This window comes from Xenopus laevis, chromosome 4L, assembly GCF_017654675.1.
Source record: "Xenopus laevis strain J_2021 chromosome 4L, Xenopus_laevis_v10.1, whole genome shotgun sequence".
In the NCBI taxonomy this organism is placed as follows: Eukaryota; Metazoa; Chordata; class Amphibia; order Anura; family Pipidae; genus Xenopus; species Xenopus laevis.
Window position 1 is genome coordinate 55,184,665 of NC_054377.1, and position 108,903 is coordinate 55,293,567.

At 39.3% G+C, this 108,903-nt stretch overlaps 4 protein-coding genes across 5 annotated transcripts; 1 reads left to right on the forward strand and 3 right to left on the reverse strand.

The window, feature by feature from the left end:
* Window positions 1–15,642: 15,642 nt before the first annotated feature.
* On the reverse strand, window positions 15,643–27,433 carry utp4.L (UTP4 small subunit processome component L homeolog). 2 transcript variants are annotated; one of them, XM_018256412.2, is made up of 17 exons: window positions 27,334–27,433; window positions 25,386–25,546; window positions 24,002–24,193; window positions 23,689–23,773; window positions 23,510–23,599; window positions 22,474–22,685; window positions 22,228–22,399; window positions 22,063–22,154; window positions 20,689–20,785; window positions 20,516–20,580; window positions 19,967–20,089; window positions 19,579–19,747; window positions 17,630–17,736; window positions 17,391–17,486; window positions 17,125–17,310; window positions 16,664–16,774; window positions 15,643–16,505 (listed from the first exon to the last, which is right to left on the reverse strand). In XM_018256412.2, exons 2-17 carry the CDS (start codon window positions 25,542–25,544, stop codon window positions 16,389–16,391), a joined length of 2,073 nt encoding a protein of 690 aa, XP_018111901.1. In that variant the 5' UTR covers window positions 25,545–25,546; window positions 27,334–27,433; the 3' UTR covers window positions 15,643–16,388.
* A 27-nt stretch (window positions 27,434–27,460) lies between these two features.
* On the forward strand, window positions 27,461–35,667 carry chtf8.L (chromosome transmission fidelity factor 8 L homeolog). Its single transcript, NM_001097141.1, is given in 3 exon segments — window positions 27,461–27,541; window positions 33,543–33,660; window positions 34,503–35,667. Coding segments are annotated over 3 exon segments (366 nt in total). The 5' UTR covers window positions 27,461–27,518; the 3' UTR covers window positions 34,728–35,667.
* Window positions 35,668–36,944: 1,277 nt separating this feature from the next.
* Window positions 36,945–56,428, reverse strand: has3.L (hyaluronan synthase 3 L homeolog). Its single transcript, XM_018257948.2, has 4 exons — window positions 56,237–56,428; window positions 48,735–49,340; window positions 42,432–42,533; window positions 36,945–39,888 (listed from the first exon to the last, which is right to left on the reverse strand). The coding sequence occupies exons 1-4, from the start codon at window positions 56,321–56,323 to the stop codon at window positions 38,959–38,961; spliced, it is 1,725 nt and encodes a 574-aa protein (XP_018113437.2). The 5' UTR covers window positions 56,324–56,428; the 3' UTR covers window positions 36,945–38,958.
* A 15,691-nt stretch (window positions 56,429–72,119) lies between these two features.
* Window positions 72,120–104,714, reverse strand: LOC108714069 (transport and Golgi organization protein 6 homolog). The gene is made up of 18 exons (XM_018257949.2): window positions 104,575–104,714; window positions 102,000–102,661; window positions 101,261–101,377; window positions 100,982–101,129; window positions 100,310–100,446; window positions 96,764–96,929; window positions 96,479–96,552; window positions 93,602–93,714; window positions 93,133–93,309; window positions 91,945–92,083; window positions 88,635–88,823; window positions 88,423–88,557; window positions 85,630–86,001; window positions 85,490–85,547; window positions 81,649–81,801; window positions 77,821–77,972; window positions 77,619–77,732; window positions 72,120–72,545 (listed from the first exon to the last, which is right to left on the reverse strand). The coding sequence occupies exons 1-18, from the start codon at window positions 104,636–104,638 to the stop codon at window positions 72,369–72,371; spliced, it is 3,147 nt and encodes a 1,048-aa protein (XP_018113438.1). The 5' UTR covers window positions 104,639–104,714; the 3' UTR covers window positions 72,120–72,368.
* Between the last annotated feature and the right edge of the window lie 4,189 nt (window positions 104,715–108,903).

Consider the following 108,903-nt stretch of genomic DNA (forward strand, 5'->3'; position numbering starts at 1 on the left):
TCATTGGGCATCAGTCCATCCTGTGATTGGTCTACTGATAACAGGTGGAATATTAATTGCCCTGGGCCAAAGTAAGACATACATAATTTACTCTACATTTTGATTCATAGGGAATATTTTACCATAGTACCCTGCTCCCCAGAGGTTCACTGCACATATCACTCCCTTTGGGAAAATGGGAAGAGGAGGGTCCGTCCAGAGTCACCAGGAAGGTTTGTTCTGCTGAAGTGGGGGGATGTAACTTTATCAATGACACAGCTGAGAGGCAGTACAGCAGCCCCCCTAATGGACGTAAGTCCTTCCCAACTTAAATTAGTATGAATTAATCTAAAATGCATAAATATAACATCCAATTTATAAATAAATAAATGTTCTATTAGAGGCTGTTCATTGTGTCTGGTGCAAATGGATATAAGAGGGATGACTCTAAAGGGGATCAGTGATTGGAACAACTGGGGGCCTCCAACAACTTGGCACTACCCAATGATTTTATATTTTCTCCTCTTTAAAGAAAAGTTGAATATAAAAATGCTAGAACTGTTTGAAGAAGTCATTAAAAAGGTGGTTCGCATTTAAGATCACTTTTAGCATGTTATAGAATGGCCGTGTCTAAACAACTTTTCAATTGGTCATCTACATTTATTTCTCATAGTTTTTAAGTTATTTTCCTTCTACTTCTGACTCTTTCTAGTTTTCAAACAGGGGTCACTGACCCTATCCAAAAACAAATGCTCTGTAAGGCTACAAATGTATTGTTATTGCTACTTTTTATTATTAAGGTCCTCTCCTATTCATATTCCAGCCTCTTATTCAATTCAATGCATGGTTGCTAGGGTTATTTGCACCAGACTGCTGAAACTGCAAACTGGAGAGCTGCTGAATAAAAAGCTAAATAACTCAAAAAACACAAATAATAAAAAATGAAATTGCAAATTGTCTCAGAATATCACTCTCTACCTTTAAATTAACTTTTAGTATGATGTAAACAACCCCTTTAACTTGATAAAGGGAGGAAAGCAGAAACCTCACAGCCTGATTGTGCCGGTTACTTTCATCTCGCCCAGAGTCTGCTGGAGATGGTCAATAGCTGAATAAGGGAACCAGGCCAACTGAGAGTTTGCAGAGAGAGGAGCCTGGGGGGGGGAAAGAAACATCATTATTATCCTTTATACAGCGCATGGCTTCTCCAGTAGAGCTGATTTTCCTATCACAATGACACAAGCACAGTTGGTTCCGTTCAGTAGGCAATAAAGTCATCAGTAGGTTTGCAGAGGGAAACAGACTCCATATGGATAGTGCCTTAAAGGAGAAGGAAATGCTACAACTAAGTAAGCTTTATCAGAAAGGTCTATATAAATATACCAGTAAACCCTCAAAATAATGCTGCGGAGTCCTCTGTCAAAAGAAACACTGTATTTCTTTCTTTCTATTGTGCACACATGGGCTTCTGTATCAGACTTCCTGTTTTCAGCATAAATCTCCAGGGCTTGGGCTTGAGCATGCTCACTTTGCTTCTCTCTCTTTCCCCCCTCCCTGCTGTAATCTGAGCTCAGAGCTATGAGTGAGCACAGAGAGACGCAGGCAGGAAGTGGTGTCACACCAAGCTAATATGGCAGCTGCTATCCTAAACAAACAGAGAGAGCTTCAAGAGCTGTATGGTAAAGCATTCTACAGAATAAATATAGTTTTATAGCTTGCACTATTGTGGCTAATCTATTGGCAATTTGATTGAACTAGCCGCTACCATGAAACCAGGGCCGCCACCTGAAATCATATAGTCGCATTCTTCTTAATAGCTGGGGGGAGGGGCTTCCCCCGTGTGATGGAGCCTAACTCAGAATACCTGCCCCCAAATATAAATATACCATTTTGTGAGAAAAAAGTACCTCTATATTCGTACTTGGGAATGTAAGCATCAAAAGTTTTTTTAGTCATGTTGTTGCATATATATCAGCTCACTGTGGTACACTCAAAACCAAAATGGCATCTGCCTGGGTGCTGGTACAAAATCAATACATAATATTTAAAAAAAGACCGCACTTCAAGGACTTAATAAGTGAAAAATTAAAGTAGGTATATTATCTATGTTTCAGCACCAATACTAGGGCCGTCATCAGGAAAGTCTTTAATTTTTCACTTATTAAGTCCTTGAAGTGCAGCCTTTTTTGGAATATTATATATATCAGTGTCTACACTCTTACTTGCTTCTCCAATGGGTGCACGATAGGGTTGCCACCTGTCTGAAGTTGACCCGGACAGCCTGGTTTTCTGGAGGGCTGTCTGGGTCAAAACCGCCTGCCCGGTTTTCCTAATTTGGAAAACCAGGCAGGATTCCCTATGATTGACGAGAAGATTGGCCAATCGCCAACCGCCATGTTAAAGCTCTGCCCACCAACCTGTCCATGCAATGTCACTGTCCTGCCCACAATGTTAAAGCCTGCCCGAAAATTCAAATAATTCAAGTGAAAAACATTTGACCTTTGATAAATAACCCCCCTTGAAGTGCTGGTTCTTCTTCTGATCTCAGAACAAGGTTGTGGCTACCCAGACTGGGCCTTTGTCAAAACAGTAGCAACCAAGCCCAACAGGAACACCAATAGAAATAACCGCCCGGAGACACATAGTAGGCGAAACATAGTCATCCCATATGTAGATGGAGTGTCAGAGAAACTCAGGAGGATTTTCAACAAACACCACGTCCCTGTGTTTTTCAAACCTAGCAACACACTGAGACAAAAACTGGTACACCCAAAGGATCCAACACCAAAAGAAAAACAAAGTATAATGTGGTATACAGAGTCCAGTGTAGTGAGGAGTGCACAGATCTGTACATTGGGGAGACAAAACAACTGCTCACCAAGCGAATGGCTCAGCATAGGAGGGCGAACTCTACAGGGCAAAACTCAACTGTTTCTCTACACCTAAAAGACGAACACTCCTTTGAAGATAGCAAGGTCCAGATCTTGGTTAAAGAAGACCGCTAGTTTGAAAGAGGCGTGAAAGAGGCGATTCATATCAAGATGGAGAAACCATCCCTGAACAGAGGCCTTCGACACCACCTGTCTGCTACATACAATGCTGTTCTAACATCTGTACCCCAGCGGTTTCAGAACACTTCACACATCCATTTCCTGCAACTCTCACAAGTAACACCTCTTTCTAGGAGTTGCATGACACATTGGATAATCCTATCACAGTAACTACACAGAATCAACACCTCTGTCAATTTCTTCAGATGTCACCTCTCTGAGTTACAATGTGCCATTGTGATTGGATTAGTGGAAGAGTTTATATGATGAGAATTTCCCATGTCAGTCAGTTGAACTGAAGAAGCTGCTCGGATGAGTAGTGAAATGTCTTCAATGATTACTCAGCAAGTCCAGTTGTTTTTTAGATTTACCTATACTAGAAATCTCATTTCTCTTTTTTGAGTATATTGTCTGGTAAATAGTACAGCTATATGATATATCATACATGTATGTGGACCAGTTGGTGAGCAGTCCTGCAGGTTAGATGTATATATTAGTTTAATTCTTCTCATTTGTATATTAAGGGTAAGGGCACACGCAAAGATTCGGGGAGATTCAGTCGCCCGGCGACAAATCGCATCTTCTTAGGTGCACTAATCTCCCTGAAAAGCCTTCCCGCCGGCTAGAGTGGGGTGGCACTCAGAGAGCTTTGTTTTCCGAAGTCGTCCAAAGTTTCCTTCGGAAAACAAAGTGCAATCCCGCCGGCGAGTTAGATTCTAGCCAGCAGGAAAGCTTTTCTGGTAGATTAGTCGTCCAAAGAAGTGGCAATTTATGGCCGGGCGACTAAATCTCTCCGAATCTTAGCGTGTGCCCTTACCCTAAAGTGTAAGAAATCCTTGTTGTTATTATTAGTAATACAAATTTATAAAGTGCCAACATATTTTTCAATGCTTTACAATAATTGAGTGTATGCACTGAACATGCAGATTACTTACAAAATTACAATTAATTCTATGGCCCTTATATAATGTGGCACCCAGGTCAGTGTGTGGCCACGTGCAGCATTGCCCAGAAATAGTAATTCCACAATCCCACTGAACAAATAACACACTCTGTATCATAATGGGAAGATGGCACTGCTCATTAGTCAGGTCACCTTATTTTCTTGGGTTGCTTTAAGTGTTCACTTCTCTGGACATTGAAATGTACCTGCTGCCTGTCTACTAGACCCCTGCAAAATATTATTGACAATAGCTGCCTCACTGACCTCTGGCTCATGTATTGTCTACTTCCTTCCTCCTGGCCTTAACTCTATGAAATATTTATGTAAGCTGAAGACTCTCAAGGCTCAGAGCAGAATCAGGCTTATATTATATGAAAGGTGGCTGCACTGCTTGTTGGGAAGGCCTGTGAAATACTTACCTAGACAGAAGAGCATATAGAAAGTAGAAGTCTAAAGCAGCGAACATCTAAAAATAAACTTGTACAAGAAAATAAGAACTTTTGGGCATGTTTACTAACATTGGATATAAATATCTGGAGAGATTTCTGGAAATGTTGTCCATAGCAACCAATCAGATCTTTGCTTTTGTTTTCTAATTTATAAGTGGCTATTTAAATCTAATAGCTGATTGGTTGCCATGGGAAACATCTCCAGAAATCTCTCCAGATATTTATCTCCAATGTTAGTAAACATGCCCCTTTGTGTGATAAAATAACTAGAAGTGGATTATTTTTTATATTTTTTTGATGGCAGTAAGGTAATATAAAGAATATGTCTATTTTTTTTTAATTCAGTTATGTGTATTTGCTGTTGCCAGAATGTTTTGCTGTCAAGCATGGGCTAGTTCCGCCCCCAAATCTACAAAGCCGATGGTAGGGTCTCCATCCTCTGCAAATGGTAATAAAAAGAACATGTCTCTCTCCAGTGTTCCCTTGGGCTCGCTAATATATTCCAAAACAGCAATGGAATTTTTTTTTATAAAGGAAGAAAACAGTTTGTACTTAAGAGCTGACTTGAGTGGCAGTAGATTTTACAACCAAAATATGTAGGAAAATATATTAAAGCCTGTTCTGTTTTCCCACCAGCAATTTACATTATTGCCAATGGCAAACCATTTGCAGGAGATTAGTTGCCCACGATAGTGCAGATTTATCATTGGCTATTAATCTCCTAGTGTGCCATCAGCCTAAGGGTCAGACCACAATCGGCATTTTGGGGAGATTTGGTCGCCTGGCGACTAATCGCCTCATTTTTGCGGTGACCAATCTCCCCAAACGCCTTCCCTCACTCTGCGCCGGCTGAAATAAAAAAACGCCGACGCTAATCACACGTGGCGATTTGTTTTCCGAAGTCGCCCGAAGTCGCCTCACGAGGAAACTTCGGGCGACTTCAGAAAACGAATCGTCGGTGTGATTAGCACCGGCGGTTTTTCGGTGAAGTCGTTTGTCGGTGATTAGAGCTCCAACTTAAAATAAAAAAACATCTCTCCTTGCATCAATTAATCTCGATTTATCTCCATTTATTTAATTCCATCTAGAATTCTTAAAAGGGGAGTGTCCTATTTTCTTCCTTCAGGCAAATTGAACAAACCATATCTAATGCACGTCTGTTACAGTACAAACAATGCCTTCACTGCTTTTCGTTCAAGGGAAATAGGCAAGATATTTAGTCCTCAGCTTAGATCCACCTGGCCTTTGGGCATTGTTCCTAAGGTCAGCCACTACATCAACAGAGACAGTGAATTGCCACTAGAATGTCAGCTATTTAAGCATCTGTTTTGAACAGGTGTTTTTGAAAGCTTTTGTGCTTCAAAAACCTCATCCCGTAATGTGATGTAATCTGGCTGTCTCTTCCTGGAGAGCTGACTACACTGTTATAAGAGTCGGAATATCAGTACAGAAAGGAACAAACAAATGCACCTTTTTGACTGCAATTACATTTACGAATACCTTTAAAAGAAGTGTTTTTAGAATTAATTTAACACTGTAAAATTTCTTTAAATTACTGCAACTAGTAAACAAGATAACTGAGAAATCTTGTCTCTGACACCTGATTGGTACACTCATAATTTCAAACTATCTGCCAGGGTATCGAGAGCTGAATGTGGCTTAATGACAATGTTATTTGTTTTCGATGAGTTTAGCACGTAGTCACAGCTGACAAAGGCATTGGCTGAGGCTGCTGTGAATAAAGAATGCATGCTTGATGTGAAAACAAAAAAACATTCAGCCAGAGGCAACTTCAGTAAGCATATAATTAGTGCGACAGAGAGTAAACAAGGCTGGCGGCATTCCTCATTCTTATTTTTATCATTACTCTTTTTTTTGTATATAATTTGCATTATAATAATTATTGGTGCTGAGTTCTTGGAAGTTCAGATATGTCACAGTTCGAAGCTGGAACAAAACAACAAGAAACACTAATTAGTTAAGGGTAAATATTTATTAGGCCAAAACCTCAACACAGTTCATTGTTTCAGGAGGTTAGCCTGATGAAAGAATTGTATATGCCCCTGACATGGTATATTGCATACAGACTTAAAATAAAATAATCTTTGTCTTTGCATCCTAATTTTGCACCAGTTAATGGGCCCACCATGTACCAACAATGCACTAAATTAGTGGTAAAACTACTGCAGAATGGAGCCATATCTCTCCGGCAACATGTCTTCCGTCTACAACCATGCTGTCAGATCAGTTCCTATATTTGCAGGAGGGGCTGGAAAGTTAAGATACGTCCTGCTCTGAACATAAATACTTTTATTTTATGCATTGTCAAGACAGACAAGCAAAGTCAAGCAGTTTGTGTTGCGTCATTCAGCACATACCTCTTGTACTTTTTTGCCTCTGTCATCTGCACACAAATTCATTGGTCACTCCTTAGTTGCTCTGGTGGGAACACATCTCCTAGTCTTTTCCAGGGTCTTGCTCAGAGCTTCCTGCTCCTCTCAAATGAACTAGACAAAAATTAGATTGCTGTACCTAGCTGAATGTATGATGGAAATGTGCATACATTAGGGGATGAACACGTTTCTCCCACCACCGCCCAACACATATATGTCTCATGTCAGTCTTATTCTGCCTTTTACTTACCATTGGGTCACTGTATATACATTATTACATAATCTGGTCTGTTGTATGTAGACAACTACCTGTCCAGTTATTTGATTTCCAAACCAAGGGAATTAATACAAAGTGTGTTAATATACAGCCTTTACCAGTTACAGTGACTAGATATTGGAACGTTGTTGGGAATTTGCTTCCATGTGCATACGTAAGAGGATGAGTACTGATAAGGACTTCCTCACATCAGATTTCCAATACATCCCACACAATTATAATTGGGTTGTGGTTAGGGTTCTGTGCAGGCCAGTCAGGTTATTTGACTCTCAACTTAGCCAACCTATTTTGCATTCTGTATGAACCCCACATTTTGCTGCTAAAGTAGGAAAGGGTCTTCCAAACTGTTGCCACAAAGTAGGAAGCATGGAATTGTCAAGGATGTCATTGTATGCTGAAGTGTAGCTCTGTTCAGCTGCAGACCATTTGGCCCTCTAATGTATTTTTATGGCCCCCAGTCTGCTTTAAAGGAATTGTACAGATAGGCTGTGCAAAATAAAAAATGTATCTTAGTTGGCCAAAAATGTAATGTATAAAGGCTGGAGTGACTGGATGTGTAACATAAAAGCCAGAACACTACTTCCTGCTTTTCAGCTCTCATGGTTTACACTGACTGGTTACCCTGGTTACCAGGCAGTAACTAATCAGAGACTTGAAGGGGGGCCACATGGGTCATATCTGTTGCTTTTGAATCTGAGCTGAATGCTGAGGATCAATTGCAAACTCGCCGAACAGATATGTACCATGTGGCCCCATTTCAAGTCGCTGACTAACTCAGAGTTAGAGAGCTGAAAAGCAGGAAGTAGTGTTCTGGCTATTATGTTACACATCCAGTCACTCCAGACTTTATTCATTACATTTTTGCCTAACTAACAATATTAGAAACATTTTTTATTTTGCACAGCCTATCTATTCACCCAGTTTTTATTTTCACACTGAACTGTTCCTTTAAGGCTCCATAAACATTACTAATTTATATCATCATTTTAATTCAATGTGGCCGTTGAACATGCTATATGAGAAATATTTGGCCCACTACAAGAAATAAGTGGGACAGTACTGCTGTAATGGAACTTGGGTCGACAATGGTGGGTGTGGCTTAAATAGGTAATTGCAATAATTAGCAGGATGTCCACATACTTTTGTCATGCAGTATAGTAGGGATGCACCGAATCCAGCATTCTGTTCGGTATTCAACCATGATTCTGCCTTTTCATCAGGGTTCCTTGTGCCTGGCTGAATAAAATCAGAATCCTTAAAATTAATTTGAGTTATTGCTACCAAACAAGGAATTTAAAAATAATTTTTGCATATGCAAATTAGGGGTTGGAATCAGATCCAAAATAGTGGATTCGGTGCATCCCTAGAATATAATAGTTTCACTCTTAATATACTGTATTTACTGCTAGTTTTGTTACTGGTTTGAGTATACAGTGTTGGACTGGCTTGCAGCAGTGGAACTTAAAGGAACAGTAATACCAAAGAATGTAAGTGTTTTAAAGTAATGAAAATATCATGTAGAGTTGCCCTGCACTGGTAAAACTGATCTGTTTGCTTCAGAAACACTACTATAGTTCATATAAACAAGCTGCTGTGTAGCAATGGTGGAAATTGAAAAAAGGCTATATGGCACAGGTTAAATAGTGGATAACAGATAACACCATTATGTTCTACAGAGCTTATCTACTATCTGCTGTGTAACCTGAGCCTATTTTCCTTTGAATGGCTGCACCCATTGCTTCACAACAGCTTATTTATATAAACAATAGTAGTGTTTCTGAAGCAAACACATCGGTTTTACAAGTACAGGGCAACACTGCATTTTATTTTTATTATTTTAAAACACTATCATTTTTTGATGTTACTGTTCCTTTATGGGGGCTAGATTGTAAACATCAAAAAATAAAAATGTTTTAAAGTAATAAAAATATAATGCATTGTTGCCCAGCACTGGTAAAACCGACTTTTTTACAGTTTTTTTTACAGAATGAAACAATTACATTAATGTATTTTAGTGTTGTTAATATTGGCAGAAGAAACAAATGCCTTTACGTTACATAAGCACAAGAATAAAATGTGCACCAACTTATAATGCCTGCTTACTTTATTTACAAAGCACAATATTCCTGCTATTCATTACTTATTATTATTATTATTCATTAGTCATTAACAGACTTGATTCTTCCAAAGACTATGGAGAGAAAAAATCATCACATGAGAGAAGTACTTTATTGGAACTGTACCGGAGTTTTTTTTCACCCCGAACAACTTTCCAGCCGGCAACTCCTGGCAAGCTGAGATTTTATTACTGGAAAATCCACATTACTTATTGAAACACAGCAAGAAATTACTAAGCAGCCTGGCACAGGAAAAAGTACCTCAGTGCAAACAATAACAATCTTTTATAAAAGATCAATATATGTCACAGCTAGGAAATAATAATATTAACAGGATGAAACGCTGGTGGGGGGGGGGCACAGATGGAAAGTTGGAAAGTTAAGGGGAGAAGGAGGGAAGGGTGAAACGTGAAGCAGAAAGTCTGAGTAGCAGGAAAGAAATAGCCTCACAGTTTGGTAAGAGCACAGCTTGGCTTTTGTTTGCAGTTTGTTCCACAAGTGTGTTTATGAGCAATGTAGATATTTGTTTCCATGTTTGCAGCAGAAAACCCAACTATAGCTTGCATTATTCCAATAAAGTGTTTCTGAAAGTACTCTATGGGGCAAATTTACTAAAGGGCGAAGTGACGTCAACGGGTGCTGGCGTAAATTCACTAGCGAAGTAGACATACTCTAGCGCTACTTCGCACCCTAACGCCAGGCGAAGTTGCGCTCTGGCCAAGAGAGGTAACTACGCTAATTCACTAACTTGCGGATTTTACTGAACGTTACCTTTTGCGCCAGACTTGACGTCGCCAGCTCAGACCAGGCGAAGTGCAATAGAGTAGATAGGAGTTTCTTCAAAAATAGTTGAAAATTTTTCTAACTCCCAAAAAACGCTGGCGTTTTTTACTTTTTACTGGGTGATAGGCTGAAAAAGATCGAAATTTTTTTGGGGGGTATCCTCCTTCCCCCTTACATTTGGCACCTAAACTATACAGTGGGCACATGTGTAGGGCAAATATAAGACCTCTATTTAATTTTATTAAGTTTCCCTGGCCTTGTGTAGTGTAATGTAGTTGCTGCAGCATATACGTCCATTGTACTTTAACTTCACACTGTATGCTAATTAGCACAACTTCGCAACCGTTCGGTAACCTGTGCCCAACTTGGGATCTTTGTGAATTTGTGCAGCATAATAGCCAGAACACTATTTCCTGCTTTTCAGCTCTATAACTCTGAGTTAGTCAGCGACTTGAAGGGGGACCACATGGTAAATATATGTTGAGTGAGTTTGCAATTGATCCTCAGCATGCAGCTCAGATATATCTCAAGTCTCTCATTGGTTACTGCCTGGTAACCAGTCAGTGTAAACCAAGAGAGCTGAAAAGCAGGAAGTAGTGTTCTGGCTATTATGTTACACCTCCAGTCACTCCAGCCTTTATACATTACATTTTTGCCTAACTAACTATATTAGAAACATTTTTATTTTGTACATCCTATCTATTTACCTAGTTTTTATTTTTACACTGAACAATTCCTTTAAATGATTCTTTCTTGCAATCATGCCCATGCCATCTAAATAGCTGGGCTCAATATCAATGCCTTTGCACAACCTCCATTCAGGCCTGGATTTGGGGGCAGGCCATAAAAGCCCGGGCCTAGAGCTGCAACTAGAAAACAGGATGGGATTCTCTTCCTTCTTAGGAAGGAAGGTCCCTCATACTTGTATATTTATCTGGAGCAGGAGAGATTTGGAAAACATCTAAAACATAATGAAGTTGGTTATAGAAGATTCTTGTACTGGTGGTTTATAACCAACGTCACTCAGAATTGATTAGATAGGTGTTTTAATAGCAAAAAAAACAACCAATCAGAAGTTAGTTTTTATAATTCTGGCTCAAAATTAAAATAACAATGATTGGACTGGTTGCCATGGGTAACTTTAGTACATGAAAACTTCTGATTGGTAGTTTTCACTATTAAAAAGCCCATCTAATAAATTCTGACTTTTGTTAGAAATCACCAGTACAAGAATCTTCTATATGTTATAGATGTTTTCCAAATCTCTCCTGCTCCAGAAAAATATACATGGATACGGAACCTTCCTTCCTGAGGATGATTACGCAGAGAATCCCATCCTGTTTACTAGTTCAGAGATAGCAGAACTGTGCAGCTGTCGGCCAGGACTGCATCACAAGGGAAACCTCTCCCATCTGCATTGTCTTCTCCCAGCTGTATCGCTTCCAATAGCACTGTCTGTTCTTTTCCCCTGATGTTTTCCATTAGTCCTCTAAAACTGGAATGTCACACTCAGAATTAATAACAACAAAACCAACTGCCAGTATCCTCAGTCTTCCAAGTGTATAATATAACAAATTTAATTTTGTTCCCATGATTGTCCATCCTAAATGTAGCTTTTAGGCATGCTGTCTTATACAGAGCACTACTCTCTCATTTCCACTATACACACTGTAAGTGTTCAGGTCACTGACAAAGTATAGATTTTGCAGATATCTCATCTCCTTTGTAAACACCATTCCTTATGTGAAGCTTTCTCCGTGAATCTCTCATCCCTCCTTAGTGCTGTATGTTCAGTTGTCTCTGTATGGAATACCTTGCTGGAATATACTCCTACCAATCTCCTTCTCTTACTGCCTCTGTGCCAGACGAACAGTATTGTGCCTTAGCTTCTCTCTGCCTGTGTTTTCTCTGCAGGTGGAAAGAATCCAATGTATTCTCATACCCTCCTTCGTGTCTTTGTCCTGACAAGTACATCGTCAGCTTGTGTGCATTTTTGCTACAATATTCACATAGGCCAATGTCATACCTTTCAGTGCAGAAACACATAGAAGAAGATGGGAGCACATCAACTTCTTTCCTGCTGCAGAGAACTTGCAGGCAGAGAGAAGCCAGTAGATGGCCCTGTGTACCCTTACCCTGAGGGCTCTTACCTTGGCCCTTTCATTTTTGGATAGGTTTATGAATGACCTTGAGGTTGACATAGTACACAGTATTTTTGCTGATAGTTTTGCAAAACTGTAAGCTCCATACAGGATGTTGCCATTTTGGAAAGCGATTTGACAAAATTGGAGAACTGGCCAGCAAATAGGCAAGCTCCCTACCAGTATATTCAGCTCCTGACTATAAATTACAATATCCTTTACTATATGCCAAGCCACCACAATGCCCCAGCATCCTCCTCACCCTACCTCTTAGATGCTTGTAGCTCCCCACTATATTTGCTGCGGGTATTGATCAGCAGCACATCCAGTGAGGAAAGAGAGATCTCCAATTAATCATTTCCAATGTACAAATGCTTATCCAGACAGCAGGATTTTTAAAAGTTTAATTTACAGAGCAGGGACATATGGAAAGTGATGTAAATTGAGAATGGTAGATTACCATATGGGGCATGGAAAAAGGTGCAGAGACTGGTACACTGGGATGGAAGGAAAAGAGATTATCTGGAAGTGAAAAGCTTAGAGAATGAAACAAGGGGGAAAACTGTTTAAAGGGGAACTCCGACTTCCAAACCAACATTTGATAAAGAGGCCCACATAACACAGAAACCCCTAATATATCCGTCACAGTTACCTGTTTCTTCAAAAAGTATGAATAAATGCCATTTCCTATGCTGAAATCCAGCTGTTTAACAGTTCTTCTCTTTCTGCATCATTTGAAATCCTGGCAGGGAAGGAGGGACTTATCACTGATGTTACAAATTGTAACAACTACTCCACAGCTTACAGACGGCATGCAAGAACTACATAACCCACAATGCATTGCACTGATATTCTGTTTTTTATTGAAATCACATGTGCAGGGAATTGTGGGGTTTGAAGGATACAGGCTGAAAACAGCTGACTTGATACAAAGTAACAGAAGTCAGCCAGTTTAGCAAAGTAGTCGGAGAGATCAGCAGGAGAGCAGGGGGTAGGCTTAGGGAACTGTCAGAAACCATTAAAAATCATGAAAAGTCTGCATATTTTTTAATGATGTATATTGCAAAGTTGCTCGAAATTATGTTTACTTTTAAAAAAAACTTGTGTTTTTATGGAGTTCCCTTTAAGTATGGAGAAGAACCAGAGCATGAAACAGACCTGGTGTTGATTGTTGTGAAATAGGAGAGAATGGTACATAGATGGTGAGAGGGGAATAGAAAAAAAGGGATATGAAGAAAGAGGGGACACATGGAGACCAGAGAAAGGAAGGATGATATTTGATAAAATGAGGATAGCAGAGAGCCTAACAAGAGGAAAAGATGGAGAACAACACAAAGAAAGAAGAAAATGGCACACTGGGAGTAAAACAGCTAGATGAAAGACAATGAAGAAGGAAAAAAAGAGACAGAGAAAAACAATGCCAACCTGACAGGAAAAATTGACATGGCCTAACTAAAAGTATAATCCAAGTCAGTGGCATAACTAGATATTACAGGCCCCACAGCAAATTATTTTTCAGGCCCCCAAAATGTCTACAGATTGACCTATTTTATTAGGGCCTCATGGGGCCCCTATACTTCTTGTGCCCCCTGCAGCCGCAGGTCCGCGTCCTCTATAGTTATGTACTTGATCCAAGTTAAAAAAAAAAATCAGGAAACGCAGAGGATAATTTTGAAGAATGAAAGACACAAGTTTGAAAGGTAATGAAATTTTAAAAGCTGCTTATACAGGCATACCATGCGGAGCACACTGTAAATGGATTACTAGGTGCCAAAACTCCTTGGCCAAGGCACGGGCTGGGTGGCAGCCTAATGTTCATCATGTTAGGGTGGGGTTTTATAAGAATGCTTGGTTGTTTGCCTATAAACTCCATGAAGCCTTTGTGAATGCCAACTATTGTGCCAATAGTAAGATTTAGGGTGTATACATTCATGTGCTTCTGTAGATATCCTTAGAACTGTGGGTGAATGACCAATAAACCAATGTTTCCATATATCTGCAGCAATTATATGTGCCAGGACAACATCAAAAAAGCCTTAAAACCTTTGACCTATAACATCATAAAAGTCCTTACACACTTCCAATATCTTTGTAATTGATATTCATTAGAGGATCCCTTTTATAGACTTCAATCCATCAGTGATTTATAATATTGGACATGGAGTGGATTAGAGGTTATAAATTCTGTGCTGAACCAGTGAGTCTGATTCAAGGTCTGGGCTTCTGCAAAAATCATTTAGACAAATGACAGGTTACCTTGGCCGTAGACATAAAATCTTTATACAGCTACGCATAAAAGGTCCACTGCTTAAGTGTCACATAGCTTCACTGCTTAATTGGGTGTAGAAATGGTCACGTCTCCAAGAGTCCAATTTAAGCGGCGGCAGTGACACCTAGCTGTAGATATTTGAATTACAATAGGATAATGTTCCCAACACTCTGCACACTGAAATACAACTGCAGATCACTTCAGAATATTTGCAGATTCTAGCTATCAAATAATGAGCAACTCTATACAAACCGCATTGAACAGAAGGGGGTGGGGCGATTATATAAAAAAAGAGCATGTCTGGCAGAAGTGTAGAACTAGGAGGTCATCAGGATGCTACAGTTAAGCCCACACTCGCCCATAAACCATGTGCAGCAGTCGACCCAAATGTGCCCGACCCGCAGGCTATGGATTGGCCCACACATCACTACCACATACCTTTGCACACAACTCAATGCAATGGCTGATTGGGACTTTTTTGTAAGCTGAATTGAGCTTAGTAAATAAAGCCTAATAGACTTCTGTCTAGTCTAGAAAACATCACAATACCAAAGAAGCTGAGACCAAAGGTAAAAAGAATTGTATATCTCCTCATAATCTTCAAGGAAAGTTGGAATCCTTAACATACATTTTGGCTTGAATCGTGTGACTAGTAGACCACACACAATGTTTTTACCATCCAGAGCCCTAAAAACAAACATCCACCAGCTCTTCACAATTTGTAGATTTGAGCATGGTGGATCTGGAGCAGTTGCACAACTTGCAGTTAAATATATGTGTTTTAATGGAATTCTTTGTATTTGGGCCTGAACTGAGGAGCTGGGACTTCATTTAATATAAAGAAGTATCCAAAGAGATCAGGGCCAAAATATTCTTTGCTTCAATTATCTAAAAAAAAGAAAGTGTGTCCTTTCTTTTTCTGTCAAGCACCTGACGTTTATAAAAATCCTCTTTTTCTGTGTAGCACCTGAAGTTTATAAAAATGATGAATGAAATGTGCATTCATACTGCACTATATTACTTTAATGACATGATACATTATGTAAAATAATAAGTATTTATAAAGTTTTATACTGAAAGTGCACTGCTTTTTATTTAATAGTATCTGCTCTGCCTGACCATCTCCCATTTAGGAATACAATTATGGTGCCAACTTCTTCAGAATTTCAACCTCATTGCAATCTAAGATAGTCTAAAATAATTGTGTATAGTTCTGGAGTAAATAAAAAAAAAAACACACCTTTTATAAATATCACCACTTTTAATTTTGTAATTGAGTCATTTTCCCTCCTTTTTGAGCTGTTTAGCAATGGAGCTAATCAAGTATAATTTGTCATGTTAATGCACTGCAATACACACTAGGGCTTTAACAATACAATGTTTGTTCTTGTACAAATAGTCATTTTGCATTTAATTTTGTCTCAAAGGCAAAATAGTATATTTTGCCTTTTGTCCTAATGTCTCAACTCACCATCTTAATAAAAACAAAAATTAGGTGGGTTAGGAAATGTTAGGATTCGGTCTCCCCTTTGAAACAAATTTCAGGCCACCATCTCTATTATAATCAATATGTGGTTATTCACATACCTGTATAAGTATCATATTTTAAAGAAGAGGAAGCAGTAAAATATGTACTGATGGCTGGAGTTAAATCAATATAAATGAGATAATTACGGACACTGCTGAAACAGTACAGAACACAAAAAAACAGTTTTTCCACAAGGTCCTATAAACCATGTTTAAGGCTCTGGATGCACTGTAGCTGTGTTGGCTTTGAGTCTTATTAGGTTATGTCTCCATCTCATTATTGTTTTTCTTGTCCTGTCAAAAGGACAAGAATATTTTCTTCTGACAGTGCAATTCCTTTGGTGGAATTGGGGAGGGGTAGATGTAAGAATACAACTCCAACATGGAGGTAAAATTGGCTGAGCAAAACTTTTGCATAGTCTTACTGAGGTGAAAGGGGTTTGGAAAACGGTGTACATGTTTAAGTTCCAAATTTCTTCTGTTTCATTGGAGGCGGCAGATTAGCTACAATGTCACTGAATGGCCTCTCTACCAGCACCAGATCTCCATTACTGAGCAAGTCCATAAACATAAGTGGCTGTAGGGAAAGAAAGAGTGTCAGAGTCAATATAGCATACGTTTGGTATTTGGTAAAGGATTAGCAAGGGAAGTTATGGATAAGGTTAGAAAGTGATTAGTACAGAAAGTCAAATTAAGGTTAAAAAAAGAAAAGTCAAGCAGGGCAAAAGTTCATACCTGAAACTTCTTTGTAATCTTAAAAGCATGTGCTTGGCTCTTTTGTTCACGCTCAGAAAGATGTTTTAGCGTGATCTGGTTGACAAGTGGTGTTTTGTCATCCGGAAGTGGCTGGGCAGGAACACAACAATATTAATCTTAAGAGAAACAATGCTGGGTACTTGGAGATTTCTATACAGTTAGTGTTCTAATGTCCAATATTTGCCAATATTATACAGTCCTATTATCTTCAGAGAATAAACAAATTACTCAGCATGCTCAGCCTATTCCTAAAACGACATGCTGTCTAGGGAAGTGTTGTCCGTTTGTGTTTTTATACTTATTTCTAAATTCTAAGGATCATTATATATAATAATAAATATATGCAGCTGTTCTAACCATGAGTACAATAAGAGGACAGCTCCTATTATAAATGATATTAATGATATGCTGCTCAACATTAATATTATATGGATAGTTACCAGTGACTTGTCCAAGACACAGAACATGTAGTTGTCATGCATCAGTATATCCTCAGGCCTTGATGGATTAAAACAAATGGCAAGAATAGGGGTGTCTCGTTCAAGCCAATCACGATGAAGCCCATTCTTGAGGACTCTGCGGCCCCACTCTGTGTACTGGCGTTGGGTAATATTGAACTCCATCAGCTATGTGTTGGAAGAACAAGGGCAGGTAAGGAAAAACACACATTTTACAAATACAACCACAGACATGATAAGGTACCAACCTGCTGGTCTGCATAAGCAATCACAAGATTCTCTGTCGTTGGGTGGATACTAATTGCACTAGGAGGATAGTTGTACCGAGGAACAGAACACTCGTACTGCAAAAGCAAGAGATAGGAGTCATGTAAATAAATCACAATTCAGAGAAAGGACTCCAATGAGTGGTACATAGGATTTTTGTTTCATATGACTAAACAAATAAGTATATATTCATATTGCCAACCAAGTCTCTAGTTCCCACCTTCATTAACTTTATGTTGTAGATATCAATCTGAGAGCTGGGGGTAGCCACTGCCAAGAAGCTTCCATTCATACTTGCAGCCATGAGATGTACAGAACTTGAAGAACCTGAGGACAAAAATACATGTCTATAAAAAGGGACAACAATGCTTTTTTTAAGTTTCTTCCTCCAAATGTTTATAACAGTGTAACTATATGTAGGATAGCCCTAGCTAGACAGCCCTGAAACCCATGCTTCTGCAACACATCTAACAGGCCTCAGTGGTAGCACAAAAAGTAGCACAGGTTTGCTTGCTGGTTACCCATTTCCACAGTCTAAAAGCCTGTAGCAAACCAATAAGATGCTATCTCACAGTCCCTAAAGAGGATCTACACACAATACTTTACTCAATTAATGCAAAACATCACATCCACAGCATATTAATGACATAATGTTGAGGGCCAATGTAGGCTAGGAACTGTAGTAGCTTTAGCAACAACAGGGTTGTAGTCAAAAAAATATTACTTGATTAAAATTTTCCCTGACTCTCAAGGGCCACCCAACCCAATAAAATGCAAAATAAGAATTTCAGCAGATAGCTACATTATCTATTACAAAGCAATACTATATCCTGACTTGTGATACCTCATCAACTAACAGTGTTAGTAATTCCATGGCAAGAAGCCTCTAAGTCTACCAATATTTGTACAGAAACCAAAACCAGCAACTCAATAGTCCTGCACTGATAAGCTTCAACCCCACCACTCTGATACAATATTCTTCAGCTAACCATTCTATTTTCACTTGGCTTCACCACAAACCTTTGGAATTCCTGCTGCTTCCATAGACTAATCCCCAGCCTTTCCATCTAACAGTTGTAACAGATTGTTTCATATAGCAACTTTGTACCCTGCCCCGCAATGTTATGTTCTTCGTCAGCAAGCATGCACTCTAAACCCTAAATATGAATATGGCTGAAAATGCAATATTTTATATACTGAATTTATTGCACCAGCCTAAAGTTTCAGCTTCTCAATAGCAGCAATGATCCAGGACTTCAAACTTGTCACAGGGGGTCACCATCTTGGAAAGTGTCTGTACACTCGCATGCTTGGGGTGATTTGAGCAGCTAAGCTTAGGGGTTGTCACAAATTATCAAACAGAAAATGAGGTTGGTCTCGAATATATACTGATGCTACAAGGCAGATTATTCAATTCTGATGCTAATTGTACATGTGCATTTATATTATATATATACTGTATATTGTGAGTGGGTCCCTAAGCTTAGTAAGTGACAGCAGAACAGAGCATGTGCAGTGAATCAGCAGAAAAGAAGATGAGGAGCTACTGGGGAATCTTTGTAGACAGAGATCTTCCCTGCCAAATGGCTGTAGTTACCTTGGGCTGGTAAAGAAACACAAAACATAATGACCAGCAGTTCTAGCCTTTTTTTTTTTTTTTTTTGTTAGTGTTTTAGTTCTCAATTAATGAGTATAGTTAATAACACATTTAATCTTACACTGGAACATAACTTACTTCCTTGATAAGATATTATAAAGATCAAAATATCTCCATAATCAATGTGGTTTGGAAAAAACTAAATACTATGCCTGTTAAAGTTGCTGTACTGCAAGTCTGAATGTGCCTGTGTGTAATGTTTCATTTTATTATTAAATGTCAGTTAATGGTCATGAAATTTTAGTACACCTAGGGGTACAAGAAACGTTAGTATAGGTGTCTCTATACCTAAAAACCATATTTTTATAATAATCTCTGGGACAGCTTCTATAGTAGTAGGTTAGTTTATAAAAGGTAGGTTATTATACACTGGCTCAGGCCAACAGGCCTGGAAAAGGGGAAGAAAAGTAGGCGTTTCATAGCTATTTTATTTTTATGTACACATTGCTCAGTTATTCTGGGCTCAGTATCCTTAGTTTCCACAATATTCTACAAGTCCTTAATTAGCTTACAGTTTGCCGATTCAGAAGGTGGCTTCAGAGTTGGGCCAAGTTTGCAAGTGCCGTCTAAAAGCTCCAGAACATGCACGCATCCTCCTTCTGATCCAACATACAGTCTCTTGGAGTCTGGGCTGAACAACAGTTTTAAGGCTGCAGAGGGGAGTTGAGGGAGTTTGTGTACCTGTGAGATGAAAAAGATGGGCATCAGTATACCAAAGTAAATCTTCTTAGTGCATGTCATAGTGCTAATGAGCTTGGTACCATTTAAACACTTGAGTTATATAATTATTATAAGGATCTTATTGGGGGTATGATATTTTGCAAGAATTGCTGCCAATATTCTTAAAATTCTGATCTAGTAACCCTACCTCTGCAAGGTTAAAATATTATAAGTTCTCACCCGGCTTAGGCTCAGACTTTCCTTTTCACATTTCAGCTGATGCAAGTAAAGCTGTGAGGAGGTGACGTAGCAAATCCAGGACCCACAGTGAGACACAGAACTACAACGGATACTTTCAGAACCCTGAAGAGAGGCACAGTCAGTCTGAGTTGTGAATTCAAAGCAATCCTATTTACCTAATGCAGATATATGCAGTTTCTAACCTTTTCATAGAAGTATAGTAATACATGTATGGGAACAGTTATCCAGAATGCTTTGGGACCTTGGGTTTTCCCAATAAGGGGTCTACTAAAAAATAATTTAACCATTAATTAAACCCAATAGGATTGTTTGGCTTCCAATTAAGATTAATTATACCTATATGTACTGTTTTATTATTATATGAAAAAATAAAATGAGAATTATTTGATTAACATCAGAGTCAATGGAAGATGGCCTTCCCGTAAATCTGAGCTTTTTAGATTTCTGTGTTTCCGGATAATGGATTCTATACCTGTAAGATGAATAGATCCCTTTTTCTATCATACCTAATTAGTTTATATTCCTCACCTTTCTTTTAAGCTTCAGAAGAAGTTCTTGTGTCTGTTTCAAAGGGAGGACATCCCCATCTTTTCCTTGAAGAAAGAGATGTAGGTATAAAGATATGTAGACCATACAGCGATTGCTCGAACACAGAATCTAAACCTACCTACCTACCTGTACTTAATCTCAGCCTGCCATACCTGAAATGTCTGTGTTTCCTAGCTGCCAGAGCTCCAGATGTTCTGGGAACTGGAACAGTAATCGTCCAGCTTTTTGTGCACAGGATACCAGGGGATACTGCAAAATATGGATATAACCCACTTACCATAATGATAGATAAAAACATATGAGAAAATAAAAACGTGAAAAATGGTAAAAAAAATGCATGTGGGCAACAAAGCACAAAACGAGCACAAAACGATTAAAGCATATATTTTGTGTTAAATTGAAACAAAGAATTTCATAATTCTCAGATGTTACTATTTTTGCTCCTTGTTATTTTTACTCATGGCACTTATTTTCTGTTTAGATACATAGTTACACAATTTAATACCTCAGTGTTTTTAGTTCCTTTACTACGGATTTACTTTTATATAATAATAATAATAATAAAACGTCACTGTCTACTACTAGGACTTTCCAGGTGGCTGTGGTCTAAGTAATAGGCCATAAAAGTGACTAAAGTATGCCTATAAAACATAAGATCAGCTTCTTTGGCGACTGCAACCTTTGCCACCTATACATTGAGCCAAACCAGGCTGATCCAACTGACATCTAGATAGCATGGATCAGTTTAAGCATAGAAGAATTACTATTTTTGATACAGTGTAAAATGAATAAAAATAAACAAGAGAATGCAATCTGCAAAAGACACACCATGTGCATAGCTTGAATTTAGGTATGCATGAATCCACTATTTTTCAGAACCCCCGAATCCTTTGCAAACAAAAGTAGTCAGCTTGTGTTTTGAATGTATTGTTTCTTTTCCATGGCACTGCCTAAACATATTTTCATGGTGATCCCTAACCAGCCAAAGAAGGTGCAACAACATGTCTTCCATTTTGAAAACTACACATGAAGTGATGATGAAGTTTGACCAGTTAAAAATAATTGACAAACAAGTTAAAAGAATATCAAGATGCCGAAACACGAGTTGGCATAGGCTGCTGACTTTTGAAGGAGTCAATCTATTTGCCCAGGTATGTGGCACAATTATGGCTTGCTTGACCAATGTATGATAAGAAATTATGCAGGCAGGAAGATGCTACTGGCTGAGGACTGCCCTGGTTGTAGACCAGTCTGCTGACAGGTTTGCAAAGCCCTATCCTTGTGATCCAATGTTGGCCCATGTAAAATGTTGTAAATTGATACACAAGTTGAAATATTTCTTATCTTTTTCTTTATACGTAGAATCAATTATAGGCAGCTGTTGAAAACAACAACTGAAAAAAGGTGAACAACCCTTTTAAATAGGTGCAAATAGTAGCAAGTTCAAATAGAAGATTGTATATAATATTGTTTTTTTTTAGTTTTATGCTGATGTCACACTGAACTGTTACAGCCAAAAGACTCACATGAGGGAATGTGATTTTTCTCAATGCAGCTTCATACGATTTTACTTCTATCTTCTCCATAAGGGAACGGATAACAAGATGACCATCTACACCTAAGAGGAAAAAGGGATTAACTACCGAAGAAGAACATAACTGTCAGAGATTTAAGGTGGGAAGTGTGCGTACCTCCGGATATGATGGCTGTGCTGCTGTGTGCCACTGCTCTCACATCATGTGTATGATAGCGGAATGGTTTGGTGCGCACCCACTGTCTCTCAGATTCACCTGCCTTCAACGCTATATGCTGATATTGGAACAGGACACCTTCGGCTGTGCCCACCACCAGGCTGTCTTCTGCCTGTTACACAATGGGTGTTATAAATATATCAGTGGGAACATCGTCTAATACATTTGAAAAATTGTTTGCATTACCTTTGACACCGCAAGTGATAGGATGTCACAGTTGGCCACTGAATGTGTGTGAATCAGTGTCCCTTTCTCTAAATCCCAGAACTGGAGTTTCCCTGAAGAATCCACACTGATAATATCTCCACTGGATAATACTGCCACACTCCACACCACACATTCACGTTTGCGTCCAGCTAATGGTCGGCTGTCAAGCTTAAGGACATGCTGTAGATGACCTAGGATGGAAAAGAGACCAAGAGATAACAGATGGACAGCAAATCATAATTAAAAGTGCATTATTCCAAGTTCTACAGTGCAGAGAAATCCTTCCTCCTTTGTCTCTTAGCACGTCACTTGTTTTTATTAATCTATTTATCGCACTACTTCTCGTCCCTATTTGTGTTTTTACTGTATTATAAAAATGTACAGTTCTGTGTATACCAGTAGTGCGAAATAAAGTTATACATACATACATACATTTGTTGACCCTGATCTTCACAAGAAATTATTGGATCTGGGCAGGGCAGCTATTGACAGGAAAAAGGTTAATCCCTGGCTTGGGGTTTACTGCAGACTGTCAACATTTTCTCCCCAACAGGCCTGGCAATGTGGTCATCTGCACTAAATTAACAAATGATCTGCTAAACATCAAAGCCAGTGGTTGCCAGACATTTTTGGGTGAGGCCCCTATGGATGACCAACCTTTGTTCAGCTCACCCATCAGCTCATAACAAGATTAGAAGGGTGATGGGAAACATTGCTCAATCAACCCTGCATGAATAGTTCCAAGAATATCTAAGGCAGCAAACAAGTGCAACTCCATATCTCATCCAAACTGACATTATAGTTGGGCTTTCAGGGTTATCGAGAATAACAAGTATAGATTACCACAAATCTCACCCTAAGTGGCTATCAGGCAAAGTCAATCTGCCACTGCCCCAGGCTAGTCACATAGTGTGGGGACAACTGATCTAAGGGGAGGGTTATTAAACTATAGAACTTAGAGGAACATAATTATTTCATGCAGTATGATTACCATGGACCGGCCACTCACACCTACCAGTTGAGGCATTAAAAACTTGAATCTTGTTGACAGAGCCTGTAACAATGTGAGTACCAAGGGGGTGCCAAGCAAGACAGAGTAAACGACCTATAAAGAGGAATAGAGAAAAATTACATTTGTAGATGTAAGTTGAAACGTCAAAATCTGTCAGTATGCAATTAGCACTGATTCCTCACCTTTCTGGCGGTCCAAGTTCCTTTCAAACTTAATATGGTCAGATGTAATGCTGAACAACTTAACAGAGCCATCCTCGCAGCTCACCTGCAGGATACAGAAAAATCATGACAACAGGAACTAAAAACTTTCTGCAAATTTGCACTAAATATAGGTATAATACTGTAAATGATACAATAAAACAATACAAGATCTTTTTATAGAAGATCATAAATATTCAGCATTAAGTGTTTTTGGATAATTTCGCATAGTACGGGAGCATTTTTATTACGTTTCTAAAGAATATGATGTTACAAGATGGGTGCTTGCACTTACCGCAAGGTGTGTACTGCTGGCATTAGCAGCAATATTCCATATGGGACCACCATATGCATCCAGTGTATGTTTAACACAAAGTTTCTCAAGGTCATACTCAGTAATCTCTCCATTGAGACCAGCAGTGAAAAGTCTATTGCCAGCTGCCCAACATATTGACTCTATGGATCTACTCGCATCACCAGGAATCGTCTACACAGCATAAAGGGAAAACAAATGTCACTTAAACACCATAGTTCACAAATGCTTATACTACACCAAGCATACATTACCCCTATCTGAATGCACAAGGCCAAATTGAAGCCGGATGATTGCGGCCCAAAATGTCGAGCACATGGCACCGATTTTTTTTCACTTAAAGGTATACTGTCATGGAAAAACATGTCCCAGCTGCCCCTGGTCACATGACCAGGGGCAGCTGGGAAATTGACAAAATGTCTAGCCCCATGTTAGATTTCAAAATTGAATATAAAAAAATCTCTTTTCTCTTTTGAGAAATGGATTTCAGCGCAAAATTCTGCTGGAGCAGCACTATTAACCGATTCAGTATCCCTTTAATGTGGACATGTCCCACAGTTGCAACATTCTGAGCAAAGATCTTACCAGAATCACTAAGCTGCAGGCTACTGCTTCCCCCAAGGTATGTTTGCTGGGTGTGGTCACACCAATCACTAAATCACACAATCTTCTTGTATTGATAAGAGAAGCAATGTTTTTGGCACGAAAATGTGTGGCTCTGAAATGGATTTCGGAGGACTACCCCAGTATTAATGAAAAGTTTACTAAGGGAACACACTATTATAGCCCGCCTGATGTATTTACAGAGGGGTAATATAGACAAATTTTAACTAATATGGCATTCCTGGCTAGATTCACCAGACTCTAAGGAATGTTCCTAAAAAACTCTGTTGATATATACAACTCTAATTATTATGTGTGCACCCGGACATGACAAGCAGGACATGGACTATACCAACATAGATTCCGCAATTAAGAAACAGGAGACTGTATGAATTTTATTTTATGGTATTTCAGGTTACTTTAATGCCTTATATTATTTTTTCTTTCTTTTTTTGTTTAGTGTTTCTTTGTCAAAAAAGCAATAAATACGATTTAAAAAAAAAAAAAAGAAACACCACAGTTGATCTAGTACCTGTCCCGCCCTCAGACTGTCCCCTCCCTTTGCTCCCCAATAGTGCTTTCTGCACTAGCATAGCATATATTCAGATTTAAAAAATAGTATTTCTGCACTTATAGTTTAAGTTTTTGCTGCCGCTAGTAACTTGCAGGGTGTTGCAGCCTGGGGCAAGATTCTCAACTCATGGTAGCAGCACCCTGTACAGGCAAACAAATAGCAACATCCTTGTCTGTAAAGGCAACATACCTTCTCCTGGTAGTAAAAAGAGGAAAAATTGAAAACTTCCACAGAACCATCATTTCGAGCCAGGGCGAGCTTGTTTTTCTCCTCTGCATAGGCCATACAGCGCACGCCAGATGGGACATAGTTGAAGAACCGGACACGGTGAACCTTAAACTCCCCCATGTCTGGAGGTAACAAATCAAGGGACATCTGATGAACATCATTTTTCTTAATCCATACAACAGCTATATATGCATGAAAATAAACATATGGACATAGGCTAAGTCTGAGAGGCTGCACAGAGGATGGAGAAAGCATTCCAAGCCACGCATTAAGTGTCGGACTGGCCCACTGGGAAACCAGGAAAACTCCTGGTTGGCCCAGGTGTCAGTGGGCCCTTGTGCTGCTAAACATTAGGCCTAGTTCATGGCCTTTCCCTATTTCTATGAGAACAAAGAGGCTAAATAAATGGAATAATAGATTATAGTATATAAAGAATAGAGACTAGAAGAATAGAGGTTGAATGAGTAGAGGATAAATAATAGTACTGCGTGGGCCCCTGGTCTATGGTTCTTTGGTGGGCCCCTGGTCTAAGGTTTTTGAGTGGGCCCCTGGTGTCCCAGTGTGACACTGAACGCATTGACCAAAAAATCCAATATACATTTTTCACTTGACTAATTATTTTGTGTATATGGTCCACAGATTTGTGGTGTAAGCACCACTGCGACAGGGACTTCTGTCTATGCTGTATAATCTCTGTAAAGCACTGCAGAACATCACCAGTAACTACACACACACACACACATATATATATATATATATATATATATATATATATATATATATATATATATATATATATATATATATATATATATATATATATAGTAAATAAAGTACCCCCTCTTGTATAATATAAGGATATTATAAGTTACCGAGGCGTTTCATGACCCTATAAAAACACGAGGCCCGAAGGCCGAGTGTTTTTATACAGGTCATGGAACTCCGAAGTGACTTCTAATATCCTCATATTTTGCAACTGGGGGTACTTTATTTATTATAATACACAAGTTTCAGTGAGTCATGTGACAGAAATTACATCGGAACTCACCGTTTATAAGGATATAATTTACAAGATATTCATGGATTTTGTGTATTATATAGTGGATAATGTACCCCCTACTGTAATTTATAAAGATATTATAAGTCACCGAGGAGTTATGTGACCATATAAAAGCACGATGCTGCAGGCCACATAACTCCGAGGTGACTTCTGATATCTTTATAAATTTCTAGTAGGGGGTACATTATGCATTATAATCTACATTTTGTGGGGGGGGTCGGAGTCGAAATTCTGGTCGCCCATTCCGGACGTGCGCCGTCAAAATCGGACGCACGGCGTCAAATTCAAACGAGCTGCGTCAAATTCGGCAGCCTGGGGCCCCTGTTATAAACGGTGCGTTCTGACGTCAGAACGCGCCGTTTATAAGGATATAATTTACAGTCTGGTCCCATAGGGAAATGACCAGACTGTAGATTATATATAAACACACACAGAATACTAACAAGCAGCCCTTTCTATATGAGGAAAGATGTTCTGAATGTGTCTAGGACTCTAAATCCACTTAAACTCCCCTTAGAACCGACACACTTCACTTTAATACAGGGAACCAATGTCCTATATACAACCCTGGGAGCTATAGCACTACATTGCAGGATGTACAGGTATTCTGTATTACACATCAGACCAGCAGCCTAACACCCTATAGCCACCGCCGAAGCCGAATAAAAAGTAAAGCTCCGGTGTGAGGATTGTAAGCCTAATGGCCAGTGCTCTGTAAACGTTCGCTGTAGGGCCGAAAAGAACTGTGCCAGATTATCACATAAATAGCTTTACATAAGAACATATCCCCGCTCCCTATCTCCTTCATAGACAAAGTAGCAATAAGTGTTTAAACTACCTGGTCCTCACAGGGCTAAACTCCTCTCACGCGTTTCTCCTTCTTCACGTGGACTCCATAGACACCCGGAACAGGAAATGCGTAGTACTGCTAACCCCGCCTCCGTGCGAGCTGCCGCCAGATTCAGAGTGTTGTATAGTGAGTTGTTGGTGGAGTCAGTGTAGTGTTGATCCGGTGTCTCCGTCAGTTTGTGAACATGGTGCAGATCCTGGTGTCCCGGTGAGTCCGTGTTGCTGCTGCTGGAATCACAGAGTGACATTTGCCCTGCTTGCCTGGCGCCCCCAAGTTTTGCTCCCTGGTCACGTGTCTCTTCTGCCGACCCCTAGTTCTGGCGCTCCTTCATGGACTGTCCGAAGGGTTCATTTGCTTTTCTACATTTTCTAATCCCATATTTATTTATTTATTTATTCAGCCTTACCTAGCAAGGTAAAGAATGAATGGCCGCTTAAATCTCTAGCTGCAGCTGTGACTTCTGAATCAGGAAAAATACATCATATTTATTGTTTTATAGGGGTGGTTCAACTTAGTTTACTTTTAATATGTTATAGACTGACTAATTCTAAGCAACTTTTCATTTTTTTGTCTTTTTTTAATTATTTGCCTTCTTCTGACTGTCTCTAACTTCTGACCCCATCTAAAAGCAAATGCTCTATAAGGGTCAGGCTGCACGAGCAGATTCAGGGAGATTAGTCGCCGCAGCGACAAATCTCTTCTTTGGAGCGACAATCTCCCCAAACTACCTCCTCCCTGCCCTCCACCGGCTACACTGGAAATCGCCTGCCGCAATGCACATGCGGCGATTTATTTTCCGAAGTTGCCTCACAAGGAAATTTCGGGCGACTTCAGAAAACAAAGCGCCACGTGTGAATTGTCGTATGCAATTTTCATTGTAGCCGGCGGAGGGCAGGTGGAGATGGAGATTGTCGCCCCGAGGATGAGGAGATTTGTCGCTGGGGCGACTAATCTCCCCGAATCTGCTCGTGTGGCATGACCCTAAGGCTGCAAATGTATTGTTACTTTTGATTACTCCTCTTTCTATTCAGGCCCTCTCTTTTTCATATACCAATCTCTTATTCAAATCATTGCATGGTTGCTAAGGTAATTTGGATGCTAATACAAAAAGAGGTAGCCGGAGAGCACTTATTTCTTTAGTTTAAAAGATCATTTCTTTATTTTGCAGGCATTTACTGCACAACATGTTTCGGCTTCTGGCCTTCATCAGGTGCATAAAATCAATTAACAAAGCAAGCCATTTAACCCCTCACCTCACCAACAACTGTATACCAGCTCCACAGAGTGGCCAGGTTACTATAAACATATTCAAAACAATAGTACTGCCATCTTGTGGCCTACTAGTAATTAGCACCAACAAAAGTTGCAAATGTTTTGTAGCGATGGTAATACATATTGACACAATATATGCAGAAGTTTGAAACAGTAACAAGGTATTGTCCTACCAGTGTCAGGCCATTTTCAGTATTACAATGTATATTATTCCAAAGTGTATCTGTAAGAAAAGTGGAAATTCAATTATATATAACCATTATAAAAAGCATTTATAGCTCATAGCTTCGTTCATTCCCCTTGGTTCAACTGTATTCATTCTGTCTATCCATCTTGCCTCAGTTTGTAACAATAGACGTTTTCTATCTCCCCCTCTTTGGGGTAACTGAACTTTCTCTAAAACCAGCCACCTTAATGTTGCTGAGTTGTGTTTATGCAAATAAAAGTGTTTTCCGACTGGTGTATAAGTTTTTTTGTTCTCTGGATCATAATTGGAAATAGAATACTTATGTTCCCTGATCCTAATTTTTATTTGTCTCGATGTTTGCCCAATATACATTTTCCCACAAGGGCACTTAAGGGCATAAATCACAAAATCCGTATTACAAGTATAGTAAGCTTTTATCGGGATCTTATAACCCTTCAAGGGGTGCGTTATACTGTCACCCTTGATTATGGAACTACAGCACCCACAGCCCAGGCAGGGGAATGTGCCAAACTTAGGAGTGCTTAAAAATCTTGTTTTATTCTCTGTCCCATGGATATCAGTCTTTATCAACTTGTCCGCCAAATTTCTCCCTCTCTTATAGGAAAATAAAGGGACTGTTTTACAGTGTTTGCCAACCACAGGATCCCTTTGTAAAATGGACCAATGTTGCAAAGTCAATTTTTCAAGTTTTTTACTGAGTGGTCCAAATTGGCTCACAAACGGAATTCTTTGGTCAACAACCAATGAGTCTTTTGTCTTCCTTAGAAGACTAGTTCTATCTTGTTTAAGGACCTCATCTCTTATTGTACATAATGAGTTATAGTCGTAGCCCTTTTCCACAAATTTATTAATCAGTTTATTCGCACTACTCAGGTAACGTTCATCACTAGAGGATATACGTCTCACCCTCAGGAACTGGCCCTTCGGAATGCCTTTAATAGTATTCGGCATATGATAGCTGTCAGGGCGTAAAATGTTGTTTCGTTCAGCAGGTTTAGAATACAAGTCTGTGGATATTTTTCCATCTATATTGAAAACCTCCACATCTAAGTAGTGGATACTAGATTTGTTGTACTCGGCTGTAAATTTTATGGAGCCATGGTGTGTATTGATAAATTCAATGAACTGTTGTAGTTCAACATCACCCTTTTTCCATATGATGAAAATGTCATCCACATATCGAAAATAGCAATGTATGCAATCTGTAAATAGTGGATTGTACAGTATCAATTTATGTTCCAGGGCCGCCATGAAGATGTTGGCATAGCTGGGCGCTAAATTACTACCCATGGCGGTCCCTTGTACTTGTATGTAGAAATCCCTGCCAAATCTGAAATAGTTACATTTTAGAACAATGGTCAAAAGTTCCAATAGAAAAAATATCATAGGATGTGTGGTCTTAGTCTGAAGTAATGCCTCCTCATACATTGACGTCCAGTCCTTATATACATCTATTCCCCATGAGGAGGGGATACATTATGTAGAGGAGGCATTACTTCAGACTAAGACCACACATCCTATGATATTTTTTCTATTGGAACTTTTGACCATTGTTCTAAAATGTAACTATTTCAGATTTGGCAGGGATTTCTACATACAAGTACAAGGGACCGCCATGGGTAGTAATTTAGCGCCCAGCTATGCCAACATCTTCATGGCGGCCCTGGAACATAAATTGATACTGTACAATCCACTATTTACAGATTGCATACATTGCTATTTTCGATATGTGGATGACATTTTCATCATATGGAAAAAGGGTGATGTTGAACTACAACAGTTCATTGAATTTATCAATACACACCATGGCTCCATAAAATTTACAGCCGAGTACAACAAATCTAGTATCCACTACTTAGATGTGGAGGTTTTCAATATAGATGGAAAAATATCCACAGACTTGTATTCTAAACCTGCTGAACGAAACAACATTTTACGCCCTGACAGCTATCATATGCCGAATACTATTAAAGGCATTCCGAAGGGCCAGTTCCTGAGGGTGAGACGTATATCCTCTAGTGATGAACGTTACCTGAGTAGTGCGAATAAACTGATTAATAAATTTGTGGAAAAGGGCTACGACTATAACTCATTATGTACAATAAGAGATGAGGTCCTTAAACAAGATAGAACTAGTCTTCTAAGGAAGACAAAAGACTCATTGGTTGTTGACCAAAGAATTCCGTTTGTGAGCCAATTTGGACCACTCAGTAAAAAACTTGAAAAATTGACTTTGCAACATTGGTCCATTTTACAAAGGGATCCTGTGGTTGGCAAACACTGTAAAACAGTCCCTTTATTTTCCTATAAGAGAGGGAGAAATTTGGCGGACAAGTTGATAAAGACTGATATCCATGGGACAGAGAATAAAACAAGATTTTTAAGCACTCCTAAGTTTGGCACATTCCCCTGCCTGGGCTGTGGGTGCTGTAGTTCCATAATCAAGGGTGACAGTATAACGCACCCCTTGAAGGGTTATAAGATCCCGATAAAAGCTTACTATACTTGTAATACGGATTTTGTGATTTATGCCCTTAAGTGCCCTTGTGGGAAAATGTATATTGGGCAAACATCGAGACAAATAAAAATTAGGATCAGGGAACATAAGTATTCTATTTCCAATTATGATCCAGAGAACAAAAAAACTTATACACCAGTCGGAAAACACTTTTATTTGCATAAACACAACTCAGCAACATTAAGGTGGCTGGTTTTAGAGAAAGTTCAGTTACCCCAAAGAGGGGGAGATAGAAAACGTCTATTGTTACAAACTGAGGCAAGATGGATAGACAGAATGAATACAGTTGAACCAAGGGGAATGAACGAAGCTATGAGCTATAAATGCTTTTTATAATGGTTATATATAATTGAATTTCCACTTTTCTTACAGATACACTTTGGAATAATATACATTGTAATACTGAAAATGGCCTGACACTGGTAGGACAATACCTTGTTACTGTTTCAAACTTCTGCATATATTGTGTCAATATGTATTACCATCGCTACAAAACATTTGCAACTTTTGTTGGTGCTAATTACTAGTAGGCCACAAGATGGCAGTACTATTGTTTTGAATATGTTTATAGTAACCTGGCCACTCTGTGGAGCTGGTATACAGTTGTTGGTGAGGTGAGGGGTTAAATGGCTTGCTTTGTTAATTGATTTTATGCACCTGATGAAGGCCAGAAGCCGAAACATGTTGTGCAGTAAATGCCTGCAAAATAAAGAAATGATCTTTTAAACTAAAGAAATAAGTGCTCTCCGGCTACCTCTTTTTGTATTAGTAACCTTGGCATTCCAACACGGGGATTGCAGCACGTAGAGAAGCACACCCATACGGATGGATACATAAAGGACTCTTGTTATAGTTGAATATCTAATTTGGATGCTAGCAACCGGATTGCTGAAATTGCAAGCTGAAGAGCTGCTGAAAATAAAGCTAAATAATTCAAAAACCACAAATAATAAATAATGAAAACCAGAATGCCACTCTCTCTACATCATCTTAAAAGTAAATTTAAAGAGGAAACAACCCCTTCAATGATGAAAAAAATCTACTAGCACTGGGCCGCTGTCAGAAGATACATCAGTCAGGGCTTCTGTAATAACCAGGGCTTATAAAATAAAATTTACTATGGGTTGATCTGTGGTAAGGAGTGTGTTTTACTTGTCGCTTTAAATGCTTTGTTCACTTTACAACACTTTTTTTTCCAGTTCATTTGTTTTCAGAGAGTTCACCAGAAATTCTTTTTTCAAATCAATATTCGAAAAAACAGTCAGAAATAGAAAATTATGTTTAATGTTTAATTTTTCACCTTCTTATGTCTTTGCAACCTGGGGGTGTCACTTACTGTAAACTGTTCTCAATTGATACATTTAATTGATACATTTCTTATCTTTGTCCCTGCTGAGTTTCATTAAAGGCAGCTGTTAGAATTGATGCAATAATTGCTAGTATTCCACAGATGCTCCAGAAAAATGTATCAACCAATGTAACAATTGTAACCAAATAAGCAATACAGGCGGCACTCCGGATGAATATGAGAAGGCATTGCCTATGATTAAGGGAAAGTTTTACCGAAACGTGTAAGGCGATGTTGTTACCTTGATCCATATTTCAGCCGGAACGCTGGTGGCTGAGCACACGGAGCTCATACTGTTGTGGGGTGAGTCTTGAGCGGTCATATTTCCATTAGCAATTGTAACCGTTCAGAATCTGGCCCAAATCACTGAGATAACAAGAACTTTAAACTTCAGTTTTGGAAAAACTGTAAAAATAAAATGGGACGCGATTGGAAAAAGTGTTTGGAAGGTGAACAACCCCTTTAAAGGAGAAGGAAAGGCTTGTAACACTTGGGGTGCCAAATGTTAGGCACCCCCAAGTGATTGTATTGACTTACCTGAAACCCCGGGCCGGTGCTCCTATCAGCAGAAAACTGCACCGGCCCCGGTTATACCAGTGAGCACCACAGAGCGATCCTTTTCCTTCTTTCTTCAAATTTACGGGGCAGACTAATGCACTGTCCCTTAGTTTCAGGTAAGTTGATACAATCTATTGGGGGTGCCTAACATTTGGTACCCCTAAATGCTGCAAACCTTTCCTTCTCCTTTAAGGTTAACATTGCTTTTCTGATGGCAGCCATGCCCTAGCAAAGTGAAGCTGCAACCAAAGATACAATTTAAGTCGCTGAAGCACCCTCATAGGGATACAATATCTAATTCTAGGGATCCGCAAGGACAACCAGAAGACTGGCTTCTGATGGAGCTACAGGGGCAGATAGAAGATCGGAAACAGGATGGTCTCACTGGCAAGGTGATGGGAGATCTGCATTATACCAAAGAGGTGAGACCAATAGTTGTTCTGTCTCTTTGTTATAAGACTGTGTGGAATGATGTAGTGGACTGAATATTCTGTTTGCTGTACTTCATATTTCAGCTTTCTCATTTTGTGAACAACTGGCAAGCGTTAAATGAAAGAACTGGTTTCTGGCAGTGCTAATGGAGGGTGTGTTGTCAAAGCAGTTTAATTTCTGCTTAATAAAATGATAAAAAAAATCTGCTAGACGTGGCAGTATCTATTATCGAAAAGCATACATTTGTTGGCATTTGGTGCACAATGTTCTGTTTATGCATGTATGCTTTTTATATACCTGACGGATTTTCAAAAGGTTATCAAAAAATTATCATTATTGAAATAGGATAAACAGCACAAACAACCCCCTTGCCCATGTGAATGGAGAATCATGATGGAGAGCATCATTATGCCAAAGAGCAGGAAGGTCCTGAGACAATCGCTGTCATATTAATTGTGACCACAGGATGTCGCCCCAGTCACCTTTAATATAGACGCTATGATATTATTGAATGTGGCGATTTAACATCAAAGCAATATAGTAAAAAGCTACATTCTTTGGCATGCTTTACATTTAGAAGCTGCTAATGGATTAGGTCATGCAGTTTCCTAGTTATAGTTCTTTAAATATGGATTTTATAATGAAATGTGTGTCTAATTTGACCCAGTGTTCCTTTTACATTGGCCCACTGGCATACTTTATATGTACAACTTTAACTGCATCATAGTTTTTTATTCTCTTATTACAACGTTTAAAATGAATAGAGTGTCTAATCTGGCCCCATCCCTTTATAGTGGTTCTCTAATCTGCAATATTATGCCTGTTCCTTCAGGGTGTCCCACTGCTGATTGTTGGACATCACATCCTTTATGGGAAGGTGGTGCGTCTAGACAAGCCGTTTGCAGTTTTGGTAAAGAGCAGCAGCTCCATGCAGGAGGCAGATCATACTATGACTGAGGCAAGCACTAGGTATCAGGTGACTGCACTGATCAAGAAGAAAATCATCTTCAAAACAAGGCCCAAGCCCATCATCACTAATGTCCCGAAGAAGGTGTGACCAGGAGGCTTACATTTGGAGTGCAAAGAACTGATGTTTGGGTAGCTGTCTAAAAATATGGGGATTTTATTCCAGCACCTTAAATTTTACCAAATGTTCAAAATTTTACCTTTTGTCAGTATGCTTCAAGTCTCGACTGTGCAGAAAAGAATCAATTATTATTTGCATATAGGGTTTTTTCCCCCCAGTAGCAGTAATGGCAGGAGGGTATGAGGTGCATCATTTCTGTTCTTTACAAGGATCACATATATAGGATGGAAAAAACTAACTTTTCCCAAGAAAAGCAGAGAAATATGTTTCTCACTTAATGCTATACACTGTACTGCGTAATATAATTGCGATACAATTTTGGAGTGCACCAGTTTAAGTTTGAGATAATAAATATATATAAATTAGGGATGCACCGAATACACTATTTTGGATACGGCCATACCCCCGAATCCTTCGCGAAAGATTCGTCAGAATACCGCACCGAATCCAAACTTGCATATGGGAAAAGGAAAACATTTTTTACTTCCTTGTTTTGTGACAAAGTCACGTGATTTCCCTCCCCACCCCTAATTTGCGTATGCAAATTCAGATTCGGTTCAGACAGGCAGAAGGATTCGGCCGAATTCGACTCCTGCTGAAAAAGGCAGAATCCTGTGTTTGCGTATTATGGGGGACCTTATTCAGCCTCCCATTACAGCAAAATGGGCAATAAGGAAATTAAGTATCTGTTTCTGTATAGATTCTTGATTTGTGTAATACAGCTTTCAAGAGCTGTGTCAAGAGCACGGTTCCTGAATTTTCCTCAGCCAGAAGTAACATAAACGATAACAAGTTTTAACTTTAGCTCATTGGAAGCTGAGGTGGGAGAGGTTCCCAAAGATTTAGTAAAGGTCAAATGTTAATTCATATACTTTACTTCTCCTTTAAATAAAGTGCAATCTTACTGTGAGCAAAACGCATTTACTTTCTGCATATTTACTGCCTTGGCAAGGAACTCTCAATAGACCTGTGCATTCCATATAGAAGGCTTAGAGGTTCCTTATTACTGAAGTATAAGGAGAATGCCGCTGTAATGCAAGAAAAGTCTGGTCTTATATGGATGTCAGATTTCTTAAGTAATGGGCTGTGCACTTGTAAGATCATCTAAATGGGATGGATCGCCTCCTTAATTTTTTACTGTATAGTATTTAAATGAAAGCAAGCTCTTGCCAACAGGAAAACTTTGATATGAATATGACACCCACGCTTTCCAATTAAAATGTATCCATGTCACGTAAGCTCTGTTTGTACTGGGACTTAAGGCAGGGGTCTGTATATTCCAAGTCTTGCATAATAACAAATGATACACAAGTGACTAGCACCGACCGCTCATTTCATTTCTTTATTTTTTTACAAACATCTCTTTAATGGACAAAAATGAAATATAAAGTTGTTAAATCCATATTACAAAATAAATAAATATTATTAAAACTGTACAGAAAAAAAAACCTGTACAGCAAGCACTGGAACAGTCAGTCCTCCTAACTTGGTTCCATGAAACATAAAGAGACCGTATCTGGTGAGGACATTACTACTACATTTATATAAGTAACGGCTTCAGGAATGAGCTAGACCACAGAACTTCACTGTGATGTAGAACTAGAGCACTAAGAATGGGATTTCCAGTAGTTATGCTGAAAGCTGAATCAGGGCATTATAAAGCTGTAGTGGTTGCTTAATAAAATTGTCCTTGTTTTTATTCCTGGATGCAACCAACACAATGCTTTGAGCTGCTCTCCGATTTCACCTGCTCTGATTGGCTGATTCCAGCATGAGTCTGCAACTTGTAATGCACTACTACAACATGGTTGGGTTGGTTGCAGTAGGACAAATGTTAAGCTTAGGAAGCACACTAACATACAATTTATAGGGCAGTTTACGAACATAGGTGCTAACTCGCATAAGTGCAGTTGCCAGCACCAATCAGTCAGGTCTTTGCTGTGTTGATTGGCTGATATTGGCTCCTGTATTTGTGCAGTTTAGCACATATGTCTATAAATCACCATTTATATCTCAAAAAACCAAAATAAAAAAAAATAAAACCTAGTTTGTAGTGTTTATAGCCACAACAGTTCTCATTTGTAGTGGATATGTCTGGCAAAAGGTCTCATTGTCTAGTTGCAGGCATGGAGGACTGAAATTCGGACTAGCCCCCCACAGCGACATATTCCTGAAATGAATTTTTGACCATTGCTAGTAATAAAATGTCTTCTGGCTAAAGTTATTTAATAGGGGTACCAGCAGTTGCTGTTTATGGCCTCTGTATAAGCAAGGGGTGCTCTGAATGACTTATTGCCCCATAATCCCTGTACTTAGTCATGTCAATGTTCCTGGGGATGCTGGTCAAGGTAAATGAAAGTCATAGAATTTTTCAGTGCCTTACAATGTACAGTATGTTGATATCATTTTGTATACATAGCCTATTCTGCAATTTATTTAAAAGTTTAGCCAAAGTGAGGTTGCTCTGTTGGAAAAGCACATCACAGAGTGGCGCAAACACTATTTAAAGTTCCTGAGCAAGCCAGAGAAGCGTAGAAAGCACTTCAATGCACTATTGATATAAGATTAGGAAAGAGATTAAGCAGGCAGGGGTGTATTATAATGCATCTCTAACATTAGATTTTCTCATGTCGTGCTTCTACTCAAGCAGCAAACGTTTTTACACATTTTACAAATTTAACAGCCATTCTCTAATAGTAAATGTTCCCATGTTACCATGCAAAACTGTTTTGAAATTAAAAAATATTTAGATGTTTAGGAATAATAATAATGTGTACTTCATTTTGTTGCTCGGGTACGATTTTTTTAATAAATCCTTTGGTTAAAATTATTAAAATTTTTAAATTTAATCTGTCTTTTACGTGCATGGAAGTGCAAAATGTCTGCCTCGCAGACACACCCGGCAACTGTATTGGCAAGCCAAAACAATAAGATCCAATGTTCTACCCACTGAGTGTCTCACGAAAATCCGAGTTCAGGCACATTTTACACAATTTTTTTCATGGAATTCATCTGTGCCGATGTTTTCATTTCATTTACATAGCAATGGGGGCAATATTGGACATTTTGACACATTTTGTGGCTGGAAAATGCCACAACTCAACCTTTAATAAATAACCCCCAAAAGGTTGTAAATCCTACCGTTACTGCTGGTGATCTACAGACAGGATTCATGGCCTCTCTGGCTGTTGTAAAGATAACTAGAACGTAAGTTATAAAGCAGGGCACAAATTATTTATATATCTATAGGTTCATCTGGCAGAGAAAGAACTGGCGTAACCATAGTGGGAGCAGACCCCGGGGGGACAGGGGGTGCTTTCTCTATGGCTGTGTAAGGCAGTGTGTCCCAGGTGCCGTCAAGTTATGAGTACAGGGTTATAGAAAATCAATCATAATAATCTAGCAGCCCGAAAAAAGTAAAAACCGCATCCAGAGGTAAGTAGGATTGATGGTTGCTTTTATATAAGGCCTGTCTGATGTTGCAAAAGTGTAGCATTCACCATAACTACTAAGATGCATCAGCTGACAAAGACTGTCTTCATGTGTATTTTCCAAAAAGTATAACCGGTTTCCTCAGTGTTGCTGCATTGCTGTTCCATGAATTGCCCATATTCATAGCCATGCAACATGGTGATATTGTATTCTTCCCATTTACACACACAGGCCTCATTCCGAAACATTCTTAGTATAAGAATTTGGCTTAATTTTCCCTGCCGAAGTCTGATAGTATGCACCCATCAGGTAAGTCTAAAGATTTTGGTGTAAAATGCTTTATAGCAGCTGCTCACAGTAAACGGTATGGCCTGTCTCAAATATTGTCTGTTGCTGCATTGTTTTTTTTTTCCTTTTAATGGTTTGGTGCTATGTAATCTGTTGTTGCTTTACTTTTACATTTTTTTTTTTATATTCACAAGACCAGGTTCTGAATTAAGGCTGCACCACTGAGGGCTTTATTGCTTGGGCAGCTGGTTCTGCCTGAGGTATATACATTTGCATAGAATGGTCTTAGCTGCTTAAGACATTGCTGGTGAGAAAAGCTCCATCTACAGTATTCAAAATGCAGGTCTGCCTTTGCTGCATGAAGAACGTTCAGTGTGTTGTGTTGCAACTGCATTTGTGATTATTTTAGTTTTTCAAAACAAGTAGTCATCCGATGGTTTTGTTGTAAACAAAATGAAAGCCTGCTTTTTTTTTCTGTCCTTCAGACCTCAGCCAATGCTAAGTTGTACAGCTCTTGTCTCTTGCCACACCGCCGGGCGATCAAAGCAAGGTATAAACTGAGAAGTGCCACCCAATAACATCCATATAAGATGGCGCCTGTCACCAGGAATAACAGTTCTGTTTCAGTGAATGGATCTTGACTCTGACAATATGCTGTGTATACTAATCCTCCCAGCAGAATGCAAAACCAAACAGACACGGGCACCATACCCATAAAATTCACCACCAGCTTCCTGCGCCCTGAAGTCCCCCAGCCAGATTTGTTGATGGTCATCACTGCAAATATTTTGGCAGGCAGGAGGCTAGTCATGTAGAGAAGCGAATAAAGTGACATGAAAATCATTTCAGCATTCCCTCGAAGGAAACAGGCATAAGTTGCCTTCACAATACCAACGAGCTGTACTGTCAGCAGAAATAGAAGAATGTTCCAAACACGGCCACGGTAAAATAGCTGAACCACTGTAGCCACCAAGAAGAAGGGGAAGAAGCCCGTAACCACAGATTCATAGGTCATCCAGAGGTGGTGTTTGTGGAACCACAGTGCATTGTATAGCCACTCACGAAAGTACGATTTGCTCCAGCGCGTTTGTTGGTTCAACCAGCGCAAATACCGCGTCGGTGTCTCTGTCAGGCAACGAGAGCGAGCTGTATACTTCGTTCGGAATCCCATGCTTAGTACACGGTTCGTGAGATGTCTGTCATCTCCAAAGCTACACTTCTGCCCCAAAAATGTTTGATGGTACCAATCTTCTAAAAAGTACTGCAAAAGACTGTTCCTATACATTCCCAGTGGGCCACTGATGCACTGGACACAGCCAAAGTAGGACTGGCAGGCGCGTTCCACGTTAAATGCCATCCAGTAGCGGACGCTGCTCAGAAATGAGATCCACGATTCATATTTATTCAGGATCTAAGAAAAAAAGATGCCATGGAAAAGTGTAAGAAGTTTGGAGGCAGGCAAATAAAAACTGTAGGGTTCAAATGCAGGGAAGAGGTGGAGAAGCCACAATTTGAAATAAAAGGAATTTTAAAGGGGTTCTTCACCTCTGAGTAAACTTGTAGTTTGATGTAGAGAGAGATATACAATTTGCAATTGGTTTTCATTTTTTATTTTTTGTGGTTTTTGAGTTATTTAGCTTTTTATTCAGCAGCTCTCCAGTTTGCAGTTTCAGCAATCTGGTGCAACCATGCATTGAATTGAATAAGACTGAAATATGAATAGGAGAGGACCTTAATAAAAAGTAGCAATAACAATACATTTGTAGCCTTACAGAGCATTTGTTTTTGGATGGGGGCAGTGAAAACAATCTGGTTACTAGGGTCCAAATTACCCTAGCAACCACGCATTGACTTGAATATGAATAGGAGAGGGTCTGAATAGAATGATGAGTAATAAAAAGTAGCAACAACCATAAATGTATAGCCTTACAGAGCATTTGTTTTTAGACCACCAATAATGAAAACCAATTGAAAAGTTACTTAGAATTGGCCATTATATAACATACTAAAACTTAGCTCAAAGGTGAGCCACCCCTTTAAAGAACAGTAACATAAAAATAAAAGCATTTTATAGCAATTAAAATGCACTGTTGTCCTGCGTTGGTAACAGTTTTGTTTGCTTTTGAAAGACAACTATAATTTATCCAAATAGACTGCTGTGTAGGCATGGGGGCAGCCATTTAAGATAAAAAAAAAAGAGAAAAGGCACAGGCTACTTAACAAATAACGGATAAGCTCTGTAATAACATACAATGGGATCCTGCAGAATGCATCTATTTTCTGCTATGTAACCTGTGCTTTAAATGGCTACACCAGCTTGTATATACTGGTATGGGACCTGTTATCCAGACTGCTCGGGACCTGGGGTTTTCCGGATAACAGATCTTTCCGTAATTTGGATCTTCATACCTTATGTATGTAAACATGAACTAAACCCAATAGGCTAATTTTGCTTCCAATAAGAATTAATTATATCTTAGTTTGGATCAAGTTCAAGGTGCTGTTTTATTATTACAGAGAAAAAGGAAATCATTTTTAAAAATTTGGATTATTAGGCTAAAATGGAGTCTAAGGGAGACGGCCTTTCCGTAATTCGGAGCTTTCTGCATAAAAGAGTTTCCGGATCCCATACCTGTATAAACTATAGTAGAGTTTCTGAATCAAACACACCAGTTGTACCAGTGCAGGACAAAAGCACATTGTATTATAAATACTTTAAAACACTTTAAGGATTTATCAAAAGTCGAGGTAAATTTTGGAATTGAAAAAATTTGAATTCCAAGCTATTTTTTGTGTACTTCGAGTAGGGAATAGTCCAAATTCGATTTGAATTTGAAAAAAATCTAAAATTAGAATATCGAAATTTATCATGTATGATTTGCCATCTAAAACTTGCTGAATTGCTTTTTTAGCCTATGGGGGACCTCCTAGAATCTATTTGGATTTTGAAAAATTTAAGGTTTTTTTTTGGGAAAAACTTTGATTCGAATTCAATCAAATGAGCTATTAATTTGATTCGTATCATTTAAATTTGGCTGAATACGGCCTATTTGATCAAAACCGGACATATTCAGGCAATTAAAAAAACTTTTTGAATTGGAATTTCAAAGTTTTTCTAATTCAAAATTCGAACCCTTGATAAATATGCTCCTAGGTGTTACTGTTCCTTTTAATTCTTAGTAAGAGCAGTATAGCTGTCATAGTTTTGTCTCCAAGAAAGAGGCACTGTTGCAGCAAACCTTGCAAAATGTGTCATTTTTAATACATTCTCAATAGACCACAGTTATTTCTTACAGAATAATTTGCTACAACAGTTTATCTAGTGTGGTCACAGTAAAGCCATCTATTTACTCTATACAAGTGACACTAATATAAAATATATGTCAATAGTAGCACTGTAAGAATTTAAGATGACATTTTGTGTTTTTTAATAGACTGGGCAACACACTTTGCATGCTCCTTGGCTCATGGGAAATGAATAACAAGACTAGGGATGCACTGAATCCATTATTTTGGATTCGGCCGAACCCCCATGAAAGATTCGCCCGAATACCGAATCTGCATATGCAAATTATGGGTGGGAAGGGGAAAACATTTTTTCTTCCGTCTTTTGTAAAAAAAAAAGTCACGTGATTTCCCTCCCTGTCTCCAATTTGTATATGCAAAATTGGATTTGGTTCGTTCGGGCAGAAGGATTCGGCCGAATCCAAATCCTGCTGAAAAAGGCAGAATCCTGAATTCGGTGCATCCCTAAACAATACACTAATGCTAAATCACAAACTGACATGGTAAATGTTCCCCCCATACTATGACAATCCACTAGTTTATCAAAGGAAAAAGTTAATAAGCATCCTTTTAATCCACATTCATCTGTATGATGTAGCTCTAGGTCTTCATGCATACAAAATTATTTAAATGAATATTGTTGCAGAGGTATGGAATGATGGTGATTACCTGCACATCTCCACCTACTCCCCCCACTTTAGGATCTTCCTCCAAAATGCGCAGCATCTCGGCAGTACAAGCTGGGTCTAACACAGTGTCAGAGTCACAGACCTGCAGCAAAAGAGGTAACAAGCAATCAGTTAAAGGAAATTATGTTAGAAGATTCAAACTATATGTATTTGTCTAATACCACACAGGGTGTTTTTTTTGTTTTTTTTGTATTGTGCTTTCCTGTCCCTAGAAGAGTCTAGGACAAGCTGTAATTGTCTACAATCCAAAGACAAAATATAAATCATTTTTTTGGGGTGATTATCATATATATATATGGAATTATGGATTACCCAGACTTTTCTCAGTCACTTCTTTGGCATTTTGTCTCTTGTTTCCTCTTGAAACTGCTGCCAGGACAAAATGCTTTGTGTGCCATTAGTTTTCTAGTGCTGTACTGGATTACTGAATACTGGGTAACAGACCTACTGTTGCATAGGTGGGAATCAAACATGGATATCATCTATAGTGGAGGGAGGAGTAATGCCAATGCATGTAAACAAAAGTGGCAAAATGCTTTTGCTCACATAAAAATGTTACTAAGAACAAAGTATTAAAAATCTGTAGTGCAAGTTTGCATTTATTTTATCACTCATTTACTTATGAACTAACTGTAAGTGAGGGGGGTAATTAGTAGGGATGCACCGAATTAACTATTTTGGATTTGGCCGAACACCCGAATAGTTTGTGAAAGATTTGGCCGAACCGAATCCGCATATACAAATTAGCATTTGGATATGCAAATTAGCGGTAGGACAGGGGGAAATTTACTTCATTGTTTTGTGACGAAAAGTCACACAATTTCCCTTCCCATCCCTAATTTGCGTATGCAAATTCAGATTTGGATCGTCCGGCCGAATCCGAATCCTGCTGAAAAAGGCCGAATCCCAAACCGAAACCTGGATTCGGTGCATCTCTAGTAATTAGGACACATCTATGTATGGTATAGGGTTGCGGTATCCAGGGATCAGCTCTGTGTATTAAACGGACTATTTGTGTTTAACGTGTAAGGATTTTATTCACTCATTCAATGTAAAAAATTGTTCAGACTGAGATTTACAGAATTCTCACATAAGTTGTTTATGTATCTACATAATTTGTGTAACTATAAATCTCTCTCTCTCTCTCTCTCTCTCTCTCTCTCTCTCTCTCTCTCTCTCTCTCTCTCTCTCTCTCTCTCTCTCTCTCTCTATATATAAGTTCATTGATTTATTTATTCATAAGATGTAAAATACCATTTTCCATAATCCCTTTACCCCCAGACTACTTTAGAAACTGTGTTGTGTGTGCATGTCTGTACTGGAATGTGACCAGGGGAAAGTTGCAAACTGTAGGCATTACCTTACTATAAAAATATCCTGGCATACGGATTCCCCTGTAATTAAAGGGGTTGTCCAACTTTAAGTTTTAGTTTGATGTAGAGAGTGATTTTTCGCAGTTGGTTTTCATTTTTTATTGTTTGTGGTTTTTGCGTTATTGAGGTTTTTTTTTTCAGTAGCTCTCCCAAATTTGCAATTTCAGCAATTTGTTTGCTAGGCTGCAATTTACCCTAGCAACCATGACTTGATTTGAAAAAGGGACTGGAATATGAATAGGAGAGATGAATAATAAAAAGAGCAAATAACAAGAAATGTGTAGCTTTACAGAGCATTTGTTTTTTAGATGAGGTCAGTGACTCCCATTTGAAAGCTGGAAAGAGTCAGAAGAAGAAGAAGGCAAATAATTCAAAAACTATATTTAACCAATCCTTTAACAAAAATGTATTTACAGTACAGACACCCAAGGGTCCATGCCCAGGGTGCCTATATTTTAAAATGAGAAAAAGTGCCAAACTTGGGGGCACTTTGTCACCTGCGAGTTGCCTCCCTAAAGCTACCATCCTAAGTACAAGTGCTTGGGTGCCTAAATATATATATATAAATATGGCCTTGGGGTTGGGACAAGTGCAGTAGCACTCACATCCATTTATCTACAGACTTTTCAGTTCATCAAAACGTGGTGCAGAGAACAGCACTACCACAGCATACACATCTACAGCATTACAAACCTGAAGTGAGGCTTTTGTGAAAGTTATGTTTTTTTTTTTACTTCATTTACATTTTTATTTACTCCTCCTTTGTAAACGCCCTAACTGAAATGAGATGCTAGTCCCAATGTGTGCAATCCAACAACTCCAGTCTACCATATGAATTTGACTTTGCTGAATCACATGGGCTCTCATCTGACTTCAGTACTCACATTCATACTACAGACTGGTGGAGAGAAGTGTAACAGCCTCATAGTTGCAGAGAGGGAACCCATACAATGAGAATTCAGTTGGTACTAAAGTGTGTGCATCTTTAGTTGTAAATTCTACAAAAGCACCATGCTTGTACATGCAAGAACCAATTTAATAAGCTTTATCTGGGTGCCCTGTTATGTCCTCGGTCACCACTACCCCAATTGATTCTCTCTGTACCTGCATGCACTAATAACAATGTTTACTTTCACCCTCCCAGACATAACTCTATTATTATAACATTACTTTCATCCCTGGAATTAGTCACACCTTACTTTAACCCTTTCCCTGCCAGCCGTTTTGTCCTAGATGTGAACATCTACTGCCAAGCAGTGTTTAGACATTTTGTACTCTTTCACTTTAAGAGCCTTTCCTGGAGGCGGTCTTTTAGTTTACCCAGGAAAACAATATATTTTTTTTTTCAGGACAACCTGAACTTTAAAAATATGCAAGAAGTTTGGAGTAATTCTACTTCTGTAAAAAAATATAGGCTTTTAAGTGTCTAATAAAATGAAAAAAATCATGTTTCAAAAAGAACAATGACATATCTCAGAAACATAATTTATTTTATGTACAAGAACACAGACGATTTGGAAAGGTCTATGTCTCCTGAATGCGGCAATACCAAATATATTTGATTTCTCACTTTTATAGCTCAAAATCTACAAGCAGTACACTACCAAATTTCCAAAGCACCGCTCCCCAAACAGCATACTTCTGATTTCAAGGCCAAACATTCCGCTAACAGTAGGTTTACCCTAGAAAACTACCCATTATTAGAAAGCACGTGGCATATAGGGGCCCCAAAAGGAAGACCTCCATATGGTCTTTTATTTCAGGTACTGCAAAATCAACACATTTACATCGTTTTGGGGGTGGGGCAAAGGTAGAAAAAGTATGTATACCCCAGAAAACCATATGAAAGCTTAGGGTCCTCTGAACAGTTTGATGCCCAATATGTATAGGTGTACCCAAGCACGTGGCATATAGGGGCCCCACAATGAAGACCCCATATGGTCTTTCATTTCATGTGCTGCACAATCAACACATTTACATTCTTTGGGGGGGGGGGCAAAGGTAGAAAAAAGTAAGTTCACCCCAGAAAACCATATATTTTTGGAAAGTACACATTCCCCTGAATCAAAATTGGGTATGCATGTCTTTGTACTCCAAAGTACCAAGCCACAAACCATTCCTAAATTTAGTAATTTTGGTGACATTTCCAAAAATCACCTAAAAATGTCCACCCTGCAGCATCTTATTACCCACATACTTTTACGTATCAAGAGAAATCACCCCAAATATGAAAGCCTGGGGTCCTCTGAACAGTTTGATGCCCAATATGTATAGGTGTACCCAAGCACGTGACATATAGGGGCCCCAAAAGGAAGACCCCCATATGGTCTGTCATTTCAGGTACTGCAAAATCAACACATTTACATCGTAAAAGTAAGTTCACCCCAGAAAACCATATATTTGCGGAAATTACACATTCCCGCAAATCCAAATTGGGTATGCATGTCTTTGTACTCCAAAGTACCAAGTCACAAGCCTTTCCTAAATTTGGCGATAAAAGCAACGGTTTTTACATTTCTAAAAATGACCTAAAAATATTGCAATTGGCCGCATTTATCTCACCCAATTTCTTACATACAATTGTAAAACACCATAAATATTGATGCCAAGGGTCTACTGAACAGTTTGATATTGATATACCAAGGCAGCTGGCATGTGTGGACCCCAAATGAAAATAGTGCATATGATTTTTCTCCGCTGCCGATTTGCCTTCTGTGAACATAGACCCTTGACTTCATATTATGTGCCTCAAGACCCTCCTAACAGCAAAGAGCCCCCAAAACCATATATTTTTGGAAAGTACACATTCTGACGAATCCAACAAAGACAAAGACGTCTTTCTACACCAAACTGCAAAGCTTTTCTAAACGTAGAGATTTTTACAACATTTCTGAAAATTGCCTAAAAATGTTGCAGTTTGCCGCATTTATCGCACACAATGTTTTACGTACAAAGAAAAACCACCCTAAATATGGACGTTGGAGGTCTACTGAATAGTTTGATGCCCAATATGCATAGATTTACCAAAGTATGTGGTGTGTACGGACCCCAAATGAAAAACATGCATATGAATTTTCAGGCTAGCCAACTAAGCTGCTAAAAGGAGAACCCCAATTGTGCGTTATGTGCCGTAAGACCCCCAAACTGTAAAAAGACCCCCCAAAAACCATATATTTTTGGAAAGCATATATTCTGGCGGATCAAACTAAGTAAAATATATCTTATATATACACCAAAGCACCACACAGCAAAACTATAGTAAAGATACATAAGGAACAATAATGCAGGGATAAAATTGCAAGGGATGCAAATCAACGAAATAACAAAATAACTACTCCGACAGTGTAATTAGTGGCCAAAATCGATTATCCAATAGTCACTCTGCCAAAATAAACAGTTTTTAGGGGTAAAAAAACCACAAATTGGTAAAATGAAAAAGTAATAAATAAAATGTGTATACATGTGTGTACACTTCCAAGAATTGTGTGACAGTTTATAAGTGTGTATATAAGTGCATACAAGTGTAAAATGAAAAATGCAAAAAAATTTTTTTTTTTTTAATAAAATGTGTGTATGAGCGTATAAATGTAGGTAAGTGTATGTAAGTGTGTAAAATAAAGACCGCTTACCGTTCCTGGGCGATCTGATGGCTGGAGGAGTCCTTTGAGAAGCTGTCTGCAGAGTCACGGCCAGCAGGAAGTACGTGGGCGTCGCTGGAACAAGAGGTAAGGAGGAGGAAGCAGTGCAGCGAGGCAGACACGCAATCTGATGCGTCTGCCTCTTTTAGGTCGGCCCTGCGACAATCCTGTCGCAGGACAGACATGACAGCCCCCCAGCCTCGTTGCCCAGGGGGCTGTCAATGCTGCTAAAGCTCTGCTGAGACGGCTAAAGCGGCTGATGCAGAGTACAGCGTGTAAAACTGCAAGCACGTACAATGTACGTGCTTGGCAGTTAAAGCCCTTGCCTGCCAGAATGTACAGTGTAGGTGCTTGGCAGGCAAAGGGTTAACCCACTCACTCGCCTTCTCATCTTTCTCCCTCTAAGTGTCGGTCCACACGAGTAGATTCAGGGAGATTAGTCGCCCCAGCGACAAATCACCTCTTCTTCGGGGCGACAATCTCCCCGAACTGCCTTCCCCCTGCCCTCCTGCCTTTGAAATCGCCTGTGGCAATGCACACGCGGTGCTTTGTTTTCCGAAGTTCCCTCACAAGGAAACTTTGGGCGCCTTTGGAAAATGAAGCGCTGCATGTGCATTGCCGCAGGCGATTTTCAATTTAGCCGACGGAGGGCAGGGAGAAGGCAGTTCGGGGAGATTGTCGTCCTGAATCTCATCAAATCTGCTCGTGTGGACTGACCGTAAGCCCGCATCCCTAGTCGCCATTAGGCTAGGGCCAGACAAGTCAGATCTCGGCGAGAATGTGCTCCTCCTCTGCTGCCATTCTGCCCACTCTGCCTGTGCCCCGATACTATATCTCCACTCAGGTGCAGGCAGACACCGTGGATTATGATGCCGAAACATGAGATTGTGTGCTGAAATCCACCTTACGCTATGGCCAGATGGAGCATTGGTTCCACTGCTCTTAGCCTCCATCTTTTTCAGGTTGAGAGAAGTGTTTCTGCTCCTTGCCCCAGCTACGTTCATGTACCTACACACAGCAGATCTAATTTAAATCAATGGGGCATGGAGCGGATCTGCTTCTTTCAGCATCCCATCTGCCTTCTCATTTTGTCTGCCATGTGTTGTCCTTTCCATCAGGCATCATCTTTTCCATCCCCCATGTCTCTATATTTGCCCACCAGGTAATACTTCATTAATGAATATACAGTTTCAGTACTGTAACAATTGTACATAACAAGGTCTATAGAATAATATAGGAGTTTAGGAAGACCCTCCTGTATAATGCACTGACCTGCACATAATCCACACTGTTGCCAAGTGCACGAAATGCAGTATACATGACCTCCCGTTTTCCACCCCACTTCTGCATGATGCAGACATATTGGAAGTTCTTCACCATCTCCTGTACTCCCCTTTCACCCTCTTGTCCTCCCTCCTCTGATTCATGGTAATTTTTGTCCCAAATGTAGCAGCAGGTTCCCTCTGACCCCATGACCTCTCGGAATATGTCCATCATATATCTGTCCTCTTCTGTATTCCCATCCACCACCATGATCACACGAAGGTGAGGATATGAGAGGCGGCATACTGACCGCAGACATTTTCGTAAATACTCCGGGTCCTCTTGATATGCTGCAATGCAGAGGGCCACTGTGGACCTTCCTGTAGGACGCCGTCCACCTCCCCGCATCTTCCTGTGCTCCAAAAAGGCAAAGAGGCTCTGAGAAAGTAAATGGAGACCTAGGATGGCTCCGTACAGCCCAAATGAGAGATGGTGGCGATCGGTATGGATAAACTGGTACCCTGTCACGTATGCAGCCAAGATGCCCCCCAACACCAGCAGAGCAAAGAGGCTAGTGCCTAGCACCCTCAGACCAGTCTGAAACTTCCCAGGCATCTGAAATAAAGAGAAACAAGTGTAAATTTGACATAACACTATGGTGCATTTGTGCTTGTGTATTAAGTAGTGCTATGAGCACAGTAAGGGCCATTTCACTGGAATGAAAGGCAGACAGTTGCAGCACAACCCGGAATGTCTATAAAGATGTACAATTTAGGTATAATGAGCAAACCAATTGTTATCTGCAATGAATTGGTTACTTTATATGGGACAAAGCATTATCATAATATTCTATTTATACTGAATACACTTCACTTTCATTCCATTACTCCCACAATAACCTCAGTGTCCTTTAAATTGGGCAATCTATACTTGCTCACCTTGTCATTTGAACACAGAGCTACTTGTAAAGATGGAGTTACGGAATTCAGTGATTCAGAACTAGAAGTCACAGACCCGAAACCTAAAAGCCATCAGCGAAAGACAAAGAAAGACAACTTTTCACAAAGCTCAGCACTGCAGACAAGGAGCCAGCCTCCTGCTCAAACCTAATATTAGCAGTCAGGCACAGGCCTGTCATTCTGCAGGCATCCCTTCAATTTACCGCTATTATCAAGCGATTAGGTCAAATTAACTTTAGAAATCCACATTATTCTTTTAACATGCTGATTTTAGAAACTGCTCAAAATCTAAAAGAAAGAAACTCCAAACACACAAAGATTTGGTAATCAGGCAAAATGCTAGCTTCTAGGAAAAATCCCATTACCTCTGCAATTGTCTTGCACATTATACTTATGTTTTATATCTGTAACACTCTGACATAGTTAGTATTGCTTAAAGGACCAGTGACACCAACAAAAAATTGCAGGCTTTTGTATGCATTTTAATATAATGTACTGTTACAATGCAATGGTATTTACTTCTACTTTACTTCTACTTTACTTTACTACTACTTTACTTATGTGTTTTATACATAAGCTACGAGCCATGGGGAGCTGCTACTTAAAGGTGAAAAAATGAAAGTGTTTTAAAGTAATTAAAATATAATGTACTGTTTCTCTGTATTGGTGTGTTTGCTTCAAAAACACTACTAAAGTTTATATAAACATGGTGCTGTGTAGCCATGGGGACAGCCTTTCAAGGCTCAGGTTACATTGCAGATAACAGATGCAGGGTCGGACTGGGCCAGCGGGACATCAGGAAAAAACCCGGGGGGCCCCGTTGGCCCAGACCCGATCCTCGCCAGATCTCCCTCACCTGACGCGCTGATAGTATTTTAAATTTAAGAGCATTCGGGGAGGGGGCGGCCTTATAGGGGGTGCGGGCGCAGCGGGCCACATGGGGGGTGTGGGTGGTGCAGTGGGGCCCTTTGGGGGGTAGTGGATGGCACAGCATGGGCCCATGGGGGGTGCGGGGGCACTGCACCCACCAGTCAGACCCTGAACAGATGCACCGTGTAGATACCATTGTATTCTATTACAGGGCTTATCTATTATCTTTTATCCATTTTCCGCTTAATTGGCTGCCCCCATGGCTACACTAGTATAAACTATACTAGTCTTTCTAAATCAAACACATAACTTTTTACCAATGCAGCACAACAGTACATTATATTTTAATTACTTTAAAACATTTATTTTTTTGGTGTTACTGTTCCTTGAAAGGGGTTGTCCACAATGAAATCGGAAAAATTAAGTCCAGTTAAAAAGATGCATAGAATTAGCCATTCTGTAACATACTAAAAGTGGATGAAGGGTGAATCGCAGCTTTAACTTTCAGCAGGGCTGCAGGGATCACATTAGCACAGCGAACACAATGGTTTAGTAATTCAGTGGTGATAAGCAGCAGTTAATTGTCATTTTTATTTATCTACAATGCTGTTTAAATAGTCTAGTGTTAGCTTTAAAGGAGACATATGATAAATTTTTAAAAAAAAACTAATTTTTTAGGCAATTATGAGTAATATATGGTGTTGCCTGTACATGGTGCTAAAAATTCATGTTATCTTTAAAAATAGCCCCTTTATTAGAGCTTCCTATAGATGTTCTCTGGTCACTGTTTCAAATGAGGGGTGGGCGTGTCCTAACGGTCCCTGCCAGAAGCACAGTAGGAGGGGGGACAGCCAATCACAGGCCTGCAGTCACACAAGCACAGACAGGCTTCAGTTCTCTATCAGGTCCTGCTAGCTGCTGATTGGTTCCTGTCCTACAGTACAGTGAGCCGGCTCCCCTGCACAGCCTGGGAATTCAGGAAGCAGGAAGTGGAAGAGAGGGATTATTAGGGTTTTTGCAGAAATATTCAATAAATCAGCCTGAAACACTACTTTTTTAAGCACAATTCTTCTATATCTAAGTGAGTATAATGCACTGGTACGTTCTTATTTTTAACACAAAATGTCTCCTTTAAATAAAACCAAGTCAGTAAAATAGAGAAACCATCAAACGACAATGAAACAAAGAGGTTTAATAACAGGTTAGATGCAAGGAACTCCAGCTCACTGTACCTGCGGCAGATACAATCAGGGCTAATGGCTGCACAGTGTACTTAAATGGCCTCAGAAGTACCATCTGTTTAACAGTGCAGTTACATGGAAAGATTCCCTAGTGAACAGTTTGCTGTTATGCAGCATTCTTAATCAAGTGGCACTTCAGCGGCTCAGTTGCCTTTTGTTTGCGCGTGTTGCCTTAAATTAAAGTGGTAGTAACACATTTTGAAGGGGCATTATACTGGCCAGGTATTGATTTAGAAACCAAAATGTTTTGCGGGGCCTTTCCATCTGAGTAAAACAATGGCACTCCTGTGTCTGAGAGAAGCTTAGCACTAAATGAGTTCCTATGTAAAACAAAACAAGCATTGTACTATTCTCACAAGTCTATGGCTTCATTAGCTTTTTGGATGTGGCCATATTGTCATCATGGCTGCTCCCACTCATATATTCACATATAAGCTGATAAATAACCCTATGTATAACCTGTCACTGTGCCTGTGCAATCCTTATGATCTACTGTATACACTGCAAGGTGGCCATACACGGGCAGACTTTTATTGTTCTGCGATGAATGATTGTACGGTTAAACGGTATTGTTGGACGATTATATATTAGGGTCCTTCCGTATATGTTCATTGTTCCGTATATACACGTATGTTCGTTGTTCCGTATATGTTGGTTGGCTTGTGCTACAATCCTGACAAGCGCAAAGAGGGATTTTATCCCTGAACTACTAAAATTTTTAAACTCATCCGACCAATTTTGCGAACGATAATGTCGAGACGATCGTTCGTACACCATCAACCATCCGATAGGTTATCAATATTATCGGAATGTTCTGGATTCGGTATTTTGTAAGTAAACAAATCTGCCTGTGTATGGCCACCTTAAGGTGCACTCCCTGGTTGGGACATTAGGTCCTGGAGATGGCAGTGAATAGTAATTGCTTACAAGGTCTTAGTAACGTACTCCAGCCTAGGAAAGATAATGTCACCTGCAGCCCAGTGTGACAATGGAAGTGGTGCTGCTCCTGCACCTCATTATTCTGAGGTCTACAGGTACTGCTGGGCAAGGGGCAACTTGAGGGACCCAAGATTGCACCCCAATTGCCTGGAATTACTCATGTTTCTATCTATTTTATTGGTATGTGGCAATATCATTTAAATGCCTTACCTCCTTGTTTCAAAACTACAAGTAGGCACACTGCTCCTTTCCTCTCACTTTTATATTTCCCTTTCCCTGTGTGCATGTCTGTATATGAGAGTGAATCACGCAATGGCTCATGCTAGCACCGGCGGACTGAATCAAGTTCAGCTCTTGAAACAGTATGGACTTGCTCCTCTGCCTCTTCTTGTTGCAGGGCTTTCCTTTCCTATTTAGTAAGTATGCAAAGTTACAACTATTGAAAAGCAACATATACTTTACATTATATTACTTGAATTTTTTGGTGTTACTGTTCCTTTAAGGAGACACAGGTTAAACCTGGCAATCAGTTTGTGCCTAATAATTCCTTTAAAGTGGTTGTTCACATTTGATTTGAATACGAGACTGGAATATGAATAGGAAAGGCCTGAATAGAAGGATGAGTAATAAAGAGTAGCAGTAACAAATGTGTAGCATTACAGAGTATTTGTTTTTAGATGGGGTCAGTGACCCCCCTATTTTAAAGCTGGAAAGAGTTAGACGAAGAAGGTAAATAATTCAAAAACTATACAAAATAAATAAGGAAGACCAACTGAAAAGTTGCTGAGAATTGGCCATTCTATAACCTACTAAAAGTTAATTTAAAGGTGAACCATCCCTCTAAAATAGTTATGCACTGTCATTTAAATGACTTTGTTGATTGTAGAAGAACCTTCACTGTATCAAAGGGGTTATGAGGAACTCTTCTGGGAACTGACCTAAGCTGCCTCTGAATGCTGGCAGAATGTTTGGCAGGCTACAAATGTTCTAATAAACATTTCAAATGTTATACTAATGCTACTGCTACTGCATTTATTACTATTGGGTCTCTTTCACATATTTTAAACCTTCCACTATCCAGGGCAAATCTTTGTCATTTTAAAACCAGGTACTAAGATAGGTACTAAAAGGAAAATATGTAATTAAGAGTATTTTTACTATTCTGAAATGTAGCATATTGTACAGGCAGCCCACTGTTCAGGTTATAAGATGAGCAAGATGCTCCATATACACTGGAGCCATACAACTCTATTGGGCAACATCTGCACATAGGAATGGCAGCGTATTTTAGCTAGTGGCATAAGTTAGTGAATGCAGAGGAACAAGGGTCATATCAGGCCTGGACTGGGAGTGAAAATAGGCCCTGCCATTCCAAGTACACAGAGGCCCAAACAGCCCCCTACCAGCCCACTATATGGTAACTTTCTATGGAACCATACAGCAGCCCCTCTGGCATTTGCCAGAACCCACAGTCCGGGCCTGGGTCATATCATGTGCCCAGGAAAGTAACACTAATTATAACAGGTAGGTCCCCATAGACACAAAGATATTTTGTTGGTGAACAATCAAATTCAGTGCAATCTGACCAATCTGTCAAATTATAGTGAAGTTAGTGGGAATGGAACATCTGTCAGAAAATTGATTGCCCAGGTTAAAAAAAAAAAAATTTTGTCGGTCCCAGTGCAAGCTATGTATGTTTGCAGGGCCAAGCAGGCAGCTCCCCTCAGTTTCCCTGGCAATATCACTTGAAATGGTCTTTTTAGTTGATGAACAAATTGCACACTTAATCAAGACTGAAATGTGGTACATAGACAATGTTCTTGCAGGTGAAGGTGTGTAGGGAAGGATCATCTCTACTTGTCAAATACCCCAGGGAAAACAGACTTTTTGGGTGCCATTATTTAGATAATGTAGTAGTTTCCAGCCAGTGGCAGTTTGTGGGTGCTAAGAGTTGTACTTCAGCAACATCTCAAGGGCAGTTGTGTGGGAAACACTGATCTAAAGAGTTAAGGTGGCCAAACTGGCCATACATGGGCAGATAAAGCTGCCGATACCGGTCGTTTAGACCAATTTGACAGCTTATCTGCCCGTGTATGGGGACTTCCGACGGGTCTTCCCGATCAATATCTGGCCACAATATCGATCGGGATTTGATTTTTAACCGACTGACCCGTCAAGAGCCCCTTGGTATATCGTAATTCGATCGTTCGGCCATACGGCCAAACGTTCGAATTACCCCCGATATAACTATGCTGTTAGTGGCATATCGGGGAAAGATCCGCTCGTCTGCCGATGTCGCCAAACGAGTGAATCTTTGAGTCTATGGCCAGCTTTACGCAAAGATTGCTCTTGCCAAACGACCGATTTTAGCGAAGTCCTTCAAAATTTTCGTGCGGTTAGTGGGATTCGAACAATCGTACATCTTATGATTTTTTGGCTGACATATGTCAGGAAATTGATCACCCAGGTTAAAAAATCTTTATCGGTCCCAGTGCAATCTATCTATGTTTGCAGGGACAAGCAGGCAGCTCCCCTTCAGTTTTGCTGGCAAATTGGTCTTTTTAGTTGATGGACAATTCGTACGATCGTTTCGAGATAATCGTGGTCTCACGATGACCATCCGATCTTTTAAAAATCTTTACATCTATGGCCAGCTTTACACATGTCTTCTTTACTCAGCTTTCGATGAAATACAATGGGGCTCATTTACTAACAAATCTGCACCTGGGCGGTAACCCATAGCAACCACGCTCCACATTCGCCCATGACTATGTGATCCCTATGAGAACCTGCAGCAGCAGCAGCAGCAAATACTCGGTTAGTCAATAAGATCGATACAATCAGTTGTACGCGAGTCAGCGGTTTCTCTCAAAGCTCATGTCCAACCCCACGAGGGGTGCAAGTGGCGGATCGTGACAGAACACGGCGACTTAACCTGCTGGCCAGAGCCCTATATATTGCTGATGCAGCAGATGCCGTGAGTTGGGAGTTACCGCTAATCGCAGCGGCTCATCTGCAGCAGCATCTGCCCTTGACACCGGCACTCACTGCAGAGACATCGCGCAGCGCAAGGAAAGGGAGCGGTACCGGCGCACGTTGTTGGTGGAATGTAACATAGAATTGTATATATAGTGCCGTGTGTGTATATAGAAGTTGTTCCCGGACGCAGGGCAGTGTGTATGGCTAAAGAACTCGCAGCGCAGTGCTGGGCACAAAAGCCTAATATTTCCACACGGGGCGCCCCATCCCGTGTCCCCAAGGTGCTCTCACCGTTTAGTTAGTGGCTTCTGTCCTCTCCTGATTTGCCTTCCAGCCCCAGTCGCCTTCTCACATCTTCTCTCTGTCTTTGTCCCCTCACCTTGTGCCTTGCTGCAGCCTCTCCTCCCCCTGCTCCCCCTCCGTCACCTTTATGTCCCCTCACCCTCACCTAACTCCCCCTTCCTCCTCTGTCTTCCCTCACCTTCCCCACACCCCATCTCCCCCATATTGTGCACTCACCCACCTTATTTGCAGCCTCCTGCTCCGCCATGCTGCTGCCCCCCTGGGCTCGGCTCTGCACAGCTTCAACTGTGAGGGAATCCTCCGGCATCTCCGGCTTATGCTCTACAGAGCGGGGTGCCACGCTGCTGATGCTCCAGCTACAAACTCATGGCACAACTATCCCTGTAGCCACACCCCAGCGATTGCATTTCAGCTCCAGCTACTGCTTTATATGCCAGCCAAGTTGCAGAACACATTGTTGAGGCTTGTGCTGCAGAATTATTACGTGCAACTTTTGCCACTAACAGGAACCTCCAAAAGTACTGTCATTAGTGAACCAATTCAAAGGGTTAGGAAGGACATGTCTCCAAAACAAGAGTTTTAATTTTCAGGGCATGATCATCTAAAGTGAAAACTAAACCCTAAAAATGAATATGGCAAACAATTTCATATTTTATATACTGAACTCATTGCACCAGCCTAAAGTTTCAGCTTGTCAATATCAGCAATGATCCAGGACTAACTTGTCACAGGGGGTCACCATCTTGGAAAGTGTCTGTGACACTCACATGCTCAGTGGGCTCAGAGTAGCTGTTGAGAAGCTAAGCTTAGGGGTTGTCGCAAATTATCCAGCAGAAAATGAGGTTGGCCTGTCATATACGCTGATTATTAAATTCTGATGCTAGTTGCACAGGTTTCTGTGCTGCCATGTAGTAATTATCTGTATTGATTACTAATCAGCTTTATATTGTGACATTTATATTCTATGTGTACTGTATATTGTGAGTGGGTCCCTAAGCTCATTAAGTGACATCAGTACAGAGCTGTGCAGTGAATCAGCAAAAAAGAAGATGGGGAGCTACTGGGGCATCTTTGGAGGCACAGATCTTCCTGCTAAAGGGATTTGGTTGTACAGAAGCCCAAAACATAATGTACAACATTTCTAGCCTACTTCTTTAGTTTAACTTTCCTTGTCCTGATAAGTAAACCTTAAAAATAAGTGAATGTAAAATTGATGAGGGGGCTATTCTAAGCATTATACAGTAGTAGTGAGAAAGGGGTTTAGGTTCAATTAAAGTAGTTGGTATTGCAACCGGTGTTCAGTGAATTCATATATCTTGGAAAAGTAGTCAGCACAACGATTATCTCTCCTGTAGAGACTTGGTGCACGTTCCTCAGTGGACACTTTCCACTGACATCACGACAGCCTTTGCATGTAGAACAGCACCAGACTGTGAAACTTTAGTGTTTAAAAAGCCTTTATTTCAGCTTTGGGCATCACCGCAACGTTTCAGGCCATGCGGCCAAAAGCTTGACAAAAGGCCGCATGGCCTGAAACGTTGCGGTGATGCCCAAAGCTGAAATAAAGGCTTTTTAAACACAAAAGTTTCACAGTCTGGTGCTGTTCTACATACAAAGGCTGCAGTGAATTTATATAGCCACATCTGCCATTGAAGTGAATTCAGTTTCACGGACATGCCGTTAGGGAGACTCCTAACACTCTTGTCCTCTCAGAGGCATCTAAATGTGAATCGGCCTAATTCCCTATTGCTAGTGGCAATCATGACCTTTCGAATATCAAATGAAATGAGGATAGGCAGATGAAGTTGTAGTGCACCAGGATTAACATCTTCCGAAACGATGCTACCCTGTCCAGTAACGTAACTAGAGGGGGGCGGGCCCTTGTGCCTGACGCGCAGCCGGGCCCCCGCCCCCCTCCGTACGCAATTTTTCAGACTGCAGTTTAGTGATGAGCGGACTGCCAGGGGGCCCGCTCGCACCCCCTGCTCCCCCGGTAGTTCCGCCACTGACCCTGTCACAACCGGTGCTTACTCAAATTTGGTATTCCCCCATTCTCCTATTTTTTGTCCACCACCCCCTTGCAAACAGCATAGCAAGAATTGTTTTCTAAGAGCTCTGCGCCTGACGCGCGTTTCACCCGTGAAGACTTTGGCTATTCTAAGTACTTTTGCAATGTACATTCATTAATTTACTTTTAGTTCCAATATATTAAAGGATACATGTACTGTTACTATGAATGAATTTGGTTACAACAGCGCCACCTGCTGGTCAGTTTCTGACCAATCTGACCATCAAGTAGTCAAGGAAGTTGTCAGGAGAAAGAAAGAGGCGGCTCTGATGTTCTTCTGCTTAGGAAAACAATTAGAAACCTTTCCCACATCTTTCCTAAGCAGAAGAACATCTGAGCTCTCCTATTCGTATTCCAGTCTCTTATTAAAATCAATGCATAGTTGCTAGGTTAATTAGGACCCTAGCAAGCAGCTTGCTGAAACTGCAGACTGTAGAGTTGTTGAATAAAAAGCTAAACAACTCAAAAACCACAAACAAAAAATGAAAACCAATTGCACATTGTCTCAGAATATCACACTCTTACAGCATATTAAAAGTTAACTAAAGGTGAACAACCCTTTTAACCCCTGCCCAGCTGATATCTGGATCGTTATTGAGCTCAGGAGCCCATCCCACCAATGGTTTTGGTTACAAAAAGGTACTGTAGCGTTTGCATTTTGACACGACTCTTACTTAATTATAAAAAGAGCAGTTATTAAATGTTAATGATATGACTAATTGAATATGTCAACATGTTGAAAAGGACTGATTGGAGTGCAATTTTAATTAGGCATCTTTTCCTTTATTAACATGCTTACAAAAGCACTAGCAGTTAGTCTGTTTAGCTTTACAAGTGATTAATGTCTTGTACAAATTGCATCTAAAAAAAAGAAACAGGATATTTCCTGGAAGCTCATTTACCACAATTATGAAAACTTGTACTTCAGATCCCTTTCCCCACCCACATTCATTTGTATTTCCCATATGCCGGTGCTTTTCCACATTGTGAAAAAAAGAACTTTTACACCAGTGCTTGCCACGCCTGTCCTGGCTTTAGGTGCCATACATAAACGCACAGTAACAGTGTAGCAGAAATGGCTCTCACCCAGCTTAGAGCTCTTACACACGGGTGGTTTTTCCTGCACTGCCCTGCGTTCCACTTTCTTCCGTTCAGCAGCAGGGAATCGCAGGAGTAGGTGCACTCAATTATTGTGAAGGGGCTGTACTCACACAGGCGCATGTAAGCGGCAAATGCAGGTGGGACGCAGTATGTTGCATTTCACCTGCTTTCGGTGCATACATGTGCCTGTGTGAGTACAGGACATGCACAATAAGGGCTCTTACAGTCGAGCGTTTGAAGCTGCGCTCCCCTGCATTCCGTTTTTATGCGTTCAGCCGCAGGGGAGCGCAGGAGTAGACGCATCCAGTTTTTTTCAATGGGGCTGTACTCACACAGGCGCATGTAGGTGCCGAACGCAGGTTGAGACGCAACATGCTGCATTTTTCCTGTGTTCGGCATCTACATGCGCCTGTGTGAGTACAGCCCCATTGAAAAAAACTAAATGCGTCTACTCCTGCGCTCCCCTGCGGCTGAACGCATAAAAACGGAACGCAGGGGAGCGCAGCTTCAAACTCTTGTCTGTAAGAGCCCTAATTGAGTGCCGACAACTGGAGGGAAGTAGTAACTCCCCTTTCGGCATGCCATAGCCTTTTCTGTGCCCTGTCAGGCTCATTTAGTAACACTGGGGAAAATTGCTTCAGTGCAGTAACCAATAGCAAACAGGAGTATCTCTGCTGGCAGCAGACGGATCAAAGGTAAATTCTGATTGGTTGCTTTCGGTTACCGCAGTCATTTTGCTAAGTGTTCGTAAATGTGCCCCAATACTAGCATTGAGCCCCTGTCTGCACTACAGTACTAGCGTAAAACTACTGTAGTAAGTTTGTCTGGGGGCAATATGATTGAATCAGCCCTGATAGGTGCCCTATTAGGTTACCCAATGAGCTGTTCTTGGCGAGTAAGCCTGATTAAGGGCTCTTACTGACGAGCAGTTGAAGCTGCGCTCCCCTGCGTTCCGTTTTTCTGCATTCAGCCGTAGGGGAGCGCAGGACTAGACGCATTTAGCTTTTTTCAATGGGGCTGTACTCACACAGGAGCGTGTAGGCGCAGAACGCAGGAAAAATGCAGCATGTTGCGTCTCAACCTGCGTTCGGCGCCTACACGCGCCTGTGTGAGTACAGCCCCATTGTATTCCTGCGCTGCCCTACGGCTTAATGCAGAAAAACGGAACGCAGGGGAGCGCGGTTTCAACCGCTCGTCAGTAAGAGCCTTAAGGAAGAAGATTAATTTCCTGACAGCATCTAAAAGAAGCTAATATAAACAGGGATGTTGCCCAATGAGTCGAGACAATGCTCGACGCTCATTTAGACAATGCCTCTTTAGGTGTAAGGAAAGGCTGTTTGGTAGCCACCCATCTCTTGCCTATGTGCCACCTCCCTACATCAGTACTGCACAAACTGTAAGACTGGAATGTCAGTGTTGCACTTTAAGTACAAGTCTGTGAGCACTTTTGTGAATGTAAAAGGGGTTGTTCACCTTTTGATTAACTTTTAGTATGATTTAGAGAGCGATACTCTAAAACAATTTGCAACTGGTTTTGTTTTTTTTTTTTTTTTTAATTATTTGTGGTTTTATGTGTTATTTAAAGGAAAACTATACCCCCAAAATGAATACTTGAGCAACGGATAATAGATATCAAATCAAGCGGCATATTAAAGAATCTTACCAAACTGGAATATATATTTAAGTAGGGATGCACCAAACCCCTGAATCCTTTGTGAAAGATTCGGCCGAATACCAAACCCTAATTTGCATATGCAAATTTAGGGGTAGGAAGGGGAAAAGATTTTTTACTTCCTTGTTTTGTAACAAAAAGTCACATGATTTCCCTCCTTGTCCCTAATTTGCATATGCAAATTAGGATTTGGATTCGCCGAATCCTGCTGAAAAAGGCCGAATCCTGAACCGAATCCTGGATTCGGTGCATCCCTATATTTAAGTAAATATTGCCCTTTTACATCTCTGAACCACCATTTAGTGATGGTCTGTGTGCTGCCTCAGAGATCACCTGACCAGAAATACTACAACTCTAACTGTAACAGGAAGAAGTGTTGAAGCAAAAGACAGAACTCTGTCTGTTAATTGGCTCATGTGACCTAACATGAAGTTTGTTTGGTATGTTTGTGTGCACTGTGAATCATACGATCCCAGGGGGCTGCCCTTTTTTTTTTTTTAAATGGCAGTTTTCTATTTATGATTACCTAATGGCACATACTACTAAAAAAAAGATATTATTTTGTAAATGATTTATTTAAATGAAGCATGGTTTTACATATGAGCTGTTTTATGCAATATATTTTTATAGAGACCTACATTGTTTGGGGGGTATAGTTTTCCTTTTTATTCAGCAGCTCTCCAGTTTGCAAGTTAAGCAGTCTGGTTGCTAGTGGCAAAATGACCCTAGTAACCATGCACTGATTTCAATAGGATACTGGATTATCAATAGGAGAGGGCCTGAATAGAAATAGGAGTTATAACAAGCAGACATAAGAATACATTTATAGCCTTACAAGAATAAATGTAAGCCAGTTGAAAAGTTAACACAGTTTCTCTTATCAGCCGCAATGTGAATATGAGAGCAGGTAGTTATCATTAGTGCCAGTCAATATGGGTGTATTAGGGTTCAGTCTACGGCTTTTATGATTATATCAGCAAAGTGTGGCTGATTAAAAGGAATTAGATCAATGACCTCTGGGCTTGTAGATAAGGCTGATGTTTCTACTTCTTAATAATAATAGTGACATTTTAACTGTTACTGTATTGCTCACGGACAACCCTGGATTTGGAGTGCTGTTAAAGGGGTAGTTCACTTTTATTTATAAAATGTTATTATTCTAATTGTACAGGGGGGGAGGGTAGTTGCCTTTTTCTTCAGCTTTTTTTTTTTTTTTACCAGTTTTCCAATTGCCAGATAGAAAAAAACTGTTCTGCGAGACTACAGTTCTATTGTTAATTTATCTTACTTTTTGTTTCTATTCAGGCCCTCTCCTATTGATTCCTGTCTCTCATTTGAACCACTTCATTGTTGCTAGGGTAAATTTAACCCTAGCAACTAGGGTACTGCTGAAATCCAAAGCAGAGAGCTGCTAAACAACAAGCTAAATACATCACACTACAAGTCAATTTAAATGTAAAGGTAAATTCACCCAGATTTTCATTGCTGACCAAATGTTGGACAAATAATTAGTTTGTTTTTACCTGCATATCTGACCATTCAGCTGTTAACGTTAGTAGAGTGGACTAATGAACTTTCAAACTACGACCAATGGTCATGGGAAAATCGTTATTGTAGTGTGTATGGCCACCTTTAGGGCTCTTACTGACGAGCGGTTGTAGCTGCGCTCCCCTGCGTTCCGTTTTTCTGCGTTCAGCCGCAGGGGGGCGCAGGAATAGACGCATTACATTTTTTCCAATGGGGCTGTACTCACACAGGCGCGTGTAGGCGCCACACGCCGGAAAAATGCAGCATGTTGCGTCTCAAACTGCGTTCGGCGCCTACACACGCCTGTGTGAGTACAGCCCCATTGGAAAAAATGTAATGCGTCTACAACCGCTCGTCAGTAAGAGCCCTTGCAGTGATTCATACTGACCATAATGTGATGCAAGCCCATAAAAACTGCTAAAATGGAACTTCATACATGAACAATGCAGTCCTGGGCCAGTATCTGAAACCCGAAACACTTGCTGCCATTTTACTAATCAGGAAATTTGGGGAAAATAGAATTTCAAGGCAACCCTCAACCCAGCACAGCTGTCTGTCAGTTTTCCTTTGCTGCCCGTGATCAAACATGGATATAAAACTTGCATGATGGTAGAGTGCTTTTTGTGATGCCCCCCTATAAAGTCTTTTTCTTAGCTCCAAAACATGACTTTATATAAACTTACTTTATAAGTAACTTTATCTGTAAGAGCTTTTCCAATTTTCGAATTTTTAGTGGTGTCTAAGGACTTTTACACTAAGGCATTTTTTTTATGTGTGTTTACAAACGCATGCTGAGCGTGAAACAAAAATTCATTCATTTATGTGTGTTTTTGTGAGATCCAAAAGCGACCCTCTCTAATTTATAGATTTCAGAACACGGCAAGCACAAGAAAATGTAGCATGTTGCTTCTATAAGGGCTCTTACACACGGCAGTTTTTGCCTGTGCTCCCCTGTGTTGTGTTTTCTTCCTTAGAAGCCTAGTATTGGTACTACAAATCTGTTTAGAGACTTTCAGAAACCCTGGAAGAACAGGGGCATTGGTGGGGACAATGTGCACTAAATATGCTTAGACTAGCACTCTGGGTAACTACATCAACTCATATATTAGGTTTTGCTCCCCTTTAAAATCAGTTGATTAAATTGATAAAAGCGTTCAGGGGAAAACATTCTGTGTATTAAATTTACTTGGAGGCTTCCCACCCTGTTTAATAACACCTAAGTGTCTCATAAACTTAATCTTAAAAGCATTTTGTTAACAGATGACATTTAATGCCTGGAAAGAAATGTGTATTGTCTGCTAGAGTGATACTGTAATAAATATTACAAAGTTTGTACAACCTCTACCTACCCATAGCAACCAGCATCAGCAGATAGGGTATACTGGAAACCAGTCTGAATGGAAATATCTGCTTGGTTGCTATGGACCTGCTGCAAACTGAGTCTTTAATTGCATTACTACTTAAAGGAGGGAGTCCAACCTGCGGCCCAGGATGGATATGAATGCAGCCCAACTTGAAGGAGAGAGAAAAGGAAGAGAAGGGGAAAAAAAAGAAAGAAATTAAGAAATAAATGTATGGAAATACAGAGAAAACATGAGTGAAATGAGACTTTGTGCTCTCTAAGTCCAGACACATTAACCGTCTCAGTCTGTCGTCTTTTTAGGAACAGGCTTACTATGCCATGGACTCTGCCCATTGCCCAGTTAGTAAAAATATAATAATAAGTCTGTTCAATATCAAGGTGTCCCATATTCCAATGTATAGCTCCATCTGGTTATCCAACTGGTATTGTAGTTCTTTACTGTGTATTTTCTTTAATTTTAAAAATCAAAAATGTTTGTGTATTTCATGTGTGGCCCCAGACAATTTTTCTTTTTCCAATGTGGCCCAGAGAAGACAAAAGGTTGGACACCTCTGACTTAAAAGTATATATAGATGCCAATTATATTTAATAAACACGAGCCATGAATGTCCTGTAAATGATATCCTTATAAACGGAGGTTAGCGACGTCATTTCTGTCACATGACTCACTGAAACTTGTACATTATAATAAATAAAGTACCCCTGTTGCAAAATATGAGTTTATTAGAAGTCTCCTCAGAGTTCCAGAAGCTGTTTTTGGTCATCGAACTTCTCGGTAACTTAATAATATAATAATATATATAATAATATCCTTATATTTTACAAGAGGGGGTACTTTATTCACTATATAAACTATATATATCAGTATCTAGTGCCATATCTTTTCTGGTAACTGTTACAGCCAGGTATTATTTTTATTGAGCATGGCAGATTAGTGAAGTCCTGTTGCAGTACAGTACTTACTCTAGAACAAAATATTATGGTACTATTAGAAATTATAAAGAAAATTCTCCAACTGACACTTCCATATCAAGGCATTTCTGGAGTAGTAAACATAATCAGTCCCAATTGAAATGGTTAGTCTTGGAAGTGGTGTGTAAACCCCAGCGAGGTGGTGATTTTAAGAAGTTGCTTTTGCAAAGGGAGGCAATGTGGATTAAAAAGCTGAGCAGCTTGGTCCCAATGGGGTTAAATGAATACTGGAGTTTTTGTACCCTTTTTATGATCTTTTTATGAACCTTTTTGTAAATTGTGACTGATATTGTTCCCCTTCTTTACAGATAGAATAAAGTAAAACAAATCCGCTGCCCTTTTCTACTAAGAGTGGTAAGATTTACGTTAAAATCTGCTATTGGCAGCTATATATATAAAAAGATTTAATATTATTGATGCAGATATTGTGCTTGTTGATGGATTACCTTGCAATTGCCCCCTTTTTTTGGTAGGCTTTTCTAGCAGTACCTGCGAGAAATGGACTAAGGACTTAAACTATGAACTGTAATCAAACTGCCCTATGCTCCCCATGTGTACCATACTCTGCCTGCCCTATGCTCCCTGTGTGTGCCATGCTCTGCTTGTGGGAGGTGAACCTGGTGGTGGTTTGTTAGCATTTAGAAATACTTGTTAGGGAGTCACCAAGGTATTTAATGCTGGGGGTTGCTGTGCTATGCACAAGGGAGGATGAGGCATATGGATTTAAGGGTATGTCTAAATATGACTTAATAATGTTGAGTCACAGTGAGTGATACGTGATAGCCCATCAGTGAACACCAACCATTTGGTTTTTTGGTGTGCTACCACCATTAATGTGGACATGGTCTTAAAAGTTATTGTGGTAACATGGGTGTGGTTTAAAGTGGATATGGTTTAAAACAGGGAGTAGTCAACACTAGCTTCCATTATCGGCCCGCCACCACGTACGCCAGAAAAATTCAGCTACACCATTAATGGATTTTGAGCCTTCCCTCAGTTTTTTATAGTGGGTGGTACACAGGTTTTCTTAAAAGCAGAGTAATTTAAATGGGTTGTTCTCCTTTGAATTTAACTTTTACTGTGATGTAGAGATGTTATCGGACACAATTTGCAATTGGTTCTCATTTTTTATTATTTGTATTTGTTGGGTTATTTAACTTATTATTTAGCAGCTCTCCAGTTTGCAATGGCAGTTTGGTTGTTAGGGTCTAAATTACCCTAGCAACCATGCACTGATATGAATAAGAGACTGTAATATGAATAGAAAAGGAGCTAAATAGAAAGATGAGTGATAAAAACCAATAATATTATTTTTGTAGCCTTACAGAGCATCTGTTTTTAGATGGCGTCAGTGACCCCAATATAAAAGCTAGAAATGGCCAGAAGGCAAATAATTAAAAAACTACAAAAAATAATGCAGACCAAATAAAAAGTTGCTTAAAATTAGCCATTCTATAACATACTAAAACGTTCACATAAAGGTGAAGCACCCCTTTAGGGCTCTTATACATGGGCATTTGTTTGTGCTCTCCCCTGTGTTGTGCTTTCCTTTGTTCAGCCACAGGGGAGTGCAGGAGTAGATGCACTGAATTATTGTCAATGGGGCTGTACTCACACAGATGCTTGTAAGCGCCAAACGCAGGTAGGGTTGCAGCATGTTGCATTTTACCTGCATTCGGTGCATACATGCGTCTGTGTGAATACAGCCCCACTGACAATAATTCAGTGTATCTAATCCTGCGCTTCCCTGCGGCTGGACGGAAGAAAGCGGAAAGCAAGGAAGCGCACAAACAAACGCCCCTGTGTAAGAGGCCTTTAAGGAACAGTTCAGTGTGAAAATAAAAACTGGGTAAATAGATAGCTTTGCAAAATAAAAAATGTTTCTTATATAGTTAGTTAGGCAAAAATGTAATGTATAAAGGCTGGAGTGACTGGAGGTGTAACATAATAGCCAGAACACTACTTCCTGCTTTTCAGCTCTATAACTCTGAGTTAGTCAGCGACTTGAAGGGGGGCCACATGGTCCATTTCTGTTCAGAGAGTTTGTAATTGATCCTCAGCATTTAGCTCAGATTCAAAAGCAACAGATATGACCCATGTGGCCCCCCCCTCAAGTCTCTGATTGGTTACTGCCAGTCAGTGTAAACCAAGAGAGCTGAAAAACAGGAAGTAGTGTTCTGGCTATTATGTTAGACATACAGTCACTCCAGCCTTTATACATTACATTTTTGCCTAACTAACTATATAAGAAACATTTTTTATTTTGCAAAGCTATCTATTTACCCAGTTTTTATTTTTAGACTGAACAATTCCTTTAAAGTCCCAGAATCCATTAGTGGGTTATAATGGCTCTTTAAGCTTAAGGGGGGGGGGGGTAGGAAATGGTGCGTCAGAAATATGTTTTCCTTTTGATCTGTGGAATCAGGTATGTATATATATCTATGTATATGTTTAGAAATGTCATTTTAAAAGTTGATTGTGTTTATGCACCTTTTACATAAGTCCAATGGAATGAGCTCATTTCAGAAAGGCTGGTATATTTTCTACTGATATAAAGCTTGTAAGCTAGAATGTAGGTCAAGTTGGTCATAGCAAAGTAGGATACAACTATTGTCTAATGATACCGATACTTATTGTGCTATTAAAGCTCCTGTGATTAAAGCAACCAAAGTTACATCGAACCCTGCACCACTTCCATTTAGATTTGCTGTCTCTTATCTGCAACTGTATATTTGACTGTCAAATGAAATATGCATGCAGGTTTTGGGGTCTCTACATGTCACATACTTTCGTAATCTGGGCCCTAAGGGTGGTTGCACACGCTGCTACTTGGGGAGATTAGTCACCAAGCGACAAATCACCTCTTCTTCGGACAACTAATCTCCCCTGAATGCTTTCCTGCCAGCTAGAATGTAAATCGCCGGCGGGATGGCACTCGGATCACTTTGACTTTCCGAAGTCGCCCGAAGTTTACTCGTGAGGCAACTTCAGAAAACAAAGTGTTCCGAGTGCCATCCCGCCGACGATTTACATTCTAGTCGGCGGGAAGGCATTTCAGGAGATTAGTCACCCAAAGAAGAGGCGATTTGGCGACTAATCTCCCCAAGTAGCAGCGTGTGCCACCACCCTAAAGTTGTATCAGCTTTCATTAGTAGTTTTTTGATTGCAAAAAATAATCAGAACTTGTTATCAACAAGGCCTATTTATGTGTCTCTTGCTAAATATTGGTGTATGTTACCATTTTAAATGCTAAGGGAGATTGAAAGGGGGGCCACAAAGAGATTCTCTGTCAGGCCAGTCCAACAAAACTTTTCAAATACAAGTATTGGATCCAATATTCAGAAACTCGTTATACAGAAAGCTCCGAATTAGAGGAAGGCCATCTCCTATAGACTCGATTTTAATCAATGAATTCACATTTTTATAAAGATTTCCTTTTTCTCTGTAATAATACAGAGTACTGCGTTATTAATCCCAAATAAGATATAATGAATCCTTATTGGAGGCAACAAAAATCCTAATGGGTTTAAGTCATGTTTAAAGTATTTTTAGCAGACTTATGGTATGACTTATGGTATCGAGATCCGAATTATGGAAATACCCCTTATCTGGAAAACCCCCGAATCCTGAGCATTCTGGATAACAGGTCCCATACCTGTACTTCTGAATACTCCTACATCCCCTCACAAGAGCGACATATATTTTATCTATAGTTTCCCTTTGATAAACTAGGAAACAGGAAAGAGTAGAAATGCCATATAACTATTTATATTGCTTATATTGCATGTCTCCCTGTTATAGGTCTAGGGCTAGTCATCATTTATATTAACATTTAACAACATACTTTGTCCAAGCAAAGATGCCGATAGCATTGCATTATCGCCAATAGATAGAATAAAAGGCCAACATATGTATTACAGGCCACTTAACAGCAATAGTCTTCTAAATGTCAAAGAGCATGCAGATGGGAATGCACAGCGAGACACAAAGGCAACTCTCCACACAGCTCCGTGGTAACAGCCCAACAATAGCCACAAAAGTGCTTAAAGTCTGGCCTGCTCTGCATGCTGATTGGGCAAAGGCTGGCTCGCTCCCAGAGACCAATAATGGCAAATTTCGAGAGTTTGATAAGAGAACTAGAGAGAGAGATTTGGTCATTTTCCTGCAGATACTAGTAAACTCTATATTGGGTAGAAAGGGAAAAAAACGTTTTGTTGGAAACTCATTAAAAACACAAAAGTAACAGTCTTATTTCCGGACCTTTTCTTTCGATTTCCTGAATTTCTCAGCCCTGTCATTCATAGAAAGGAAACAAAATCTGTAAAGCCTCAGTTAGTTTCCCACATATTGACTACCATGTGCAGCCTCTATTATTTGCTTACAGTACAAAGGAATGGGTAGAATTACATCTAACATAAAGGGACAGTAACGTACAAATGAATTTGTGTCAGTGCAAAGAGTAGCTGTACATAACCAGATCCACACAATATAAACCACCCCAATACAGATGTTCGGAGCAACAGACCTGTGCAGTTTAAGATCAGCAAGGGGGCTCTGCACTTATGCGACAACACAGATGTGAATTGCTGTAATGAGGGAGGGGGAAGTATGGAGTTCAGGTTTGGGACCTGATATTCAGAATGCTCAGGATCTGGGGGTTTCCGCATAACAGATCTTTCTGTAATTCATACCTCAAGTCTACTAGAAAATCATGTAAAGATTAAATAAACCCAATAGGCTGGTTTTGTTTTCAATAAGGATTAATTAAATCTTAGTTTGGACCAAGTACAAGGTAGTGTTTCATTATTACAGAGAATAATTAAATCATTTAAAAATTATTGGATAAAATGGTTGTCTATACGAGATGGGATTTCCTTAATTCAGAGCTTTCTGGATAACAGGTTTCCAGAATAACGGATCCGATACCTGTACCTTATAAAGTATGGAGTACACATATGGGACCCGCTATCCAGAATGCTCAGGACCTGGGAGTCACAGCTTAAGTCTACTAGAAAATCATGTAAACATTAAATAAACCCAATAGGCTGGTTTTGTTTCCAATAAGGATTAATTATATCTTAGTTTGGACCTTTTCCCAGAGAAAAGGGAAATCATTTTTACAATTCGGATAAAATGGTGTCTATACGAGATGGGATTTACACAATTCGGAGCTGGATAACAGGTTTTAATATAAAGGTGGACATTTAAGAACTGACAAGTGAGATAAAAGAATATTCATATATGTTGTATAGTTGTGTTGTCCAACATTTGGCAGCAGAATCAGACAGATAGATATCCAAAGATAAAGCAGATTATCATAATACCTCCATGAGTCTTGCTGGTTTATGGCAGCATGTAACATTGTACGTTGAATGTATCTGTATGTGGATGTAGATATCGCAGGTACCCTGTGCCTAAGGCTTTATAGGAATGTCTTTTTGGTGGGATTTCAAAACCTACATATTATACCCATTAGTTATGACTTGCTGTAGCCTTTAACTTGTGAAGGAATATTTCAAAAGTTCTCCGCAGATTAGTTTAATACATTCATCCCATCACTCTGCTATAATTACACTAAGTGCTCCGTAACCTAAATCCAAATATTTGGGCACCTGGCATGCACATTAGGAACTACTTAACAATAGGGTGAAATATCTTGTCCCGAATATCTTACCTTTGCATGAAGTGACCTGACTCCCGCTCCCTCCTTCTCATTTGCCACTGTGATATAAATAAAATTCTTACTTCACTTTTTTTTTTTTTTTAAATACAAAAATCTCCTTGTTCGTGGAGGCTGAAACAGGATCCAGGAGAGGAGAGGAACAGGCAGCTCATTCTCTCATCCTCAACCGAAAAAAAACTTCATCCATAAACATCCTCAAGCCTAGTACCTACAAGGACAAATGTAGTCACCAACTGTAAAAGTTAAAACTGTTCATTTGATTAAGGAATGACGTCTACAATATAACTGGGAACAACCTGTGCTTAGCAGTGCAGACCTTAAAGGGAAACCCACACCTACATGTGTTTTATTGAGCTGAACTCATTTAGATCAGGCTTTTGTAAATGTTTGCCCCGATTTAATTGCACTATATAAATTGCATGCAATGACCATGTTGAAATTGCATTCTGCAAACTGAAATTTGCAGAATGCAAAATTGGCAGCCATTTTTGACCATATCACTTGCATATCTCTGTTCACCTGTTACATGCAGGTCCAGATTTGCGGAATTTCAGAATTGGGCATGCAGGAGCTCTAAATCTCCTGCACACTGTCCCGAAACCAGAGCGAGAACAGAGCGAACTGAGTGGAAGCACAGGGGTGGACAGACCCTCCAAGGAGGCTTGGCCTTGGGGCACCTCACCTGGCTTGCAAATCTGAGCCTCGGTTTTTTCTAAACTTGATTATGAGAAAAAAAGTAAACCTGATTTTTTGTAGGAAAAAAATGACTACAAATAGCTTTGAAAGTTGAAAATACTTGTTCACTTACATAGAAACTGGTTATAGTTAAATATTTTTTTCTTAAAAAGCTAAAATTAGTAAACTTAGACGTCTCATTTTTTTGCCACAGTCTTCCAAAATCAAGGGGGAAAAAAAACCACCATTTGCAATTTTAATAAACAAACCCTTTCGACTTTATATTAGGCCTAATCTGCTATACAGACAGCTAGAATTCTATGCATGGTAAACAAGTAAAAGGCAACAGATTTCCTTATGCAGCTAGAATATTATATCTTTATAAAAATAGTATAAATAAGTTAGTAACTGCTTGCCTAACCAGGCACACTAAAGACGTGTAATGGGCAGGAAGATATAGCAGCTGATTCTATACATAATGTGAATACATGTTTAGCTGTAACTCCTAGGTAGGCCTGATTGGCAGTACCTATTTTTTTATTTTTTTTTTGCTCTCTAATATTATTTATTTATTTTTTTGCTCTCTAATACTGCTAGTTTTTCATTTTTATTTTTTAAAAAAAAGTTATTTTGCCTTTCCTATATATTATATTGAAGTTTCCTATATACTATATTGAAGTTGCACATACGTTTGGACGGGACATGGAAAGGTGGCCTAACTGTTGGGTATGTAATAGTTATTGTTGATGAGGAGTTATTTGCAAAGCACTGTGTGCAAAAAAAGCCTCTCTATTTGCTAGAAGATAAAGCCAGATTAGCTATAGGCCTTCTAACCAGATTTTCACTTGGCATTAACCACATACAAGAACCCATTTACAACAGGTTTTCTCAGGATGTTGGCATGAAAACGGTCACATATTTGTTGGCATGTAAAACGGTCACATATTTGTCTACTTAAAAATGCTAATGAAGCCATCCTCCACTGTGCGAGTGTTTGTAGAACATATACTCATATACTGACAAAAGAAAAGTAAATAATTTGAAGCTTTATGGTACACAGGCATGGTATGGTAGAAACAGTTTCTGTGTTGCTAGATAACTTTGTGTATAAATATAGGTACAATTAACTGGAGTCCAGTTGATAATGATGATAAATGGATTTTCCAAAAACAGCCAGGGTACTAGGTGACTGTATAGGCAGGTAATGTATGTGTTCAGTTTGTCATAATTTGGCAGAGCAGAGTAGAGTAGAGCATGTATAAAACGAGTCCATATTGTAAATCTTTCTAAGTTAAGGGAGAACGATAATTTTCTTCTCTAGCTTCTGTTTCGGGAATAGAACAGCCCTCATAATGTTGTCCAGTTCTTCCAGGCCCAGCTGAGCATGAAGCACCGACACTGAATCCGACTCACACTGAACAACAAACTTCAACAAACGGTACAGGTCCAGAAGTACTTCACGTAACACCTGTGGGCACAAGTGTAGGCATGGTGTCAGGAATGTTTACCTAAACATAATTCATTCTTCAACAATTCAAACAAGTATATATTCAAGTTCTTAGCACATTCAATTGAGGCCAAAATTCTTGGCACAGTTGCACGTTTCTTCAAATAATGCTCCAGTTCTGAAACAAAATGGTTAAAAATTATAATGCTATGCTATTCCCAAACATAACTATAGAACCCCCATGAAAATGTAAAATCAGGGAAAACCAATTATATATTGGTGGGACCACAAAAAAGGTGTAAAATGTGTGAAAACTTAAAATCAGGAGATGAAAAAACTAAATTGGTGGTGCCTTTTGGAAGCTAAAAGAAATATTTTTATTTCAATAAGTGATTTGCCTTTAATTTGTAACTAAAGTCACATTTGAAGAGCTGAAATGCATGACGCAAACTTTCAGCCAGTTTGAATTGAGAAAAAATTGTTTCTCATCCTGTAGTACTGTCCACGTGCAGCACACAGAACCTGGAGAACAGACATTAAAGTAAAAAACAATTGTGTAGGCAAAGCAGTTCTTGGCATACTCACACACCCAAATCAATTTCCACCCTTTTCCTAACTAACAATTGGGGAAACCAACAACTTTGGTTCCATCAATCCTGGCAAGATGGTGCATTTGCAGATCAAACAGATCAGATGATCTATGATCCAACAGGATCACATTATGGTCTATCATGCTGCCTCCTTACCTGCAAGATAGCGGGGGACAGTAGGGTCAAACATAGCCAAACTGCCCAATCAAATCTGGGCATGGAAACCCAGATTTGTAGACCCCAGAGTTGTCACTTTTTCTGGAAAAAAAAATACTGGTCTTCTTATACAGGTATGGGACCGGTTATCCAGAATGCTCAGGACCTGGAGCTTTCCGGATTCCGCAAATTGGATCTTTATTCCTTAAGTCTACTGGAAAAATCATTTAAACATTAAATAAACCCAATAGGCTGATTTTGCTCCCAACAAGGATTAATTATATCTTGGTTTGGATCAAGTACAAGGTACTGTTTTATTATTACAGAGAAAAGGGAAATCATTTTTAAAATTGTGATTATTTGATGAAAATGGACAGCGGGCATCCTGTAATTTGGAGCTTTCTGGATAATGGAACCCATACCTGTACTTTTATCTTTCCTAGCATCCTTTTTACTGGCTAGGTGGCAACCCTAATCAGAAGAGAAAGGCAAATAATTCAAAATGCATGAAAATAAAGTCTAATTACTACTTTTAATAAACTAAAAGGAGGAGAACTGTGCCTTAGAGTAGGACTCCACAATCGATTTTGTCGCGTCTGCATCCGACAGTTGGATTGCGTCGGATCAACGCTGCGACACCATGCGACAATTCTATCTCTTGCCATGTTTTTGTTGCATGTTGGATCGCGACAAAATCGCTCGTGGAGTCCTACCCTTAAGCTGTGCTTTCATCGTATTTCACAAAAAAGTGACTGGTTAGACAAATCAATAAAACTGCCTACGTATGCACTTTATCTTAAGTATACAATATATTTAAACACTATGAAACATTAGCTTTATGGCTGGTCAGGAATTGGAACAAATGTTATTGCTCACTAAAAAAGTCATTACGAATGGTATTGATTCTCAGGCTATAAAAATTGTAGCAAAAAGATAAACGTCATAAGTATATGCCAATCAGTTCACTCCCGTTATTCATTCATGCATCCAATGATCACAGTGCCTGATGCTGGGTAGGAACTGCAAACACAACAGAATATATGAAATATTAATATAAAATGAATGTGTAAGTAGTGGGGGGACTGAGTTGTATGGATCAAACAGAATTGCACTGGGAGGAAGTGATTTGTGGCAATTACCATATATAAATGACCATATTTTCTGTTTCTGGTTTATATGCAATGTTACCTGTCACCACTTCTGTCAAACAGCAACTACTCCACACTATTTTAGCTGTTGGGAATTTTTGGCAGCAGCTGAAAGGCCCTAATGGCATATGTCATTAGCATCTTTAGAATTCAGATTAACTAGTGACAGGGGCTTTCAGACAGACAAGTCTTCTTGCTTTTTCTAATAAGATGCTGCAGTGTAACTATATATAGTAACTAGGGGATTGTTGGCTCCTGCTCGCCCCACCTCCCTCTGCTAATGAAAAATGAACAGGGCAGCAGAAATTGGCAGTTTATCACAATGGGTAATTAAGACATTGAATTCACGTAGGCTCGGAGCTAAAAATAACCCCATGGAATGCTTACTGCAGAGCCAGAGAAATAACCCAGTGACAACTGCCCAGTATTGAAGAATCAATCTCAAAAAGCAAATATACCAGCAAACAGGGGTTCGTCCAAGGGAAAGAATAAAAGAACTGGGCTTGTATTTGGCTAAAACATTAAGACAAATGCAAGAGAGTAAATATAAAGCTTTGCTCACATGTGGCTGCGGCTCATGTACTCCCTGCATTGCTCAACCAATCAATGCTGTGTCAGCAGTCTGCCAACCAATCACTGCACTGTCAGCCAATACTGCCTTATAAATCTCACATAGAAGCAATGCAATCAGCACACACATTGTGGTATCCATGTAGCAATCAATATCTGATCTGTATTGTACATGGACAAGACATATATATATATATATATATATATATATATATATATATATATATATATATATATATATATATATATATATATATATATATAAATATATATATATATATATATCTTGTCCATGTACACTACAGATCAGACTTATTCATACCGTTCCTGATATGTCATCCAAGCTAAGCCTAAGACACCTATGTAGTTCCTAATCATTTTATTAGATTTCCTTCAGAGATATTTATTGTAAATATGGTATGACTGTTCAGCCTATTGCAAAAAGAATCAATACTTAGCCTATTAAATCATAGCAACCAAACAGCAGGTAGAATCATCTGTTTTAACACAAACATCAAGTTGTTTTTCATGGGTTATTAGACCAGGTGTAAACGTAGCTTTATTTAGTAAAAAGGCTTACGAATATAAGTAGCTTCTTGTAACACTATGAGCAGTTTGGGTGTTTGAGAGAAAGAAGAAGCTGCTTTGCCCCATACATCTCACATGTTCTTGGAAAAGTGGATTATAGATTCAACTCAATGCCTGTTTGGCATAAGGTTTTATGCACACCATTCTTAATTTCTGCACTTGCAGGATGCTTAGATGTTCTTTGAAATCCATTGTAAGTCTAAACTTATTTGCAATAAATATTGAGCTCTGTTATTAGGTGCTGTATCATACCCAGTATGTGTGCTATTTAAAATACATCAACCTGTTTGTTAAAGGGATACTGTCATGGGAAAACATTTTTTTTTTTCAAAATGAATCAGTTAATAGTGCTGCTCCAGCAGAATTCTGCACTGAAATCCATTTCTCAAAAGAGCAAACAGATTTTTTTATATTCAATTTTGAAATCTGACATGGGGCTAGACATTTTGTCAATTTCCCAGCTGCCCCTGTTCATGTGACTTGTGCCTGCACTTTAGGAGAGAAATGCTTTCTGGCAGGCTGCTGTTTTTCCTTCTCAATATAACTGAATGTGTCTCAGTGGGACATGGGTTTTTACTATTGAGTGCTCTTCTCAGATCTACCAGGCAGCTGTTATCTTATGTTAGGGAGCTGTTATCTGGTTACCTTCCCATTGTTCTTTTGTTTGGCTGCTGGGGGGGGGGAAAGGGAGGGGGTGATATCACTCCAACTTGCAGTACAGCAGTAAAGAGTGATTGAAGTTTATCAGAGCAGAATTCTGCTGGAGCAGCACTATTAACGGATTCATTTTGAAAAAAAATGTTTTTCCCCATGACAGTATCCCTTTAAGTATATTATACACATAAAACTGTTTGTAGACCAACAGCTTAGATCATTAAATGTTTCTTCTCTGTTTGCCAGTGATAATTGAAACACAGGCTGGTGTTATACTTTTGATGACATATTCTTCTTTCTACTGTTCTGCCTAGAATGATCTAGAATGGAATTGTCTTGAGCAAATTATATAAAACCAATATAAAACCAATACAGACAATTTTCTGGTTACAGTTGATTTGTTCAGACAGAAAATCTATTAATTATTAATTGCACCTGCTGGTACTTGATCAGAGAAATAATGACACATTGCCAAAAGGGCTAGATCAGGGCTATTTGGGCACTCAAATTTATTCAGACACTATGAGGCACATTTACTATGGCTCGAATATCGAGGGTTAATTAACCCTCGATATTCGTCCGTCGAAGTAAAGTCCTTCGATTTTGAATATCGAAAGTCAAAGGATTTACCGCATTTCCTTCGTTTGAATGATTAAATCGAACGATTCGAAGGATTTTAATCCATCGATCGAACGAAATTCCTACAATCAAAAAAACCTAGGTAGGTTTTAGGTGGCGAAGTAGTTGGTCGGAGTTTTTTTTTTTAAGATACAGTACTTCGACTATCGAATAGTCGAACGATTTCTAGTTTGAATTTCGAAGTGAAAACAACTTCGAAATTTGACCATCGAATAGGCTAGTCCGACATTCGAAGTCGAAGGATTTTTAAGATCGTACGATTTTACAAAAAAATCGTAGTCGAAGGTCGAAGTAGCCAATTCGATGGTCGAAGTAGCCAGAAAAAAATTCGAAATTCGATGTATTTTTTCTTCTATTCCTTCACTCGAGCTAAGTAAATGTGCCCCTATAAGTCAGAAGAGGATGATCTTATGACATTGTCTGAGGGCAACACTACCATCATGGTATAGTTATCAGTTCAAGATGTACTGACTGATGACAAAGAATCTTTTGGATACCACTGATGTAAAAACAAACGGACAAATGATATGACTAATAGTGCCATTTGCTACAGCCAGTTACTGTCTATGTATTACAGAGAACAAAGCAAATCTGAAAAAACAGAAGAACTGGCTGTTCAAATAGTACTCTATGGGAAGTGGCAGTACAGTAAATGGAACTTTTTTAAAAACAGATCCCACGACTGTATGAACACACACACATACAAGCTGCAAACTCTAAGCAAAACATAGAACCTGCAGGTCACTCACCTCAGTAGCCTTTTCACTTAATCCTCTCAAAAGCAACACCACAACGTGAATGGCGGCCCTTCTCACTTGTGCTTCTGGGTCAGTTCTTACCACAGCACATAAGCAGGAGCTAATCTACAGTATGGAGAGGGATAAAGATGCCATATTATTGCCAACCCATTCCGTGTTAGCTAATGATGGAAACGAAAGCCTAAATATTTACCTCATGGACAACTGTGCCAAGAGAGAACTGCAAATGCTGACAAAGTTCCCCAAGGTTGGAAAGGCTGCTGGCCCTCAGAGAGCTGTCTGGATCTTTTGAGCCTCTCAGGAAGGCATGGATGAGGGAGTCTTTGTACCGCAACACCAGATTACCTGCACAAAGTACAAAGCATGGGTCATTGCTAAAATCAAATAAAAACAAGTCATAGAACATTTATTTATTAATAAATATAAGCATTGTGTACAATTAGGGGCCCATTTACTAAGGGTCGAAGTGAATTTTCGAATTAAAAAACTTCGTTTTTGGGTACTTTGACCATCGAATAGGCCAAACTCGACTTCGATTCGAATTGAAAATACTTCACATATTCGACCATTAGAAAATCGAAGTACTGTCTCATAAAAAAACTTCGACTTCGCCACCTTAAACCTGCCGAATTTCTATGGGGACCTCCTAGAACCTATAGCCAGTATTTGGCTAAGTTTTGAGAAGTCAAAGGATTTTTTTTAAAAACCCTTCGACTTCGAATGTCGGACTACCCTAATTCGATTTTCGAAGTTTTTTTCACTTCGAAATTCGACCCTTGATAAATCTGCCCCTTAAAGTAGTAATCCATTATTTCAGATAAACAAGTGTCTTCCTTATAATTGTAAAGTACACTGTAACTCTAATGGATGTAGTAATAAATAAACCAGCAAATGATGCTGATAAAAATACCTCAATAATACTGTTAAAAAAGACACAGGCTTCATATTAAACCTTCCCTTAGAAATTGTGCTTATTATATGATACAGTATTATCACCAATATCAAGAATTATTTACAAAGAGGCAACGTATTCCATAGCACGAGGGTGTATACAAAAATCTGATGACATACAAATACAGAGTCATGTTTAAAGCTTTAAATATCATTTTTACTAAATGTTTATTGCATTATGTGCCTTGAGCCCATTATCATTTTTGAATTATTAGAAATAATGAATCCCCAGCTTTCAAATCATGAGATTTGACTGGGAATATATTTTTGGACTTTTGATTTGGGTGCCCTTTGGAGTTGGGGGCTATATCCCAGCATTTTTGGCCCTTTTTTTGACAGGCCCATATAGATTGCAGCAGTTGAATAAGAAGTGTATTTTTGGATTATTATGGATCAGCAGTAAACACAGCAAACACAAACCACAAAAAAATGCCATGAAGCATGAGTTATACTGATGTCTCCAGTTATAATCACTATTAGCAAATGATCTTTCTGCACAGGAAGGTCTGTTCCCAAACCAGCTCAGTGAGCTTGATGGATGATCCTCGTGTGGGTTACACACCCAGGAAGCAGCATCTATGCTCAGTGATGAAAGCAATAACTCTGGGAACTGTACGGCTTCCTCCTATACTCAAGAAGCCTCAGGCCATTGTAATTTTACTAATTAGTTTACAGAGCACTCTGCACGTTGCTATTATTCTGTATTACTGAGAGGGATACATTGCGAAAGTCACAATTGTGAAAGTAACACAGTAAACCCTGGGAACTGACAGAAGTTGCTACAGGTGCTGCTATGCTAAGCAATAGTGATTTGCTAATAAAGCAGTGACTTTGTTGCTACTGGTTTATCTGGACAGAAAACTCAGTCTTCCTCTACAGTCTGTGGATGATTTATTCATGAATTCACTACATGTGAGGGTTCTTCCCTTAGATTTTAGTCTTGCTCACATTGCTAAATTTTCTTTGCGGCGACTAAATTCCCCGATCTGCTTTCCTCTGCCTACTGCCGGCTAAAATGAAAATCGACCTGGGGCAGGCATTCGGAGCAATTCGTTTTCCAAAGTCGCCCGTAATTGCCTCATGAGGAAACTTCGGGCGACTTCGGAAAACAAAGCGCTCCGAGTGCCTGCCCCCAAGGCGATTTCATTTTAGCCGGTGGAAGGCAGGGGAAAGCAGATTGGGGAGATTAGTCGCCGCTAAAAAGAGGAGATTTGTCACCTGGCAACTAATCTCCCCGAATCCGCCCGTGTGGCCATAAGCGATGTCGCCAGACGAGCGGATCTCTCCTCGATATGCCCACATTGAAGTGGGCGATATCGGGCTGATCCGATCGTGGGCCCTAGGGCCCAACGATTGGATCAGAATGGATCCAATCGGGCGGTCGGATCGCGGGACCGAATAGACACACAGATGCGGCTGTCATCCAAAAGGATTTTTTAACCTGCCCGATCAAGATCTGCCGACTCGGCCCGTGGGGGCCGTTAGTGCAGCGAATATACATAAAATCTGCAAACTGAGCAACAAGTACAACATATAAGTTGAAATGGCAAAACAGAACAATACAAGCTCAATGGAACGGTGACATAAAAAAAATAAAAGTGTTTTAAAGTAGTAAAAATATAATGCAGTGTTGCCCTGCACTGGTAAAACTGCTGTGTTTGCTTCAGAAACACTATTATTGTTTATATAAATAAGCTGCTGTCTAGCAATGGGGGCAGCCATTCAAAGGAGAAAAGTTACACAGCAGATAACAGATAAGCTCTGTAGAACAAAATGGTGTTATCTGATATCCACTATATAACCCTTTGCTGGCAATGACAGCCTGAAGTTTTGAACTCGTGGACATCACCAGATTCTGGGTTTCCTCATTTTCAATGCTCTGCCAGGACTTTACTGCAGACTGGCCTGACTTGGCCATTCAAGAATATTCCACTTCTTTGCTTTAATAAACTCCTGTGTTGCTTTGGCTCTATGTTTTAAGCATCTGAGTTGTTTCATTTAAAATTCATTGTGGTAATGTACAGAACCAAACTTAGAAAAAAAAAAATTGTCTGCCCAAATATTTATGGACCTAACTGTATCTGCTGGTTAAATCTTGCCCTAGACTACTTTAGACATAATTTGGACCTAGTGAGCAGAGCTTACTCTATGAAGCATAGACAATATGTCACTGATGAAAATCTTGCACTAAAGACTTCCCCTAGGTTAGACTATTTAAAACGCAAACAACTAATTTCTTGAATTAAAGTATTATACGTTTATTAATGTGATTCAATCATGCTATTTATTGTGTGGGGGGCTTTTAAGTCTCAAGAAAATAATTATAGCTTATCAACAAAATGTATTCTTAGAACCTGAAAATAATGTTCCTTAATTGACCTTATATGTGATTATTTATATGTCGCAAAGGCAATTTGTTCTTTTGTGAGGACCAGCCAATGGGGCCCATGTCAGCCCGATATAGAAAGTAGCACTGGGTTGGAGGGAAGCAGCAGCAGAATGCAGAAACAGTCATGACATTACAGCTAAAGGAGAAGGAAAGTATTTTTGTGCTTGGGGGTGCTAAAAGTTAGGAACCACCAAGTCATTGTATTTACTTACCCGACACCCCAGGCCGGTGCTCCTATCAGCAGAAAACTACACCAGCCCGGGGATACACCAGTGAGCACCACGGAGAGATCCTCTTCCTGCATCTTCTTCTTTCTTGCAGCTGAGCATGCCCAGTAGAATAAAAAAAAGCTGGCTACTTTATTCTACTGTGCATGCGTCTGCCCCGGGAAATTTGAAAAATTAAGAAGCGAAGAAGACGATGGCTCCGTTGTGTCAGGTAAGTAAATATAACCACCTGGGGTGCCCAAGGTAAAATGACTTTCCTTCTCCATTAAAGGTAACAAGTTTGTACAAGTGCCTAGTGAAGTGTAATATATCCTCGTATTTGTCATTCTCTGAAATCACCAAGTAACAAATATTACACTCAAATGAGAGAGATCACACACACATCATGTTTAATGTAACCCCTTTGCAGGTTGTTTCCCAAACAGAGAGAATATCAACAAACAGTCCTACTCACCTAATGCTCTTGTGCATCTCATTAGTGCCTCCCCTACTTTTATCTTGGTCTCAGGCGAATGCACTTTGTTTTCAGTAGGGGCAGTGTTCCCATACTGTGCTAGTAGGACAGGCAATACATGTTCAGGAATTTCTCCAGAAAGAACAGCAACACCTATTAAGAACAAAAAAAGTGCTAATGCTGTAAATATATGAATACAAAATTAATATAAATGTAAGTCTGTGGATCTGCACATATGATAAATGAATGGTAAAGACTGTTGTAGATCCAGGACAAAGTTTCAGTTCCTGCAATGAGTGAGAGGCTGAATGATGCAGTACCATAGCATTAGGCAAGTGCCTATAGTTTAGCACTGGTATAATGACACAGTGTGGCCTGACTGAAGCAGGATTCTAACTACAGCAACACAAGTGAATGGAACTTGAGTTTTCTCACCAATTAAGACTTATAGTGGCTGCACTATTATACGTAAATATACTCTGAAGTCATTTCCACTGCAGTGCGATTCATTGGAAATTGCCTAGTAGTTTAATACTGCAATGAATAGCAAACGCTGGGGAATTTATGCATCGCTGCTATATAGAGTGAGTTCCTTCTGATGGTCATGTTAAAGGGATACTGTCATGGGAAAAATGTTTTTTTCAAAACACATCAGTTAATAGTGCTGCAACAGCAGAATTTTGCACTGAAATCCGTTTCTCAAAAGAGCAAGAGCAAACAGATGTTTTAACATTTAATTTTGAAATCTAACATGTGGCTAGAGATATCGTCAGTTTCCCAGCTGCCCCAGTTATGTGACTTGTGCTTTGATAAACTTCAGTCACTCTTTACTGCTGTACTGCAAGTTGAAGTGATATCACCCCCTCCCTCCCCCCTTAAGCAGCTCAACAACAGAACAATGATAAGGTAACCAGATAGCAGCACCAAGACACAAGATAACAGCTGCCTGGTAGATCTAAGAACAGTACTCAATAGTAAAATCCAGGTTCCACTGAGACACATTAAGTAACACGGAGTAGGAGAAACAACAGCCTGCCAGAAAGCAGTTCTGCTCTTTCTGAAAGCACATGACCAGGCAAAATGACCTGAGATGGCTGCCTACATACCAATATTACAACTAAGAAAAAAATACACTTGCTGGTTCAAGAATGACATTTTACATGGTAGCGTGAATTTGCAGTGTAAACAGTGTAATTTAGAAATAAAAAACATCAAAAAATCATGACAGATGACATGATGCCAAGGGTGAAGCCAAGCTCTCTTGATATTATATACCAGGCTGTCCTCTAACAGCTGTAGTGCTCTTTAGGCACAGTTGCCAACTTTTGACTCTGTATTTGATGGGCCACTTACAGTATACAGCCTGTGGTCCATGGATGAGACAAACTGGCAGTGACAGCTCCTCCCAGCACATCATTACACTATAGAGTGATCTTATTAGCATTATCCATTAGGTTTTATAGATGTTTCCCACATATGATAACACAGAGATATCAATAACCAGGTCACAAAATTCCAGAGACTTGTTACCAACCCTTGCATACCAAGATGTAATTCAATAATTGTTCTATATTAAAAGAAAATTAGAGCAGGAAGAGGCTCCACATAAATGTAATGTGATATTGCCTTGCCTGTGCTTCATACTGTGCCTGGCTTGTTTCCTTTGAAGGCAGACCCCTATCTGACAGCACTTTATTAATGATTAGTAGGCACCTCTCAACGCTTAGATCAAAGGATGCCCTTTACTCGGGGCTTCCCATTTTCCGTCTGATAAGACCCTATAACACAAGCCACATTGTCTGAACAGTCATACAACAGGCACTCTTTCATCCACCTGTGGGCCCTTCTGGGGCTCTCTTATCGGTTTATTCTCTAGAGCCCTGCACTTAGAAGAACCAAGAAAACGAGTGCAAGTTGCTTTACATAAAAGCTGCTAGAAAGATTACATGCAAAATTCTGAAAATTGTTATAACATATATTTGAGGTTGTAGTTGGATGACTAGCGAAACATCTTCATGGAAACAGAAAATACAGCATTGATTTGACTTATTGGGGCAGGGGCACACGGGCAGATTTAGTCGTCTGGCGACTAATCGCCTCTTCTTCAGGGCGACAATCTGCCTGAAATACCTTCCCTATGCTAAAATGAAAAATCACCTTCCGAAGTTTCCTTGTGAGGCAACTTCGGAAATCGAAGCGCCGCGAGTATCATTGCGCTGGCGTTTTCTGATTATAGCAGGCGGAGGAAGGCAGTTTGGGGAGATTGTCGCCCCAAAGAAGAGGCGATTAGTCGCCAGGTGACTAAATCTCTCTGAATCTGCCCGTGTGTCCCTGCCCTTACTATAGATAAACCTCCCAGCATGCTTCTGCAGGAAGAAACCTGTGCAAACAGAGGCAGAGCATGAAGACTTTTTAATAGGGGAGTATTAAGACTGCAGAAAGGTGTATGCTTAAAAAGGTTCCAGGGTTGTGGAGTCAGTACATAAAGCCTTTGACTTTGAATCCTCCGTTTACAGTAACACCAAAAACTGAAAGTGTATCAAAGCAATTAAAATATAATGTATTGTTGCACTGCAATGGTAAAAGCTATATGTTTGCTTCAGAAAGACTACTATAATTTATATAGACAAGTATAAACAAGCTTGTTGTGTAGCCATGGGGCAGCCATTCAATCTGCTGGAAAAAAGGGACATAACAGATAAGCTCTGTCCAATACAATTGCTATGTAACCTGTGCCTTTTCTCCTTTCTTTCCAGCAGCTTAAATGGCTGCCCCATGGCTACACAGCAGCTTGTTTATATAAACAGTGTGTGAAGCAAACACATAGCATTTACCAATGCACAGCGACCGTACATTAAATTTAATTACTTTGATACACTTTCAGTTTTTGTTTTTACTGATTCATTAATATACTAATGTATTTTCTATGTTAATTGAAAGAAGTTAATTATACAACATATAATGCGTTTTATAACTGCCAAAGCTCAAAACATAGACCAAATCATTTGGTAATTCTAAACAAAAATCAAAGTTAAACTATATAAACCAAAAACAATTGGAAAACCTAAAACAACTTATATATTGATTCAGCTTGGCATATAGCTGTAGAATAGCTGCTAAATACAATCCAAAATGAACAAAAGTATTGTTCTTAGAAATAGAATTTCTTCTGCCATATCCTCCTTCATAGATGCTCTTAAATCTGATTTGATTACATTCAGTGCTTGCATTTAAAGTTATTAGGAGTCTGAAAATTTTTGGTGACTGACTCCAGATACCCAGAATTGCTCCAGACTCCAACAGCTCTGGGTAGTTCAACTTTATCTTAGCTTTTAGTATGTTATAGAATGGCCAATTCTTAACAACTTTTCAATTGGTTTTTGCTTATTTTAAAATAGTTTTTGAATTATTTGCTTTCTTCTTCTTACTCTTTCCAGCTTTCAAATGGGGGTCTCTGATCCGGACAGCCAAAAACTGACCACGGTGTGAGGCTACAATTCTTATTTTATTTTTACTTTCTTTTTTATTCTTATTATTATTATCTTTTTATTCAGGTGCTCTCTTATTCAGTCTCACATTCAAACTACTGCTTAGTTGCTAGGGTAAACTGCAACCCAGCAACCAGATAGCTGCTGAAATTACAAACTGGAGAGCTGCTGAACAAAAATCTAAATAATTCAAAGTCCACCAATAATATAAAATGAAGACAATTGCAAATTGCCTCAGATTAGCACTCTCTACATCATACTAAAACTAAAGTTAAAGGTGAACAAACCCTTCAAGGCCAACCTTTGTTTCTCTGTTGACAAGGATTTATTCTGAATGTGGTGTAGCTATTTACCGTGTATTGCTGATAGATACACAAAGGAATCCTCTTGTTCCAGGTTTTCTACGAATACCTGAAACAAAATGTAACCATTAAATGTCAGTAAAGAAAAAGTCCTCTCAATAGAAACAAAAAGTGCTGGAGTTACCACTTACCTGCAATAGTTTTTCATTGTGCTCCAGTGCCAGGGGGTTTCTCTGCTCCAAAAGGCGTGTTAAGGTACGCAGAGCAGCTGCCCTTGTTGGGATGTCAGAATCATCAGCCGAGTTTAGGATCTCCTTGAAGTTCTGCAGATCAGCAACTGGATTGGTTGTTTTTGTTTCATGCTTTGATTGCTTGTTCTCTCCTGTACGGGCTGTGGCTTTATCCTGAAATGTCCTGTTGGGAAGTTGAACGGCACAATGCGTTGCTATGCTGATCCGCAAGTCTTTGGCCAGCTCCTGTATAACTGGATCTGAGTGTGAGAGAGACACTCTTTCCAGCATAGGCAGTAACTTCTTTAAGTGCTCAAAATCACTGGATGTTAGCTGTAAAAACAGAAATTCACAAACGGAATTTAATAATCCCATATTATCCAGAAATTCATCATGGCCAAATATCAGTACAGGTATAGGATCAGTTATCCGTTAACCCGTTATCCAGAAATCCAGCTCCGAATTAAGGAAAGGCTGTCTCCCATAGACTCCATTATAATCAAATAATCCAGATTTTAAAAATTGATTTCCTTTTTCTCTGTAATAATAAAACAGTAGCTTGTACTTGATCCAAACGAAGATACAGTATAATTAAACCGTATTGAAAGCAAAATCAGCCTATTGAGTTTGTTTAATGTTTACATGATTTTCTAGTAGACATAAGATAGGAAGATCCAAATTACAGAAAGATCCATTATCAAAACCCCAGGTCCAGAGCATTCTGGATAACAGGTCCCATACCTCTACAATATAAGCGTGAATCCCTTAACCTTATAATAACGGTAAGAGTGGGCCCATAAGATCTCAAATAATTCCGAATCCTTTTCTATTGTGTTTATCAAACAAACTAATCCCAATTTACACTACATAAATTATTTAAATTTTTGTTTCCTTTCATCTTGAAAGTCACAATCATAGCAAGCAGGGTGGCACCATTTTGTAAAAACTCTTAAGACAAGCTGGTGCCACTGGCTACACAATTATAGACAGTAAGGGCAGAGACACTTGCTTAGATTCGGGGAGATTAGTCGCCCGCGAAGAAGGGGCACTTTATCGTTGGGCGACTAAATCTCCCTGAATCTAAGCAAGTGTCTCTGCCCTTACTGTGTATAATTGTGTAGCCAGTGGCACCAGCTTGTCTTAAGAGTTTTTACAAAATGGTGCCACCCTGCTTGCTATGATTGTCTTCCGTCAGCTAGAATCATTTTGTTTGTTTTCTGAAGTCGCCCCAAGTTTCCCGGTGAGGCAACTTCGGGGGACAGTGGAAAATGAAGCACACTGATTGCCATCCTGCCGACAATTTACATTGTAGCGGGAGGCATTTTGGGGAGATTAGTCACCCCGAAGAAGAGGAGATTTATCGCTGGGCAACTAATCTCCCCGAATCTGAGCGTGTCTCTGCCCCAAACCTAAGGAGAGAGGGTGGGTAATGAAGTGACATCTGTGAAGTGCAGAATGAAAAGCGAAGGTAATAGCCAGCCCAGCCTCTATGATTGAAGTATAGAAGTGGAGCAGGCAACATATGATTGAGAGCGGAGATTTTTCAATAACTCTATAACAGGCATGGATGATTAATCATCCATGCCTGTTATAGAGTTAATAAAAAGGACATTTACTACACAGATTTTTTTGTTTGTTTGGGTGACAGATCCCTTTAAATCTGAGAAAGTCAAGAACACATTCATGACTGGCATACTCAACTCAAAGGAATGGAGATGCCTATAAGACATGACAAAGGAATGTTTCCTCAAACAAAACATTTTTCATCCCCCATAGTATACGTTTGTGTAGTGGGTACAGCACACAATATTCAGCTTTCCACATGAGGAACATAAAGGGCTAAAATATAGCACAGGTCTTTAGCATTCTTCTATAAAGGGCTCTTGTCTTCCTGTCTCCACAAAAACCGCGTACTATGCTATGTAATCAGAGGAATACGGAAGTGCAGTTGCCATTCTGTGTGCAATGTACACTCAGTATGTGGGCCCATATTTAGGAAAGAAGAACAGGTTTATGTTATATAGCATTAATCAGACAAAGATCAAAGCAATGTATAAATTTAACAAGACAAAATGTTATTTTGTCTATATGGGTATGGATTTACAATCTTTCTCTTTTATGTGGATGTAAATGGTCAGAGAAGCATACCATGCCGCAGAGATGCCCACAAACGCCAATGAAGTATAAAAGCCACAACAATAACACTGGAAAATATGTTTCAAATGATAAGGTGAATGACCGCCAACAGCTCAATGTAAGAGTCAACTGACAGCAGTGACTCACTGTGGCATTTAATGCACTTATGTATACAGTAGAACCCCAATTTTACATTTTTCAAGGGAAAAGAAAAAAATTATGCAAAATCCAGGAAAATGTAAAATCAGGGAAATGCACTATGCAGAGGAACCACAAAAATGGTGTACAATAAGGGAAATTGCAAAATGAGAGTATGTACAATTGATGTTTTAATGTATTTTGTCTTGCATAAGAAGGAAAACCCTCCCTAGTGAGTGGTATAGATGACACACTTTCCTAACCAAAGATCTTAGCGGATCTTGTTAGTTCATGCCACCAATTTCTCTGACTCACCTCTAGCTTGGTACCTCTCCCTCTGAGTAAAGATTCTGGCAAAAGCACAAATGTATCAGCAAGTAAGGAAGTAGGGAAGTAGGGAAATATGGCTAGGTTCAGCCCTCGTTCCTGAGCACATACCAACTCAACAGCACACCAGCTGCCACTATTTGTTCTACTTACCGTAACTGCTCCTCCTAGCATAGCAGCCACCAGTCCCATTGCCATGCTTAATGTCTGTGCAGCTAAGGTGCCAGCTTGGGAAAGTGCTAAGCTGGCACTAGCCCGCTCCAAAGTCACATACACAAATTCTACAACCTGTGTGAAGATATGAAATAGTAAGCATTTAGAATCTACTACTGTATTGTTATAGCTGATTTTGATTCTTTCTTCACCTGCTGAATATCAGTAAAAATGGAGTCAGATATCTTCTCACACAACACGGACAGAACTTGCAGTAACTGCAGCTGCTTCTCCTGTGACTCATGAGACATGGCAAGCATCCTCTCCAGATCCAGTAGATTAATACCATGGCAGGAAGCGGGCTCTTCTTTGTCCTTAACCACACTGAGGGGGATCAGCTTCTGAAAACACCAGAAAACACTCATTAATAAAGGCAAAGACGATCTGTCTCAAGAATTTGCATAGTCTAACACTCTAGACATTTAAATTACGTGATAGGATGGCCTTCCTTGTGTCTAATCTGTGATTCTCAAGTGGGTATATACAAATAATAGGGGCACACAGAAAGGTCGAAAATGGCAGCCCGGTTTTCCCACATACCACTATATAAAAAAGCCCCTAATATTAAAATAAAAACAATGTGTTATATTGATAAAAGAAGAGCAGTGTGGACAAAAACTGTAGTAAGTACAGATGGATCAATCAGTAGCACAGGTGCACCAGGAAGAACTGTCAATCCAATTACTGACCCATCTGTGTGGCTGCTCATTGTAGCCACAAAGCATTCACTGTTGATAATGCATCAGGGTAGGTTTGGGGAGTACACGTCTATCATAAAAACAATATAGCTGTATTCCTATTCCAACATTACATATATTTAGTCAGAGATGCTTTAAGACTGGGATTACATTTCTCAGTGTGCATTTTTGTAGCCTACAGCTGAAATATTGCAAAATCACTACAAAAATATAATTCAGTACACTTTAAAGTAGAAAAAATACCCTATAAAACACCTCATTTTAGATTTAGAGGTTACATTTTAATAAGTACAGGGGATAAACCGAGCATACTAAAGTAATTGGGAACACGAGTTTAACCAAATCTGGAACTACACGTAGTCATTGTGGATGAGAGCCAATTTCCTCAGACGCATTTCTCTGTAATGGAATGGATACCCAGCCAATTATATTTTATGAAAAGACATTTAGCTTGATCTCTTGCACACACCCAACAGCCACTGTATTACCCAATTAATTCTGGCTTTATTCTATCTGTATCTCCTGTCTTTTATTTGCTTTCTCCGTTTCAAGAAATTGAGAGGATTTCCGGACAGGATGGATACAAAGTAAGTTATGGGAGGCAACTAATATATATATTTATACACGTGTTTGTATATATATATATATATATATATATATATATATATATATATATATATATATATATATATATATATATATATATATATATATATATATATATATATATATATATATATATATATATATATATAGTTGCCTCCCAAAACATAGCAAATGGACCCACACTCCTTTTGACATGTATATGTACATATAATGTATATATTATGTATATATGTGTGTGTATATATATTCATTCAGGTATGGGACCTATTATCATGGGTAATGAGTCTGTTATTTGGATCTTCATACCTTAAGACTACTAGAAAATAATGTAAACATTAAACAAACCCAATAGGCTGGTTTTACTTCCAATAAGGATTAAAGATATTTTAGTTTTGATCAAGTACTGTTTTATTATTACAGAGAAAAGGGAGATCATTTAAAAAAATAATTTATTTAATTATAATGGAGTCTATTCCTGGATATATCTATATATCTATATCTATATCTATATATATATATCTCAAATCCAAAGGTGCACTCCGTTGACTTGGTAGAAACCTGGGTGCCAGCCATAAAAAGGTAGATATTTGCGAAAAAGAAACGTTTCAGTCCCCCACATGGATCTTTGTCAGGAGATTACAAACTCCTGACGAAGATCCCTGTGGGGGATCAAAACGTTGAGTGGAATAAATACAGTTTGCCTGCATTGAAAACAATCCTGTGAGTGTTGCTCTTTATCGCAAATATCTACCTTTTTATGGCTGGCACCCAGGTTTCTACCAAGTCAACGGAGTGCACCTTTGGAGAGATATATATATATATATATATATATATATATATATATATATATATATATATATATATATATATATATATATATATATATACACGCAACATAAAAGCATTGGGAACATACTTTTATTACAAAGTTCTAAATATCATGCAAAGACGATGTAAATAGTCTAGATAGATGAAAAAAAAGGTTTACTTTCTAGTGTTGGTATCGCTTTACATTAACCAGCTACGCCTGGCATAGAATACCATATTTCTGCTGTGCTCATGGTGACTCCATTAGTTTGTTTGGATAATTTTGTTTTAATTCCCTCTAGTCACAGAAATCCTCTATTAACATATTTACTGAGGTTACCATATAAACTTAAATCACCTCTTCTCCGTAACCCTGTTATGATTTTATAGTAACAGAGGTTGTTTATTCAATTTGCTGGCCATTATTGTCCAAAAGATTTATACACATGTATGTGTATGCTTCAGTCTTCATGCCTGTTTTATTATTAGAAATAACAACTGGATATTGTTGGTTCAAAACAGAAATGGCGTACAGTGAGTTACGTGTATATGTTTATTCTCAGAATGCATAGCCTTATAATTCTTGCTAGAGACCCTTATATTTCCTATAATTCTCTACCGTTGTTAATCTCTGTATTGGAACCAAATTGTATGTATTTCATCTCCTTGGGTAATTTTTTTGCCATCTGCAATAATAGGGAAAGTTTTCAGCAAAAATAACAGTGCTAAGAAATAACTTAAAAAAGTGGGCAAATGACAGAAGCCCTGATCCAAGAAGAAAACACATTACTGATCCCCTTTCTGCAATCTACCCAAACTGTAAAATAATGGCTTATCTTCAAAAATATTTTGGCAGTGATAAAATACAACAATTGAATATAAAGTTTCAACCCACTTTAATAAAACATATGCAGCTAAATGAAGGACTTTTCAGATACACATAGCACCATGAGTTTAAATGGCCTCTATTTCCATGTGACCGCAAAATTGATTGATATTTTGGTTATGTTGTGACTAAAAGAGGATCTGCTAAAGGAGGCACTTTTGTACCTCCCAGCAACAAAACACATCCCCATGACCCACATACTTACAAAGGTGGCTGTTAACCCAGTCATGTCCAATTTGTACATAAAACATGAAATATCCAAGTTGCAGCACAAAATAGATACAATGAAACTCATTTTTGAACTGCATGTCCTTGGCAGTGTTTTGAGCATGTAGGCACAGATCCAATAATATTAAAGACAGCATCCAAATCTGGATATATATTAAAATGGGCATGCATCCAAGAAGGAGGCACAAGATGAATGTCTCTATTTATCAAATATGACGTTTTTAGATATGGCATTACCTTAAGGCACAGTAGAAAGAAATCAGCAGCCAAACCTCTACTGGGACTGACAGAAAGCAGTTCCACCAGACACTCTGTTCTCCACTGCTCCCGTGACATTTTCTCGTAAAGAACATCATCATCATCATCTTCATCAGCACTAGAAGTAGCAATGGTGAGTTATTTTTACAGAACGTCAGTTAATTTTAGAACATAAGTAGAATTTCAATCATATGTCAGCATCACAATTCAGACATCAGTATAATCAGGGCAGCTAGATATGGACCGTATTAAGCCTAATGGTCAGGATGCCCGCAGTGGGGAGATGAGTATATTACAATGATATCTCAGTACTTGTGCAGTCGCATTGATATTAGGCACTACAGGTACTTCAAAGGAACAACTTTACAATGAATTAACTAAGGTATGATGTAGGTTGTAGTATAGTAGTTAATATAAAGCACACACATAATACAATAAAGTACAAAAATGATAATTCAAAACAAGGTTTAAAATGTTTAAAAATAAAATAAAGTGGCATGATTTTGAAAATGGCAAACTTATACTGTTGACATCACAACATAAGAACATTAGACTGTGTACAAAAGTGCAATACATAGCACAAACATGAATAAATACCACCCAACACAGTTTCTGTTTTATGAAAAATGTGTACCGGGGCAAATGAGAATTACCCCCATCTTTTGACAAAAAGCTAAAATTATCAAACATATCCACTGTATTATAGAAAATCCTGCAGCCCAAACAGTTGCAGAGTCTTGGCTAAGATAGTGTAGTCAAAATGCTTCCACTATCATAATGAATGTGTTTGCTACCACCTAGTGGAAAAATATATACATTCTCAAATACAATAATTGAAGTTAGCGGGCACCATATCCCTCAACACTTTAGGTAACATGATCTTTTTCGCAGGGTCAGTTAGATCTATTAATATCACTATTATATAGTGGAGGTGGGAATCCGCGCTCTGCCAATTAGCACCTGATGAATGAATGCATCAATCCTCCCGAGCAGATGTACCGAACATCCCAAACCATTAAACTTTCAGTAGGAGAGAGGAGAGCACTCAGACGCAGATTAACTGCTTGTGGTTAATATTTATTTAAGCTGCTATACACAACATGTTTCGGGCTGTAATTGCCCTTTCTCAATTTCTCACTATTATATAACAATGAACGGATTGCTTACATGTACTTTTCTTTCACGTATACCATTGCTCCTCCATGACTGGCTGGCTTAATCTGAAGATAGTTGGGAAGAGTGGGTAATGAAGTATCAATCGCAGACAACCCTGCCAGTGATGAGAGTGCAGATTCTCTCTCTGACTTGTCCAGGTACCAAAGCAAGACATCTTGGCAAGGGGAACTAAAGGAACCAGAATGTTTAAATAATCAAATATAGGATATGAACAAAAACATCTGGAGATCACAGTATAGGTCTGGATTTGAGGAAAGAGAGAGAGAGAGAGAGAGTGAGAGAGTGAGAGAGTGAGAAAAAAAAAAAAGAGGATATCGACTCCCATCAAATCGCATCATTTTGTTTGAAGATGCTGTTATACAGTATATAGTATAGTAGCTCCATTAAAGTTTCCCAAACATTGATGAAACAAAGATTAAGCACACAGCTTTACTGTCTTTGTGTTTTTTCTTTTTCTTACCGTAAGTGCGACACGTTTTGCCGAGCAAAACAATGCAAGGAAAAGATGGCAGAGAGAATTTGATTAGTATGATGCAGCAGAGTTGGGGTGGGTTTGTTTCCTACCACAAAGACCTGGAAAAAACAGAAATTTAGCAACATTACATTATTTTCTGCCAAATATATATAATCACATAGCTACACAAACATTTGGTTGCAGTTAGAATGTAATCCCATAGCCAGCACAGTTTGCTTCATGGTGAAGAAATTATGTACATGTACTTAATACAACACCTAATATTTTCATGTATATATTAAATTACCTCTGTTACAATGTATTATTAAAAAGATAAAGGGGCAGATTTACTAAAGAGCGAAGTAGCCATCTCTAGCTAAAATTCGCCAGATATCTCATCCGCAGGGACATCACTAATTTACTAACAATCGTAGACGAAAATTTGCTAGCGAAAGAGACCGGTGGCGAAGGAAACTCTGGCGAAAGAAGTAACGTTCTGTAAAATTTATTAAAAAAAAGCAACATCTTCCTCAATCTTATGTCAGTGACAACATATCCTGTATGCTGGAAACTCATTAAAGTGCTAAAAAACGTTGACGTTTTGTCATATTTTAAAGCGAGATTGCCTTCAAAAGTCCTAACTATTGAAGATTTTTTTACCAATTTTAAACCAATTTCAGGGGCATGCCACATTTGTTTTAGGGTGGGCTCTAGGGCATTAGAGGATCTCTTCTGTCTTTATTTTGCTTCCTTGGAGAAAAATAATCCACTGCAAGCATTTGAACCAACATATCTAATAAAGACATACAGTTATATGAAAACGTTTGGGAACCCCTCTTAATTATTTGGAGTTTTGTTCATCATTGGCTGAGCTTTCAAAGTAGCAACTTCCTTTTAATATATAACATGCCTTATGGCAACAGTAGTATTTCAGCAGTGACAAAGTTTATTGGATTAACAGAAAATATGCAATATGCATCATAACAAAATTAGACAGGTTCATAAATTTGGGAACCCCAACAGAGATATTACAGCAATACTAAGTTGAGCCCCCTTTTGAAAATGTAACTGCCTCTAGACGCCTTCTATAGCCATTGATTCTGGATGGCGGTATTTTTGACCAATCGTCCATACAAAACCTCTCCAGTTCAGTTCAGTTAAATTTGATGGCTGCCGAGCATGGACAGCCTTCTTCAAATCATCCCATAGATTTTCGATGATGAAGTCGGGGGACTGTGACGGAATATTGTACTTCTCCCACTGCATAATTGCCTTTGTAGATTTTGAAGTGTGTTTAGGGTCATTGTCTTGTTGGAATACCCAACTGCATAACAAACTTTGTGACTGATGCTTGAACATTATCCTGAAGAATTTGTTGATACTGGGTTGAATTCATCCGACCCTCGACTTTAACAAGGGCCCCAGTCCCCGAACTAGCCACACAGCTCCACAGCATGATGGAACCTCCACCAAATTTGACAGTGGGTAGCAGGTGTTTTTCTTGGAACGCAATGTTCTTCTTCCGCCATGCAAAGTGCTTTTTGTTATGACCACATAACTCAATTTTTTCTCCAAAATGAAAGTGGCTTGTCTAAATGAGCTTTTGCATACAAGCGACTCTGTTTGTGGCGTGAGGCAAGAAAGGGCTTCTTTCTCATCACACTGCCATACAGATGTTCTTTGTGCAAATTGTGCTGAATTGCAGAACTATGTACAGATACACCATCTGCAGCAAGATGTTCTTGCAGGTCTTTGGAGGTGATCTTTGGGTTGTCTGTAACCATTCTCATAATCCTCCGCATATGCCACTCTTGTATTTTTCTTGTCCTGCCAGACCTGGCTTTTACAACAAATGTGCCTGTGGCCTTCCATTACCTGATTATATTCCTTACAGTTGAAACTGTCAGTTTAAACCTCTGAGATAGCTTCTTTTTTTTGTAGCCTTCGACTAAACCACGATACTGACAATCTTTGTTTTCAGTTCTTTTGAGAGTTGCTTTGAGGATCCCATGCTGTCACTCTTCAGAGGAGAGTCAAACAGAAGCACAACTTACAATTGGCCACCTTAAATATCTTTTCTCATGATTGGACACAGCTGCCTATGAAGTTCAAGCCTTAACAAGCTAATCCAATCAATTTGGTGTTGCCAGTAATCAGTATTGAGCAGTTACATGCATTCAAATTAGCAAAATTACAAGGATACCTAATTACACAGCCAGTTTTTCACATTTGATTTAATTTCATACAACTGAATACTGCTTCACTAAAAATCTTTGTTCGTCAAACACCCCAGTACATACATACTTGTGTCTCAAAATATGTGATTTATGTCTTGGTCTGTCTGTGTGGTCTCATCTATATAGGCAAGACCACACAGATGATCAAATCCCGTATTTCCCAACACAGGTCCTCCATAAACTTGGGTAACATGAACCAGCCAGTATATATATGTGTGTATGTGTGTCAGTGTGTTCGTGTGTCAGTGTGTGTGTGTGTGTGTGTGTCAGTGTGTGTGTGTCTGTGTGTGTGTATGACCTATAAGTATCCGCCCTACAAATTGACCTCAGCGTAAGCGTACTAACAAAGTTTCGCTAGGCAGAATTGAACGCTACCAACAGATCGCTAAGAAATGCTCACACTGACAAATTAACGCCAGTGTTCGGCTACAAAGACGCAACTTTGCATTTAAGTGAATTACCTTAGTGAAGTGAATTTACACCTGGCGAAGTGTGGCTAAGCGTTCACTGGTGAAAATTTGCCCTTTAGTGTATTTGTCCCCATGTCTTAAAGGATAACATTGACATATGTAACTACTTGTACTGTTGCCATTTGTATTTCTCCATTATATCTATGACCAGCACATTGCAGAATTGAATACCTTACCTTCACGATATCTTCTAAACATCGAGAAAGTTCATTTTCTGCCACCAGAATATGTCCTGGAGCACAAAGGGGTTCTAGAATGAGAAAGCAGACCGAAATTTGAACAGGATAATGCCATTACACATTGAAGTGATTCTGATCTCATTCACATTTCTTTTTTTGTTCTACTTTCATGAACTATTCTCACCAACAGACTCAAAGAGGCATGTAAAGCTGCAGCCTGTCAAGAATTAGGTAGCAAAAAGTATGCTTGCTTTTGTGAATTAGAGGAGACAAGAAACTCACCTTGGGGTGCATGGGTCCATCGCAGTAGTGGTTCTATCATAGGCAAAATTAGGTGCTTTTCTGCCAGCTTTGGCTCTGTCTGCCCAATTGCCAGGAAAGTTTCTGTGGCAACTCTTTGAAACTGGCGTGCTGTAAAAGTGTCCTGAATATGCAGCAGATCTAGAATCTAATCAGGGCAGAGAAGGCATAATGGTATCTTATTCAATTTTCCTTTATATAAAGAAAGGCATGTAGTAGTTTCTTTTCATGCCATGGACTCATTAAAACTGCATATTCTAATTTGTAAAAAATATGCATTTGGCAAGTATTGCCAATAGATTGAATGAGAAGGAAAGGGATAATCACTGATGTGAAAATCCAAACACAGTAGCAAAAAATTAGCTTTTCACTCACTGTGTGTAAGCATCTGGCCCGGAGCAGAAGAAAAGAGCAAAATAAGCGAAGTGGTCGTTCCAAAATCATTTCACCTATTTACATTTTATTTTCAAACCAATTCAATTGTGTGTGGGTGTGCAGTCACCATAGTTGATTATTTATGATTCTTTACTTACAGAAACAGCCAGTGCAGCATCATGCAAAAATTTTGCATTGGCTTAACCGCAACAGATGTGTTTTTCTAATTGCAGAGACAGAGCTAAACACATTGGTAGCTTTGCCAGTCTCTGCACATGTGGTTAAGTAACTGATAAATTAGACCCACTGAGCCATGAAGGTGAATGGATTTGTTAAGGCACTTCATTGTCATAAGGGGAGGGTGATTTTTTTTGTTTGGGAAGGCCAAAAGCGGCAACATAAGCAAAACAACTAAAAATATATCTAGCATTGAATAAAAATGTGCATTTCTTATTTCAAAAGGGACACATTATAAATATATATATATATATATATACACACACACACATATATATATATATATATATCTATTATGGTAAACACTAAGCTTTTACATGTAAGAAGCACTCTTAAAGGGGTGGTTCACCTTTAAGTTAACTTTTAGTATGTTATACAATAGCCAATTCTAGGAACTTTTCAATTGCCGTTCATTATTTTATTTTTCTATAGTTTTGAATTATTTTTCTTTTGACTCTTTTCAGCTTTCAAATGGGGGTCACTGATCCCAACTAAAAAACAAATGCTCTGTAAGGCTACACATGTATTCTTATTGGCACTTTTAATTACTCATCTTTCTATTCAGACTCTCTACTATTCATATTCCAGTCAGCTATTTCGCTCAACTGCGCACGCGTTGAAGAAGAAGACAGAAGTGGATCCCTCCGTGGTGCTCACTGGTATAACCCCGGGCCGCTACAGTTTTCTGCTGATAGGAGTACCGGCCCGGGGTTTCAGGTAAGTCAATAAATCACTTGGGGGTGCCTAACATTTGGCACCCCCAAGTGCTGCAAGGCTTTCCTTCTCCTTTAATGGAACCATGATGTGAAAAATGTATTAAAAGTACAAGGACTCCTGAACAGGGGCACTGATCTTTTTGTGAAAACCTGCTATGAACACCAGAGTGCTGACTTCAGCTAGTAGCTGTGTGAAGGAGCTGCTGCATCTCAAAATGCTGGTAATCCCACATCTTGCCACAGCCCCCACAGCAAGACAAGGTACAGTCGGGTACTTCAAGTTACTCTGGGGCCTTCCTGCCCTTAAAGGAGAAGGAAAGGTTAAAACTAAGTAAGCCTTATCAGAAAGGTCCATCTAAATATACCAGTAAACCCCCAAAGTGGTGCTGCTCTGAGTCCCCTGTCAAAAGAAACACTGCATTTCTTTCCTTCTATTGTGTACACATGGGTTTCTGTATCAGGCTTCCTGCCTTCATCTTAAACCTCATTGCCCTGGGCAAGAGCATGCTCAGTTTGCTCCTCTTCCCCCTCCCCCTCCCTTCTCTACTGTAATCTGAGCCCAGAGCAGGGAGAGACTCAGGCAGGAAGTGATGTCATACCATGTTAATACTGCAGCTCCTATCCTAAACAAACAGAGAGTTTCTAGAGCTTTTTACTTAGGTATGGTAAAACATTATACAGAATAAATATAGCATTCTAGCTTGCACTATTGCAGCTAATCTATTGGCAATAAAATCCCTCCGTAGCTTTCCTTCTCCTTTAAAGCAGCAACCAATCAGGTGCTGCAAGTGTCTCTTACTAGTGTCTCCTACTGCTTGAACCAAATGTCTATGGAGGGATGTTATGCACAGTAAGTAAACCCAACAGTCCCCCCCCCAAGGAACTACAATGACCCAGCAATACCAAACCCTTCAGTGAAGCTGTAGGTTTTTTGTTATTGATTTTTTTTTTACCACTTTTTTCTCTTTAATGGCTTAGCCTCCCCCAAGCCTTAATGAAAATCAGTCCATGTTCATTGTGCTGCACAAAAAAAGTCCGGTTAACAGTTAATTTGGAGCATATAAAGGTGGTTTTGAGACGCTGCAGGACTATACAATTGTCGAGCAGGCAGGGGCACTTCCACAATGAGGCGAGTTGAGGCTGTCGTCTCAGGTGGGTCAGGTACCAGGGGTGGCAAAAATGCCGCTCCTGGTGGTACTTTAAGAGACGAATTTCCGGTTTTCAAACCGGAAATACGGCTCTTCTAGCGCAGAGAGCACAGTTGGGCTCTCTGCGCTAGCGTACTGGCCCTCTCTGCTGTCCTCGTGGACCCCCTCAGGCGCAAAAAGGTAAGCACACGGGGGAGGGGGGACGGCAGCAACTGCTGCTGCTACCTCAGGCGGCAGAGGGCCCAGGATCGCCCCTGTGAGCAGGGATATATTTTAACGATTAGTAATTTAATGAGACACCAAGACAGTATTACCATACCATATAGGCCTTTTTATGTTCTTTTTTAAGTCACTTCAACATCTGTATACTGTTATTTTTTTATCCAATTATTTAAACACCTATTCCTAACTGTACATTTCTTCTTAAGTTCTAGGTTAACTTAATATTTCACAGAGCTTTAGAAATGGAATTACACATCAAAATGCGTTTATAACATAGACACAGACTAACTTAAGAGGGTACACTCTTTATATTACTTTGCAAAAGAATGGTATCAAGTAAAGCTAGACATACAGTTTTGCTGTATGTCATTTTTATACCAATGCTGGTTACAACTGAAGAACAGCAAACTTTGCACAGATACATCATGGTTTAAGACCACTCTAATGCTAAAAATCATCCGAAATGACCAGGGCAGACTGCCAGTGAATTTAATGGAACTGCACACATAGGGCAAAATTTTGACCTGAGAATAAATACATGAGCAATTTTTGGACGAAAGCCACGCTGTGATTAAAGGTAATGGCAGTCTGCATGTGTGATGCTAAACTTTTTTCTCACAAATCAAGGAGACAAAATTGTGTGTGCTCTTACCAATAAACATTGAACTGTAAGTATAAATATAATGTTAATAAGCAAGTTACTTTAGTCTTTTAGCAGGAATATCTTGTAATAATTATAATTAGGTACTAAATCATGTTACATTATATATACATTGTGCAGACTGTACCTGGTCTGTAATGAAAAGTGGATTGAATTCAAGTTGCGTTACCTGTGGGCATATATTTTGGTAATATTCCTCAACAGTGAGGGATTGCTGGGGGCAGGAAGAGAGTATTCTTGCAATTGCATCACATTTCTTCCAGTTGCTGGAAGCAGATTCTGCATCACGGCCTCCAACTGAACCAGCTGTTGTAACACACAGAACCCTCTTATTTCTAAGACATAGCAACTGTATACAATTCTGCAATCCAGGATTTTGGAAGCTCGCTCTTTACTTATGCATACTTTGGATCTGCTCCTCAATAATGCAATTTTTGTATGAAATTCTGAATCCAAGAATAAAGCTTAATACATAATATACATTCTCAATAAGATAAAAACCTCAAAAGAAAAAAAGGGCTAATAGCCAATTGGCTATTATAAACTACAAAAGTAAAAATGGCCCCATGCAACTTAAAAAGGTTGTAAATGTGCTCTATATAAAAGGAGCTTGCAGTATAACACAAAAAGGGTAAACACAGTATTGGCAATGGACAAAAGGTTTGACAGAGGGTAGGCCTCTAAGATATAGCAGATGGAAGCTAAGCAAGGCCCAATCCAATTAGCTGCATCATTAAAACATTTTGTATTTTACAGACTACAGAAGCAATGACAACATATAAGATTTAATGTAATTCTTGTATCTTCTTTGACAACATTTGACATACTGTCAGGTACTAACCTCCAGCTCCTTCCAGGATCCCTCTTACAACTGCTTGTACACCATGTGGCTTCATTAAACGCTCAGATAGCAGATGCCCAGAAAGACGCCGCAGCCAAGCTGGGGCAGACGCCCGCTCAGTTGTTTTGCTACAAGAAGATTTTATCCCCTGAAATGCAACAAATGTTAATACACTGCATTAGGGAAGATTCACCAAAATTTCACAGCACAGAAACTTAATCTATTCAATAGCAACATGTACCATCATTCCAGCTGGGGTGATAAAGCTCCCAGGCATACCTGTCTTGGACCTCCTTGTAAGAGCAGCAGCTCTCTGATAACCAGAGGCTGGTACACCTGATCCAGGATATTTCTGAGAAACTTCTTACACTGGCTCCTTTCACACTCTGTCAGATCCTGGAATAAAGGCAAACAGGCTCTTTAGTTGTCCATTAAATGAAATATTTGACACAGTATCAAGGCAAAATCTAGCCATACTACAGTAGATCAACTGCAACATGAACAAAACAGAAGAGTGGATCGCAGAAGCCATAAGGTTACTTCTATTACACTGGAAGCATATTCAAGACCCAAAATAAAAAAAATGGTCTGAGGTTGTCAATAAAGAGTTGTTATATACCAAAGAAGTATATATAACCATAAACATATCAAAATAAAGTGGTAAACAAATTGTTTAAATAACTTGCTTTAAATGACATTAAAGGGGTAATGTTCTCAGTAGTACTTTCTTTGTATACATATTTGAAGGTTAAATAATGCATTATAATATGAAGAATTGTCTTGGTGGGTTCTCCCCCCCCCCCTTGTTTTTCCACAGGCACAATTACAAACTCAGCAGACAGGTGTCAAAGCACATGGAACCAGAGTTTTATGCCATTTTTGCCATTTGAATTGTAGCCTGAGAGGAGTCTCAGCAGCTAAATTATCAAGCATAATTGTAAAATATTTACTTTGCTTTTATAGCCAATAGAAAAACTAAAATAATACATTTGCAATGCATGGTGGCAAATTATCATACCTTTAGCTTCTCTACGGTGCTCTGCTCAACATTTTTTTTGGAAGGACAGAATCCAAGCTGGCATAATGCAGCCATTAGGTCTCCCAGATAATGTGTGAACAATATGCTCCCCAGTGATGAATGACAGGACACCTCCAAAAGGGCTGAACAGGAAATAAAGAGCCTGCGTGTATGAACAATAGGGGTTTCACAGTTCACAAGAGAATATACAAGAGCGCCAAATTCTGAACGCTGTTGGATAGGTAAGCCAACACCAGGCAGAAGATAAGGGCAGATGCCCAGAGATACCACAAACTGCAACACAGACTGGACAATCTTCTGTTGTGAGATGCTCAGTGTGTTTGGGCTTAAAGCTGGGGCCACTTCAGGAGTTCTGGGGTTTGGTTTTGGGGGCTGGAAAGAAGCAACCAACTCAAGCATACATTCCTTTAAACACAAAAGCAAGAGCAAAGCTTCTAACGTGAACCTCCAGTGTGGGTCTGTAGGACTACTGAAGCATCCTTCTAACCACTTGGTCTGTGCCATCAACTTCATCCTCATATTATTTAACTCCTTCCATTCTGGGGTATTAGAAATCCTCTCCTCCAAGGTGGACACACTGAGCTTTAATGTGTTCAACAGACTAGATTGTTTATCTGTTTCAGGAGGGGCTTGGCCAGAATCTGCAAGGACAAAAGCCGTAACAAATATATTAGTGTCTGTATTGTAAAGGGATTTTGGAGTAAGTGTATAGCTGAACTGAACCCAAACTATTAGTCATGTCACAATTTTTTTGTTCACAGATTTGTTTTCTTAAATATTAATAAGACGATCAGGATTTAGTTTAGTATTTGGGTGATCATTTGCAAAGGAGTCAATATTTGGCTAAATCTAGAAATTATGCATTTGGTACAACCCTAATAACAGTGCTTATTTCTCTCTTGCTCATGTATACAAGGATCAGGAAATATTTTAATTTGACTATTAGAAAGTAATTCTGTTCTCAGAATAAAAGTGTTTAAATTAATTAATAATCATGCAAATTAGTGTAGTTTTGGGGAAAATGTATTTACTCTAGTGGCCTGTGTAGGCTTTCATTGCTGTCATCCAAAAATACTATTTTCTTATGCCTTTAGTCTTTTTCTAACCATATTATTATTCTTTATTTATAAAGCTCCAGTGGAGCTTACAATCAAAAGTCCCTATCACATATACTATGGTCAATTCGACAAAGAGCCACTTAAAAGAGAACAAAAGGTTAAACCACTGGGAGGTGACAAAATCTTAGGCACCTCCCAATGATGATAATCGCTTAGCTGGCATACGAGACAGTCTTCCTGTTAGCAGAAAACTGCACCGGCCTGTGGTATTTCTGTAAAAGTGCTTTCAGCATGACCATCTTCCTCTTCAGTGTTCTTTTCTTTGGGAGCGGGCAGGCGCATGTGCAGTAGAGTGAATCGCTTGCGGACCAGAACGTAGAGAAGATGAAAGATGTGTCATGTGACTTGTGCTTGCACTTCAGGAGAGAAATGCTTTCTGGCAGGCGACTGTTTTTCCTTCTCAATGTAACTGAATGTGTCTCAGTGAGACATGGGTTTTTACTATTGAGTGTTGTTCTTAGATCTACCAGGCAGCTGTTATCTTGCGTTAGTGAGCTGCTATCTGGTTACCTTCCCATTGTTCTTTTGTTTGGCTTCTGGGGGGAAAAGGGAGGGGGGTGATATCACTCTAACTTGCAGTACAGCAGTAAAGAGTGATTAAAGTTTATCAGAGCACAAGTCATATGACTTGGGGCAGCTGGGAAATTGACAAAATGTCTAGCCCCATGTCAGATTTCAAAATTTAATATAAAAAAATCTGTTTGCTCTTTTGAGAAATGGATTTCAGTGCAGAATTCTGCTGGAGCAGCACTATTAACTGATTCATTTTGAAAAAAATGTTTTTTCCCATGACAGTATCCCTTGTTGTCGATACAACAATTCAGAGCTCAGGAACATAAGGAGGAGTACGGGCATGGATGGATTATTTTGATAGACCTGCTATGTACAGATCCAAAGTGTAGCCTCCTGAACTCATACAGTTCTACCACAAAGAACTAAAGTAAGTAAAATGTTAGCAAAGTAGCGGCACCGATTCTCAGCATGTCTAAAACAACTTACAATTGGAGTAAGATGCTTATCATTCATTAATAGGGTTTATTCCTTTACGTCCAGACTGGTGCCGGGGTCAAAATAAAGGAAAATATCACCAAATATGACATTACAATAAAATGGCAGAAAAAGGCAAATCATTACTACAGATTGTGGGACATAGTAGCCATATATGTGTAAAATGTACCTGAAAGTAACAAACTTACTAAGCCCTTATCACTATCTACAACAGTCAACATCCCCAGACAGACAAGATCTACAGAAACATTCCCATGGGACCCCCAAGAAACTACTAAACAGGGGACACTATCTGGCATCACATGCAGCCTGGTTGCGAGATTATAGTCCTGTCATAAATTATAGTCATGTCAGACAATAATACAGGCGGTATAATGTGCAACTCAATAGAGGCGCTAGCGCTACACAGTTCTCTCTCGAGCTCTCACCTCTTGGCGCTGTCAAAACTTGTATAGCCTCTATTACTGTGCTAATGTTCAAGCCCGCCGCCATATTCGCGAATCTGCCGGCTCGTGTCTATTACGTCATTGCTAAGCGACAAGTTAACCATGGAACGTTTTAAGGGGAGAGAAATGAACGCGAACTTCACTCTAATGTAAAACTCATGGTCGCTACAAGCTCTTGACCGAAAAGAAACGGAAAAGGCTTGTCAACATCTGGCTAAGCTTTATTGGAGGGAAAGAACAGGCAGCAGCTGCACTTTGCTCTCTCACGCCTGCAGTTTAGTTATGTGACCAGTAGAGGGAGCACCCCGGCTGTTTCTAAGTAGTTTATTAGAAAGCAAATTATAAAAAATAAAAACCCCAACAAGTAAAAATTTGAAGCAGTGAAGTTTGGTGGTGGCGTTGCAATATAGTGATAGAATAGAAAATGTACAAAATATACTCAGGAGCAGCCATAACTACCACACACTTCCCCCACCCCAAAAAAAAAATATCTGCAGAAAGGCCCGGCTTGTATACAACAGCCCACCCCTCACGTTGCTTCTGTCCCCCTCTGCCTGCCACAGGGTTGCCAGGTTTATATTTCAAACCCAGCCAAAGGGCAGAGACACACGGTCAGATTCGTGGAGATTAATCGCCCGTCGACAAATCTCCTCTTCTTTGGGGCGACTAATCTCCTCAAACTGCCCTCCCGCTGGCGGGATAGCAATCAGAGCACTTTGTTTTCCAAAGTCGGCCGAAGTGTCCTTGTGAGGCAACTTTGGGCGACTTCGGAAAACAAAGCTTTTAAAACCCGCCAATAATTTTTAAAACTAGCCCAATTTAGTTAGAAACCCGCCAACCTGGCAACCCTGCCCTGCCAGATCCCTGGCACATCTGTTTCCTGGGCCCAGTGCTACAGTTACGCCACTGCTCAGGCATATTATTCATATGTTAAATATCACTAAAATGTGACATTTTTGACACATCCCATAAATACCATGTCCATTTTTACAGAATTTGACAGGTTATTGAAAGCTTGAAACCAGTTCTGGAGGTTTAAGGGTCATGTTTCATGTGTCACGTTTTATTACAGTTTTGCTAATGAAGGTAAAACTGGCCTTTAAAGTGCAAGAGACCTGCTTATCTAAAATTGTATTTAAGTGCAGGCGCTGAGACTTCTGGGCTCTCTGCCAAAAGTTTCTTGTTTAATTAAGTTTTAGAAACATCTTTTTCTGTTGTCAGAGAAGGAAATTAAAGACAAACTTGAGACTATTCATCAGGAAACCGGGACTACCAACTGAGCTGTCAAAAATAGGATTGTCCTACTAAAAATGGGACATTTGGGAGGTATGTGTTATCTCGTGGTATTTTTTAAAGTGCATTGTATATATATTACATGCTCCAACAACATAAAATGATAATAAAAATTGCCCAGTGGTTATTGTTGCCATCAGCTCCTGCCCCAAAAAGGACAAATTAATGTCCTCTTTGAGGTGGCTTGGACGAAAGAATGTTGTCTGGCCATCCTGTTAAAGGGGACCTACACATTATTTTCTATTGGGTTTGTCAATAAAAATAAACTTTACCATACCTATATAAATCTTTTATTTCTTGTTTCCTACAGTTTTGGAATTACACAATCACAGCAAGCAGACAGGCACCATGTAATGAATACTGTTATCAAAGGATAGTAAGCCTTTTATTTTAAAAACCTCTAAAATTGCTCTAAACAGACCCCATAATAAGATACCTTTGCATTCCCTTTTATTTAGTTTCTCTTTTACAAACAGCTTAAGTGCAGCTCTTTTAGTTACTTCCTTGTCTAGTGTGAGGCTCCGCTGCCTTTTGCTTTCAGAGCTCTCTTTCACTCTCTGTGAAGTCCTAAAAGAGGTGCCTACTGGGCATGCTCACTGCCTCTGCTCAAATAGAAAACAATCAGGCATGCGCAGTACCACCTCCCATTAAGTTTCCCTGTATTTTACACTGCTTTTTTGTGATCCTACCAATTTAAATGTACAATGCATTTCAGTGGGTGCTTTTTCCTGATTTTAAATGTTTTCTTGGATTTTACACAATTTTGTCCTGTTTGGAGAAAAAATGTCTGTTTGTTCCATGTTGCCCCCCTTAAAGTCGCTGATAAATGTAAGAGGTCAAAGATCTGCAAAGGAGTTAATTATGTTCTGGCTATTATGTTAAACATCCATACACTCTAGCCTTTATAGACTACATTTTATTTATTTTTTTGTTTTGAACAGATTATTTATTTACCCAGTTTCATTTTTACACAAAATTGACACAGGCTGTCTGCAAGTTCAGATATGTGTCTCTGAATTATTAGGCTGTATCTGTGCTATAAAACCAACGGTTCTGGATGACAGTTTAGGAGTGATTTACATGTTTCCACCCATAATGTCTTATGTGAGAGTTAAAGGGGTGGTTCACCTTTCAAACACTTTTTGCATTTCAGTTGTTTTTAGATTGTTCCCCGGAAATCCAGTTACTTTCCATTATTTATTTTTTACTGTTTTTCCAAAATCTAAGTTTAAAGTTGAATGTTTCGTGTCTCTGGTGTTTCGGTCTGGCTGCTCAGTAATTCAGGCGCAGACTCTAAACTGTTACAATTTTGCAACATTTAGTTGATACATTTCTCAGCAGCATCTCTGGAGTATTAGCAACTATTGTATCAATTCTAACAGCTGCCTGTAATGAAACCCAGAGATTGTGCTCAGCAGGGACAAAAATAAGAAATGTATCAACTAAATGTATCAATTTAGAACAGTGTACAGGGTCGGCGACCCCCTCCCAGGGCTGCTTCAGAAGGTGAAAAAAAGACACTTGACACTTCAATATTAGAAAAATGGTCACACATAGAAAATACAAAGTCATTGGAAAAAGTAATTAATTCTGGAGATCTATCTTAAACAACTAGTTGTTTGAAGGTGAACCATCCCTTTAAAATATCTTATTTTTGGTTTTAAGGCAGTACTATGTGTATAGCATGAGGTAAGTCAATACCTTCTGTTATCAGAAGGTTTTACGCTGCATGTCTTGTATTGCAAATTGCTCTTTGGCTTCTTTTAGCCCTTCTCACCCTAACCAGTAGTGATGTGCAGGCCGGCCTGATACCTGTGGGTCATTCGTGTTTTGGCTGAAACGCACAGTGAATTGGGGCTTTGGGTGGTTCGTGGCGTGTTCTTCCTGCCACTCATCCTACCCGCAACCTAAGTATGCGCTACTTTTAGATGTGCAACTGCCCACCCTTCCCAGTGCAGGTATATAAGCGGAAGTGGAACAGTGTGCTAGGGTCGTGTTGGGTCAGCAATTTGTCTGTTTTATTAATAGTGAAAAGCATACTATCACACCTCTTAGGCAGGGTGACTATTTGCTTAGCTGGGCCCTTGTGAATATGTGTGGAGCGAAGGATAGTGTTGTTGGACTAAACCAACGAGGCCGCAAATAAGAGTTGTTGGATGCCATTGGTTCTTAACCATCCAATAAAAGTTTTATTGAACACAATTAATTGTACTCACTTATTACAGTGCTGAGGTAGTACAGTTGTATTCACATTCATGTATAAAGTAAGCGGTTAGTGGTAACATGCAGGTGATGGGATATTAGGTTGATATTGCCTGGGAGAGCTAACTCCGGTCTATCAGTCCTCATTGGAGTCAAGTGCTTCTATTTTTTGGTTGCCTAGAGATCTATCTCACACCTCTGAGGTGAACTAGTACAGGAGCTTTCTCTGTTACTATCTAATACCTCATTAAGGTGGTCCCTGTTCCCTGACTTTCTTTGAAGCATTGGTTCCCTTTGGGCTTTCTTCTTTCGATTGTGTGTATTTTGAAATTTACTATTCGACCCTTGATAAATCTACCCCTACATCTAAGGACAGATTTATCAAGGGTCGAATAGTAAATTCGAATTTCAAAATTCACACATTTGAAATTTAATCCTCCTATTCGAAAGTAAATTAGAATGTGAAATTGATCACATCTTGACCATGGAAACAGTCCTAATTTGAATATTTGCCACCTAAAACCTGCCGAGTTCATCTACAAGTCAAAGGCAGAGGTCCGTTGAGCCATTTGGAGATGTTAATAGCCTTCCTGACATTCAAGTTTTTTTTTTTGCTGAGAAAAACTCGATTCGTATGAACTAAATACAAATCATATACGATTCAAATTTTCAGTTCAGAACCATTCGATCAAATATTAGACATTCAAATTGTTTCTTAAATAACCTCGACTTGAGTATATTCGAATTAAAAAAAAATCACATGAATTCGAAATTAGACCTTTGATAAATGGGCCTCCTAATGTCCGTGCCAAAAGG

Bases quoted from the DNA above. Each gene is read 5' to 3' on its own strand.
- utp4.L (XM_018256412.2), bottom strand. From the start codon at position 25,544: ATGGGGGAGTTTAAGGTTCACCGTGTCCGGTTCTTCAACTATGTCCCA. The intron at 22,400-22,473 runs GTAATGCAAACA...ATTGTGTAACAG, and splicing joins TATCACTTGCGGTGTCAAAG to GCAGAAGACAGCCTGGTGGT. The intron at 22,155-22,227 runs GTACGCACACTT...TTTTCCTCTTAG, and splicing joins CACAGCCATCATATCCGGAG to GTGTAGATGGTCATCTTGTT.
- has3.L (XM_018257948.2), bottom strand. From the start codon at position 56,323: ATGCCGGAGGATTCCCTCACAGTTGAAGCTGTGCAGAGCCGAGCCCAG. The intron at 42,534-48,734 runs GTCAGTGCATTA...CTTTTGCTGCAG, and splicing joins ACAGTGTGGATTATGTGCAG to GTCTGTGACTCTGACACTGT. The intron at 39,889-42,431 runs GTAATCACCATC...TTTTTTTCTTAG, and splicing joins GAGTAGGTGGAGATGTGCAG to ATCCTGAATAAATATGAATC.
- LOC108714069 (XM_018257949.2), bottom strand. From the start codon at position 104,638: ATGGCGGCGGGCTTGAACATTAGCACAGTAATAGAGGCTATACAAGTT. The intron at 93,715-96,478 runs GTAAGGTATTCA...TGTTTTTTCCAG, and splicing joins GTTTAGAAGATATCGTGAAG to GTCTTTGTGGTAGGAAACAA. The intron at 86,002-88,422 runs GTAAGTAGAACA...CTGTTTTTACAG, and splicing joins TGCTAGGAGGAGCAGTTACG to CTAACATCCAGTGATTTTGA.